This window comes from Copadichromis virginalis, linkage group LG6 (genome assembly GCF_057382275.1).
Source record: "Copadichromis virginalis isolate Kocher_CV1m ecotype Utaka linkage group LG6, C_Virginalis_male_GT1.1, whole genome shotgun sequence".
In the NCBI taxonomy this organism is placed as follows: Eukaryota; Metazoa; Chordata; class Actinopteri; order Cichliformes; family Cichlidae; genus Copadichromis; species Copadichromis virginalis.
Genome location: NC_140623.1, coordinates 35,027,480 through 35,141,068, shown reverse-complemented (window position 1 = coordinate 35,141,068; position 113,589 = coordinate 35,027,480). Strand labels below are relative to the sequence as shown.

General features: G+C 39.1%; 6 protein-coding genes across 9 annotated transcripts; 1 reads left to right on the top strand and 5 right to left on the bottom strand.

Annotated features, from left to right (window-relative positions):
• Nucleotides 1-2,446: 2,446 nt before the first annotated feature.
• Nucleotides 2,447-53,026, bottom strand: cnnm2b (cyclin and CBS domain divalent metal cation transport mediator 2b). Its single transcript, XM_085460134.1, has 8 exons — nucleotides 51,360-53,026; nucleotides 20,893-21,036; nucleotides 15,391-15,528; nucleotides 12,637-12,806; nucleotides 10,308-10,401; nucleotides 8,504-8,566; nucleotides 6,569-6,747; nucleotides 2,447-5,181 (listed from the first exon to the last, which is right to left on the bottom strand). The coding sequence occupies exons 1-8, from the start codon at nucleotides 52,843-52,845 to the stop codon at nucleotides 4,900-4,902; spliced, it is 2,556 nt and encodes an 851-aa protein (XP_085316260.1). The 5' UTR covers nucleotides 52,846-53,026; the 3' UTR covers nucleotides 2,447-4,899.
• Nucleotides 53,027-53,719: 693 nt separating this feature from the next.
• On the bottom strand, nucleotides 53,720-59,658 carry as3mt (arsenite methyltransferase). The gene is made up of 11 exons (XM_085460145.1): nucleotides 59,544-59,658; nucleotides 59,168-59,216; nucleotides 58,137-58,264; nucleotides 57,907-58,057; nucleotides 57,488-57,624; nucleotides 57,328-57,397; nucleotides 57,129-57,210; nucleotides 56,920-57,051; nucleotides 56,114-56,253; nucleotides 55,905-56,027; nucleotides 53,720-55,061 (listed from the first exon to the last, which is right to left on the bottom strand). The coding sequence occupies exons 1-11, from the start codon at nucleotides 59,558-59,560 to the stop codon at nucleotides 54,954-54,956; spliced, it is 1,137 nt and encodes a 378-aa protein (XP_085316271.1). The 5' UTR covers nucleotides 59,561-59,658; the 3' UTR covers nucleotides 53,720-54,953.
• A 728-nt stretch (nucleotides 59,659-60,386) lies between these two features.
• Nucleotides 60,387-80,732, bottom strand: wbp1lb (WW domain binding protein 1-like b). 2 transcript variants are annotated; one of them, XM_085460142.1, is made up of 4 exons: nucleotides 80,398-80,732; nucleotides 71,677-71,779; nucleotides 67,347-67,508; nucleotides 60,387-64,046 (listed from the first exon to the last, which is right to left on the bottom strand). In XM_085460142.1, exons 1-4 carry the CDS (start codon nucleotides 80,545-80,547, stop codon nucleotides 63,214-63,216), a joined length of 1,248 nt encoding a protein of 415 aa, XP_085316268.1. In that variant the 5' UTR covers nucleotides 80,548-80,732; the 3' UTR covers nucleotides 60,387-63,213. The 2 variants fall into 2 exon arrangements, with proteins under 2 accessions (XP_085316268.1, XP_085316269.1); XM_085460143.1 differs by lacking the exon at nucleotides 80,398-80,732 and adding an exon at nucleotides 72,949-73,046.
• Nucleotides 80,733-81,177: 445 nt separating this feature from the next.
• Nucleotides 81,178-87,184, bottom strand: poll (polymerase (DNA directed), lambda). 3 transcript variants are annotated; one of them, XM_085460136.1, is made up of 10 exons: nucleotides 87,072-87,184; nucleotides 86,301-86,425; nucleotides 85,773-85,916; nucleotides 85,292-85,589; nucleotides 84,990-85,098; nucleotides 84,496-84,834; nucleotides 84,153-84,326; nucleotides 82,974-83,102; nucleotides 82,151-82,319; nucleotides 81,178-82,048 (listed from the first exon to the last, which is right to left on the bottom strand). In XM_085460136.1, exons 3-10 carry the CDS (start codon nucleotides 85,885-85,887, stop codon nucleotides 81,687-81,689), a joined length of 1,695 nt encoding a protein of 564 aa, XP_085316262.1. In that variant the 5' UTR covers nucleotides 85,888-85,916; nucleotides 86,301-86,425; nucleotides 87,072-87,184; the 3' UTR covers nucleotides 81,178-81,686. The 3 variants fall into 3 exon arrangements, with proteins under 3 accessions (XP_085316262.1, XP_085316261.1, XP_085316263.1); XM_085460135.1 differs by lacking the exon at nucleotides 86,301-86,425; XM_085460137.1 differs by lacking the exon at nucleotides 87,072-87,184 and having other exon boundaries at nucleotides 86,301-87,060.
• Nucleotides 87,185-87,296: 112 nt separating this feature from the next.
• dpcd (deleted in primary ciliary dyskinesia homolog (mouse)) lies at nucleotides 87,297-91,556 on the top strand. Its single transcript, XM_085460149.1, has 6 exons — nucleotides 87,297-87,424; nucleotides 89,393-89,473; nucleotides 89,577-89,701; nucleotides 89,778-89,911; nucleotides 90,063-90,165; nucleotides 90,646-91,556. Exons 1-6 carry the CDS (start codon nucleotides 87,361-87,363, stop codon nucleotides 90,748-90,750), a joined length of 612 nt encoding a protein of 203 aa, XP_085316275.1. The 5' UTR covers nucleotides 87,297-87,360; the 3' UTR covers nucleotides 90,751-91,556.
• A 1,200-nt stretch (nucleotides 91,557-92,756) lies between these two features.
• Nucleotides 92,757-96,947, bottom strand: fgf8b (fibroblast growth factor 8b). The gene is made up of 5 exons (XM_085460148.1): nucleotides 96,265-96,947; nucleotides 96,133-96,169; nucleotides 95,403-95,583; nucleotides 93,853-93,959; nucleotides 92,757-93,614 (listed from the first exon to the last, which is right to left on the bottom strand). Exons 1-5 carry the CDS (start codon nucleotides 96,321-96,323, stop codon nucleotides 93,318-93,320), a joined length of 681 nt encoding a protein of 226 aa, XP_085316274.1. The 5' UTR covers nucleotides 96,324-96,947; the 3' UTR covers nucleotides 92,757-93,317.
• Between the last annotated feature and the right edge of the window lie 16,642 nt (nucleotides 96,948-113,589).

Genomic DNA, 113,589 nt, shown 5'->3' with positions numbered 1-113,589 from the left:
CAGCTGATGCCCCACCCCCACCCCCCGCGTTTCGTGCAGACTTTAAAAAAAAAAAAAAGTTCTCATGCTTCTTCTTTCATCGGGCTCTGAGGTGCACAGGCAGAATTTGAACATCACAACCTTTCAGTGTGAATCACTGTTTTATCTCTGGAGTGATCGTCCCTGCAGACTGCAGTGGGCCTGCTGCATAGGAGCACTTTCTAGTAAACGATAAACAACAGCAAGCGCAGCTGCAAACAATGCAGATGTTCTCTGTGACCGGTTTTACAACAGGGACGTCCCTCGCATCTGAGCAGATGGAAGGGCTCTTAGTCCATGTGTGCAGCTTGCAGAGACGGTTAGGGCACTCATACATATACCTTGAAATATAATAGGAAACAGCTACCACCAGTGGCTATAGTCTGCAACTGAATGTTAAAAAGATGACTGAGCTTTAGGAAATTTTCTGTTGCCTGTAAAGCAGCAAATTAACTATAAGCAAACATTAGATATGATGTTAAAGATCAGGCCCAATCTTTTCCACTGCCTCTACTTGTACTAGAAAATACTATCAACAGCCTAAAAAAGTCTCTTTTAAATAATACTTAATAAAAAAGGTCTGAGGTCTTGTAAGCAAACAAATCTGTAAAAACCTTCATAATACAGAGAAGGACATAAATTGTAGTGGTAGATGTTATGTGCTACCAAAGTAGTTTTTCAGAAAAATCTAAGTGCCTTTAAATATTAAGACAGATATTACCTTAAAAACTTTCCCAGTTGGTTTATCAGTTTGGTCAGTGGTTCTCTATATAACATGCTTGATAGAAATGCATTTTTAAAAAAGAGAACTGGTAATTATTTTATTAAACATACACAAATTTGCAAAAATGTCTTCTAGAAAAATTTGCTTAATTTATGCTTTGGGCAAATTCTTTTCACTTTTCTAATAGAAGATGTGATATGTGTAAAAAAAGAAATGTGCACATTGACCATTGCATTAAAAAACAAAAACAACACAAACTTTATGGTACTGTGTAAGTCTTAAGTCATCCCAAATGTCTTTATATTTTTAAGTAAAGAAGGCTTTCTTGCATTTATCTTTACCACATATTGTACACAAACACGGTGATTCCCAAAGATCTTCTAACTGAAAATGTTTGCATATCTCTGCATGCTGAGGAAACTGGATAAGCAAAAGACAAAACAAATGGCAGCAATGGACAGGGTGGGAAAGTCAAATCTTTAAGAAATAGGAGAAAATCCATTGAAGAGTTTATACAGGAAAGATGCATCTGAGCCTTTACTATTCCCTGAAGACTCATCAGAAATGGTCTCAGTTCAAAGGTGCCTGTCGAGAAACTTAAGGAAGGGGAAACGGGGAGAAGGCTGAGGTCTGCCAATTCACACAAGAACTGGACTGAAACTCAGGTCTGATGGAGTGGTGAATCCAAAATTTGACATTTTTGGTTGAAATTGTGGTAAATATGTAGAGAGGCGTCTAAGAGAGAGGTCCTACAGTGACTGTCTACAGCCATCTGCGAAACGCGTGGAGGTTCTGCCACAGTTTGGGGATGCATTTCAGACAGTGTTACTGAGAATCTTTTCAAAGTTGATGGAATTATAAATGCAGAAAAGGACCATGACACAAGTGTGAGAGGTGAAACGTCTTCAAGGACACTTAAAGAAGTCCAGACGCTTTTCTTTTCAAGCTCCTTAGACTACGATGAGCTGGATGACTGAGAACCTTCACAGACATAGACTGATAAGAAGACAATAAATCATAGATTGGCCTTCCCAGAGTCAGGACCTCAACATTACTGAAGCAGTGTGGGACCAAAAGGCAGCCAACATCCTAAGAAGAGCTTTGAATGTCCTTCAAAAACCTGGAGAACTACTTTTGAGGATCACTTAAAGAAAGGATGAGAAAGCTGCCTAAGACAGTTCTACATTCGTACTACATATTGACTTTCAAGCTTGTTAGAATTGCACAAACTCCATTTTTGCTTCATGTATTTCCATGTATGTTTGCACATTTCAATAAATCACATTTTCCAAGCAAAAAATACAAAGAAATGAGGGGTGGTTCAAGACTTTTGCACAGAAATAGATTTCGTCTTTGTCTTGTTTTTTTTATGAGCATTTTTACACAATAATGACAAAAGAAAACATGAGAGTGATCTAAGTTAATGTAGTCTGCAAAATATCCAGTTTTCTCTAAACTGGGAAATGGCTATAGTTTAATTAGTTTAGTCTAAATTCTTTTAAAAACTGCATTTTAACTTTTAGCCTCAGACCTGAATTAAGTAAAAAACTATTTTTCTTCATCATAACAGAAGCCCAGTGAAATAAAGGTGCGTTTCTCCCTATTATATTTGCTCTCTTACATTTTGGATAAAGAAACAGACTAAACAGACACGCAATGAGCAGAAAAGAAAACCAACATAAAAAGTGGGAGAACATAGCTGTGTATCATTCATGGACACGTTTAATGTCGAGGTTGCTTTTTGTGACGTTGATGGTGCTCAACATGTTAGATGAGGTCATTAATACTGTGCAATTATCAAGTCTGATTATGCGTAAAATTGACAACAACAGAAGAAAGACACATAACCCCCACATGCATAGATGCTGGACTTTCACACAACTCCGCTACCTGCGAACCCCTCCCCCCACCCCGGAAGCTACACTGTGGTGACAAATCTTGGCGTCATAACTCCCAAATGAACTGGCAGACGTGTCTGAGGTCAACGGATGCAAAAACACGAAGGAAACAAAAGGGTAAAGAGAGACTAAGACAAAAACAAATATACATACAGTACATACATACAAATATAATCTGTAAATCTATAGTACAGTGAAATTTTTTTATTCATAATCATCTCTTAAATAAACTGCGGTTCATTGCACTTTGTTAAAAATAATTAATTATATGATTTCTCTTAAAGGCAATAGTGTGATTTTTTTAAAAGGTGAAAAATATATTGTACCATAAGCCTGATTTAGGATAATAGTAAAAATAACAAGATCTGTAATATACATATGTTTCTGTAAAATACCCTCACCTCCTCATATACAGTGCATTCGGAAAGTTTTCACACCCTCGCAAGATTTCCATGTTTTGACTCCTTAAAAGGTTTTAGGAGTGTCTTTTTTATCCAGACTAACAAACACTAAAACATCTAGATGAGTCATTATTCTGTTTGAAGCTCACAATTGATCTCTGGTGCTTCCTTCCTTTATCAACAGTCAACAATCAAAGCATGGTGCAACTTTTACACTTAAGGTACACGTGCTCCGTATCTAGCTAGCATTGCGCTTTTCAATTTTAGTACTCCTCAGCGAGAAGTTTGTGAATGCTTGCAAACAAGTTACCATCTTCCATGCAAACTACTTATGAACTCAACCTGCTAGCAGCCAAAGCGTTTGCAAGGTTTTTGAGGAAACACCTCTCTGAGACCAATTTCACGCCGTTTGGGGTGCACATTGCTGTCAGTGTAGCACTTCAACAACCAAACATTCATGGTGGAGTAGCCAAATGGAAGTCAATCCTTAATAAAAAAGGCACATGATTGACTTGTGAAAAACTGAAAGGCAACTGACAAGATCGCAGACCACAAGACACACAATTATTGGGCAACAATCGTTAATGCTATTCCTGCAGTCAAACACGTGCTCTGGGGAAGCTCTTTTCTGTGACACAGATTGGGAGGCTAGTAAAGATATGTGGAAAGATGGATGCAGAATTATATCCAGTGCAGTCCTGAGTGAAAAACTTTTACAGAGAGCTCAGAATCTCAGTAACATATAGTAGTGGATTTGTAGAGTGGCCCAACTAAAGTCAGGACCTGATCCCAATACAGCACCTCTGGACAGACCTGATAGTTGGTGCACACCAAAGCTCTGCAATGTTCTAAGGAAAGTACTAGGTAAGGTATCTGAATACTGATATCCTGGAATATTTGAGTGTTATTTGCAATTCATTTACATAGCACCTCAGTAACCTGTTCTTGATTTTTCTTCACGGTGTATTGTTATGTGTAGACTGTCAGAAAAAAAAATCTACTTTAAAAATCTTCAAAACAACAAAACTTCAAAGACTGTGAAATCTTTCTGAATGCACTATACAAGAATGGATGTTCATCCCCATATATGTAGCATATTCTACTTCTGTAGCACACTAATGCATGCTCATATGCCAGTTTTCTTAATATATATATCATATCTTCACGCAAACATATATACATACAATATTATAAAATAAATAAATACAGGAAAACATTCTTGGTTCGTGGTTTAACGGTTTCTTCCAAAGCGGTTTTTGGTGCAGTCTTTGACTAACCTCTCTGCATGTTTGGGTTTGAGCCCTTGCTGATGGGATCAACAGTTGACTGAGCCTCCCTGAAAGATGCACCGGTGGGGGAGTTGCATTTCCTTCTGTGCATGATTGTGAATGTGTTTGAGAGTGTATGTGTGCATAAACAGTGTACGAAAGGGGGGGGGGGACCAAAGTCTTTGGCCTGAGGAGCAAGTACAGCAAGTGCTGTGTTATGTGTGTGTGCGTGCGTGTATGCACTCTGTTCAAGATACCGCTTTGACAGTGTCCGATTGTCCCAAAAAAACGAAGCTCAGTAACACGGTACTGTCCGAGTGCACCCTCCGGAAGAGGGTGTAGTACAGCAGGGATTCTGACAGGGTTCAGGTGGGGGTGTTCAGGGTGACACAGCACCCATCTTCCCCATAGCCCCTTCATGAAAGGGTCTCACTGCCTGACTGACTGGGGGCTACTGATTGGAGCAGAACCCTCACTCCACCTGCCTCCGCTTCCCCACGTTCCCTCATCTTCATCTACATCACTGTGTGTGTGTGTGTGTTTCCACAAGACAGGGTGGAGGGTCTGGGTCTCCACCGGGCTCGGCGGGGCTAGATGGGTCCCTCATTGTGGGAGGAGTGGTTGCTCCTGCTAAGACCCACACAGTTCTGCTGCTGGTTGAGCAGGTGGGACGTTTCGTTGGCCACGGCAAAGGCCACAACAGGGGTGGTGATAGTGGTGGTAGCCGTGGCGGTGACCACAGCTGGGTTCTCCACTCCATCGTGGAGCTCTGTTAGCGTGAGTTCGATCTTAGTGAACTCACTGTCTGTCGACTGCGGAGTCTTGTCCATCCGCGACGCCATCACAGCGTTCTGGTACTGTTGTCGCGTCACCTACAAAACAGTGAAGGTCGGGTCAAGTGTCACAACAAGAGGTTGCTGTGCCGTTATTCGTGGCACAGAGCTGGTAGCTCGGTAAACAAGGATTTGACACTAAATAAGGATGTGGAAAAGGCTACAAGTAATATTGCTTTTAAAATATTCTGTAAAAAATGTAATGATTAATTTACAATGATAGCCTTTCATTATCTGCTTAGTGTCCAGTGAGAGGACAAGAATATTACTACAAGCCAGAAAATGACTCATCTTCATTTGTTTCTATAGCTGGAATCAAACCAGCAACCTTTTGTGCGTAATGTGTAAACCGCTACACTCTGGAGCTATCCATGATTCATCAAATCTAAATGTTTTAAATTGTCATGAAGTAATTATCTTACTGTCAATTTATATCAGTTAGGTAATTGCTTTTTGATCTTTTCTATTGATTTGGTACCCGGGACCCTAAAAGGAAGTAATAAAACATCGTAGAAAGTAGTACATCAGTTACGTCAGAGCTCTATTTGTGCCTCGCGGCTGATAAGCAGAATAAACAAAAACAGCCTCATGAAGCAGCAGAATTCATCAATGAACATTTCCAAAGCAAGAGATTTGCCACATTTACACATCTGGCACAACAGCAGTGACTTTATTCGTTACTTAGAAGAAACAGAATCAGAGCGACTTTATTAATCCCAGAGGGAAATTGAGCAAATATACAACAAATGTCAAGCACTCGTGTAAAATGAAGTGTCTCACTGCCTGACTGAGAGTGTATGTGTGCATAGACAGTGTACAGAGATATTGATAGATAAATGTTAAGATAAATATATAGATATGGGTATAAATAGAAATATTAATATAAAAGGACAAAAATATGTCATGTATGTCAAATATATGTCATCAGCAGCAACATGATATATTTTTTTCACTTTTAGACAGGTAAGACTTTATAAGTTATTTTTCATAAAGCAGCCATCCTCAGATATTTAATGTATTTCTAGGTGTTTTTATTTCAGAGCAGAGAATTTGGGGAGGAGAATATTGAAATGACTTGTGCAAATGTGATTTCTGAGATCCAAATTACAGCAGTACATTTGACACTGACAAAAAGCAAGTTTTATTTGTGGCTGATATGGTTGTGATAGTTGCTGCTAGCAGTGTTCATTTATTTAGACTGAGAGGGGAAGATGCTATCAGAGCATTGGCACAGATGGATGGCTCAAAGCTGCGAGCGCACTGCCAAAGCTTTGGTTTCATTCTCTAACTGCTCATGTTGAATGTTGAGAACTCAGTGGGAAAAAGAAAATGGAAATCCGCAGCTGCATGTGACATCACCACATCACCTACAATGTGCATATAATCCTCATTGCAGGCTAATTTCTGATCCCCTGTGTTTACTCACCTTTATATACTGCAGGTCTGAGCGTGCTCTGACAGAATAATCAGGCACATATATATGCAGGAAGGAGTTGAGCTGGTTGTTGCTGTTGCCCAGAGTCGGGGTGATGGCATCTATACGGTCACTCCTGTTCAGAGAATCGGAGTGATTCAGTCCAAATGGCCGTGGAGGAGATTTATTCTCTGTAGGAGAAAGAAATTTAAAGCATACTGGAATGCAAAAGTAATGCATGGCACTGCAAAAGTACTTTAAAGGGCCCTAATCCCTAAAGGTTGATTCAGTTCATCTGAAAAAGTAATCCACGACTTGTTCGGACAATAAAACAAGATTACTTTTCAACTGTGTTGTCATATTAGCTTTTTAAGTACTCATAAATTCACATAACAAATTTAAAGAAAATCTGTTTATTTTTCGAGTGTCTGACAGAAAAGAACACCGGAATTGGTTTTCAGTCAGTTTTCAAACTCCTGTATCAGTTGGGCTCTATTTTACATTTCTGCTAGTCTGATCTAATATTACTGTTCCTTAAAGTTCATATGACACTAAATATTGATTTTTCATTGTCTGTTAGATGATCTCTTTGGGCCTGAGTAATAATGACAACATAAAAAATTTAAGTTAGAAACTTTACATAATTAGAAATTTTGTCTCAATTGTTTTGAGGACATTAAGATGCTTAAAATTTCCTCTGAAACTAGCCAAGTTGTACAGCACTACTTAAGATCCTTTGTATCTGTGACTTTTTTCCAGGTTGAGTCTTAGGTACAAAGCTGTGATGTATGGAAATCTAATTTATGTGTAAGTCTTCTAGTTTCATATAGCAGTCTCCAGTGATGCTGCGTTCTTCTATGTGCTACCACATAGAAGACTTGTTCTTTTCTTTTCTTGGTTATTTTTAATTAAAGCCAGATTATGTTTTCCACTTCTTAAAGAAGCCTTGTGAAAATCACACACAACAAAGTGGAAACAGCTTGGCCAACACTAATGCTACTACGCTGACTGGAATGTATGTAATCCCATGTTGGAATATGTGTGTATGAATGTGTATGAGTGAGGAAGTGAGAGGCAAAAACAGTGTGTGTGTGGGGGTGTGTAGAGGGAGCACAGTAGGCCAAAGACCTGGCATGTGGACTCTTGTGGATTAGTACTCTACTTTTTAGGGGCCAGGTCGACACAAAAAAACGTCAGTGTGCTGTGTCAAGAAAACACACATACTAGATTTATAAACACACACACACTCAAATGCCACTGCACCAACGTGAGCACTGTAGGCCTCTACTACAGACACAATGAAAGTGTATTTATTCCACAGCATTTCCTATGGGTGCGTTCACTTTTAATTCACTTTCAAAGCAGCCCTTCTATGTGTGTAGTATTGTGGGTTTTGTTCATGGGCCTGTAAATGTGAACATATGCATATGTGCATGTCTTTGTATGTGTGCTCAGTGGTGTCCAGCAGGGGGCTGTAGCTGTAGGTCTTGTTTATGTAGTCAGGGGGTTAAAGGTTAGGGGCGAGCGGGGCGGAGCCGGGTTCCACTCTGGGGCCTCTAGTCTCCAACACCATTCAGCGACTTGACTAATGGCTCAGGAGACGAGGATGTTAAGCCTCAGTCTGGATCCGTTTTCCACTCTGCCTCTTTCTCTTTTAGTGTCACACACACAAGTTTACAGTGTATGTTGCATTCAGGGACAAACAGACAGTGAACACTTTCTTTGAAAGTCACACAAAACAAGTCAGTTCTCAAGCAGACTATGAAAACCAAAAGGCTAAACACACTCAGGTATATTTAGGTAAAGCATGCAGGTAGGTGAAACTGTGACTCTACAACTTCATGCGTCTATTTAATATCAACAAAACATTCTCTTTCAAATAATGAAATTTCATCACTATTCACTAAAGGTTATAGAGTGAGAGGTGATACTGAAAATCCACTGTACCTGGAGATCCTGCTAATGACTCAGCCCTACTGACTGCAAATGTACGAGACAGTGACAGAGGCACTTGGGGGAGAGAGGGATGAAACAAGAGAGAGACAAAAGAAGCGAGAAGACAGAAAGACGAGATTGTTAAAGTCGAGAAAATGGGTAATTTAATCAATTATATATGATAACATCTGATTAAAGAAAAGAAGTGTTAACTTGTTGTTCCTCTACTGATCAGCTTAAGATGAAAACTGGCACAAACCATGAAGCATTTGATTTAATTTCTTAGAGTGCACACATCCACCACAGGAGAGTTATTCTACTGTTTCACCAGTAGGTGTCTCTCAAATCACACCACCCAAATGAATCAGTCTAATAGCCGAGGACAGTGCTGTAGTTTATGAATGAACAGAGAAGAATGAGTGGATCACTAGATGATGCATTTTCATGACCTCTCTTGATTTATTATGTTATCATATTAGGACTTATGAGTTATTATTATATTATTTTTTACTCACAAAAGTGGCATTTTTCACATTTTTCTCATGTAACATGATGAGTACTTTATCCATACGTAATTTTTAAAATTATGTTGCATGAGAACAAGGTGAAAAATGACAATTTTATGAGTAAATCATAGTGCGCTGCAAGTCTTATAAGACCTCCAGTACCTATAAAGCATAAAGAAGTAGTAAAACCTCTAATTCTTCATATGAGCAGTCTATAACATATTTTACTGGAAACAAGCTACAGTGGATCACACTGTAAATGGTCTATATCACAAACCCAGAGAGAAGAGCTACTCGTCCAGCTGCATTTTAACATTTTACTTACTAATAATATCATTTTTCTGTCACAGGGTTTTCTTTCCATCCATCCATCTTCTGCCAGTTTTCTGGCTATGGGGTGGATGGCTCGCTTGAGCAGGTCATCTACCAGTCAGAAGTTCAGTGGTTCGATCCCTAGCTACATGCGGAAGTCTTTGGATACTGAACAATGCAACTATTGGAGTGTGTGTGCACTTTCAATGTTAGATAAAGTGCTTAGGTCTAAAAACAAAGTGTGTTATTGAGACTAATAGCAAAAAGCACTTCAAGTGCTCAGCTAGAGTAGAAAGCAATCCCTTTATTTGCAGCAGTCTAGGCACAGATGCCCAGACCTCCCCATCCCAAGATATTTCCAAGTCTGAGAGATATAACCTCTCAAGTGTGTCCTGAGTCTATCTTGGACGGGCCTCCTGGTAGGATATGCTCAAAACACCTAACCTAGGAGGTACCAAGGAGGCATCCTGTCAGAGCCTGAATCACCTCACATCTACTCTAAGCCCCTCCCAAATCAGACAACCTTTGCAGGAAGCTCATTTCTGCCATTTGTAGCTGTAACCTCACTGTTTCAGTCAGGCTAGGAACCTAAATCAACTGGTGACTCAACATCTTCAATTTTAAGCTCAGCTCTCTCTTCCCCGCAGCAGATCAGTACAAGATCCTCATCTCCTGCTTTACTCTGCCCATACCTGTGAACCAGAATCAGTGACAAACAACACTTTAGTCAAACACCCACCTAAAGTGAGCTTGACATCAGCGCCATTGATGCAAACCAAACTTCCACTAGTTCACAGAACACATGTCCCACCCACCTCCAAGTATTCCACAATGAGCGAAACGAAAACTGCAGTTTTGCTCCTGATTGTGAGGTAAAACTAACAGGCGGATTCTTCTGTCCAGACCCTCTCAAAGGAGGCTGACGAGTGAGATTCCCTAGAAGTTAGGATTCACTTTCATGGGTATAAAAATTTAAGACCTAGATCAAGAAATCTTACCTGGTGAGGCTGTCAGAGCCATTATCCCATAGAAGGAGAATGGTCCCGCTTCAAACTTCATCCCCTCTTTTCCTGCTTCCACCTCCACCTTCCCCTGTGACAGCCAAGGAAAAGAATCATGAATTATCTTAAAAGTATGTAAGTGCTCAACACATTATATATCAACTTATCAGCTTAGTTAAACAAAAGATTACTTATTTGTGCTGGTTTTACGATATTTCCTTTAACTTTATGCTTTATTTTTTACTTTATTTATCCTGTCTGTGAGATTATAATAAATCCACCCTGCTTCCCTTGTTTCCTTTCCTTTTTACTACTTGTAGAAAATCCTCACTCTGTTTAATAGCTCCCAATCTGCTTCTAAGCTGGGTCTCAAGGGCAATGACCCCACACTTGCTCAAGCAGAACCTTATTTAATCCAAGGCTAATATACATGTCGACTTAGTGACCTGATAGGGGAAATATACAAAGTCTGCAAACCTTTGCAATAAAGACTTTGAACTCACTTTAGGAACAGTTATTTGGGACTTCCCTTTAAGGCGTACAGAGAAGTCCCAATACCCTCCCTGAATAAGACAATAGTGCTGGCTCCAGCGGCATATCAGAAACAGTGCAGAAATTCAGGGCTGCTTTCAGACCTGAGACTAAAGCTACATGAAGTGCAGAAGTCCGTGATCTATACACTATTGAATACACTAACTATTATATATTATCATATATAATTATTACGCAAATGTGTTTCCAAGATTTGCAGGGTGAAAGATTTTCATTAAGGCTGGTGTCATAGCTTGGATTTTAAAAGGTTTTAAGTTCAGTTTGGTTCCTATTTAAAGTTTTTTTTCTGAATGATGCTTAACTTTGACTTTCTAAGACATTTCCTGTCACACTCTATGATAGTTCAAATTATAACATTTAAATGTGAACACTGTGTAACAATCAGAAAACTTCATTTTGAGGATAATGCAGGAATCCCACAGGGTTCCGTTTTTGGCCTGCTTGTTTTCAGCTTTGATGTGTTTATGCACATAAGATGCTTAGATGACGTATGCATTGTCCAAAACTATGTGCGATTGGTTCCACAGTAATAGTAAAGCAGGCACAAGAAGAACAAGAAGAGTTCTCTAACTCCTTGTCCAGATGAACATGGGTACTGATGAACTTGACAAATTCAGCCTGACTGTGACACGTTATCCAAAACACCTGTAAAGTGTGTTTACCCCAAACCTTTATTTCTTTATTGCTTATTGCATTATTTAGGCGCATAGATGATACTGAACGCTCTTGTTTCTATTTCTTGTAGATAAACAAAACAATTTATCAGGACAACTGTGTCTAATTTTTTTAAATGTTGGAAGTTATTTGTCAAATAAATTATTCTCCAAGATTAATGAACCATATACTGAATACATTTGAGAAGTAATTAACTAAATAAGTAAATAATTAAGTATTTTATTGGTTATAAGCAGGACTCGTATTGGTCATACTGTATGACTGTGCAATTAATGTCTGGCTAAGAAACCACACGACTGAAATTTTCTCAAGAAGGTAAATATTTCATGGTTTGATTTCACTGAATTTCATCAGGGTTAGACTCATCTGGGACATACTGATGTCACACATTCTCACGCTTACCACAAAGAACTCAAACAGGATAACAACTTTAAACTCAAACTGAAACAATTTTTGGATTAGTCATGGATCATCTGGTTTATCTTTCATTTTATGGTACTACTTTAAAGACCCATCTAGGGACTGGCACAATAAATTTGCTCATGCTATAAATGCTATGGTATGTGGCACTGGTCTTTTAAAATGCTGTATCTCTTAGGTCAGACATTATTATAACTAATTAGCTTCTTATCTATAGTATTATTGCTTGTTTTAGTTTAAACTGCCCTACAGTACAGTCATACCGCGCATACCTTAGGGATGCATGGCTTCTGTGGGAACAAACTCGGGCAGTACAACTCTGTTAGATCGATGACTACACCGTGAAAAACTGTAGGCCAGAGGAAAACGAATGCTTGCAGTGCTACAAGCAGCATTTTTAAACTGATCACATAGTATATACTGTTTATTCATCTGTAGTGACGGCAGAAGGAAATAATGGAACTAAATGATGCAGGTAAAACGAACTTATCCTGCATGAGCAGAGTTAGAATACTTGCGTTATTTTTTTTAATGTTAAACCTAAAATACATATCAATATTTACATTTTCCCAAACTGGTTATGTAGTGGGGTTTTTTGTTGTTGTTTTAAAAAATAAAAATAAAAAATCAAAGACTACTGATGTATCCTTCCACCTTGAAACTCGTTGTGTCCACACACCTGCAGGATGAGGATGAAATAATCCACAGGTTTGTTCCTGTGGAAGAGGTAGTGCTCTGGTGCCCGCTTGTTCTTATCATCGTATTTTAGCTCCTGGATCACATTTGGATGCTTCAACAAGCGCAGCAGAATCTTTTCTGACATCTGCATCGGTGCAAATGGCTCAACCTCTGAAGAGACAAGGAGAGAAAAAGACTGTGGTAAGACAAAACATTTCATTTCTTATGAAAAGTTAAATAATTATATCAATGTAATAAAATTATTCTTATATCTCCCTTATTGCCATGAAAATCCCAAAACATAAAAGAAATTAGTCCTAAAAAAGTATTACTGTTCATGGACTATTTACAAGAAAAACGCCACCGTGATGTCACCTGATGGTTTGAAAATTTTGTTTGCCACTGAGCACATACTAGTTTGGGGATGGGCAATTAGTTTTCCAAGGGGGCCACATGGTGCTGTTACCTGTGCAGACAAAGGTTTGATGTGTTTAAATGTGGCAGTTTTACTTACATTTATCCAAAGAAAGGCATGTATATAAGCTGGCCTATTTTTTTTAAACCAAAGACCCGGCAAACTTATATTTGTATTCTTAATATTTTATTTCTAACATATTGTTTTAAACTGATTTTAGACAAAGATTATATTGAAAATGACATCAGCAAAAGCGGCAGAAACCGACTTAGTAGAAATTCTCGGTTTAAAAAAGAGGAAAAGTGAAAGATGAAACTGTAAAACTGGATTTTAATAATGACAGAGGTATAGTTTTTGAGTTAACCACATAAACCTAACGTAAATATATCAAATGCAAAGTTATGTAGGTTCTGGGATATTTCTGGAAAGATTCCTTTACAAGGCTTTGTTCCTTTACTTGTCGCAGTAAGGAATTTCAGAGATTAAAATCTCATATTAGAGGAAATTTTAAGATTAAAAAAATAAAATCATGTGTATTTTCAAGTCTTTGTAGGATTTTAAATGAATCAATTGTATAATTGTTGTTTGCATTATTTATCACTGACCTAGTGGATTATTTAATAGAAAATGGCTCACAGATTATTAATTTTGATGGCATGGCAATAAATATATTTAGTTTAGGGTAATGATATATGTAGACAATAAACTTATTTTTCCAACATCAAAACAGGGGATATAGAAATAGATCACTTGTGTAATCTATTAGGGATAATCACTTAAATTCTGGAGCTTACATTCCATATGTTCTTAAAGTCAAAATTAAAGCATATATTGTCCATGGATAGCAGGGAAGATCGGACCCACTCTGTATCATAGTCATAAAGAGAAGGATTACATAAGGGAAACTAAACTCAGTGAACTAGCATACAACTATCTGCTCAGCCAGGATAAAATGGGAAATATTTGTCACCATGGGTCTCGCATGTTAAACAGATATTGGATAATTGTAGCTTATCTTATCTCTGGTTTACACAAAAGTTTAAAAAACATTAACTAGGTGAAACATGTTCTTAAACACTGGATGAAAGATTGGTTCTTGCGAAAGTGGCAAAGTGATCATATGATAATTAAATAAAGTATAAATAAGAGCTATAGCTGGAAAAATCATCTGCTGCAGTAAAACAAATAGTACAAATAGCAGTGGCTGACAAATTACTCGCTAAGGCGAAAGATGAATCACGGGCATGCGATCAGTGCCGCTTATCTGTCGGTTACCAAGCTCCAGATGAATGACCATGCCAAATTTCATTAAAGTTAATAGGAAGACAGAATATTGCTGAAGTAAGCATTTCCCCCTCAAATCAATTCATTAAATTACTGTAAGAACCACACCCTAACAAAAAAGTTAACATTTTGATGGTTTGGTTTTTACATGATAACAAAAATACAAAATATTAGCAACATTGTGCTGCTGCAGAAACTGTATAAACCGTTACTGCATTTTTGTGAGGTGAGAGCCATACATAAGGGGCCAAAAATTTCAATAAATGTTAATAGAGACACCCCCTTCCCCCTCATTGTGTCTGGTCCTCTTCAACCACCTATTGGGCCAATCAGCTCCTTCAACTCATCAGCGGTGATATGTGTCAGCTGGCTGCTGGCTCCACCACCAGGAACTAAACTCCCTAATAGCCTTTAGAGGAACTTAATCAACGCTTAGCTGCCAGGTCAAAGTTCTAAAGCAAATCCAACTGCAATGAGGCATAGTGAACCGCTGCTGCTGGTGTAGTAGTACTTGCTGCCTGCTCTGAAATCCATTTCCCGAGGGAAAGCGGGTGAAATATTTCACATTTTACGCTAGTAAGTAACCAAGTATGTCGACTTGTGTGAGAACTGCGATTATAGGCCAAAAATCCTGGACGTGATGTCACTGAGGAACGAGTGTAAGCAAACAGGGTGGTGTTTTTAAAGCTGTGAGCAAAGATCTCAACATGTAACCTTCTGTGCATGACACGCAAGCAAATAAACGCCTGCATTTTTTTGGACCCGTGTCCATTCTGCAGACATCCTGTGTTGGGCTTATAGAGAGGCCTTCCACCTCTTTACACATACATACCAGCACACTTGTTGTGAGTCCCCACGCAATTCATTCCCTCACACATAGACGCACACAACGGCTACTCATGCTACACAAATACTCACACCTCCTCCTCTCTACACCCACTTGCCCAAAACTCAAAGCCCGTATGGGCACACAAACACACTCACACACACACTTTCCCCACAGTGAGGGGCTGAGGGCACACTGGGGGAAGTCAAGCAGCAATGCAGCCCACTTGCCTGTTGCTAGGAAACGCAGGGTAGCCAGCAGAAGCTGAGGTGATATTTTAACCTTCATTTCATTGTCGGTAGGCTTGAAGGCCGAGAAATCCTGCTTTCTTTCCCGATGTGTGATTTTCTTCTTTGTCTTGTTGTCAGCTGAGGAGGGAAAAATGAAAAGTCAGGTGTAAGAGTCAACCTGCAACAGGTTGGCTGAAACAGGAAAAGATCAGTCCACGACACTCCTCTGACGCTGAGCTAGTCATTTCGGGTCAAAAGGTGACTAAACTTGAGTTACCCTGCACTGATTACTGTTTTCCATAAAAGTAGCAGTGCTGACTTTCTGAGAACTACAGCAGAGCTATAGGAGGGCTACATTGTTACCACATTCCCGGCATTACAGAAGTACTGGCACGTACTCCATGTACACAGATACCATCATTTTTTACAAAGTCAAAGGTAAAATATTAATTATGGTTGTCCATGATTATGGATGTATTTTGACTCCTATAATTATTTGATACCCTGATGAATTTGTAGGCTTGCTCACTTTCAAAGAAATGAACAATCTCTACTTTTTATTGCAGTCTCATTTTAATAGAGAAAAACAGAATATCAACCAAAAATCCAGAACAAAGCACATTTCAAAAAAATTATAAATCGATTTAGAAATTGATTTGCATGGCATTGATTAAGTATTTGATCTGTGTGCCATATAGCCACACAGATCATGAGTTGCCATGTGGGCAACTTGTTATGCATATACATCAAACCTGTCCACAGAATCATTTTCCATTCCAACCTCTCCACCAATATGAGCAAAACCAAAGAATTGTCAAAGGACATCGGGGACAAGACCACAGACCTGCACAAAGCTGGAACGGGCTGCAAGACCAGCAAGTAGCTTGGTGAGAAAATGACAACTACTGCTGTAATTATTCAGAAATGGAAGAATGAGAAATGAGAAAGGTGGTGGATCAACCTAAAAGGGCAGTTGGGAAGTCACCAAGGACAGTCACCAAGAACAGCACCTCCCACCCACCCAAATCCTCAAGATGGCACATGTAGACATCTGTCTTTAGTTTTACAGGGAATATCTGAATGATTCGGAGAAGGTTTGGAAGAAATTGGTGTGGTCAGATGAAACAAAGTTCAAGCTCTTTGGTATCAACTCAACCCACCATATTTGGAGGAAGAGTAATGCTGAGAATGAACCAAAGAACACCATCCCCCAAGTCAAGCAAGGACATGGAAAGATTATGCTTTGGAGCTGTTTTTCTAAGGGTACAGGATGACTTGGACTAATTGAGGGGCCAATGGAATGGGCCATGTATCATAAAATATTGGAGGAGAACCACTTTCCCTTAGCCAGAACACTGAGGTCATTGATAGCATGACAACCCACAACATACCACCAGGACAACAAAGGAGTGGTTCAAGAAGCACATTAAAGTCATGGAATGGACTTGCCAGCTTCTAGACCTCAGTCTATAGAAAATCCGTGAAAGGGAGCTGAAGCTTCAAATTGCCAAAGGGCAGCCAATAGGATTTAGAGTTTCTATAAAGAGGTGTGGCCCAAAAATCCTTCATGAGATGTGTGTAAACCTGGTGACTAACTACAAGAAACAGAGTCATAGTTTGCCTGGTAATCTTATTTCACTCCAATAATATTTAAACTGCAATAGAAATTAGACTTTTCATTTCTTTTTAAATTAAATAAACTTACAAATTCAGCAGGAGATCAGATAGATAGATGGTGTTGGGAAGGTTACTTTTAAAATGTATTTTGTAACGTATTCCGTTACATTACACAATGACAGTAACGTATTCTGAATACTTTGGATTACTTAATACAGTGGCTTACAAAAGTATTCAGCCCCCTTGAACTTTTCCACATTTTGTCACATTACAGCCACAAACATGAATCAATTTTATTGGAATTCCACGTGAAAGACCAACACAAAGTGGTGTACACGTGAGAAGTGGAACGAAAATCATACATGATTCCAAACATTTTTTACAAATAAATAACTGAAAAGTGGGGTGTGTGTAATTATTCAGCCCCCTGAGTCAATACTTTGTAGAACCACCTTTTGCTGCAATTACAGCTGCCAGTCTTTTAGGGTTTGTCTCTACCAGCTTTGCACATCTAGAGACTGAAATCTTTGCCCCTTCTTCTTGCCACAGATTCTCGATTGTATTTAGATCTGGACTTTGACTGGGCCATTCTAACACATGGATATGTTTGTTTTAAACCATTCCATTGTTGCCCTGGCTTTATGTTTAGGGTCGTTGTCCTGCTGGAAGGTGAACCTCCGCCCCAGTCTCAAGTCTTTTGCAGACTCCAAGAGGTTTTCTTCCGAGATTGCCCTGTATTTGGCTCCATCCATCTTCCCATCAACTCTGACCAGCTTCCCTGTCCCTGCTGAAGAGAAGCACCCCCAGAGCATGATGCTGCCACCACCATATTTGACAGTGGGGATGGTGTGATCAGAGTGATGTGCAGTGTTAGTTTTCGGCCACACATAGCGTTTTGCATTTTGGCCAAAAAGTTCCATTTTGGTCTCATCTGACCAGAGCACCTTCTTCCACATGTTTGCTGTGTCCCCCACATGGCTTGTAGCAAACTGCAAACGGGACTTTTTATGGTTTTCTGTTAACAATAGCTTTCTTCTTGCCACTCTTCCATAAAGGCCAACTTTGTGCAGTGCACGACTAATAGTTGTCCTATGGACAGATTCCCCCACCTGAGCTGTAGATCTCTGCAGCTCGTTCAGAGTCACCATGGGCCTCTTGGCTGCATTTCTGATCAGCGCTCTCCTTGTTCGGCATGTGAGTTTAGGTGGACGGCCTTGTCTTGGTAGGTTTACAGTTGTGCCATACTCCTTCCATTTCTGAATGATCACTTGAAAAGTGCTCCGTGGGATGTTCAAGGCTTGGGAAATGTTTTTGTAGCTTAAGCCTGCTTTAAATTTCTCAATAACTTTATTCCTGACCTGTCTGCTGTGTTCTTTGGACTTCATGGTGTTGTTGCTCCCAAGATTCTCCTAGACAACCTCTGAGGCCGTCACAGAGCAGCTGTTTTTGTGCCGACGTTAGATTACACACAGGTGCACTTTATTTAGTCATTAGCACTCATCAGGCAATGTCTATGGGCAACTGACTGCACTCAGACCAAAGGGGGCTGAATAATTACACACACCCCACTTTTCAGTTATTTATTTGTAAAAAATGTTTGGAATCATGTATGATTTTCGTTCCACTTCTCACGTGTACACCACTTTGTGTTGGTCTTTCACGTGGAATTCCAATAAAATTGATTCATGTTTGTGGCTGTAATGTGACAAAATGTGGGAAAGTTCAAGGGGGCCGAATACTTTTGCAAGCCACTGTATATTATCATGCTTTTTATAACTACATGAATGTACTATTGCTGTGTGATTTATTACTATTACTGAAGGTTACTCGACATACCAATACCAACTTGATTTTTAAATCTTAATATAAAATGAGAAACTGTAGGGTGACATTAGGTAAGGCTGCACTTTTTACAGCGATCTCGTATAGAAAACTATTCGCGCGTATATAAAACAGGTTTGCGGCTCCGAGCCGTCGTAAAGAGACTTCTGGCGGGCTCGTAGCCGAAAACTAGCCACCATTAACTTGTCTGGGTCAACTTTGCTAGCGAGACAGAGAGAGGCGTTGAAAGGTTGTTTCGGAGGAAAACAGAACACAGTGTACAGTCGAGTCTTAACAGCTTACTTACAACTGGGCTCGTCAGGCACTCTTTTTGGCTGCAGTGGTTATTATTATATTTACATGCTTCCATCTCCCGATTCTGCTCGGTGTCAACTCGGACTTTCCACTCTCCTTTTTCTCCCTTCCTCGCGCTCACACACACACACAGGTATGGCAGTCCATTCTCCCTGCAGCACGCACTACACTGCCCATCAGGCTACATTCTGCCTATTGCCTTCATATTAAATCATTTTTGTGAATAATTTAAAAAATATTTCTTCACGTCATTATGCGGCCGCAACTAGGTTTGACATGGGCCACGAGATTGAGATGCAGGCATTAGAGCCCCTAATGCGTGTTTTGTTTGGGTTTCCACCGGCGTGGAATTACCAAAAATAGATGGCATAGCCTAACATGTGAAACAGGAAAAGACCACCGTGTAATCCATTTATTTCAACAAAGTCAATGTATTCTGAATACCACGCTTTTAAACAGTAACTGTAACAGAATACAGCTACTCATATTTTGTATTTTAAATACATAACGCCTGTACATGTATTCCGTTACTCCCCAACACTTTAGATAGATAGATAGATAGATAGATAGATAGATAGATAGATAGATAGATAGATAGATAGATAGATAGATAGATAGATAGATAGATAGATAGATAGATAGATAGATAGATAGATAGATAGATAGATAGATAGATAGATAGATAGATAGATAGATAGATAGATAGATAGATAGATAGATAGATAGATAGATAGATAGATAGATAGATAGATAGATAGATAGATAGATAGATAGATAGATAGATAGATAGATAGATAGATAGATAGATAGATAGATAGATAGATAGATAGATAGATAGATAGATAGATAGATAGATAGATAGATAGATAGATAGATAGATAGATAGATAGATACACCTGATGTTTAAACCTTCTGTTTGTAAGAGGCAGCCAATCAGAGGAGCTAAAATGGATTGTTTCAGATGCTGAATAAACTTAGCAGATGCTTTAGAGCGTCAAATATAAATAATAAATAAGAGTCATGTTAAGAAACTCTTTATATATATCTTTTGAAAATAATCTCTGCTTGTGGAAAAAAAAAATCAGATGTTGGGTGCACAACACAAACAAGACAATCTTCTCAGTAAAAAATATGTAAATTTAGAGTAAATAAAATGCTCACCAAGAGTAGCATTCTCAAAACAACTCAATTTCCAACAAACTCCAATTAACACATCATCTCAAAAATGTATTCTTGAACAGAGGTTTGAAGCTACCATTATCTGCATATAATGAGAAAGTTGTCATTTATAGGCATGAACCCATAGAGCATTATCACTGCAGCTCTGCAGAGATGTTTTTAGCACAATATTTTGCATTTCTGGCAGCCAGCTTTACTGCTTTGATTCAGTCCCGCTGCACTCATTAGTGTGAACCAAAAACTGCACAAACTGGCTCTACCCCACAGTACCCACAAGGCACCAAACAGCAGATATACATAGTTAGAAACTTGAACATTTAGCTTGTAAACTGCACATTTTCTCCAGAGTTTGTGGACACCAAGTCAGAGTGACAAAGAGCAATGACAACAGGCAGCTGTTGCATCTTGAAATAGTGCTTTTGATTTGAGATTAAAATGATTGGCTGAAAGATGCAAAAATGCTGTTAAGAGACATGGAGCGTGGTAATTCTCAGGGATTTTATCATCCGTTTTGTTTTTCATGAACTTATTGTATCTGTTGTTATGTTGAGTTTAAAGAGGGGAACCTACTGTATAGGTCAGTCTCGTCGAGGATCTCTGACTTGATGATTTCTTCAATAACGTCCTCCAGGGTGACAATACCCAGAACTTCGTAGAAAGGGTCTCCCTCACCTTCATTGTTCACCCTCTGAACTATGGCCAGGTGGGATTTTCCTAGCAAATCATACACACACATACACAGGTCATAAAGTTGGAGTCATATGTTATAGACGGTTAAACGTGGTTCACACAGTGAGCTTGGTTATAAAAGAGAAGAAACAGGCGGGAGTAAACATGTCTAATGTACCAATCTGAGGTGTATCATGGATAAATGTTTTATATAGTCTAAGTTTTTCTGTATAGCAAAGAGGAATTATAAGTTAGGTAGCAGGGTAGCAGGGATTATGGGGATTCAAAATCACACAAAGAGCAGGTGATGCAAAGTGATTTGAAGGCATGACTGTTGTACCCAGGGATACAGTGCTTGCTAATGTGAGGGTTAAACTGTTATCAGTGCCAGGAAAAAGTAATTCAGACCAAGACAGACAATCAAACAATCCTAAATTTCATCGTATGAACCCCTTTTGCCCTCCTTCCTTCCACATCTGTGTTCCCAGGACCCTCCTGTGTGCTGTAACATCTGAAAAAAAAGAAACAAACTGCCGTGTATGCAGAGACGACTGTCAGGCAAAACACTAAACAAATTCTTTGACTTTTCTCAGCTTGTGATCATTTAAAAGGAATTTTCCAGAGGCCTAGGCTAATATTAGCCCCTGCAAAATGAAGTTTCCATTCCGCCCTGGCGATATTCTCACCAAGCAAAGGAACAGACCGGGCGAACCTCCGCTGTGTGATCAGATTGTCTCGGAATGGGCCGTTTGCATGCAGATACACCTGGGTATAAAAACATGGAGGACGTCAGAGTGCTTCTGCGTACGTGTGCATGCACGTGTGTCAGGAGCGTCTGTGTGCACAAAGGAGTATGTTTATTTTACAGGTACATCACAGGGTCTGGTCTCAGTTGCTGTTTCAGCTCATTTTTACTGCTTCGATGCAGGCAAGCACAGACTGAAAAGATGTCTGAGCTAAAGACCAACAGAGTTATACTGCACAGCATCTCACTGCTTCCTCGCAACACTATGACAGCACAACAATGTTCAGTAGCTAGAACCTGAAAGTGAGAATGTTGTGAGTGCTAGATGGAGAATTGATGCTTTCAAGAAAGATACTCAGGTTACACCTAACATGCTGGCAGCGTAAGATCCCTTAAGAGAGGTATTAATAATGTAAGGACATAAATCCACTAACACAAAGAGCCTGAAAGTAGAAGGCCTTAGAAAATCTTAGCACCCAAGTGTCAAAAAACATACAAATGATATCTTCAGCATAGTGCTTTTTTTACTGAGACAAACACAAATGGCACCTCATGGGTTAAAGCAATCATACCTCTGTAGTCCTTGAGCATGCACTTACTCTAAACTGCCCAGGGAGGGAAAGAGAAATGGAGTGGCTAGCACAGCACAGCACTGCAGAGTGAAATTGATCAATGCTCGCTTTTTTCTCGCTAATGACATCCACTTCACTCATGTTAATGAACACAAGTTATGAAGTTTAGGTTTGTACTGTAATAAAACATGTTCTGTCTTTACACCATAGAGTTTAAAATGAAATTAACTAACCATTGTCAGTAAAAAAAAACAGTTTGCTTCTGCATTTAAAACTGAAAATTAAAAACATTGTTTTTACATATCTGAAAAGTCAAAAAGATTTCTGTTTTTCCAAGAGAAGAAACATCCAGCTTGTTATCAGAGCAAAGTTTGAAACCACCTTCTGCTTATAGGTTTTACATTTGCAATTACCCATGCCATTACTGCATATGGCATGGGTAACTGCAAATAGACCATTCATGTTTATAAAACAAATACTGGATTTGGAGAAAGAAATGCTGCTATTCAGGCTTTTCCGACTTGCTTCTTTTTTTTTAAACTCGCATGTATTTCAGCTGCACGAGTAACGTAGTAACTGGGTGAATACTGTGAAATGTTATTTATTAACCTTAATCATTATCATTACTTATGTTGTATGGGGATGCAGATTGCGATTTAATATACTGTTTATGTTACCTTGTTAACCTTTTATCGTGTTTATGGGAAGAACTGGCTTAACCTGAGGATGAACATGACATGCACAGGACATGCTCTAACATTTGTCAAAGTGAGTAGGAGGACTTTTTATGTCAAAATATTTCCTAAATTGCAAAATAAAATTATGTTCATCCACACATACATAACCAAAGAGGGGCAAATTACAAATTACTACTACCAGACCTCATAAAGAGTCACATCGTCGACTCTTTCTACAGAGGTTACCTTAACATCTTTGCACATCTGTAATTTCAGCCATTGGTATCCCAAAAGCACCAAAGGACTTGATGACTCTGTTGTAAGGGTTTCAGCAGAGGCAGTAAGCGTCATTACTTAAAAACGACATAAGGATGAAACTCAGTGGGAAGCCGAGATGACAGCGAGAAGCATGTTTATGCAAAGTTTCTAGTCTGTCCCATGGACTGATATATAAGGAGACTCAACATTTTGTTCTATATAACAGAGGGCACAGACTGGCGACCTGTCCAGGATGTACCCCGCCTCTCGCCCTATGACAGCTGGGATAGGCTCCAGCGCCCCCCATGACCCTGAAAAGGATAAGCGGAAGCGATTGGATGGATGGATAACAGAGGGCATAAGAAAATGATACACCCAATAATTTTCTCTTGTTACTATACTGGATGTTTTATGTGTCATTAGGCCAATTATAAATAAAGGATATGCATTGACAGAATATGTTGCAGCTCTAAAACCATGGGTCCACTTTATTTCACCTTTTTCTGAATATCTTCAGCTCATGAAACGGCTGTTATGAGTTTCCATCACTAGTGGATGATCTTCCAGTACTTGATGGATTGGTTTAAAAGTTCAGTTTGAATTTATGATCACTTTGATGATCTACTGACTTTCCCCCCCATAGTCTGAGTAAATTTTCAACAACTACCAGAGAGTTTGCCATGGATAAGTGACAAGAGTGCCTATCAAAATCTGTGACCGATTAGCCTCAGCATTACTCTTTGCTTGTGATAAATGTGCTGGTGGCACATAGAAAAAATGACAACTGTGGTATTAGTTATAACTACATGACTTAGCATCATCATTGATGTTAACGTTTAGCTTGTGTAGCTGGTCTAAAGTTCCTGACAGAGCTACACTTTTTTATTAAAATATTCTTGGCCGAGCACAATTAGGAAATACGGAATGAATTAATGCTCTTCTAAACTCTGGAAAACTCTTTTTTTTCTTTTTTTAAACAAACTGTATTTAAGAGCTGAGTCAATTAGACACTGGAAAATTTCCATGGGATTTGAGGGTGGGTGCGTGACCTCAGTACGGCCCTGTGGAGCAGACCTTTTGATGTACATCCTTCTCCTTATGCTGCCAGTGTATTAAACAACAGCTAAACTGTCTACTCAAGAGGATTAAGCACTTCCTGGTAGTGCACCTCTACTGCTTTGTTGTTAAGGAAAACAAAATAATCCGCTGTGTACTTTTTACTTCACTTCACCCAATTACAAATAAACCGAAACTGTAATTTACAGGGCTACTGACATTTCTCAGAAATGTTCAAACATAGCACTGAATAACTGTAATAATTGTGTTGTAGTTCTCAACAGGCTTCCTTAATAGATGAAACTGAAAGTGAATTGACCCTTGACCCTGCTGTTTGCAGTGTGCCTGTGCGCTGGACTACCCAGCATGCATTCAGCCTCATCCCAGCTAGATAGCCCCAGATGTCAGGCAGCAGTGGTGGGTTATAGGACCCTAGACGACTGGCCTTAACAAGGACACGCTCTCCCTGAGGCCCGCTGCCAAGTTCCAGGCTCCAGAAGGTCCAGAGTGTTAGCTTCTACTCTCTACCTCTACTCCCTCTTTTTTTAAAAAAAAAACAAAAATACACTGCTTCTACGGCAGCGAAGCAGCTATAAATAAACAGGCTGTCATTGTCTCATAATATATTTATGGAACACAGAAGCTGCATTTTTTTTCCTCTTGTTTGTGTGTTATTTTGTCTTTGTGGGAAACTGGAAAGTATGCACTCATCTGTGGGACAGTGAGACAAAATAACTGGGATGGCACTACTGTGCAAACACATATGTGTGTGTGTATTTGTGTGTGTACTGAGAGAAGCAGAAAGTGACTCTAGTTAGTTAAAGGTAGGGTATATGGTTCCTTTCATGGTAACACTGCAACTTTTTATTCACATGTAAACAGAATTTATAACCTTCAACTGATTATAACCTGTCATAAAAAAGTTGTAGTGCTTGTATTTGTCAACTAACCAAACTGATTTTTGAACAAGAGTATTTTGTGCATTAGGTTTTTTAATCTAAGTATTCTAAGTGATATCAGACCAAAGCTTCAGCCAGAACAATGTGATGTGATGTAATTAAAGACAGAAAAAATGGAGGCACTAAAGGGAAAGTCATTGGGTCCCCAAAGTCAGTCAACCAGTCACCAAAATGCCAGTCACCATAATAAAAGAACCTTTGAAAAATCTAAATTGGGGTTGCAATAATTCAGGAAGTAATATTCTTAATGGGCCCATTTTCACATGTAGTTTGTCAAAAATCCAAATTAAAAGCGCTCCAACTCTTGATAACTGTACCAAGCCAAACCAATAAACCATCCATCTATCCATCCATACCCCAAAGCCAAGCCTGAGAACCTCCATTTAGGCCTTCAGAGACTAAGCCATGTGCTCTTTTCCACCATTCCCATCTTATTTATGGAATGTAGCTTTGTCATATTTTTCCATAGCGCAATATGCCCCTATAAATAGGCACGTAAGGCTCAGAGACTTGGGGTGGGAGTATGAGGGGTCAGTATCTGTTGTGGACACTCATCACTGCCCCCCTCCCTGTCTCGCTCTCCCCCTGTTTTTCCAAATATTTGAGCCCTGACAAATATAGTGCAACGTTAGGGTGATGGGAACTCGTTGGATGGTCTTTCTTCTAAATCTACCTCCTGTGAAAAAAAGGAGCAGAGTTTCAGGCTATTCTCACCCATTTTTCCATTGACATGGATAAAAACTTTACCCTGGTAACATGTCAGCTATTTACAGCTTCTTTATTTACACAAACATTCAGACTGAATACACACTGAATAAAATAGTGTCACCTTGTGGCCTGTATTATCTGGAGACAGAAATGGAATTTATAGATAAAACAGATACATGAAATGCCTGCTGAGGCATTTATAAGATTAATATAAATAAGGAAACAAATGCTCCTTAATTGGTTACTTAAAAGGGCAGAGCAGCTGCTGCTCTAGGCTCCGTCAACTTCACTTTAATAAATCACACAAGGGGCATTTGCACCTTTATTGATCCTGAACAAACTTTATAATGTGCATGCAGTTTGCTGAAGGGTATTTACAAAAATGATACAGAGATTAGGTCAACCAAGAGTGCTTAATTCATTTCGACTGTTCCTTTAATTAACTAAATATCTTTGAGTAGATGGTATCAACTGACATAACAATATCATGATCTGGCTGTGTCTCAGGCTACGTTCATTAGACAGGGTAGTAATGCTGTTACGTGTTATGTGCTTGTACTAAATGTAGTTACGTAGTGCTCTGATAAATGCTATATGATAGAAACATATAGATAATATGTTTTTGTTTACAAGTTGAACAGCCACAAGGTGTAATACCCTCCATGGAGAAGGAGACTAGAGGCCAAGCTCAAGGTAGCACAGAGGGAGGTTAGCCAACTATCGGAGCTGCAGAAAGGCGCGATGAAGAAGGTGCCTAAGAAGTATAGCAAGCTGTACTGTTCCCACTGCTCTTCTGCATAGTCCTGAACCCCCTCAGTGAGATCACTAACAAGACTGGCTACTGATACCGACTACGGAATGGAGCAATCATCAGCCACCTCGTCTACATGGATGACATCAAGCTGTATGCCAAGAGTGAACGAGACATCGATTCACTGATCCACACCACCACGATATACAGCAATGACATGGGAACATCATTCGGACTGGAGAAGTGTAGTCAGATGATAATGAAAAGAGGGTAGTCAGAATTGAGGGGATTGAAAATCTAAATGGGAGACACCCCCCAGGGTGGTGGAGATTGCAGAGCTAAGATCCTGTGGGACTTCCAGATACAGATGGACAAAATGGTGGTGGCTAACCAACTGGACATAGTGTTGGCTGACAAACAGAAGAAGACAGCTGTAGTGATTGATGTAGCAGTTCCGAATGACAGCAACATCAGGAGGAAGGAACATGAGAAGCTTGAGAAGTACCAAGGGCTCAGAGAAAAGCTGGAGAAGATGTGGAGGGTGAAGGTGACGGTGGGTCCAGTGGTAATCGGAGCACTAAGTGCAGTGACTCCCAAGCTAGGTGATCCCAGGAGCAACATCATATGTATCGAACAATACAAAAATTTTAATTTATTTTATCAACTTTCCTTCTGACGATGCTGTCTGTGTTGAGCGCTCAGTGGATCTGCGCTCGACAGTGCAGCCTAGGTGGAGTAGTCGAACGCAGATTCACTGAGCGCAGGACAAGCTAGCGAGACAGAAGTTAAGCTCTCCTTGCAACATGGCAAATTGAACCTCCCCCATAGGGTTGCCAACTCCCTGAAAAATAAATAAGGGACACCTCGTGGCCAGGGCCGGGCAACCCAGTTGTCTTCACCCTTCCCAGTGTGGTAGCTCTTTTTTTTGTGTGTGAAATTATTTTTTAACCATTTGACTTGAATTTGATTTAAGCAGATGCATATTCTTTGTGATATGACCATATGTGAAACAAATGATCATTTAGCCGTTTATTTTTAGCTCAAAATGACAACATTAACACAGTAAAACAGGTCTCTTTCTTAAACAGAAGCCTGTCATGCTTAACTTTTGAGAATATAAGTAAATCTTTCTTTAAAAGAACTCTGTCCTGCTTAACTTAAAATTATATAAATTAATAGAAAACAATAGAACAAAATCATTCTTGTAACTGTGCACATTTAGTGCATTTAGTACAACTGGCTTCAGTTGAGGTATTATTTCAGCTTTTCTAAAGCTAATCAGGTTTGTAAACCCACTTGTTCCCATGATTACGCATCATAACTCATCATCATTATTCATCTATGTATTACTTTTATGTATTAGTCATCTATTTGTTGTAATCATCTATCCTTGCAGTTGTTTATTACACAAAATAAGTTATATTATCACACTTCTGGCCACATAGCGCTGATATTCACTGCACATGCCCATATTAACCTTAACCAGAGGGTTTAAACAACAAACCAGTGTTTGCATACCATATCTGCTTCTGCCGTGGCCTGGTGGACAAGAAATTGGTTAAGGGTTCCCCGAGCTTTCACGCCCCTCATGTTCTTCATGTGCCCACCACTAGAAGCATGCCTATGGAAAAAGTGCGCCGGCACACAGTGCAGTGCGCTTTAAAGGTGTTATGGTGTATTTTCCCAGCCAGGTGTTTCCCTTTTCCCATTCCTCCCAGTACTTTTGCAGCCTATTTTTCTTTCTCTGAGCGAACAAACATTGCTGCTCTAATGCTGGGCTTACACTGTGCGATTTTTGGCCCATTTTAAGCCGATTTTTGAGTCGTGCGACCGATTTGGTGATCGGCCCGATTTTGGCCTTCATCGTGCATCGTGTAGTATACGTGGGGTAACGAGAAGCGATTAACACCTCGAGCAGCTCCCGATCATCAATCGCTCGTGAGCCGCTCACACTGCTCACGCGCAAACACGTAAACGTCGGTGAAAAAGACGGCGCAGCACGGCAGTGCAGCGTGTGATCTGGACACAAGTGATGGAGGCACAACTTGTAGAACTTTGGAAAGCTCATCCGAGCCTTTTCGATGTGGCATCACAAAATTATCACGACCACAACAACCGTGAAAATAGTTGGATCTACACTGCTGCTCATTCACAGCTGCCTGATCATGTTTTTCATTAGCAATTTAGCAAAGTTGATGGTGGTGTGTCTGTGTGAGTGAAAGACAGAGAGAGAGAGCGACAGATTTTCTGTTATAACCTTCATGTTATGGAGGCACAGTGTGAGCACTCAGGTCGCATCAGAGCATCGGGCCGTATAGTGTGAGACCCTGCATCGTGACCTGCAAACTTCTAATCCCTGCGAGTCAATCGTGCAGTTTGAGCAGGAGCTGAATAACGTGACTGAAAAATCGCACAGTGTCTGCCCAGCTTTAGGTGTACTGTCGTCCGAGACTTGCACCGCAGTGTCGGCGTTTGTTTCCCTGTTGGCCATGCTTGTTGTTGTGGTCATCTGTTGTCTTCCGGTATTTTCTCCGTAAGCGACCTTTCATCGACCAATGAGATGAGCGGTAATCTGAATTGTCATACTCGAATTGTCATAAGTGTGCTGTCAGCTCATTGGTCACAAAGCAGGAGAGGGGCTGGGAATTATGCTTTCCAACAAAGCGTTAATTCCATTAACATTTATAGACTACTTTTGATTCTCACTGTATTACGGGACAAAGTGCGTCCCTTATTAGCTCAATACGGGACGTGTGCTTTTGTTTCTAAATACGGGACGATTCCGTATTTTAAGGGACGGTTGGCAACCCTACTCCCCCACCCTCATTCAGATCTGCCGTTTGGAACTATTTTGGTTTTCATGTGACGTATGACCCTGAAGGTAAGCGCGTCATGGACTAAAGTAAAACAGTATGTTGGATGTGCCACGCAATGCTCAATTAAATGGGTGGGAGCTAGTGTGTTAGCGCAGTTAGCTCGTTAACGTGCTGGCCGTCCAGCCCCATGCACGGGGCGAGCCGCGGTAGCTCGTTAACGGAGATTTGCTGTGTTGTGGCGTTAACGTCATTTCAACGAGATTAACGCTGACAGCACTAGTGGGAACACAACGAATATGACTGCACATTTACACCGACATCATCCTAGTGCAAAGACAAGTGGAGCCAGACAAAAACAACAAGCATGCTACTAACTTTACCCGAGTCATTTAGACAGCCGTTAGCACATGATTCTCCTTATGGGGACCTGATATGTTTAATATGCTGCTGAGAATATAGCCCAGAAGAAGCGTATAGTATAGCTTTTATTTTGGAAAGAGCCATTTCTCTGTAATAAACTCTCTTTTCCAAAGATGAGTGATTCCTCGATCAGATGCAGGGCTCGCAAAATCGCTAGCCCGACGTCCTGGGGCTAGCGATTTTTCCAGTCGGGCTACCAAAATCTATCTCTGCCCTGCCCGTCGGGCTATCGTACGAAGGAAAAATATATGTCAATGCTTTTGCATTCTTTCAGAAATGTAGCTGGGTAATTATGTCATTGGCATCGGTGAGCCACTGTCAATATGTGACATATTGAAATCGCGTTTGAATTTGCGCTTGTTTTTTGCTTTCACTTTGCAATCGCGCGAACTGTGTATAGAGAGCGACAGCACTGATTGGTGAGTGATGATAATTTGTGCACCAATTCCTCTGACATCGTCTTATTAATCGTTAGCTTACTATGCAAACATGACAAGTGAAATCTCCCGCAGCAAGCTTAAACATGTGAGAGGTTGATCGCGCAGAGAATCGCTGAGCGTTATGTGAGTGCGTGTGTAAAAGCAGCAGGATATATATTTCAGTTCTGCTGAGCCAAATAAGACAGGTCAGGGTGAAGAAGTGACAGCCAAAGAAAGGCTTACCACAAAACGGAAAGGTTATGACAAATCAGACTATAAGGCAAAAAGAAAGTGCAGCTTTATGGTTTCATGGACAAAATAATTTCTGTGGTTGCAATATGATGAGCTATATAACCGGGGCTGCACATAAGTGGTCCGCAGGTGCGCATTCGCTGTCAAAATAAAAAACGCGCACAAGATAAGAAGTTGCAACGCGTGTTTGCGTACATAAGATTTTCAGGAGGAGGACAGACATTTGTTTAGAACTCTTAAAGATGTCCAAGAAGCTCCTTTAAGCAATTACTTTGGTGTTCCTCCACCTCCAAAGAAATGTCAGGAGTCCGAACCACAAAAGAAGCACGTATTCTCGGAAAAGTAGTTGCAGGAGGTGAGCTGGCTTCAAACAAATGATGAACGCACAGAGATGTGGTGCGGAATGTGCCGTGAAAATTTAATAAATAAATAAATAAATAAATAAATAAAAAAAAAAAAAAAAAAAATATATATATATATATATATATATATATATATATATATATATATATATATATATATATATATATATATATATATATATATATATATATATATATATATATATATATATATATATATATATATAAAAATAAATAAATAAATAAGTATCCACATTCTGCTTTCTTCTTCAGGGGTGAGAAGGACAACTCTGCTCCGAAGCTCCATGCTAACCATTTTTGTGATTTCCTCTTTACTAAACAAGACCTTGCTCACTATACCAACCCTTTTAACTTACAACTAACCCCATGTTTCTTTTAATTAATAACAATAACCTTTATAGATACTCATCAGCACATGTGATATTTGGGAAATTTATCACCGGATGAGGCATGCTTTGCTTTCTCACTAACAAAACAAACTGCTTTGACTTTGATCACTGATCAACTTCCAAATGGGTGATGTTGTAAGAAACTGTGGGGGACATGAGGAGAAACAGCTCAGATTTTAAAAACAACAATCATTTCCCAAACAATCATAATCTTCAGTATGCACACTTGGGTCCATAGCTGTCACAAATATAAACAATCAGGGTCACTTGGACAGAGATGAACACTGGCCTGAACAATTGACTCACTGACTGACTCACTTACCCTGCAATTTACCAGTCAATCAACTAAACAGTTGAGAAACAGAGCTAATATTCATTTGCATGGACAAATATACAACTGCATGTGAACACAAACTCAGACACACAAAACTGAAAATGACTACTATAATTACTATTTTTACTGTTTAGCATTATTTTAACAGCAAAACAAAACAGTTATTCTGTTGCGGACACCAAATATATGATCAAACGAGTGCAAAGACTGAAATAGACGCCTTCCTATTTTAAATGTCGGTTATTTAAATTGCCTTTCACAAGATCTGAGATATTTCAGCCTGGAATTTAGAGATATTGTCTTGTTCACAACTAATAATCTTGATACACTCAGTGACATTGTTTACTAAGCTACTGAATTGAGACAGCACATCAACCAAAGTGGAAATGCACCTTAAAACAGACTTATTTCTAGGTAAAAACAACTATTTCAGCATTTGTGTTCAGTCACTGATGCACTGGTAGGTCTTCTAACGAAGCAATAGCATGGACAAATCAATCAATGGACAAAAGTTAAGTCCACTTCCAGCTCCAAAGCGTCACTAAGTGGCCTTGGTCACAAGATCATTCTGCTGCTACTAGCCAGTGGTGTTTGACTACACACACACATACACAAATACAGGACAGCCACACACACACTGCTGGAATGACATTGTTGTTCATTCAGAGAAGCAGCTTGCTGTCATAGCTGGCTGCGTTTGTTGTTGAAAGGTCCCCTGGGTGGAGATTCCTCTGGGCCTCAGTCATAAGGAGAGGCATCAATGGGAAACCAGTGCGGATAAATGAATGAGTCTGCGGTCAGGTGCTGCTCTGTTATGTGAGTGTTGCAACTGCTGAATGGTTAGCACATCGCACAAGGATGACGAGGACTGAGGGTATCTTAAAAAAGCAAAAATGAAAGAAAAACTGTTTTGTATTATTTTTGTGGTCATTTCTGAACGAAAAATTGTCTTTACATAGAAAGTGCTTAATAGCATGCTAATACCAAGACCTGATCAGTAAGTATCAACATATTAGAGAATTAAATAATCAAATGGTGGCTGTGTGATAAAGATCATTTGCTGTAGTATTTTGTTTTTGAACAACATTCAATTTTTAATCTATTTCTTCTACAATTTTTATACTTTGTATATACAGTAATGAAGTGTGACAATGCAATAATGCAATAAATCTCTAGCATGTTTAGAGCAATCACAGTGACTTTATTAGACTACTTATCAAATGTCTGTTAGAAATTGCTAAACTTTAAAAATTAATATCAAAATAATGAATCAATTTATTCCATTGCCACACCAGCAGTCGAATCATTAGATGCACTCTTCATTTTTAACACAGAAAGAGCAAGTTAGTCAAACGCATAAAAACACACATTTCTTGGCATGGAGTACTCAGAGCTTTAAAACTCATAATTAATGCCTCAATAAAAACAATTAGCCACAGGGCAAAATCCTTAAAGCTACAATGAGCTAAGTACTGAATAAAAAAGCTCCTGTTCTTTCTGCAATAAGCTTTAAGAATGTGAAGGAAAACACAGAACCTGCAAAAACGTCCCGGGTCCCTGTGTTTCTTACCTCCACAGAATCATCAGTGATGATTCTCAAACTTTGCTGCATAAATAAATATGTAAACATGAACTCCAGTCAAGTGATTTTAACATCTGAGTTTTTCACTCCTGTTTAAATATTATATAGTTTAAAAATGACTTATTTCATGGTGTATGGTAGGCTACCATACACCATGACACCGAACACATAAATAGCTTTTATCATTTCTCCATAGTTTTTCCACATTTGAAGTGCTTTCATTTAAATGTTTGGGCCAAGAATATCCATTTATCTTCTTAACTGCTTTTCCAAGCTGGGGTCGGAGGAGGGCTGGAGCCTGTCATAACTGTCATGTTGGAGAGGCAGCCTAGACAGATTGCCACAGAGAGGCAAGCATTCACCCTTATATTCTCTCCTACAGACAACTTAGAATCACCAACTAACCTAACAAGCTTGTTTTTGAAATATGGGAGGAAGCTGGAGTACCCGGAGAGAGCATGCAATCTCCATACAGAAAAGCTCCTGACAGCTGGCAGATTCAGACTGAAGACCTCCCTTTCTGTGAGGCTACAGTGCCAACAGTGGTGGTGTACCACTGCACCGTACCTCCCAGTCATATTGTGTTAATGGTACAAAAGAAAAAAAGGCCACAAGCTCAAAACATGGCAGTGCTCATCAGCAAAGCATAACAACAAAGTCCAAGAATGGACTATATGTTCAGGTTTTGCAGCCACATGACCTCTAACTATATGATGCTAGACATTTAATCCTATAGGGTCAACTGAATAAGGCCCCAGCCACACAGGTCTATAGACCATTTACCAACAATCTGACAAACTAAGGATTGTGAGGGAAAAATGTGTACTCTCAGATCGCGGATGGTTTCTGGGTTGTAGTCGTAACCACCACCAGTGAAATCAATTCCTGAAGGCCCGTTCACATAGGTCTAGAACAGGGGTCTCAAACTCCAGTCCTCGAGGGCTGGTGTCCTGCAGATTTTTCCATGTGTCCCTGCTGCAACACACCTGATTAAAATTAGTAGGTCATTAGCAAGACTATAGAACTTGACTGCATGCTGAGATGGCAATTCAACCATTTGATTCATGTTACAGCAGCTTATGAGTAAATGAACATGGTCCAATAAAAGTACTTTTAGAAGTACATTTTTCCAAACACTTACATTTACTTAAATTTACTTGAGTAGGGTTAGGGGTTGTCACTTCAGCATGCAGTCAAATTCTAGAGTCTTGCTAATGACCTCCTAATTTTATTCAGGTGTGTTGCAGCAGGGAGATATGGAAAAGTTGCAGGACACCGACCGTCGAGGACTGGAGTTTGAGACCCCTCGTCTAGAACATGGTTAGACCACTAACCACCAGTTACCAGGGGAAAAATCTTTTACTGGACTGGTTGTTGGAGGCATACACTGCTGCACTAAAATCCTCTGGGCGATTGTTCAGGTTGCTAGCAGAAGACACAAACTTGCTTGCAAACACTAGTCAACTATTTCTTAAGAATGATAGTAAAACTGTGATAAGACCAACACAAACTGGAACCAGAGACTGTCTGCTTTCAAAGTAAAAGCTGCACCTTTCGAAACATCATTCTGCAACACTGAGTTACAACATTTACTCTGGAGGTAAAGATTTTTTTATTACAGTTTGTGTTTCACCTTTTCAAGTTTTACAACTGCTTGGCTGGCAGCCAATGAAAGTTTGTAGACAAGACTATGTAAACTACAGGCAAAGGTGACAATTCGCTAGTGACCAAAGCAATCACAAAGAGGTTTTCTCAAGCAAATGTTACCTAATGACAACTAGCAACCAACAAGAACCAGTTGCCAAATGGTCAAATAGTAACATTTTCCATCGTAACCACTGGTGCCCCAAAAAAATCATTGACTGTTCTCTCGGCCTATCTGACTGGAATCTGAGTGAGTGATAAAATGCTAAATATTAAATAATGAGAAGCACAAGTGAAAGAAATAAGGATGAAAAACCTCAATAGCTTATATCCGTCAAGCATGACATCAGATGATATCACAGAAGAAAGTTCTGTTTTTTCTGTGAAAGAATACAAAGGGGTTGATTATCAAAACGCAGGTGAAAACAATCAGGAACAAGTGAAGACAATTGCTATAGAGCAGACAATAACAAATAAGAAAATAAAGAAGTAACTAGAAGGACACACAACAGAAAACTAACCTTCACAGTAAAACAACACTAGGACCAAAAAGAAATCAAACAAGAATCCAAGGTACTATTCAAGAAAACCCAGGGCAATGAAAATAATGCATTTCCCAGAAATGATCTAAAATAACTCTTTTTAAATGATTATGGCCTTGACCCTGTAACACTTCAATGGTCATAAATAACTCTTTCACTCATCTTAAGGTCAATTGTCATTAATGATTACAAGTCATAACGTCACACTTTGCACTAAACTTGGTTTTCCGATGACTTTACTAAAGTCAACAAACTCGGCTGTGTCCCTAAAGCAAGAAATTAGAACTTCAAGCTTTGATTAAACAGCCATCTGCAGTGGAAGCACACAGGACAGGAATAATAATTCAAGCTGGACAGTCAGCTGTGGATGGGGTTAAAGCTTAGAGGCTGAATCTGGGCCCGAAGGGTCAGCTGGAGCAGTGGCTGGGGCCTGCAACCCATAGTGGGGCTCTACTAGCAGTTCCCTCTCTTGCTGTTAGTTGGGAGACGCCAGAGAGGGAAAAGGTCCACCGCACGCATACCAAGAGTCCTGAATGACCTAAAAATGCATCTGCGTCTTTACAACAAAGTCAGATAGGCAGATATTTGATTTCTTCCTGCTTGGTTTCTTCATTTGAATGCAGAACTGAAAACAGTCTTGACAACTTAAATGCCTTTGTGTTATTTGTGCCACTTTGAGGAAAAAAGTTTTACTCTGTCTGTTTTCATGCTTGTACAAAATAATTGTGAAAACCTGAGTCAGAGTTCTTCTATGATTTGATACATCCAAATGTATAAGCATGAAAGAGGTGAAGCCACTTGAACTTGAAGACACGTTCTTCAACAAGATAACAAGTGAGCAAAACAACTGAAACGTGGAAAAACTGGTAAAATGTGTAAATAGAAAGCAGAAACCAAACCTATTATTGTGACTGCAGCGGAAAGTAGGTGCAAACCAGGGGCTCAATATTTGGGGCTCATTCCAATTTCAATACTGATCCGAAGGCAGTAAAAAAATTCAGATACTGACAGCAAAACAGATCAAAAAGGTTGTTAACCTTGATAGCTTCAACAGCACAACGGGCACTTAATTTTGCACGTGATTACTGAATCATGGTTAATGCCACAGAGTGCTTGTTGTTGGTATCCCGAAAGACATTTTGGACTTTTCCTGCAGAAAAATTATTTTATGATTTCCATAAAAGCATTTATGTCAAGTAGTTACAGCTTACCATATGCTCGATCAGAGCTTTTGTGACTCAAAATTGACCTTTAAGGTGTGATTACACAAACAGGGAAAATTGGTGCAATCAATTATATAGGTATGTGTATGTATATATATATATATATATATATATATATATATATATATATATATATATATATATATATATATATATATAGGTATATAGATATATATATATATATATATATATATATATAGGTATATAGATATATATATATATATATATAGATATAGATATATATAGATATAGATATATATATAGATATAGCATATGGTAAGCTGTAACTAGTTGACATAAGTAGATAAATGTCAGCTGAACAAGGTAAAATGCTAAGTTATACAATTGTATCATTTGCCTTGTCTCTATCATTGTTTCTGTCAGCAGACAGCGCTATGAGCATTTCAAACAATGAACTCTGAGTCACTCTGCTGGAAAAACTACACCAGAAACTGTTTATAAAATATATATTTTTACATGCTAGGTAACATGCAAATACCAAAAAATCTTTAATAGATTAGTATTGGCTGAAACATTAGTTGGACTCTACTGGAAACCTACATTCAGTTCAGCTAACATGAGCTGCTACGTTTAAGGTTATTGGTAATTATGAGAAGAAGAAAAAAAGGAAAACAATCATATTTGTCATGCGGGGTAAATGTTATTAAAATGTTGTTTTTTGGTTCCATTTCATAGTGGGTTTATTCTTTAATATAACTTTGGTAATGTGAGGGCACGAAATGGTCACATGCACTCATGGCCCATTAGCTTTTGCTAATAAATGCTAATGAGTGGCTGGTGCTGATTTCTGAGAAACTGAAACAGCAGTGTGAGAATTTTCCAAATGTCCCTCAAAATGACTTTGATTACTTTCCTACAGACTTTTACAAATCTATAAAGTTTAATTAATAATTAAATCAGAATTAAACCATAAGAGTAAGTGTGAGGTCCTGATGCTCGGTGCTTTTTTGTCGTTTTAATCATTATCGATGTGTTTCACATTGCCAGCTGAAATAAAAACACTACCACTGCTTAAGTCTCAGGAAAGTAGGCTCCATCAGCTGATTGTAAAAAGCGCTGGTGTCTTTCGGGCCTGTGAAGGGCCCGTCTTGGGCTTTTCCTCTTGCCAGTAAATGGAGAGACGGACAGTGTGCCCGGTGTTATCAATGAAGCCAGCCTCTTGGCTCTCCAAAAAGTGCAGCTTGGAAGGCATCCATAGCAGGGCATTAGGCCTGGAGGTTTGTGTCGTTTGTAATTTATAACACTGAGGGAAATGGGTAAGAGGACAATATGGAGAGAAGAGGGAGAGAGGGAATGTAGGAGGAGGGGGATGGGACTTTGCTACACAAGCAAGTGGCTCTGCTTCCTTTAGTGTGCTGCACAGAGCCTGGTTACTAGGCTGACCAAGCTGCAGAGTCTTCTGTCCCTCTCTGAGGCACAGCCTGAATGGGCCTTATTTTTCTTTTTACTCAAGTCAAAGTTAGACACAAACCAGAAAAAGATACAGTCTTCTGTACAGAAAAAATGCAGTGCTGGAATGTAACTAAGTACTTTTACTCAATGTTTTCTTGGCCAAGTCTCCCTGGAAGAGAAGATTTTAATCTCAAGGAATTTCCTGGTGATTAAAGATTAAATAAAAACACAAAATAACAAAACTTAAGTACATAACATCTTTTTTTAAAAACTAAATATAGTGAATTGCAATTATCTGACACCTTTAGCAGCCTTCATGATGTTTTGATTCCTTTGTTGATTCATATTTGATCACTACTTCTCTAATAAATGTTTAGACTGGGCAATACATTAATGCCAGAGGAGAGCAAACAAGCAAACAAAAAACCACAACATTTCCATGCTATGGGACTGATTTGTTAGGTAGATGAGAGCACATTTAAACAACAAACCCAGTAAAAACAGCTCTTAAGATTTTTCCTTATAGTCCATACAGCCTTATAGTCCAGAAGTCATCTGGACTATAAGGCTTAAAACAAGCAATGTGAAGCAATAATTTGTTCATTCATTTCCATAAGAAGTATATTAAAAAATACATTGTAAATCAAATAACTATGACACTAAAAAGCTGCTTGCACATTAATGCATCACTGGAAAAACCTAATTATATAAAGCATAATTGTATATTAGTCCCAGGCGCTATTCTATAGCCTCAACTTCTTTTGTCTTTAATACATTAAGTGCATCAGCCCATTGTACATTTATACCCAGGATGTAGTAGCAGCTAGTCGCCACTTTTCTCCACATGAGAGAATCAGTAGGATGCCAGTTAATCAGTGCTAATGGCTTTCATTAAGAGGAGTCTCACTATCTCCATGTTTCATTATGGCACGCCATCTCTAGAGCCTGCTAGAGCTTCCAGTGGGACAGACTGACGTAGAGGCGGCGTTACAAATTTGTACATTTCAACCCCTGCTAATAAGACATAATGATTACCGCAATACAGTAATCATCATCACTCTTCTCCTCCTACTAATCATCATACGGCGACACTAATAGCAGCAATTTCCCGTCATTTCATAACAATGACATCATGCACAACACCCAAATTACCCTGATAATATCTTAAAGACATAACCACAGTCAGAGCAAACAGTTCCTCTCAGCAGAGACAAAATGAATGACACTTTGCGTACGACTACATAAAGGATTTTTCTTTATATTAAATATGTAATGGTGGCATTTCAAGTATCAGCTTAAGGACGATTTTTGCTCTTTTTGCCATCAAATGCAAAAAAAGAGCATCTTTTAAGTGTCTTTCCAACAAGATAAGGGTCTTGGTTAAGTGGTTTCTTGCTTTAGAATAGAATTTCTTCTAAAAATCTTGGAATTTAATAACAGCAAAACTTTAGTCTTATAACAATAAATTGGTTAAATTTGGTGCCTTTTTGTGTCTGTGTGTCTGCATGCATGTGTTTTATATTCTGCCATTTGGACGACAGAAACACAAAGTCTTTCTGGTGTATCATCATCATCATCATCAGTCTTTGAACATTTAGTAGCAAAAAAAATATTGGCAAATGCCAATATTCAGATAAAATATTGATTAACGCCAACAGTTCATTTCTCTACTCCCACTAAAGTCTTAGATTATACAATCCCAAAACAGAGGCTGTAAATCAGAGTATCTGCACTATGGAGATGATCATTTCACATTTGTTTAAAGAGGATTAAAGGGCCTATCAAAATTAATAAATTTAAGTACAAATGGATGTAAGTGCAAATATCTCATCTTCCATTCGGGTAACTTACAGTTAAATCCAGGCCAACAGAATAAATGAAAACATGAGGCTGTTCTGTTACATCATACACCTCTCAGCCTCAGTCTCCTGTTACAGTAATACCTGCATGGCCACGTCAATTACAAAGTCTAAATAATCTGTTAACGAAATAACGGGCAGGTGCAGTATGAGCTCTGTTTTGGGAAGCAGCTTATTAAAAGCAACGTGGGGGTGGCTGCATTCTGGATTGCATAATAACAAATTTTTTCATGGCTACAGATCCTAGGCAACATGCGCTGGAAGCAGATTCGGCTCCTTAACTACACGAACAACACAAAATTACAAAAGCCATTCCTTCAGGAGCAGCCATCGTCAGAGACTACCAGAAGTTATATGAGTCACTAATGAGTCTGCACTCAAGTTACTAGGTAGAAATGATGTGAAGTGAGATGCACTGCAGTGTCGAGAAAAAAGAACTGCGGTTTTTAAAATGTGCTCAAGATAGATGTTTGCACCAACACCAGAGACAATACATGACAGTGTTTGGATTTCTGTGCAATGTGTTCTGACCGAAAGAGACCTTACAGTAGTACAGTAATACCACTATACTTTCTACAATAAGTGCCTCAGGTTTATCCCACTCACTTCCTTGGTACAATATGGGACTTTTTCTCAAGTGACTACAGTGATAAAAACCATATTTGTGGATGTTCATAAAAAGCCCATTGTCACAAACAAATAAATCTGCCATACAGAAGCAAGGACGTGAGATTACAGAGGTTTATATCAAAAGTCTTCCATGTCAGATCTCCACACTTGTTACTCTTCAAAGTAACCCTTGATAAAATGTCAACTATAAAGCAACAGAGACCTTTTTGTGTGTTTTAACCCCTTTTGGATAGTAGTGCAGTCTCATTTCTACTATATCTTTGGATGGCTGTGCACAGGTCAAATTTGGAGGCTAATGCATTTTGGTGCTACTTCCAAATATAGCAAGCTGAAGCTGACATAGTTGTTTGTTTGCAGGAGTTGTAGGCCAGCAGTACTGCTTAATACCACAGCCTACGTGAATAGAGACTGGATCACACCCAAAATCTTAATTTTGACATCAGAATACATTACAGTCAACGAAAAATCTGCAAAACTTCCAGGAAACCTACTTTACATTTATTTTCCAGGAAGAAAATAAATGTAAAGAAAAGTCATAATGCCAGATCAGACAGGCTTTGGTAATGCACTGCGGCTAGATTGACACTCCTTAACTGTTGTACTAATCGGGTCTTAAAAGCCTACTCCACGTTGTACCAGAATCTGAAGAATGTGGGGCAATTCAAAAACTAGTCTTGTAACGCAACAAACTCAAGAGTTTAACCCAGTCAATATCAAAATCAGCAAAGGTCAACAGTGCATCCATTCATTGTTGGGAAAAGTTTGTTTTTTTTGTAATAAGTTACAGATTACTAGTTAACCTGTAATGAATTTATTCTTCATTGATGATGAAGAATAAATGTTTTTATTCTTCATCATCAATGTAGCTTATTGTAGTTACTGTAATTGAAATGCATTTAGTTTTTGATTACTTGTCTAATAAATTAAATTGGGCAATAAAGCAGAAACAGACTTGAGCAACGTCAACAATTTTTTACAGCTTGCAAACAGGGTTTAGACTTGTTTACTAGCAGTAGATTAATGTCAAAGATTAAAAAAAAAAAAAAAAAGAAAAATCACTGAATTTCTGTACCCTGGCATTGTTGGCGGGTCATAGCATGGCCAGCTCGGATTTTTCACACAAATGTGCACAGAGTTGACTGGTGAATGACAACAAATTCAAACAACAGACACAAAAAACAACGCTAAACACCTTTAGGTGACTGTTATTGTGATTTGGCGCTGTATATAAAATTGAATTGAACTGAACTTTTGAGCACAAATTGCTAATACATCAGCTTTTTGGAACGATCAGTATTAATTACATTTACTGCACAGTCTCACACCAACTTTTATTCTGAATTGACAGAAATTCTACATTTCTGCATTCGTGGATGTCACAAGTAACTAACCAACTTCACTTCACTGCTTGGGAATTACAATAAGTGAGATTTTGGCTACAGCTGGTTTTCATCCATTTAATGAGTTTATGAAAATGAACTTACAAAGTCTTTAAATTTGCATTACAAAATGTACTAACCATTACATCATCTTCATTTCTTTTTCACAATTGTGTTACCCTGGAGCCTAAACAGTTATGAAAAATCAAACTCAAACAACGAGCAAGTATAAGCAATGCTAATAGAAAATGTCAGTTTGTTTGGTTTTTAATCAAATGTTTTTCTTCAGCCAACAAATGTGATGTTTGCTATTAGAGGAGGCCAGGAGGAGCACTGTGTCTTTGTGGATCTAGAGAAAGCATATCACAGCGTAGGGCTGGGCCATATTATACCGTTCACGGTAATACCGGTATAATGTTAGGCAAAGATAGGAAAATGAAATATCGCGATAGAATGGGAGTAAAACGCGCATGCGCAGTGCCTTTGTTTTCATACGCACATGGCCGATTGTTGAGTGAAACAGATGAACCAGAATTGGTTTGTAAAAATGGTGCAACTTCCGTGATGTGGAACTGGTTTGGTGTTTGTCCGTCAGATACACAACAAAGCACATTTTTTTGCAGAACATGCAAGCGGCCGTTGTTATTGTCGTATTTGTCGGACTAAGATGCTCTTAAATCTGGGAGTAATCTGGGTCCTAAACTCCGTATACTTCAGGTCAAACAACACTGCAGCATCACTTAGAGTTAAAAACTGTCTAAATTCTTTCATCTTTAATAAAACGATCAGCATTGCTGCTTTACCAGGTGTAACTATAAAGTTTAACTTCCAGGCATCCATGAAAACAAAAGTTATTACATTTAACGGAGTTAGAAGTTAGCAGGAAGCTAGCGGAAGTTAGCTCGCTAGTTTCGCTAGTTACCTAAGCATGATATTGCATGTTCTGACTGAGAGATTTCTGAAAAAAATCAAACGTACAGCTCTGCTATCACTTCCAACATAAATGAAGACAGGAAACTAAACAGCAGTGACGTTTGTAGGGTTACTGAAGTTGGGCTAGCTGGTATATAATGATGTGCTACGTGATCGCTAGCGACACAGCTATGTTAGCATAACATAAACAGTGAAGCTGGAGGACGAACACTAACACTTTTCCACTTATAAAAGTTAACGTGAAGGTTCTTCATGGTTAGAGACAAATGCAATCGCATGGCAGGATGCTGTAAACGGACCAAACTTCAGTCAGGAGAACAACTGAGATAATCCATCCACAATACGAGGTTAGTCATTAATATACTGCAACAACATGGGAATAGAGCAGCTGCCAGAGAATTCAACATTAATGAATCAATGGTACAGAAGTGGAGGAAGCAAGAAGAATGAGTTTAATAAAGTTTGATTTATCTGACTGCTTTGTTTCGCTTAATGTGCCTTATAATCCCGTGCACCTTATGGTCCGAAAAATGCGTACTGCACACTGCAGTTTAATGTTGCAAAGCACCTCTTTTTAACTTCAGTGGATATTATACATGGTTATGCTCAGGATATGTCAGCCCATTTCTACTGGAAATGCCTTTTGGTTAAACTTTCAGCAAGGAATTTGCATTTGCACTGTTACATTTTTATAAAGCTTTAATGTACATAAAAACCAGCTTCTTGTTTAAGTGAAAATAAATGGAAGGTTGTCTTTTTGCGCTAGTAATGTTGTGGAGTTGTATTTTGTCTCGCATCAATTATATCGTCGGTTATATCGTTATCGCAAATTTTCAAATATATATCGTGATAAATATTTTTGGCCATATCGCCCTGCTCTATCACAGCGTGCCAAGAGAGGAACTGTGGTACTGCATAAGGAAGTCAGGAGCGGCTGAGAAGTACGTGAGTGTGGAGCAGGACATGTATGAGGACAGCAAGAGAGTGGTGAGGTGTGCAGTAGGAGTGACAGATGGGTTCGAGTGAAAGGCGGAGTAGCATTACATCAAAGATCGGCTCTGGGCCCCTTCTTGTTTGCAATGGTGATGAAGAGATTTATAGATGACGTCAGGAAAAAAACTTTGTAGATTATGATGTTTGCAGACAACACTGCGATCTATAGTTGGAGTAGGGAGCAGGCGGAAGAGAGTCTGCAAAGGTGGAGAGAAGAGGAATGAAAGTCAGAATACACAAGTTTGAATGAGAGGGAGACCGATATAATAGTGAGGATGCGATTAGGAGAGGTAGTGACGGTGGATGAGTTTAAATAGGCATGGTGGAGCAGATGGAGACGAGTGTTGGGTTGATTTATCAGAGAAGGGTAGGGGAAGATGTAGTCAGACTTGCTTTGATACATTATTTAGAGACAGGGGCACTGACAAAAACACAGGAAGGGGATCTATAATAATGATAATAATATATGGGACATGCCTCTCTGCCAGACAAATATAGTGTATTACAGAGTTTAAGTGGTGCAGAGGGTGGTCAGGATTATCCATGATGGATAACAGTGACCTCCTCGCTACACCAGCTCCACAAGTTCCAATTTGCAGCCAGTAATAGAGCCGGCCTTACTAATCAGTTTGTTCTGTTGGTGTCACCACCTGATGATGATTTCCCAGCAAACCACAGCAAAGTCCACCGTGCTCACCACAATTAACTGATAAAAAAAAAAATCACCTTTGTTTTGATTGACAGATTGAAGGCTCTCAGCTTCCTTAGGAACTAAAGTCTGCTCATTCCCTTTTAGTATATAGCCTCCAGTTCAGCCCAGGTACTTATACATCTGTACTACGTCAGTATCCTGTCCCATGATAGACACAGGTCATGAAGCCATTCTCTTCCTTCTGAAGTCAATAACCATCTTTCTGGTCTTATTCACATTAAGAAGCAGACAGTTCCTTCCAGACAGTTACACAAAAATCATCAACTAGTTCTTTGCCCTCCTCCTTCTGCCACATAAACATCCAACAACTACAGAACTGTTACAGCATCTCTATATCTGCCATGAACTGCAGGTGTACAATGTGAACAGCAATGGAGACAGGACAGAGACCTTTCTGCACAGCTGCTTTAGTACACATCGACAAATCAGACAGAGCACCGCTCAGTCTCACATACTGTGACCTGTCTGCCAGGTGGCCAGTAATCCATGAGATGGTGGATGCATTTACTCACACGTAGCTTCTCTTCTCGTATCATCCAGTTCTGCATCTCTGCACTCCATTGTACATATATACACAAAGTACTTTCTAGTGAATGCTTTCTAGTTCTGTTCTTTCTACAGCATTTCCATCCTCAGCTTTTTTCAGTAAGGAGTCTTAATGCCATTGTTTACCATTTTTAAAAAATGTTTTTCCAGCACCTGAAAGCATATGATCTGCGCAAATTGCTGGTGAACACAATGTGGAATTAAGGGAGAGGATCTGTTCCACAATAGTTCAGAATGTGTTAATGTAACACACTCAAGTCTGTTAGGGTCTGTTGGGATATGACAGACAATAATTTCCTCACTGGACAGTCTGCGCTAGGATCTGTGCAGATGTCCGAATCCCTGTCTGGTTTTTTGTGTGTCTTATCTAAGCCATCAACTGTTATGCATGCACACCTTTAAGTAAGTATAATAGGATAAGTATTATAAGTATAATAGGAATAGCTACTCAGCCATGGTGTCTCCAGCTGTCCATGTCTATGTCCACAACTTGGTATAATCAAGGCTTTAAGCAGTACAGTATACCAGCTCATATGACCACAGATCAGCCACAGATAGACATTTTTCTTTACATCAACTCTTTATTCAAGTCTGTGATCATTTTGAGACCATAAATGATATCCCTGAAAAGATGATGTGAGTACTTTTGCACTTTATTCATTAACCTCAAAGACAGCTTATCATGTAAAACATGTAAGTATATACATGTAAGATTTCAGTGGGCCTGGTCAGTCTCTCTCACATTAGATAATCATGCTGGTTACCTCAACACATGAAGATTACCAATGCTTTTTCAGGTGTTGTCAGCACGTGGCCTTTAAAGGGTAGTTATTAAATAATTCTCCATAATGTAGTACTGTGCTTACTATATATAAACTCTACTTTCTCAAAAACTCAAACAATTTTCTGGTATTCCCAAATGATTAAGTTAATAAATGACTTGTCTGGTTCAATCAGCAACAATAAGTGAACTAACCGCATGAATTAACGGCAACTAGTGAACTAGAAAAATCCTTTGTCAGGTGTTGTCTTAATACAAAGAAAAGCAATGAAAATTTCATCGTGACGGATTACATAATGCGCTTTCAACAGGCTTCTCCAAAACTACGCCCAGAGCCAGAAAATCTGGCGGCAGTGAGTTATTCATCGCTTTTAGTAAACGGGCTAAAACGCGCATTAACAACTTGTGTGGGCCTTTAAACTGAGTCACAGACAAGAAGTTACCAAACAACAGGTTACTACAACAGAGGTTTTCTGGCTTCTTTCTCAAAGACCTCCTAAAAGGGCTGCAGAAACAGAGGAATATGTTTACAAGTGAATCATTTTTGTTCTTATAAACCATGCAAACAGGTGCCTGAACAAATAAGCAGAAATCACAAGTGATATGATTATAAAAAGATAAGTGTTTAAATAATAAATAAATGCAGAGTGTTGGGTTTTTTTTAAATGATATTACATTCCACTCGAGAGAAAATCTGCAGCCGATGCCGTCTTCTGTAATACCAAGTATAGTGAAATGCAGACAACCTTTGATTCGAGGTAATTAGTTCTGATAAAGTGAGCGGCTGGCAGAAGAAGTCACGCTGAGTTCAAAGGGGTGTCCCTCATCAGGAAACATTAAGTGTTCTTACCAACATGATGTCATTTAATCCCAACACTTGATGCAGCGTTAAAAACCGAGGGTTACCAGGCAAACAATCCATCACGCTTTTTAGACATTTGCTATGACATGCTCCACACAAACCCCCAGAAAGAATAAAAACATTAAAAAAACGCAACACACACAAACTGCTGTCAGTATTTCAACAAGGCCCAAAAGAGAAAAAATGAGTTTCACTTTAAGACAAAGTCCTAAGCAAAGAGCCTGCAAGGCTGCTGAATCTGAATTAAGCATAGATTGGCCTATATTGCAGCAATTAGGGAACTAGTTCAAGTTGTGCCAGTTCTCATGTAGGTTCTTTTACACTGGGGACTTTTACTCTAAAATAGTGAAGAATACAGTGCAGTCTGGGCTAGGAAACAGTGGTTGAATTGAAAAGACCACGGTGGAATGAACTTTTCATTTAACAGCAGAAAAGGTTTGCAGATGAGTGCTGTGCTTTGAAAGAAGAATGTGGCATAATAGCTTGTAGGCATGACTAAACAGTATGCATGTGAAATAACATATTTATCACCAGCACGCAGGAGAATAACCGCATCAATCACACACGCGATTTGAAAATAGGAGATAAGATAAACTGACTCTAAGTGCCCGTGCATCTGATGCTGCACGAGTGGCCCGGCTTCCCCAGAATCAGAAAGCAGAGTGGTGTAGAGGAACATGTGTGCAACCTGATTTGAGCTCTCATGCCTACGGTAAATCCATTCCTCCTCTCAAAAAGCTTGGAACACTGTATGTGAAGGGGTGACTAACTTGCACTTTCAGGAATATTGCACATAACTGGAAGCCAGAAGGGCAGCTAAATTCCTGTTTTTGCCCCAGCTACTTGGTTTTGTCCCAAAAGGCACTCACTGACCCACTCATTAACGGGTAAAGCTGCAGCTTGACAAGAAACCCCCAGATGACAGTAATTGTTGCAGTCGCAGATGGAGAGCAATTAATGAAGGGTCAGAAGTTTCCAGAAGTGTGTCTGCCTGCATTAAACACCTCCTGTATGAATCTCACTGTAACCCTTGACCTAGGACCTCGATGGAGCTGGGTAAAACATAAGCAGGGGCACGTTGATTATGGTGGCTTCTCTATATTTCAAGTAAAATGAGCACTTCTGAGAATCTTTTTAAACCTTAACAAAGAGTAGAATCAGCATCACGGTGAATTATGTAATGCTGCACAGTCTGAAATCCTCTCTTACAAATCCACAACTGTGAAGAGGAACCAACTTATGAAAAAAGTTCTGATCCGATGCTCTAACACAGTCTCTACCGTGAGCAGCATGTTTTGGGACTGTTTCTTTTTTTTTTTGTAACCGACTCCAAACGACTATGCAGCTCCGCAAGCGGCATCAAATTAATTAACAATGACTTACAATACAAAGCACTTTGAACTGAGTGTGTGCTGTGAACAGAGCCAGATTGACGGGAAACTTTGACCCCGCAGGCCTCCCCACAGCAGTTGCTTATGACTTGCCTCCCTTGAATTCCCCTCTGGTGCACTGCCAGCAGCACAGACGCTATACCCTCCAGAGCTGAGTGTTTATGATTAAGTATGCAGGTGTAATGATGCGAAAACTTAATGTATGCGTCTTTTAGTGGGAGTATGTGAACAGAATTCACAAATTGCAACTAACTACTGCAAACAGATACACCCGGTTACCCATTTACAAACATATCTGAGATGAATGGAGCTGAATTATTTAAAGCATCATTATGCAACAAGACACTCTCTCTGCTAACGGGCAAAATACTTCTACAGAGAAAAACTTCACATTATTTTATTAATTGTCTCTTTTTAAGTATTTCAAACCAAAGTATGTCACGGCTGCTTAGGCAGCAGCTTTTATTTAAACATAAACTCAGTGTTAGGTATGTAGCAAGTGTTTGGATGCTGAGGACGGAACATGAACCGATGCCCCGGGATATTTAATGAGGTGCATGCAGATGTTTTAAACTCCGACCACATCTGCAGCTTGTGCACAAACTGAGGAATGACTCTAAAGCAAACTAAGCACGAGTGGAACAGTGGTGCAGTGGTTATGAATATCGCCTCATAGCAAAAGGGCCCTGGATTTGAGACTGTCAGCTGCCTGGCATCTTTATTTGTTTGGTATGTGGATGTTGTCCCTGCGCCTGTGTGGGATCGCTCCATTCTCATTAGGCTAATTAGTGATTCTAAATTGCCTGGAAGCATAAGCGGCTGTCCTTTTCTCTCTGTGATAGATGGGTGACCAGTCAAGGTTGTACCCCACCTCTTATCCTATGACAGTTGGGATAAGCTCCAGGCTAGCATGGCCCTGAACTGGATAAGGAGTTAAGAAAGTGGATAGATAGAAAAATATGCATCTAATTAAAAAGAGTAGAAAACGGTTTGTCTTAGTTTATTGTTTTTTTGTCGAAACAAATTGTGCAGGAGTGTAATTATTAATTACTAAATCTCCATCAGAGCAAGGCACATTTTCCTTCCTTAAGAAGAAAATGTAAAAGTAAATATGTAAGAAAAATTGTGTATGTTTCTGTTCTGTGTCCTGTGTACTGTTTGTTTGTATATGTGTCTTTTTGGCTGCTGTTACAACCAAATTTCCCCTTGTGGGACAATTAAAGGATTATTCTATTTTATTCTAAAATGTTGCTACCTTACAAAAATAAAAACTTCACACAAGTTTCTGTGTCACTGAAATATGGTGACTAATGAATCAACAACCCAATTATTTTCTTTTCACTAGCAGGGACCACATCCTCGGTAACGATGGGCGATGAGGGATGAGGAAGTGTGACTGGTGCTGCGGTTTGGGGAAGGCCTCGAAGGGGACTGGCGACGGCTCTCGGGCCGGGCAGATCCCCATGTACTAACGAGAAATGAATGAAGGAAAGGAAGAGAGGAGAAGAGGAGAAGAGAGGGAAAAATGAGGGGGAAGGGTGGGGCGTGAAAATGAGAACAGCAGGTATTGGAGGAGGGGGGCTTTTATAGGCTGAGGCCGGAGGGGGCGTGAAGGTAGGAGTGTTCCCACTCCTGAAATTCAGATGATATCTCCACCAAAACAGTTCCCAGTTAATGTTCTGCAATATTACTTATCAATGAAGTGACTTGTGGATTCAGCGCCATTGTGTAGCACACACACACACACACACACACACACACACACACACACACACACACACACACACACACACACACACACACACAGGAACACAAGTAAACACAAACATTCAAATATTCACTAAATGGTTGTAACACACAAAATCTTAGTCATCAGATGTCTACTACAATCACAACAGAGATATGTAATAATAAAAAGAAATTGCAAACATTTGCTGATCTTAGTATTCTGATAAAATAACAGGATGGTGAACTTTCTCTGTTGACTCAGAAAACTGGTGCATGTCTGTGACTAGTCAGCTGTAATGAAAATAAATAAACAAACACCCCCCTCCCCAAATAGTATATTATGTAATGCTAATTTGGCAGAGGAACTACACCTAATTTCTGGTAATGGAGCTCGCTGATTTGTTCTGTTTTTCCTCCCAATTAATCCTCTTAAAGTGAAGCGAATATTCTAATAAGCGCACAACAGTCATGTTTTTTCCCCCTAGTTTTAAGAGTTCATAAATCAGCTGCTGACAGGTGTGTCTGTATATGCATCAGTCCAGTCCAGCACCAAATCTACAAACCCTTTCCAGGAATAACTTAGTCAGAAGCAACAACAGTGAGGGGGTTGGCTATGCAAAACATCAGATAAACCGTGGGTGAGGTAAACATCTTTCTCAAACACCATGCGCATACAAATACACACAGCACACGGGGGGCTTGAGGGTGTTAGAGGTTGTTATTCATTATCCACACGACTGCATTCCAGGATTGGACAAAAAAAGAGTTATCGCCACCATCACTCTGAAGCAAGCGCATGAGAGGCAGACAGGGATTTAAGCAGGTTCTCAAACAAGATGCCCCCACCTGATAACCTCAGTGCTGCTGTTGCACTATTCCCACATGTCCTAATGCATTTACAAATGAGAGAGAGCAAGAGATGAAAGGAATGGGAAAGTGTGAAAAGGGTTGAATAGGAGGAGGGCAAGGCATGAGGAGGAAAAGCAGGAGGAGAGAGAGAGAGTGTGAACATTAACACTTAATGGAAGTGATGGAGAATGATAAGGACACCTGCTTCTCCACTTTACAGGAAGTGACCTGTGAAGATGTGGCATCTACACCTGTGGCAGATTCAGTGTTGTCTGAGGGGGAAAGAACCTTTGCTGCTACCTCCCTCATCTCTTTTTCCTTCAGTACAAGAAATTATTGAGGAATTCCTCTTCCTTCTTTTTATTGCTCAATATCTGATTTTAGACATTTGACCTATAGATACACCACATGCACTCAGTGACTCCTTGCATCATAAACGATAACTCATGTATCTACCTTGCCTTATCCAACAAAGAGAGTGGTCATGTGAAAGACCTGCCTAGAACAGACATCAACCTTTAACACATTCCAGGTGTCAAAGGTTGTTGCAAAACTCTCTTACCTTTTTTAAACTCCTCCAGCATTGCGTCAAGCTTGGTGTCATTGAACACAAAATGCAACGGGTGGCTGTAAAACTTTGTGATGGTTTTGAGCGGAGTGCAATCATCCGGGTCCACGAAGGCCAGGTCCTTGACCAAGAGCAGATCCACTATATTGGACCTCTCGCCCTCGAAAACGGGGATGCGCGTGTAGCCGCTCTTCATTATCTCGGACATGGTATTGAAGTCCAGCGTTGCATCCCCAGGAATCATGAAGCAATCCCTCAGCGGCGTCATCACGTCCTCTACAGTCTTAGTCCTGAGCTCCAGCGCGCCCTGGATGATGTTCAGCTCCTCTTTCACCAGATCGTTGTAGGGGTCCGTGACGCGCAGCATCTCCAGAAGCTTCTCTCTGTTGTACACGGTTCCTATCTCCTGTCCGAGCAGGTAGTCCAGCAGCTTACTGACTGGGTAGGACGCAGGGAAGGTAAGCAGCATGAAGAACTTGGTGAGGAATATGGTGTTGGCTCCCACAGCGAGGCCGTGCCTGGAGCAGATGGCCTGTGGCACAATTTCCCCAAAAATGACTATACCGATGGTGGACATGACAACAGCAATCAAGCCCGAACCGGCGATATCATCCAGCAAGATGGTTAGCGTGGTGTTCACTAACACGTTCCCGAGCAGAAGAGAGCATAGCAAATAATTCCCTTGGCTCCTGACCGGCTCTATTTTTTTGGCGTAATTCTTCTCCCTTTCCGTGCCGCAGTTCTGCACTATCTGGAGTTCCATGGGGTCCAGAGCCATGAGCCCCAGGTTCAGCCCGCTGAACATACCGGACAGGCAAAGCAACATGGAGATGAAGATGACCTGGAGCCAGAAAGGCAGCAGAAACTTTTTCTCCTCCACCACTATCACTTTGGTGTCATCCCCATCGTGGTAGATCCAGGTGTTCTCCGTCCGCGGGTCGTGCATCCCGGCCACGGCTGGTGTCGAGGTGGCGATGCAAAGGTAATACGTTTTACTCCTCTCCGTCTTTCGCAAAGGTTTGACCTCAATTTCAACTATACCGGATGTCTTTCGATTCAGGATGATGTAGGGCAATATCATTATATCCGAAGTCCTAAAACCACAGGGGTGCAAGCCGGACGAGTCCTCCTGGCTCTGGTTATCCCCCGAGGAGCTGTCAATGCTCCCAATCACCCGGCTCCGCTCATGTTCCGTGAAAGCAATTTTGGACCAGGTCTCGTTGTTGATGTTCTGCCCGTACACTCTTAATTTTACCCGAGAGCGCTCACTCACCCGCAGGTAGCCCTTATCCATGAAGGAAATGTCGTCCGTGTCCTCCAGTCGGAGCCCTATGATGACGGTCTCCTCGGACCCTTCCTTGCCACTTGTCGGGGTGACACAGCAGCCAGTGACAGTTAAGAAAATCATCGCCAAAGCTCGGACCCGGTTAAGTGACGCCATTTTTGCAGCGGTGGGTGCTTGGGATAACGGTTCTGCCATATTGATAACAACTGGCAACCAACCTCCTGAATGAAAAGGGCTTTTAAAAATCAGAGCCAGTCGGAGTCCGCCTTCATCTCCGCCCAGGGTTGCCGTGACTTGTGCATCGGGACCTGCTCGTTCCCACTACGTGTCCGACACTGATGACTCGCGAGCGCAGGCTTACGGGCCAACTCGTGCCTCCCCTGGTGTCCCCGATACAGGCGACGGCGACGACCAATCGGGAGGTTCCGCTGGCCGGGAGGCGGGGCGTCCGCAGCCTCCTTGACGAATCAAATTCCAAAACAAGTGCACCTCATGTTAGGAGACAGATAGGACTTTACTCGTGACTTCTTAAAACATATCATGCTAGAAAAGACAATCACAATACCCGGTCTAAATGTTTAAAAAAGGCACGTGCAAAGATTAAAGGTTAACTAAAATAAATACTACAACATGTTTTATCTATATAGACTATCAAAGGTTGGGACATGTTAATTTGTTTTCCTCCTATCGCATTGCATCATACTGCATGCTGAAACTCCGAAGCACTATCTATATCATGTCTCATTTTAATGACAGGTATTACAGTGGACAGTAATATGTTCTTAGACTGACTAACTTGAAGAGGTTAAAGTTGTCAAAACCATTAAACACATATACATATACGTCATTGAGATGTGTAATACAAAAAACAATTTCTTTAATACAATTATCTCTTATTAGACTATTTATCTTTTCCCCCTTTAAACTTAAAATGAAACTAAAGCGAGAGATCCTGACCACCATGTCTTGAACTGGTCCCCTTAACCAAAGCTTTTCCCAAATACAAATGTGCATTTGTACCCTTAGAAATAATGCACTACATCATAGGAGCAAAGATGAAAATAGAAGAGTCATTTCATTAATTAATATTTATTGTGTTTTATCAGAAATAACACATAACCATCACAATAATGAGAAATAATTTGTACACTTTTGTTGAAGCATATCTTAAAGCCAGTCTGCAAAACAATTAAGCACCGATTTACTAAAACACAGGTTTTAAGGGAAGTAAAAAGTATTGTGTGAATAAACAATGTCAGTTTTATGGGTAAAAAAATAATTAGACTAAGCAGGCATATGACAAAATGAGGCACAAATGAAGAAGTTGCTCTTCTTAATACTGCTCATGGTTGTTAAAAGGTTTTAAATTTGTTGCATTTTTATTTTACCTTACTAAAGTTTTCCTTTTATCTATACAATATAATTATGTTAATGAATTGTTACCATATTTAATCCTTTCATAAAATATTAACTGGGAGCACTTGCAGAACCCTTAAATCCCTCAAAGTGATATTGTTATCTTGTTTGCGCAAGATAATTTATAGCCTAGGTACTCAACATGTGGCCTGTGGACCAGTGTCAGACTTCAAAAATGTTATGTGGCTTCTAATCACCCTTGATTCAACAACAGTTCAGTCAAAACCAATGGATAGTACCGCTGAAAACTAGAAGCAGGGAGCAGATCTCTTCAATTTTAACTATTTTCTTTGACATTATAGCAAAATAAACCACCCTAACCTTAATTTAAAAAATAGTTGGTACAATTTAACAACCACCTCACTCTGATAAGACAAACTAAAATTATTTGATGTGAGATTTCTTTTCCTTATGGTCCTAAATCATATGCTGGCTCCTTAAATTGGCTCATATGCACTTGAAGCAACTTCAAATACAAACACTTTGATTACACAATAAAACATTTTAAAGTCATCAGCAGAACTCATTTCTCTGCAGGCCATACACTTGTGGTCCTTCACATAGTCATTCAGTATGTGAAGCAAATGGTGGCTTTGTGTAATTGCAATGCAGGGTGTTCCAAAGTGAAACTAAAACTTGACCAGCTGAGATGTCTCCATTATACACTGGGTGGGTGAAGTTGTTTGAGCAACCAGTATCTATTAAATTATGATCTACCCACAAGGTGTTTATTGTTTATCGATGTAATGAAGTTGTGAGGTCATATATGAGGAACATGATTATGTTTAATTAAAATGAATTAATTAATACTCATGGAAGTTCACCAAACATGTAGACATTATTGGTAGGCAGGAAGCTGAGCCTGTTTCTTTGTGCTCTTCCCACCATCATTTGCAGCAGCCAGCAGACTGTGTGCTGCAGCATCCCCCAGTGGCTGATGCAGGGCCTTGCACACCCAACTTCAGGGCCAGCTCAAAAGGGTCCTCAATGCCAGCCTGTATGAATAATTCAGCCAAGCAGAAGCATTAAAAGAACAAGCACCCAGTTACAAGAATGTATCATGTAACATTTGTGTTTCATCCCAAATCACTGTAAGCAAGGTCACAAAATTGAAGAAGTGAATCCAGGTACTATTACGGTACATTATAACAGAACACCGGCTCCTCTACACAGAGTCTTGTTATGGCCCTGTGCTTCCTTTATCAGTTACTGGTTGTTCATTAAGTCACAATTTCAAAGCAGCTGTTCTTTCCATGAATAAGACCAAAGGCTTTTTTATTACTATTATCAGCACACTGCTGTAGTGATTACAGAAAACTCTTCCAGACGAGACTTCACACTGTCCAAACTGTTAATAATGAGGTGGATTTTGATAAGCCTTTACCATTTTAATTTACTTCTATTTCTCATATCAGAAGAGAAAAAAAAATCTTTAATGAGCGGTTAACAAGTTAGAGAACTCATTTTTAAAAAATTTTAAAGCGGTGCTGTTAGAGGTGTATGTGCATAAAATGATTGCAAGCCCTGATGAAATGGTATTCTATTAGCTGAGTGTAGAACATTCCTTCTTGTTCAAGGTTCCCCAGCATGACTCCACAGTCTGGTTATGAGTCCAAGACAGCTGCTTGACCTTGTGCTTGTGCATGTGTGTATGTATGTTTGAGCGGTACGTGAATGTCCAAGAATGTACAGCATGCAGAAGCACATGCATGTGTGTTTGTGAGCGCAGTTTGACAGAGGCGCTCTGCCCTCTGGGCGTGTCACACAAATTGATACCAGAAACATACTGACCCCTAATGTGTAAAAGAGACATCCAAGAATTTAAACACAACACTGACCTTAGGTTTGACTCCACAGGGCCCAGTGGGGCCCCCCAGTGGCTGGAAAGTAAAGTCCTCTGCAAATCTGGAATGTGTCAGTATGTTGGCCACCTCTCCATCCACCTCCACAACTTCATTGGCCTACAAAATACATCCAAATCTGAAATCATTTGCACAGTTTAAGCGAGTAGAAGGCTGATGTATATTCTAATTCAGAATATACAGACCATGAAGGTGTACTGACAGTCAAACTGGAAACTATCCTCTGCCCCTGTAATGCCACCATTATATATGACTTTGCAGTTCTTGGTGTTCCCCTTGGGGACCTTAAACAAGCGGTATGTGGCAGAAACAAACTTGAAGTCACCTGTATTAAACACACAAGATTGAAATTAAAAAAATTAATAAATTTCAGGTCATGCAAGAAGGTTAGCAGCTCTCAAAATGTGAAATAACTTGGAATCTTGTAATGTTACATTAGTTGTAACTGTAGCTACATAAATATAGGTTAGGAGAAAACCAGCAGTGACATAATAGTGCAAGCTAACTTAGTAATGTTTATTTGTAGGGTTAATCTATAAAATGTTCTTCTTTAAGAACTTGTGCAAAAGGATTCTCTGATAGCATCATTCATGTCGATTGTGCCTGTATGTACAACTGACATGAATGTCACTGGATATTTACTCTTTTCCAGAGCTCTGTAAACTCCAAAGATGGCTGTGTGGGAAAATCCCAGTAGATCATCAATTTCTGAAATAATCATACCAGCTTATCTGGCACTAACAACCACGCCACATTCAAAGTTACCTAAATCACCTCCCCCCCCCCATTCTGATGCTCGGTCTGAACTTCAGCAGGTCATCATGACCATGTCGACATGCCTATGCGCACCGAGCTGCAGTCATGTGATTTACTGACTAGATATTTGCATTAAAAAGCAGCTGAACAGATGTACCTAACAAAGTGGCTGTTGAGTGTAATTCTGTATCAAGCAAATAATGCAAAAGTCAAGCAAGTAAAAAAGCTGTCAAACCAAGAATGTCCTGCAGTTCCTTGTTGTCAACAGTGATGACACTGGCCGTAACCAGCCGTGGGGGGCTGAAGCCCACTTTTTCAGCCAATTGTAGGAGATCCTTCCAGCAGAGTGCTCCAGCAAGGCACTCACCTGCAAAGATAAAACAGACTATGATATTCTGGTGGGTGCTTGTCAATTTATGGCAGTAGAATATTAATTAGACGCACCCCATAACACTTTGTGATTTTTAATTTCCTCTGTTAATCTTCCATTGCTGTAAATGTCACTGAAGTACAGCTCACCACCATCCTAATGAGGAAAAATGAGAAAGTGTATGTAAATGTGTAAATATTTGCTTAGCTTTGCTCTCATAGTTTTATGATTGAAGATTTAATAACAATATTTAAAAAATGAGAAGCAGCGTACCTTAAGTACTTTGTAAGCTTCAGTCAGTACCAGCCTCTTGTCTGGAGAAAGATTCACCACACAGTTGGAGCTAAGCAAAAGCAGAAGATGTTCAAAACTGTTATTCTATGATTATATATTGTTAAACTGCACACAAAAAAGGATTAGTAAGACACCTTACATAATTACATCAAACGAGTCATTTTCCAGACCTGCCTCGGTCAAGGCTTCGATGTAGCCTTGGACAAAATTTATATTTGGCTTCTTGTAGCCAAACTCTTTCATATGATGGTCCACATAGGTCCTGGCCAACTCCAGCTGGAATTTAAAAAAATAAAAAAAATAAAAAGGTATTTATCAGAATTTATCAGTATCACTCAATAAGTCCAAAACTTTTTGGTTGTATTTAAGGCATGCATGCATACAGAACAGAGTTTTGTCTTTACAAATTAAGAAGTTGAAAAATCTTCACTTAGAAGATTTTAACAGCCTTAAATAGAGTTTTGGAGATATTCTGAGTTCAATTCAGTATCATTTAACCATCAGCTAGGATGCACCGATTAATCATAAGGCCAATGCAGCGATACGGATGTTCAATACCTGGCCATCAGTCATGTCAATACCAGTGACATGTCCCTTCTCACCCACAAGCTGACTCAACATATAGCAGTCCCTCCCACTTCCACTGCCCAAATCTAGTATCCTGCAGCCCTCTAAGCATTCTGGCACAACCAAACCACAGCCATAGTACCTGTGGGAGACAAAAACATATCAGGTTCACTGATTTTGAAGTGTGACTAGAAGAACAGAGAGGTCAGCAACCCACTAACCTAGCAGTGATTTCAGGGTGTACTTTCTTCAGTGCCTGGCGAATGAAGTCAGGGGTGGGCTGGACTGGAGCCACACAGGCATTGGTCTTTAGGTCTGAGGTTTTCTTCAGCCTCTTGCCATAATAATCCTGTTTTCACAAAGAAATCTTGGTAACAGTAGCTCCTCATTATAAAGCAGACTATTTATTTATAAATAAACAGTTTGTTTGCTCCCGTTGTCTCAGCAACATAAATAAAATCCTTTGGGACCCATCTCACCATGATGATGCACTGTTTGAACATCTACCTTCAGGCAGACGTTTCAGAGCCATAAAGACATAATAGACTAAGGAGCTTAGTCTGTTAAGCTTTTATCCCTCAGCCATCAACATGCTGAAGACTGCTAAATTACGGACAACCAGATTCAATACAACTTACATATACAATGTTTACATTGTTACAGCATGATCTCATGTTTACATGTTTACAATTGTAGTTACCCTTGGTATTTAAGCTAACACCAGCAAACGGGAAGAAGCACAATATGGAAACGATTGTGTGTGTGTGTGTGTGTGTGTGTGTATATATTAAAAAAAAAAAAAATTATATATATATATATATATATATATATATATACACACACATACATATATACACACACACACACACACACACACACACACATAGATATATAGATAGGTATATATACACTAATTTCTATTCTTCTTTTGCACTGAGGTAATTGCACCTCAATTTCCCTGTTTAATGTTTCATTGCTATAATGTCAATACAAATTGTGATTCTGATACTGTCTGACTCTGAGGCTGCATTGGAAACTGACCATACAAGCAATGGAACAAAACTGCTGGACAGACACCTTAATGAGCACAACTACGGCTAACATGTGTTTATTTTTAAATGACAGATGATCTGTACAAACAGATCATTTACTCATCAGGGGCCAGATCTGTTTTAACAGTTACATAAATACTGAAAATAGGCTAACAACACTCTGTCATGAGCAGTCCCACTACCGACTGGTGTTATTTTACCTTCACATCCACGTGAATCGTGCTATCAGAGAATCCCTTTGGACACGTACTTTAAAAAAAGAAAAGAAAAAAGAAAACATGAGTTACAGATTAGCCCTCCAAATACACGTCAGTAAGTTAGCCTACGCCAAGTCACTGCTAGTTCTCTGCTGACTTAAACTGATGTAGCTTTAGTTACAAGTAAGGTCACATTACAAGATCACAAGTTATTTTAGTCTTTAACTTGACACTTTATGACTATTGTTTCTTTAAAATAACCGTGTACGTATCATAACAACATTAAAGGTGAAGGTTCAACCTGACACACGTCACTCGCTGAATTTAGAACAGCTGCAGCTTGAAATTGGACAATGCACAAGGATTAGGCTGTTTTTACCTCTTTCCATGGTCCATGGTTACATTACGTTCGCTTCCCAAGTAAAGGAAAATCTCAGTGTGCTGTCAAGTTTCCTTACTTTGAACGAACATTGTGCGTTTCACTTCCTGTTTTACCAGCGCGCCCTCTACTTGCCTCACTGCCTAACATAACAGCAACAATGTGACAGCATTTCACATTGTTGCTGTATTAATTCAATGCATTTGATTTGATTTAATAGAAACAAGGCTATCGATTTCATGGGGATTTCCAAGAGGAAGCATGGGACACTCCCACCAATCATTCAGCTCAATAATAATAGATAAATAATTAAAACTAGGAGTTACAGAATATAATAATATTATACTATATTATAATGTTGCCTTCTTGTTAAATGGTAAGGTGCCTTCTATATGTGGTCAGTGACGGTTTATCAGTTTACAATAAAAACAGCTGTCCACCTGCAAGTAAACCGTTTTTATTATATGTGGCAAAAGTGCCACAGTTTCAAACTGGAACATACACAGCATTATAGGTGCATAGCAGCATATGGGAGGCTACTAAAAGTCAAAATTCAAATTTTGACAAAGTTAGACAACCTTCTGGGAAAGTACTAAGGAGTGCTTGTGATATTGTACAAAATCCTAATTACATGTGTATGGGACTTTACACATATGCCTGATGGATGAAGATGCCATCAGGCACCCCCAGGATGGACCCTGCCTTTCACCCAATGACAGCTGGGATAAGCTCCAATCAGCTTGTCAGTGGCTGATTAGCGCCATTTGTTAGGAACCTTGACCTCTACAATAACATCACTCAGTAGAACCACTCTGAAATTAAGTCACGGACACAGTGATTGACTACAATTAAGCATTTTTATTGAACATACATCCATCTTAGTTGTCATAATAAATGGCTTATGTCAAGAAGTGCAAAACCACACACACTTATGAAGAAAGAAAAATGTCTTTGGCGAGATGCCCCTGATCTTGTTAACAAATTACCTACTGTACTGTTAGTTAAACGTACCCTTCACACAACTTCAGTTTAAGTCTCAGAAGAACTTAAGTCTTTCTCAACAAAAAAACAATAATACCCACAAGAAGAAGAAGAAGAAAAAAAAAAGAATCTGTCCATAATGATAAAGCTAATGATTTCATAAAAATGATTAAAGCAACTATTTGGTTCATGAACATGTTACAGAATGTTGTACATGATTTGTAATATAAAGTGGTTTTGAGATTTTATACAGTTCCGTTATTTTTTCAAAGAATCAGACAATATGAAAAATAGCTCATCTTTCGACGACATGTACCACAATTACACAATGACATCTTCTAGCTTGCGGAAAGCATTAACGGATAAAGCACTTTCGAGTTTGTTTAGGCTTTGATGGGCAAAAGTCAATCAGCTTAACTGTTTATGCAGAAAGTTACTTTCCTTTTGTGCTGGAAATTCTGGGAAACCATTTTCTCCTCGAGCCGTAAAACTAACGGCTGAAACATTTGTGCTTTGCAGAATTGCAATTTGTGCATCTTTTCAGGTACTCCAAGTAGATTAATTGCATGGCATAATGGTGTAGTCTCATCAGTTGTGGCTACTTAAAGAGATTAGACATAGATTTCTTTGTGGAGGTTTCACAAGGCATCTTTTATTTGTGTTTATCATCTATGGCATACCACTAGAAGCTCAGGAGGCTAGATTGTCAGCATTCAAACTCCTAAAAATAACGGGAACTGACAACTATATTCTTTTCCTCTACCACATTGTCTTTGTTTTGTAACAGCAGTGCAGCATTATACATATTGTACCATGCTGTACCATAATAGTCTCATAAAGGTCCTGTTGTGCAACAGCTTATTTTTAAGATACTCTGGTATCCATAACAGCCAATGACTTATTTCATTACCTTATGCTCATGTCTAATAAGAAACTAATCTCTAATCTTCCCACTAATATGTACATGTATATATTTTTTTGACTGCTTATCCAACTACAGTTACAAGGTTACTGGAGCCTGCCATATCAGACATTATGTACATCCTGGACACGTCTCCATTCAAACTCAAACTTAGGGATAGAAATGTAAATTTACCAAAGATGGAAATTGAAGCACCATGACGAAAACCACACAAGCTCAGAAAGAACATGCAAACAGAGAAAGGCAGGTTCAAACTGCTCTGTTGGGTTAAATACTTATGTTAAAAGTAATTTGTGTGCAAACTCCTTGCTTCATAACCATAGCCTTTATTAAATCCTCATTTTAATACAAACTTATACGGGATGAATGTCTAAATGAAGAAAACATATATATATATATACATTAAAAGTAACATTTCCTTTCTTGATTGAACAGTACAAATGCAGATGACTGGAAATATAAACCCTGGTTTTAAAAAAAAAAGAAAAGAAAAAAAAAAGAAGTCACTTTTCCAGTTGACTAAAATTAGCCTTAATGTGCCTTCAATGAGACGTTAAATGTTTCATGTATGAATAGCAAAGCTGAATAATGTCAAAACTGCGGTGATATGAAAATTCTATACAAATAGTGTTAAAAGTTATGATGTTTTTTCACTGTAAAGCTGGTGAAGGTGATAATTCATTAAAGTGACTTTAAAATGTGAGGTGTGATGTTGCCCGTCTCACGTGTAATCTCTATGAAGCTTAACATTCAGTTCATGTTTTTGGTACCTGCTTTCTCTGGGTCTCTCAACATAATGGAAGCCTAGCATTGTCCATCAAATTTCTGCATTTTTAAGGGGGTAGGCACATACTACAAACATTCAACAAATCAATTTTAAAAATGATTGTATACAAAACAAATCTGCTGCATTCCCTACTAACATTTCAGAGGTCCATTTCTCACACATTACAACAAAATGGTAAGAAGGTAATTATCTACTGCTAATTTAAGACTAGATTTAAACAACCGTAGCATCTGCAAGATAAATACCATTTGTGCAAAAGAGGAACTGTTCTCATGAAGATTTGTTAATGCACTAACACTTCCCTATCACTAGTGAGACTTACATAGCAACAAAAACAGACAAAAGGCAGCATGGTTTTGAACTGCTGAAAAAGCACTTTAGAAACATGAGTCTAACAGGACATCCCCCAAAGTCTTGTTCTGACATCCCTGTACAATATCAGCTTACATAAACACATACTTTGGGTAAATCCACATCATACTTGTCCAAAAATGTTTCTGCTGTGTGTTGTTTTATTACATAGTTCACTACCTGCAGAGAACAAATAGCTTTGCAGAATTGTTGCAAGCACCTGGCAAAGAGAGCTACATTCATCCTAGGCAATGAATGTCCTGTTCTGACAGCACAACTTCAGCCATCATATGTATCAGTAGCTTTTGTTGTACGAGAAGGGCAAATGAAGGACTCTGTGTGCGTAGTCTGAAGTCCCAATTGCCACAGGATATTAAAGGGCCTTACAGACCAAATATAACCCAAAATACACAGGTTAAGGCCACTGTTCCACACAGGAGCGTGCTTTTTCAACCTCTGGATCTCAGACAATTTTTAGCAGAGATCCTACTTGTTGCTCCCTCACTTCTCACTTGTTTTATCTAAGATGCACACATTCATAAAAAAGACTTAGAAAGCAAACACTTCCTGAAGTACAAAAACAGTGTAGTGCTCTCCTTCCCTCATGACAAAGGTGTGTTAACTTTGCTTCAGCCCTGTGGCTCAGTGCTGGTGCTGTGTGCTGGTCCTTCCTGCTCATTGATGGTGTGGAGGAGGAGGCACAAAGGAGGGTTTAGGGAGCCACTACTTATCTGGTGAGCAGGCTGGGGACTTCCTGTTGGCCCACATCCAGGCCGCCTATCAACTTCCCCAAGAGCCTGCTCCTCCTCCACACAGAAGGAGGCCTGATGGCTGCAGCTGTCACAGAATTCGCCTGCTTCCTCCTCTTCCTCGTCAGCTTTCTCATGCCCCAGAAGGCTCTCTAGCTCCCTTAACTCCTTGCTTTCCTGGCCTGTACTTCCAGCTCCACTACAACCACTGCTCCCACGTGTGCCACACACACACACCTCAATCCCAGAATCACCTGTAATTCGCCGCCTCCTTCCACTGGGGAGTCGCTCTTTGTCCTCAACACTACCATCTGACAGGCTGAGATCCTTCAGCAGGGGGTTCTTGCAGGAGTCATCCCCACTTTCGCTTAGTTTTTCCTGGTTGGCGAGTCCCTCTCTGCTAAGCCCTTCTGATAGCAGTATCACGCCTGAATTTTGTGCCGTTTGCACGGACTTGGTGTCAGGCTTTGGCCTCAAGTCTAAGGTGGGAGGTTGTGGTTCCTCTATGGTGGGCCTACAACACAGGCTATCAGAGACTGGGGGAACTGGGGAAGGCTGAATGGCTGTACAGTGTCCTTGCTGCTGCTCAGGAGCCAGTGGACTAGAAGCCACTGAGGATGGGCCAGTCTGTAAGGCACTGTAGGGAGGGGGAGGAGTTGGCGGCCGGTTGACCACCTCTTCATATTCAGGTAGGAGGTAGTTTGGCAGAAACCCTATAGGAAAAGAAAAAAAAAAATGCTTTAAAAAGGCTATAAAAGCACATGAATAAATACATGCCATGCACACCACTGATTATACACACAGGTTTCTGACCTGCCAAAAGAAAAAAAAAAGACACTTTGACCTCACTGAACTCCCCAGACCAGAATTCAGACAGTTCCAAAACAAAGCAATAGGGTAAAAATGTGACAACAAAAGCTTATTTGTGGGTCAAGTGTGTGCTGAGGGCCATTGTAATCTCACGTTACAACAGTGGCAAGGTACCAAGACAACAATGTTGGTCATTTCCTGTAAACAGGGAAGGTTCTGGCAACACCACAACATGTGGAACCATAGAAAGAGTTCCCTGTAAACTGCATCTGTGACAGGTTCCACTGTGTAGTAGGTGCAAAGCCATTTTTTTTAAACAAGTTTAAGAATAGTATGTGCAATTTTTTTCAGTAAAAGCAGCTGCAGCTATCAGTTATTTTATTAATCGAGTAACCTATTCATTCATTAATCATGTAATCAGATAAGAAATTTGCTTTTCTTATTAATGAGCAATAATAAATACTCAAAAGTTGCAGTTGATCTGCATATTTCCAATAAACTTCTGTTGAGTTACAGCTGATTTTTCTATGTATAAAACAAACTTCGGTGGAGGGAGTTACAAAGTTTGCTTCTTATCACCTTGGGAGTTTGTTGATCAGGTGCTTTGATGAAGAACCCGAGATTTTTACCCAGTAAACAGCGCTGCTGTTATGGATATTAGAAACACATTTTCTTTCACTCAACCTGAGCTCACCGTCTTAATAGCGGCTCCACCTGTTTGCTTTGTACCAACTCCACGTTAAACTGTGCCAGTGTCATCATCTCTGCTGCCGTTGTGTTATCATTGTGTGTGGGCTTAATGTTGTCAAACTTTTCATTGCTCCCAAATATGTTTGTATTGCAGGTCTGTTTTAGTCGCAAATGTGACTCGCGTTTCCATTGCGACAGTGGCATGCTACAGATCTGTGTGTTAAACGAAACACTTAAGCAAAGAATTTGTGTCGAGAAATATTTATCGAATCACTCGGTTAATTGTTGCAGCTCTAGTTTTGGAACAAATGATAAATACTGTACTAACTGTACTGTATTGATGTGTACTCATGTTCCATTTAATAACCATCACTATTAAGAATAAAAATCTCAAATGCATTTCTTACTGTAATTCTAGAGCTGATACCAGTTGACTTAATTCCATGTTCACCGATTTCTCAAAACTTTGGATTGTTGACCAAATAATAGGAAACTGAGCCTGTTTTAAACTCTTGTGAGCAGTCTTAAACCAGTTCACAATTTTTGGATTGATCCTAAAGGATTAATAAAGTAACAGTAATTACTTTACAGTGGGGCAAAAAAGTATTTAGTCAGCCACCGATTGTGCAAGTTCCCCCACTTAAAATGATGACAGAGGTCAGTAATTTGCACCAGAGGTACACTTCAACTGTGAGAGACAGAATGTGAAACAAAAATCCATGAATCCACATGGTAGGATTTGTAAAGAATTTATTCGTAAATCAGGGTGGAAAATAAGTATTTGGTCAATAACAAAAATACAACTCAATACTTTGTAACATAACCTTTGTTGGCAATAACAGAGGTCAAACGTTTACTATAGGTCTTTACCAGGTTTGCACACACAGTAGCTGGTATTTTGGCCCATTCCTCCATGCAGATCTTCTCGAGAGCAGTGATGTTTTGGGGCTGTCGCCGAGCAACACGGACTTTCAACTCCCGCCACAGATTTTCTATGGGGTTGAGGTCTGGAGACTGGCTAGGCCACTCCAGGACTTTCAAATGCTTCTTACGGAGCCACTCCTTTGTTGCCCGGGCGGTGTGTTTTGGATCATTGTCATGTTGGAAGACCCAGCCTCGTTTCATCTTCAAAGTTCTCACTGATGGAAGGAGGTTTTGGCTTAAAATCTCACGATACATGGCCCCATTCATTCTGTCCTTAACACGGATCAGTCGTCCTGTCCCCTTGGCAGAAAAACAGCCCCATAGCATGATGTTTCCACCCCCATGCTTCACAGTAGGTATGGTGTTCTTGGGATGCAACTCAGTATTCTTCTTCCTCCAAACACGACGAGTTGAGTTTATACCAAAAAGTTCTACTTTGGTTTCATCTGACCACATGACATTCTCCCAATCCTCTGCTGTATCATCCATGTGCTCTCTGGCAAACTTCAGACAGGCCTGGACATGCACTGGCTTCAGCAGCGGAACACGTCTGGCACTGCGGGATTTGATTCCCTGCCGTTGTAGTGTGTTACTGATGGTGACCTTTGTTACTTTGGTCCCAGCTCTCTGCAGGTCATTCACCAGGTCCCCCCGTGTGGTTCTGGGATCTTTGCTCACCGTTCTCATGATCATTTTGACCCCACGGGATGAGATCTTGCGTGGAGCCCCAGATCGAGGGAGATTATCAGTGGTCTTGTATGTCTTCCATTTTCTGATGATTGCTCCCACAGTTGATTTTTTCACACCAAGCTGCTTGCCTATTGTAGATTCACTCTTCCCAGTCTGGTGCAGGTCTACAATACTTTTCCTGGTGTCCTTCGAAAGCTCTTTGGTCTTGGCCATGGCGGAGTTTGGAGTCTGACTGTTTGAGGCTGTGGACAGGTGTCTTTTATACAGATGAGTTCAAACAGGTGCCATTCATACAGGTAACGAGTGGGGGACAGAAAAGCTTCTTACAGAAGACGTTACAGGTCTGTGAGAGCCAGAGATTTTCCTTGTTTGAGGTGACCAAATACTTATTTTCCACCCTAATTTACGAATAAATTCTTTACAAATCCTACCATGTGAATTCATGGATTTTTTTTTCACATTCTGTCTCTCACAGTTGAAGTGTACCTCTGGTGCAAATTACTGACCTCTGTCATCATTTTAAGTGGGGGAACTTGCACAATCGGTGGCTGACTAAATACTTTTTTGCCCCACTGTATTTGAGGCTTTTTGCTTTAAATACAACAAAGACACATTATCATCTCCTTAAAGAGAGCTCAAAAACACTGCAGAGTTCATTTGTTATGTTCACCACTATAACCAACTCTAGTTCACTTGAAACTGTTCATGCAAACCAATGAAATGATGAAACCTTAAATACATAATTGCTCAGTTACGATTAAAAAAAAAAAAAAAAAGCTTAATAAATGGTAAAAATATCAACATCAGATTTTGTTGTTTTGTTTCTCTTGCTGTTGTTGTTGTTGTTGTTGTTTTTTAAAGATTTATATAATGTGGGTGTATGTGGTGGCAGAGCTTACTGAAGTAAAAGGGCACAGAGGGGTAGTTGTGTGCTTCACGGTAAGCAATGAGGTTGATCTCGTGCTGCCGTTGTTGCTGCTGTAGTCTGTGTTTGGTGCGGCGATGATGACATACACAGCAGCAGCTTAAAATGAAGATGATTGCCCACACCAACCAAAACCCTAAAATCAGAGGAAGAGCAATTTAGTTTAGTTAATACATGTGAAAACAATGTGACTTTTTTAATATTAAGCAAAACAACATAGTTCAAAGTGGGCAAAAATGTGCTCTCCATTATCCATGTGGTGATGTAACAAGTGCCTGCTGCTAACACAAACATAACATTGCAGATCAAACAGTTCAACACAGTGAAACATCTACACGCTTATACTATGCTATAAACAACTATGTATGCATTGCATTATAAGCTTTACACCATGAAAATCCATTTAAACATCAGAGTTCCTTCTTATCAGTACAACAGAGTACTGACAGATTTTCATTCTTTTTCACTTTGGCACCAGAGCTGTATGACGTCAGCACCCCAATTTCTACATAGTTTTGAAGGCATACCATATAGACGTCTTTCAGGCTACTTAGCCTGAAATATTCTGTTTTGACCTCATAGTATAATGAGTGCTAATAACTGGATCCATTTCAAAATGTGGAGGTTTGCAGGACATCAACATAAAAAAATTATAAAAGAAAGCTGACTTGGATTAGGTGTGGGTGATATATCACATATACTTCACGTATGAAAAGTTTTTACATGTACGATGGTTAAAATGGCTCTATCATAGCCACTGAGTATAAATTGCCATGGCAATATTAAGCTGTCTGCATGTAACTCACTGTGAACACACACCCCCTACCCAATGCTGCAAATGGATCACTAATCCAATTCCAACTGGAAATTTTTTACCTGGCACCCTGTGCTGAGCATGCGTGTTTAGATTCTACCAGATGGGGGGAAAAAAACAAAGACAAAAAAAAAACAAATATGGCGACAGCAGGCGTTTCAGACAAGTGAAGGAATTAGACTGTAACTGCAGAGGAGTCAGATTAACTAGTTCCAAAGAGAAACAGCACTGGATCAATAATCTGGCAGTGGTTTGGACTTCACAAAGAGGACGTCGAAAAAAGGCAGTAATTGCAAAACATGCCATAAAATCCATTGCCACAAAAGGGTGTAGTGCTAGGGCTGGGCGATATGACCCAAAATTCATCTCGATATTTTTTTAGCTGGATGGCGATATAAGATATATATCTCGATATTTTCTTTAAAGCCATAAAGTAAGAACAAAAAGAGAGTTCTTAGTCAATAGGGGTGGGGGAAAAAATTGATACTGTGTAGTATCGTGATATTTTGTTTGCTAATAATGTATCGATACAGGGACAGCAGAAATCGATATTTTGTTACTAAAAAGGTTTTTGTGCTCAGAGCATGTTGATCCTTTTTCTGAGCAAGAATCCTGACATTCCTTCACTGTCCAAATGTGTTTAACTTTTTTTTTGGCAGCAATAAACATGACAGTTTACTTATTTTAATTTAAGACATGTTTTATTTTAATTAAGTTTAAAACTTTTTTATTTAATGTAAATTTATATTTTGTTTTAATTTACTTTCAAATTCTTCAGTTGCTGAGTGGGCTGCATAGTTTTCATAAATTGCTTAGTTCAGAATAGCTATAATTGTACCAGATGGTTGCATTCAGTTAAGTTGGACTAGACTGTAATACAAACCGTTTAGTTTGTCAACAATAAAACTGACTGAAATGAGAGAAAGACTGAGTGCGAGACTTTGATATTAGATAAAATGAATATTGATAAAGTTTACCTTTATGTACAGAATCTGAACATATCTCTCTCTCTCTATATATATATATATATATATATCTATCTATCTATATATCTATATATATATATCTATATATATATATATATATATATATCTATATATATATATATATATATATATATATATATATATATATATATATATATATATATATATATATATATATATATATATATATATATATATATATATATATATATATATAAAATATAACAGACAGATTTCACAGCTGCTCTGTTCCCAACTTCTACTGCGTGACTGACAGCCTGGAGTTTGAAATCCGCTTCGTAACCATGTCTCTTAACAGGTGCCATTTATGGTCCTTATACACACACAATACGGTAATATTATGTTGAAGCACAGTACGTATCACTCCGCGAGGCTCCTCGGTAGCTGTAATGCTCCGACAATCCATCAAGCGGTGCAGCTCCGTAGCTTACCAAAGTCATACTCAAACATTTTTGACAGATTGCTGAGCGCCGTGTACCACATAAAATCGGTTCGCGGTCATCAAGCACAACCAGAATTCATACATAAGGCGCGCTGTCAACTTTTGAGAGAATGAAAGGATTTTAGGCTGTGCAGCCCCTCTGGGCTGCATGGCGTTGGCGTGGTTAGCTCGTTAACACGTTGACGCCGTCCAGCTCCACGCACGGGGCGATGTGCAGTAACTCGTTAACGGAGATTTGCCGTGTCCATCTTGTCGCTGCCTGCAGGTGAAGTGATGGGGGAGGAGGGGGAGTTGTGTTCAGTGAAGGAGAGGCGAGGTTGAGTCACGTTGCGTAAAGACAAAAGTGAACGAAAGAGAGGCAAACTTGTGGCTTCAAAAAAAGATTTCAATTAGTATACCGGTACAATTTTAAGCACTATATAGTTGAAAATAACATTTGTTTTTGGAGGTTACTTAAACATATCGTGATATAGCCAAAAAAATATTGTGATATTAGATTTTCCTCATATCACCCAGCCCTGCTAATACAGTCTTGAATGCAACGTGAGACATTTTCTTTTATTCAGGGCACTGAAGAATCTTAGTTCATTACATCAATATTTTTTGGCAAGCTGCATTTTACTCCCCATCATGTCCTCAGTGAATAATTAATGCTGTAATATAATTCCCTCTATTTTTACAGGGAGCCCACACCAATTGCTATACCTCACTTTTGCCCTTGAGGCAACCTTTTTGTAACTGCGGCTAGGCAAGACTTCAAATTTACCAAACATAAATGCACTAAGGCAGATAATGCAACTCTGCATTAGTAGTCACCATTTCCAGCAGGGCATATACAGACAAGTGACAAATTAAGGGAAAAAACATTGATGCAGTAGCTCTGCAATGGTTTAGAAGATGATTTTGCTTATATGGTTTGGGACCCAGATGAACACCTATGGAAAAATGTTGTCCTTTGAGCTGTTCCTCCAACTTCTTTAAAACACCCAATACATTCAACAGATATGCAGAATCAATGGTAAAGTACCTGACTAAAACACTAGAGTATTAGGTTATTTCAACAGTGCCAGCTGATAAGCAACAAGAACAGTTTCACCATTACATAATTTGTAGATTTATGAGAGCTGATAAGCCATTTTTATTACCCAGCTGAGTGCATGCCATGGTTAAAAAAAGGTTTGAGTACCTATTAAGAATCTTTATGTGAAGAAAACAACAACAATTTAATTTAAACATTAGTATTCCCCAGTGTAACACTGTACAGGAAATTCTCAATAAAGCACAAGCTTCACCATGTTTTTAATGGTGATATTCTTGTATCTGCTACTTATCTTAACAGCAGTCCCTGCCATGATATCACAATGTTGATTACATTGCACTCAGAGAGTTCCTGCAAATCTGTGACCTCTGACTACAGAGAGCTAAGACTAAAACTACACAGGTGCGCCTAAAATATAATAGAATTGAGATGATGAATGCTGAATATGCATTTAGACATAGTAATAATAAACAAGTTAAACTGCTAATGAAACAAGGCAGCCCCTATAGATTTTATAACTGGACTCACACATTATGCCAGCGTTGCACCCTTTCATCCTTGTCTGTCCTCTTGCCCTTTATTTCTATTAAGCACTTTTTCCAGCATCCCAAATTTTCCCCTTATAAATACTTTAACCTGGTGAACATGATCTGCTCCATCTGACCATGAGCGTTTGCTCACTGTTGCTGGCAGTCTTAGTTTAAGAACAAAATGTAAATTTAATTCTGAGGATGACACTCCACTTCGAGACATCTAATCTTGTTTTGTAAGGTTGCTTAAACTACAATTTTTTTTGTTTTACAAAAAAGCATCACAATTTATGTGTCCCAGTCTTGTTTCGGTACTAAGTGTATTTATCCCATTACTCTTTCAGTCCTTATTACAATGCATCAGCTTAATATTACAATGATTGATTTTGTCATACCTTATCTTTTAGTGCCTGTCACAGAGTGAAAGGTTTAAGAATTAGGATCAAACACACAAGAAGAAAATTAGACTTACACCAAAGCTCATAGTAGTAACTGCAGCACTGAGATTCCCCACAGCAATGTCCAGACTCACAGATGTAGCTCTGGTTGTTAACACCTTCACAGTGCAGCAGGCTCTACAAAACAAGTAAAGAAATGCAGTCACTTGTTAGTAGCTACGTCCAATAACAAAGACAAAATAAAAATTATCTGAGCCTATAACACGACAAAAAAGTCTACAAAATGAAACTGGTTTGAACAACATGGTCGTCACTGCCACCGACAGGAGTATTATGTTCTTTAAGTTCTCCATACTTATGGATATAAATACAATTTTAGTCAGCTTACTAAAGCATACACCTTATCTGGGGTTTTGTTAATCTTTCTGAACATTTGGTTGACATAGGTTAATTATCCCCATATTTGTGACACAAAGAAAAAAGAAATATCAAAATCAATTACTTATTTTCACTTGCCAACAGAACAATGACATGTACATCTACTTTAAATCTGATATCAGCCAATATTATCTTCTTAGAGTAAAGTGGTGATACAGAATCCTGATACTTTAATATGAGAAAGAATTCAGAAGATTTAAAACAAACAAACAAACAAAATACAAACAACAAACAAATCAAAACACACACACACACACACACACACACACACACACACACACACACACACACACACACACACACACCCCCCTAACCTTGATTTGTCATTGTGAATATTAATAATAACACTGCAGATAATGTAGAAGCCATACATTTATACTTGTTCTGAACTGAACATGTCGTAATCACTTATGCTTGGAAACTACTAGAATTTCACTAATGTTTAAGACACATATCAAGTGTAAATGTATGAATCACAGCCAGCACAAAAACCACCCAGTATGCTTCCCAGAACAGTGAAAAAGAAAAGAAATTTAAATTCAAACTTCAGCTAAGGCCAAATGAGAATGAGGAAAATGTCAAAAATAAATAGGGCACTTGTCTCCACTTCAAGCACGTGGTTGCTTGTTTTAACAGTCAATATAGCAAACTAGCAGCGTGGTCAACAGTTAACTTTGCAAAACATGTTAGTGAGCTGACTGCTACCAAACCTGTAAAAACTTCCATTGTGAAATAAACAGAGAAGACAGGTCGCTATAGAAAAAAAAAAAAAAAAGGAGAGAGCATTGTAATCAAAAACCTTGAGACAGCTTTACAAACTTTTCCAAGTAGATCAGTTATTCTAGATTAGCTTAATGATTAGCTAACCAAAGTTCTATAACTGGATTTTCTATCTCTCTGTAGATTACCAGTGCAGGTCCCCGACTGAGAGGCATGATGATCATGGGTCCACAAATCCTAGACAGGTTTCCTCTACCACATGGGTCATTAAAGTCAAACAGCTCTCAAGCATACTCTCACCCTCTCACACAGCCTTCCTCTCCGTCTTTGTAGACCATACACACACACACCCCTCCCACACTCCCTCGGCCCACTCCAATCCAGGCCCAAACAGTGGACAAGGATTGCTTTACGGAAATTTCCAAGCAGCAGTGGAGAGCGAGCTGCTAGCTGAGACACTGCATGAAAATAAGTTGTGCAGAGTGGTGAGAAGTGTGTTAAGTATGAGGGAGGGAGAGAACGAAAGAAAATCAAAGAAACTCCAGACACACAAAAATGATTTGTCACACAAGAAACACCAGATCAGCACAAAACAAACTGCTGACATAAAATTATAGCCCCGATTTCAAATCTGATGGACTGTCAGCCGTTTCGGCTTCATCAACATGACATTTTTTAAAATTCAGTTCCACAGCTTTAATTCTCTGTAATAATTACTGGATGTTCTGTTCCTTAAGTTTGTTTTTTGATAACATCAGCTGTTTTCACTGACTCACAAGCCAATCTCAACCATATGCTGTGCTCCTTTGGGGTTGGGCTTTTTATTGCAATTCAGTAGAGATAACCATCTAGTTTGTTTGGGTCTTCAGCACTGAGTGTTCAGTCATCAGTGCTGCATGCAAAGAATGGGGTAATGAATGGGGAGGGGGCTTCAAGATTTTACAAAACAGTTTAACAGGAAAAAGTACTATAGTTAAGTCTTTAACATGAACATGCATGAACTAATCTGTTTTGCCGAAAAAAGATCAGGTGATTACCACTAATTAGACCTAAAAAAAACCCCACACATCTGAGAGCACTCCCAGTTCTTACTTTTTAGTCACCCTAAGAGACTGTGAGCGAGCAAAGAATCTGGACTAGTGAGATTCCCCTGTCTCTAATCCAAGCAATCAACAGAGACAATCCACCTCTCTTATGCCACACTTGCAGATTAAAGGCAGATTTGGTTACTGTCTCTGAGATTACTGTTGCATCAGAAAATAAATTAAGCTTATTAATGAGAACTTGCTGAAATGACCAGTTCAAACATCTGCTGGTGACAATCAGACACTGTTACTGGAGATACAAGGCAGCAGTTCTTTCTTAAGTCTTGACTGCACAATCAGAGTTGACCCACTTAGCTCAGGCCAGTAGAACTTGGCAAGTCAGACGATGCATGCAAGGACCTCGCTGCCCTTTTATTAATCTGTCCTACAACAAAGAAAGGCACCCTTTCATAGTCATGAAGGTTATGCATAACAAAAAACTCCTGCAGCAACCGTAAATGCTATGAATGCACCCGAGAAAGGTGCGGCAGCTTAGGAGGAGAGTATAGTAAACCAGAGTTGCTGAATTTTATCTCCAAGTTAACAAACAGTATGTTCACAGCAGCTAAAGCTTTGCCTCAAGAGAAAACATTTATACAACAGTTTTGGCTGTTTAAGAGGTTGTTAATTTCTAAAATTACAAACTGGATTATCTATGATTGGCTTTACATCTGATGTCTTCCAATATAGCGTAAGCTACACTTTGCAACATTACCATGTCAGAAACTTCTCCTTTTATACAGTGCAGAGGTATTACTGATGCTAATTCTTTCTGAAGAGTCCCATGGCTAGGGAAGACCTTTTAAGCTTTTGAGGCTGATGTTTTTTTTTTGTTTTTAAAACCTGATGACCGTGTTTCCACTGTTAGGAAATTATTTTACTGAAAAAAGGGAAGGCAAAACAAACATTTCAGGGTGCTTATGTGTGTGAAGAAAGCAAGAGATGGACGGGGACAAGGATCCTAGTCTCAAAGGCTGCCCTTACTTTACCCTATGATTGAGAGGGACTGCAGGATTTAGGGCCAGTTTGAAAAGGCTTTAAGTCAAAATAGCAGTGAAAAGCCAAACCATGTGCCTTTTTAGCCTTTTGTTTCTCCTACTCCTTTAAACGGTTAAGTAAAGAAACAAAGAATCGCAGACTTTTAGCAGTGATGAATACCAACCTACCACCCATTAAAACATCAGAGTGACAGCTCATGCAGGTCAAGCTTAAAGTTTTAGCTTTGTCTTTCACTACCCTGGGAAGTCTTTTTTTCGCTTTTTTGTTTTGTAATTTTAATGTGTGAATGGACCTTTTTTCAAACTTACATTGTATAATGAAGAGAATAACTCTTATTATGAACCGCTGCCAAATGGTAATCAACATAATCACTTATTATAATAACATGAAACCGATACAATATACCTGAAATCACTATATTAAGTTTTGGAGGTGTGAAAGCACATGGCACATATAGTCGGGATCTTGTGCTGCATCTATTGCATCTACTAAGTTTATACTTCTGTTGTCAGCAAATTACCTGCACACACGTGCACTGATAACATAAAGACATAAAGCATGTGACATTACATTGATAATAGTAGTCATCTGTAATTACTTTACTCCCAAAGTGCTGAACTTACTCATAATCTATTACACTACACATGTCAAAACTTGTGAAGAATTTAACCTAAATTAAGTATTAAAGCCAGTAGGATAATAATTTTCCCTTTCTTCTTTTTTCTTGCCAGTACTGAGTACAAAAAAACCCTCCCTGGAAGTGTTACTGGACATAAGCAACGAGTTAACGATTCTGGTCACACAGGAATGCCCATTAAATTCAAACTTCACATTTAGTGCTCACATTATGTTGTCACATTGCTCCTGATTAATAAAACTTTGCTAGGCTCTAGCCAGCCTTTCTGTGATTGGTTGTTGAGTTGTTAGTTGGGTGAAGACTGTTTGTAACACTGTTAAATTTCAATGAAAATAAAAAACAAATATTTCCTTCATCAGCTTTTCTTGTAAGTACACAAGTGAACTGTAGCTTTCACTTGGTGAGACTTCTCACTGTGTGAAGCAAATCCAGTTGACTCCTACCTGACAGCAGCTCAAATCACTCACAAGGTAATGGGAAAAAGAATTACAGCAGACCATTGTTCCTTCAGATATTTTTTTTGAATAATCAACAACATACAAGTCCAACAGAGCACCAACATTAGCTGGCACTTTCAAACCAGTCAAGCCTGCTGTCAAAAACAGACTTCTGAAACAGAGTATACGTTTCCAAAACAATTTCACTTACTTCCAAGATGCACAAAAACAAAAATCTGAAGAAGTTAGAGCTCCAGCACCACTTGTACTCTACAGAACAATTTCATATCTGACGAACATGTTTTTGGCTGGTGGCCCTAATCCCCACAGGGCTTAACTGCTTTGAAAACTAGTCTGTCAAACAGAGCAAGTTTCATATAAAGCTGAATACTCAATTGGGACAAATACATTCATGTTTACTTTCTGAAAAGACTTATTAATAACTGACATTGTCCTGAAAAACAAAACAAAACATACCAATAAGCTAATTTTTACAGTGACAGTTGCAGTATGTTGCTCTGGTGAAACGGGCTAGAGCAGTACAGGATATATCAAAGATAGGGTAAACCTAGACTACAAAGAGGTCCATAGGATTGTTTGAAAATAAATAACAATACATTTGCATACATTTTGCATGTGTATACCACCATGGTAGGGCTGTTCGATATAACGATATATATTGGATGACGATATAAAAACGTCTATCGTTTCATTTTACGCTATCGTTTGTTTCGTGGTGTCGCAAAATAAACTGTTTACGGCAATATTTTGTCATCGTTTTGATGGTCACTGTAGTGGCTATATTAATTTCTTAAAGTTCTCTCTTTCTTTTATATTTAATATAACCACACTACAGACGGACAAGCGCCTGTTTTTATGCTTTGTGGTTAGCAACAACGACGGTAACACCATCGCGTGTCCGCTTGTTTATGTTCCACATAAACCTTTCACAATAAAGCTCAAGATCCTGTTGAGACTTTTCAAAATAAACTGAATCACGTGAAAGAGCAGATTATTTATGAATGAGAAGTAAAAAAGAGCCGCCAGGTGCTAAAAAATAAACCTTAGACTCAAACGTTAGAACAGGCTTTTCCCCGCAGCACGCCGTGTAATAAATACAAAGAAAACAGCGGCTGTTACAACTTATGTCTAAAAATGTATCGTTTCATGCATCGTAGGGCTGCTCGATTATGGCAAAAATGATAATCACGATTATTTTCACTGAAATTGAGATCACGATTATTTGACGATATTTATTTAACCCTTTAAGACCTACTATAGAACCAAGTCCACCAGAGCTTATATTATTTTTTTACATGCTGTAGTGCCATTTGTGGGAGCATTTCAAGTTGCTATACATCAATACAACTGTTATAGCCCATATTTTAATAATATGTATGCATTAAGTCCATAGTAATTACATAAATTGCAAAAAAGTGCAATAAACTACAAAAAAAATTGAAAATCGCTTTTGTTTTGTTTACATATATTTCTACTTGGAGAAATTTAAGAGGTTTATCCCTCAAAACTTTAAATACAATAAAGTTGCAAAAAATAGTTTCCCACCACAGGAAATTTATTTTGAGTGTCTTCATAGTTTTATTTTGGAGATACAGCAATTTTTATATACTGCAGGAAAAACAAAAAACAATCCTATGATGCAAATTTGCAAAGAAAACAGCAGGTGCATCATTTCACTGTGGGAAGTGTTACGAACAGCTGATAGGAACGGCAAAGCGTGTTTCTGGAATATTATGTTTTTGTTCCTGCAAGCGCTTTTTATGCAATTTTTGCAAAGCTTTATGTGAAAGGAAACCGTGACCGAGGACAAGCTGATGGCATAAGATGCAAGTACAACTCCTCCGGTTTCATATGCAAAACAAATTATTGCGCTATAGCTTACTCGGTTCAGGTTCTACAGGAATTTAACAATAGTTACGCAAAACGGAGCATGCTGCTCTGACCGGCTTTAAAAGGTTAACAATGACTTTTAAAAAATAATATAAAATAGTGTGCAACACCACTGAAGTTTTTTTTTTTTTAAACTCTCTTTTCAACCAACGGCAGTCACTCTCCAAATAACTTCTGCTTAGCTTTCCGAGCTTCCCTCGGGTCCTCTTAATCAGCGGTCTCCAACCTTTTTTGCGCCACGGACCGGTTTATGCCCGACAATATTTTCACGGACCGGCCTTTAAGGTGTCGCGGATAAATGAGGGAGGGGCTAATAATCGGCTCAGTCATTTTTAATGATCGTTGAAAGCCCAGATCGTAATCGTGATTAAAATTCGATTAATTGAGCAGCCCTAATGCATCGGTTAAAACACTCGACTCCAGCTACATGACACGCAGCTGGAAACACTTCCCGCAAGACGAGCTGCCCGAGATTCACAGAATATGTTACATTTGTGTGATTTATATCGTTATCAGGACGATAGAATTCTTCTAACGGGATATGAGATTTTGGTCATATCGCACAGCCCTACACCATGGTATATTTTAAATAAAACAACTAAAGTGGGGATACTTTAAATATTTAGTTAACTGTTTGGAAAATACATTTTTATAAATACTCCCCCCATTTTTAGACTTAAGTAATGAAACAAAGTAACAACTTTAAATACTTGAGTAAAAGTACTTGTTGCTTGTCTGTGTCTCTCTCTGCCTATTTTTTTTTTTTAATTCTGTAACTAAAAGCACATTAAAGAATTTCCCATTTTTCTCTCTTGGGGAACTTCTGGGTTGCTTTTGCATTATGTTTTAGATGACTGACCTTTTGGATCACTTTTAAAGCATTTAACTGAATCTGAGCTGAGAATATAGTGTTGTAAACTTCCGAATTCATCATGATACGTCTATCAGCAGTGATATCATTAATAAAAACTAGTAACCCAGCTCCACTTGCAGCCATACATGCTGACAGTGGCCTCCACACCGTTTGACAGATAATATTGTAAGTTTCAGATAATGAACCTCTTTCACCACGTCTGCCTTCCCATTATTGTGGTAGAAGTTAATCTTGGTTTAATCTTTCCAGTGTTTTTTCTATTCTTTTTTCATTACTGGACAGGTGCTTGTCAAACCAAATCTGGCCATCATGTTCTGGATTGTAGACTTTGACAATAATACACCTTCCTCCATGTCTAGATGTTTTTAACGGCATATCCTGGCCAGCACAAAGAGTACTACAATCACCCGCTTTAGTCATTTTCTGTGGTCTTTCATTTCTTCTGGGGTTGCTGAGCTGGCTGGTGCATTCCTTCTTCTTAAGAATGAACTGTTGATTTGGCCACTCCTTCAGTTTTTGCTGTCTCTAGAATAGTTTTATTTTGATTTTACAGCCCAATGATGTCCTCCTACACTTGTATCAAGATCTCTTTGGACTTTGTTTGAAAGTTGCAGCGAACAGCTACCAAATGCAGTTCAGTTCAAGCTCGTGAAGATGCATTTCTGGTGTGTCCATGACACTATGCAATGCATTATAGACCTCAGCTTTGGCGTCCCAACACACCAAGGGTTCTCTTTACGTTTTTATCTTGCCACTGAAAAGTCATATGTTCAAGGCCAATTTTGTTTCTAAATATGTTGTGTGTCACAGAAAATACAACAATATGGTTTAATACAGCATGCCTCCAGAAGTGGGGGGAAAGTACCATTAATGTAATCTAGAACAAGGACTAATACATTTAAAACATCACCCCTGACCCCCTTTAGAGTAATAAGCCTTCTTATTGAGGATATACAGTTCATGTATGTTCATGTAATTAAAAAAAAAAAAAATCACTGCCGATTTTATACTGTATGTGTTAAAACTGTACATCACTGTTTACGTAAAAACGAAGAAACTTAAGAATCCAGTTCTGTTCTGTTCACGAAGCTACTCCCAATGTTTTACATTCATTTTTGTAAAAGGAAAACATCAAGGCCCAAAGACTGAAATAATGGGAGCAGACTACCACGAAGCCAAGACAGTGATAATAATATATAGCTCTTCGACACAAATTAATTACAGAGTGAAGTTCACACGAGCTATTTTTATGTTGCTGGTAACTACACCGCTCTTGATCCAAGTCAGACGATTTTGTTCTGTTTACTGCTATGGCAGCAGTCAGGCATGAAGAACTGCTTTTGCTAATCGTGCTACTCACTTCTGGCTAAAATGTCAACCGCCTATCATAAAGAAAACAGACCAAGGCCCTGACTCACTGATCTTTGTGTTTTTTACTTCAACGGTGCGTTAGCTGCCGAAGCTAGCAGCCGAAGTTAGCTAGCAAACAGGCAGCTAACGTATTTCCTGACAACACGGTAAGAGTTGCAGCAGGCAAATATCAACGACAGCAGATTTATAAAAATGTATCAAAGACTAGGCGAGCTTGTTATAAAGCAGAATAAAATTCCCTATTCGGATAGTCGTCTACCTTAGCCCGGTATCTATCTAGCTAGCTATCTGAGAAAGCCTTGTTTTTGAGTGAGCAACCTTACCGTGTCGGCTGCTGCGGACTCGGTGGGGGTGACAGAGCCAACAGCGTGCAAAAACAATCCCATTTTAAGACCCGAACATTCGCCTCTCATTCCTCCAAAGGGGGCTCTGACTACAACAGAAACATAGGCATGCAAAACACTTGTTTTCATAAACTGTGTTCGACTATCTTTAAGTATTTCTCGGCCCGTATCGCGTTGCGAGGCCGCTGTAAGCACCGCCTCCTTTGCGTACTGGGCATTACAAAAAAACGATGCTAACGCAACTGGTTGCTGTCAGTGCCACTGACTGATACAGCTGTTATACAAGCCGTTCCCTAGCTCAGGCACTCCGCTTCGGTCACCTGGGTGTGGCGTGGTCACCTCTATAAGTTGCATGTGCGCAACGTGATGGGCGTTCGGTGCCGTGGATCATAACTGGTTTTGCGGATTGACCAGCGATTGGACAGTCCCAGCCAGATGGGAAGAGTCTGGCCAATCACTAATCGGTGCGTCTCCCGTGCATGGGGTTGTTATGATCCTGGGTTAACGTCTCAGTTTCGTGGGAACATACCTTCGGAACAGCCAAGTTCTTCTCAACAGCAAAATAAAAACGTCTGTGTTTTTGTTAGTCGTTTCCTTTATTTGGCCTTTTTGAAGTGATAAAAGTGATGGGAGAGAGGTTCTACGTTGTAACAAAGTTCAAAAACTCTACAACACTTAACTAGTGAATACTCTAACCAGGACTTCTTAGTTCTAAAATAAATAAATATATATGTTAAAGAAAGAAAGACAGACAAACAAGTCATGTAATCTTTTATTACATTCTGTTATCATCTGTAATATTTTAAAAAAAAATACTTAAAACATTCAACATCCTCCTGACATGAACTGAAGGTCACTTCACTCACTTAGTGACACTTATCCCACATTTCTTTTCTGAATTTACAAGCCTCTAAAACCTCTTCTGCCAGTATTAGATCACCGTTGTTGTTTAAATTTCACACTTTTAAGTTACCACTGCCACCTCACACCAAAAACATTCCTGGTTCAAACAAGAATATTCAATTTTGTGCAGTAGCCACAGACATTTTGGAACTAAACACAGGCAACAAACAAGCTTTAGCTTTTTATAAGGTTGGACTACCACCATTCTTTAATTTGCAAAATATGAATTAGCATTCAAGTCAAATAGGGCTCTTGTATAATCTAAGGACCTGTAAAATATACTTAAAATTGTTTGAGTCCAATAATCATTATTCCTTATCATCATAATTATTTTTCTATAAAACCATAAGCTAATCGTCAAATCATCACCAGTCCCTTTCATGGGGATCTCTGTAGGGTATGCCCAAAAGGCTAAAAACATCTTTCTCTGTCAGTGTGGGAAGTGGAGTGCCACCATGCACCTTCACACTTCCTTGACGTACCACATCTTTGTTCAGGGAGTGCTCTGATAGGCTCATTCTTTTTGTCTTTGCCAAGGCTCTCATTGAACGGTTAAAGTGTGCCGAACCAGTGAAATACATCAGAGCACAAGCAAACTCATTGTAGGGCACTATGATGATATCCAGCCTGCGATGGCGTTGGTCATGCCCCAGCAAACGGCACACACCCATGTATTTCTTCTGCTCACCGTTCTCCTCGTGGCTCACCAGGTCATCAGTTAAAAACCCTTAAAGTAAACAGGTCAGAAATAAAGAGATTTTTATTAAAAAAAATAAAATAAAATAAAATACATGCTTAAGTTTTTCCCATCAACAAAAATGATGCTTACCACTGTCACGGAGTGTCTGTAAGACTTTAGTAAAAATGCCCCTGTGGGACCTGCCATCAGGGTGAGATATAAGTACATCAACATCTCCACATGTGGCTTTTCCCCGACGATAGGAGCCACATGCTATTGCCACTAGGCCAGGGTCGATGGCTTGTGCAGCATCCCTCACCTGCACATGCATGGAAAAGACCGTTAATAAAGCACAAACGCTGTTACCTGCAAAAACATTCCACTTCTTATTGGCATGCTGATATTTTTGTGTGTTGTTTTTTTCACATTTGCTTGTTTTTGTATGTTTACTGGCAAAAAAAGAAAGTTTTTACCTGTTCCCAGCCAAATACTGGGAGGTAGCCTTGCTAAGGCATCGCATATAATTTTGACAAGCTCAAGGGAGCACACATGCTTTAGCCATCTATCTAATATGCACGCTCTATCTGGCAGCTTTGTAGGAAAAAGAAAATCTAAGTAATACAATATGAAAACAACTAGCGTTGTACTTAACGCTCTGGAGCGAACAGGTATCTGGCTAACTTAAGATGCAGCAAGTTTAAGGATTTACTTTTCCCCTTTGGGATGCTCTACTTCGTGAAAAGGCAGTCTGGTTTTTCCATCATCAAGCAGTCAAGGAAAGCTGACACAAGCTTTTTCCTTCTTCAGACCCTCTTTCTACATTTCTGATGGTTAAAGAAGCAAATCTTATTCAGATATCTCAACTATGTTTAAACTTGACTAAACATATTAGAGTGGTGAAAGAAATAAAGATATTTCAGTCATCATCACTAAATTATACATGCTCTTAATGTGACAGATGAAGATGCATTACCACTTTTTCTATGGCTCCTGCTTCTTCTCTGGGCATTCGGTCTAGAAAGTCATTGTAGTGCTTGAGTCCTATTTTCTGAGTGTTTGTCAGGTGGGCTTTTGTATGGATATCCTCCAAAGTACGAAATCCCTGAAAGGCAAAATGACATTTTTAAGAAAAAAAAACTGTTATGTTGGCATTTGCTTACTGATTTTTTAAAATTCTAATTATTAATAAAATTAGAATAAACTAGAATAAAATTAAAGACATTCACAGCCAAGAATGAAAGTGGCTTGAGATTCAGTGTTTCCTGGAACCTTGTTCCGGTAAAATTGATTCATGAGTCATTAAATCTGATATTATTTTGAAGCCTGGCACACCTTCCAGCTGAAGTCATGGAAGCAGATAAACAATCACATGGTCTCACCTGGATACAACTGTTTTTTCCCCCTCAGTCAGATCAAAATGCTGTAGTTTAGTAAACTACAGCATTTCTTAGTAACTAATTTCAACCCACTGTACTGTTACATCAGAGTTTAGGATGAACCCACTTGAATTCCTAGTCACAGCTGTACCTTTAATAAATATCGTATGGAGGAGTAAAATGATACGGATTTCATTTGACTGAAGCTGCTAATTATACAGAGTCCAGAGTATAGCCAGGGAGAATTTTTAAAAGAACTTTGGCGTAGTAAAACTGACATCTCATAAGTGAGTAATTTTACAGTTTAGAAAACCCAATAATGGTATAACAATACATATTGTAGCTCACATTTTCACCAGAATTTGTTATTTTATTAACAGATTTATGAGAAAATGCAATGACTGTGTTGTTGAAAAATAAATTCCAAAGCTCTTTGTAGACAAACTGTCTAATGGCAACACTGTTTTTACATTATCTTAAATCTTCTGTAGTTCTGCACTGCAATCAGTCAATATGTGCAGCAATACCAGTGCGGCAGAAATTTTACCACCATATCAGTCAGGTTGTTTCATTTTTCAGGCTATAGCCCAAAATTTCAATCTTAAACGCCTTTCTGTTACCTTATATTTCATGAAATAGAAGTCAATATCATATCACTGTGTTGTAAAACATATTGTAAGACAGAAAAGACACAGACAACATAATTCACTAACAACTTTTTGTGCGGGGTACAATCTTTGTACTTCAATCTCCTATACTAATATGTGAGTTTTCACCTGTTGGTACCACAGTTGTGCAGTTTTAGTTCCAGCACCCCAGATGTTCATGAAAAGCTCCAGCACTGGCACAGCCTCACCGATGTGATCAAGCTTCCGCAAATGACCGCTCTCCATAATCTCTTCAATTTTGTCAGCCATGCGTTTTCCTATTCCTGGGATCTGACAAGCTTCCTGAGACCAATGGGAAAAAATGTAATTAAAAAAAAAAAAAAAAAAAAAAAAAAAAAAAAAGCTAGACAGTCCTTGTATTATCACAGAAGATAAAACTTACAGTACACAATGACATATGCAGGTAATCAGCAATCTAAACATTGCATTTAAAGTATCTGGGTAAGACTACCTGATATGATGTAACGGGTTTATGGTAGCTTTTCAGTGCGTTGACAGCCTTGGAGTAGCCCAGCGCCCTCCACTTGTCCCCCTGATGCGTGTAGGCCTTGGCCAGCAATTCAAGTTTGTCTGTGATGTGCTTGTTGAAGTTATTACTTTTGGACTGAGAGGACTGGGCACAGACCCACTTCCCCGATACTGGCTTCTGAGCAGCAGTATCTGGACCAAGGGAGAGGCTGGGGCCAGGAGTCTCCTCTTTGGGGTGCTGGCCAGTGATGAGAGCTTCCAGATCACTCTGAGAGACGGCGTCTTCTTCTCCCCGCACTTCCTCTTTGCTGTCTGGGACTGTCTGAGGGCAGGATGTAATGTAAAATAACTGTTTCTGTTTCTTGCGTTTGGGGTCTAAACTTTTTCCCCTGACTGCTCCAAATGATTACTAACTGAAAGACTGAAATGCACCAAGAAGCTGCAAAACAATGTTTTCAACATGATCTGGAAGTTTACCATTTCTGTGTTCTCCTCTTGATCAGTCACTGGCTCGATCAGAGTTTCTGCATCAAGTTTGATATTTAGTGACTCTTTTTTAATTTCTTCGTGCTTTGTTTCAGAGTCACTAAGTGGATAGAACATAAAATGTCATTACAATACAAAGCTTAAAACATATATTACTGTCAACGAGGTAAATGTAAAGTACAAATAAGCTGATACACATTTTCTAATGTTTGTGAGAATATCTTGGGATATTCATGCAGCAGGAGTACAATTTTACCTTTAACTTTCAAAGAAAGCATTTTTAGATCACAAACCTCTTGGGTGACAGAAGGCTGTAGCTGGCTATATCTAGCAGCTGTTTCTCACTAATGCACAAGCTCAGCCAGGTACATTTTACCAGTTGGACTCCAGAGGGCATACAATTTACTTTCAGCAGGCGCAGAGCCCTTTCGCTGTCCACATTGTCGTCCACAACAACATGAGTGACACCGGGACACAGTGAACTCTCTGTTCGTCCCCCATTCTGCTGAATTTGTCTTTGGAAAATCTGGCATCTGGCATTTCCTATTCCAGCAGGCAGAAGGTACACCGTCACTCCATTAAAAGTGTTTCCTGAGGCAGAAAATGTTAAAACAATCCCAGTAAACAAATATTTTGCATTCTGGCACAGTATTCATTTCTCTCTTAATGTAATGCAGCCTTATTTATATTTTTTCTATGTTGTGCTCCATTTAAAAAAAAAAAAAAATCACTCTTTCTGTAATGTGGACGCATGCGTGCAAACACTGTAACCACCTGTGACATCACAGTCATCTGCTGTCTTCTTCAGTGGGGGTGCATCCTTCCCCTGTAGCACTTTTGCCCTTTTGACTTTAGAAAAAGCTTTCATGATACCATGACGAGGCTCCATCTTTTCTGGTGATAGGAGGAGCAAGTGGCCTGTGACGTAAGAGAGAATTATAACACTGCAGTCTAAAGCTGGGAAACAAACACATATTTGGAAAAAAAGTAAAGTAAAATAATTTTAACAGTGATTCAGTCCAGTTTGCTGACATGAGAAAATGGACTTAATTTAGTGTGTGGAAATGTCAAGTAATTTATTGTTCCCTTAACATGTCCTTTAGTGGAATGTATAACCCATCTAAAAATGTTGCAATTATGAGAGACATTTAAGTAATTTTCTAATATTTTGAATTTAACAGCAATTTTAGAGCAATTAGTTTGATGGTACACATTTCACAAAGCCTGCTGTCTGAGTTATCAGTACTGGCATTTATAAAAGCCAATAAATGATCATTTCAGAAGAAGACACCTTAAAAGCACCCTTCACTCATGAGTGATGATAGTGTGTCGTTTGTTCTCCAGAGGACACTGCAACTTCCTTGTTGACAGCACACTTGTTTGGAATCCCACAAACAACAACCCTTTAGAGTCAGGCAGAGTGTATACTGCACATAAATACACAAAAATGTTAGGGAAATCTATTCAGATTTTCATGTGTCTGAAAGAAAACAAATATTGCTTCATATAACAGGATGCAGAAATTTTAAATCTTATTCTGGTCAGAACTTTTTGTTAAAGAGATCTTAATGATGCATTGGTGTGTGAGACACATTTAAAGGGTTAAGCTCAAGGGTTTGGTAGGATGAACTTTCAGCTATGTAGCAGTTTAATAGCATTATAATCTCACATAGATTTTGTACAGTACAATGCTTCACTCTGAAATGCAAAGTAGCATATAATACTCCAGTGAGAAGACATCTGTCCCCCATTACTTTGTCGCGTTACACTACTGCTATTTGACTGGTGTGTCAATTTTCTTAACCCCTACTACGAAAATAAATTTTTCTTACAGTTACTGCTTTAAAACTACTCTCTGTACAATGGATACTCTTGACAGATAGTCTGCAAATCGTACACTATCTTTAGCTGAAGCTGACGTTAGCACTAGCCAAGAAATCAGTATTTAGATTATTACAATTGTAGTATTATCTCAATATATATAAACTAAATAAAAAAATCTAACGTTTCCCTGCATAAGTGCATGTTTAAAGTTGTTTTAAACGCTTGAAACTCTAATGTTTTGGATCTTACCCCTGATCGCATGGAACCATACATACAGGAACGTCAAAAGACGGACAACGTTCAATTTAAACGTTTTACTTCCGGTTCATCGAGTATTTAAATTTTGTTAAAATGTATCATAATCCCCGAAGTGACATATTATGTTTTGATTGAAAAAAATAATTGATTCCAGTAAATTCATTGATAATTTTTTACCTATTATATAAATACTTTTGTAATTTGCTTAATGTACTTATCGCGGTTGCTTTGGTTACGGGTTGAATCCGGAAGTGGCTCTATAGAAACATTTGTTTGAAACATGGCTGTGCAGAGCTGGAGTGATATCCTAAAATCGTCAAAGAAAACGGCTTTAATACATGATGGTAAGTGCAAGAAGTAAAATGTGTTTTTAATACAGAGACCTGTTTTTCTCGTTCCCCCAGAATTACTTTCATTTTAAGCATTTTAACTCAGTCATCTCAACTTCGCACACAGCGGTACCGCTAACATGTAATATAAGTAGGTAACAAGAGGTGGTACAGGTGGTATTGAACTCCATTGAGGTTGTTTTTGCTTTAAAATTACAAGAAATGGGTGTCTTTTTAGTAAAACAGCTAGGCTCCAAATTGTAAAAAATTACGATAATATGTCCAAAGTAAATACGTGCTTTTCTCTAGATGTCAACGGCAAGCTAGTCAGGCATTTGCACTGCGCACATTGTTACTTCTCTTTCTTAAGTGAGTTCACCTGCTTGACTATTTAAGCCTGTTGTTCTTATTTGTAAATTACGGTTTGATCCTAAATTTGTAAGGAAAATATACACACACCGGATACTTCCCCTTACCCCCTTACTGGCAGAACTGCCTCAATTCTTCATGCCACAGATTACATAAAGTGCTAAAAGCAGTTCTTAAAGATCTAGGTCCATATTTACATGAGAGCATCGCACAGTTGTGCAGTTTTGCTGACTGCACATCCATGAAGTTCTATCACATCCCTTAGGTGGTCTACTGGACTGAGATCTGGTCACTGTAAAAGCCATTTTAGTACAGTGAACTCATTATCACGTTCAAGAAACCAATATGAGATTACCTGAGGTTTATGACATGATGTGTTATCCTGCTGGAAACAGACATCAGAGGATGCAGCATTGTTACAAAGAGATGGACACGGTCAGCAACAACAGTCTGCTTTTAAATGATGCTCAGTTGGTACCAAAGGGCCCAAAGTATACAAGGAAAATATCCCCTACAACATTACCCCACCACCTGCAGCACAAACCGTTGATACAGGGCATGATGCTTCTATGCTTTCATGCGTTTGAACCCACATTCTGTTTCTGTTATCCGAATTACACTGCCCTAATCTGAACCTCAATGCTCTCTTGTCCAATTTTTCTGAGTCTGTATGGATTATAACCTCAGTGTCTTGTTCTTACAAGAATGACATGCACCATGGTCTTCTGCAAGTTTCAACATGCTGTGTTCAGAGATGTTCTTCTGAATATGTTGGTTGTAACAAGTGGTCATTTGAGTTACTGTGACCTGCTTGGCTATTCTCTTCTAACCTCGAACATCAACAAGCCATTTTAATGCTGAGAACTGCTGCTCACTGGATATTTTCTCTGGATTCTCTCTAAACCCTAGAAATGTATGTGTGAGAAAATCCCAGTAGATCAGCAGTTTGTGAAAATGCTCAGATCAGCCTGTCTGGCACAGATAACCGTGCAACTTTTGAAGTCACTTAAATCACCTTTCTTCCTCATTGTGAAGCTAGGTTTGAACTTCAGCAACTCATCTTGACCATGTCTACATGCTTAAATACACCGAGCTGCTGCCATGTGATTAACTGATTGGATATTGACATTGAAAGGCAGGTGTACCTATGGAGTGGCCAGTGAGAGTATATTTTACATATATCATGACAATGATCAAAATTAGTGCTGGGTAAGGACTTAATTTAGTTGGGTTTGGCCTGATTTCTGTTGTTGTAGTGAGTAGAGAGTAATTTGTTTACTAATACTTAGGAATTCGCCTGTATGTTGGCTGAATGTCGGTATCTGTTGATATTGGTTCTTTTGACTAAACATCAGTATCACAAATCAGTGTGATGAAGAGCTGATTTTTTTTTAAAAACAGGTCAATTATTTATTTAGATTTAATATATTGGTGTTCCTGGTACAATAGTTGGAAATAAATAATAAAGAATAAACAACAAAATAAACTGACTGAAAAACAAAGATCTGAATCAGCTATTGGGACAACTGTTTTGCAGCATTGGTATTTGCCTAGAGTTTTGCAATTGATGCATATCTGCTTATATGGCTCAAATTTGACTTCTTTTTTGTGCAGGAAAAAGGAAGATCCACTATCTCTTCACAGATGGAAAAGAAATGGCAGAAGAATATGACTTAAAAACAGATGAGCTCCTCGGTAAGCCACATGTTTTGAGTTATACACAGCTGAATGGTGTTAATTTCTACAGTTTCATGCATTGGATCAGTTTGTGTCTCATAAAGCATTTGATACATTTCAGTGAGAAAATGGCGCCATAAAAGCACGCTTGGAGTTCAGGGCTTGTGGCTGGTGGAGGTTGGGGAGCCCCTTGCAGGTCCTGTTGCATCTTTGGAGTCTGATATGATCAAAGAGAACAGCTCAAATGTAGGTGTTAACGTTTTAATTAGATCTCTACTTTTGACTTACATTTGTGAAGTTCGTCTTCATTTTGTTTGCGCAGCCCATATTCATGCGTAAAGACACAAAGACCAGCTTTCAGTGGAGGATCCGCAACCTTTCCTACCCCAAAGATGTCTTCAGTGTTTCAGTGGATCACTCTGAGAGATGCATCATCATCAAAACCTCAAACAAAAAGTAAATATGCATGAGAACACATCTGTGCACCTATTTCTGTTTTGTTCACTGGTTGCATTGAAGTCCCTGCATTCTCCCTATAGATGGCACTGTTTACAATACGTTTGTCCCGACAGTTCAGCTTTGTGACATCCTTCCCATGTCTTCCCAGGTATTACAAGAAGTTCAGTATTCCTGATCTCGACCGCAGTCAGCTACCATTAGACAACTCCGCGCTAAGTTTCACTCATGCCAACAACACTTTAATTGTTAGCGTAAGTTTTGCATACCAGCAATTGATATATATATATATATATATATATATATATATATATGTGTATGTATGTATATGTGTGTGTGTGTGTGTGTATTTTATGCAATTTTATCATCAGTTTATGATAAAGTTAAAATTGCTCCAGCCCGAAGAGAATCTATTTAACGAGTATACCTGCACTGTTATTAAAAGAATATATATGTACAAAATATGTTTTTGTCCACACATTCAAAGAAAATGTATCTCTCTCTTTTGCAAAGAGACATAAGAACAGTTTCACTTTATTGTTTAAGCACTATATGCCAATCATGAGAGTGAAGAATTGTTTCTTTTCTTTTTTTTATTTCCCACGTTTATTTTTCGTGCTCACAATAATTGCTTCAATCACTTTGTGTGTTAATTTTTTCAGACTTTTTTATGAAGACACTCAATAATATGCATAAATAAAATCTGTTATTATTATTTTTTCTCTGTTGTCCAGTACGAGAAACCCAAAGAGATCTTAACCCTTGAACAAGAGCTACTGAAGGAGCTGAAAAAGCTGAAGGGGAGTGCTGACGGGGACGTCGACTGCAAAACCCAATGAATTCTGCCTGTGGGAGCCAGGGAATAATTCTGGGTTGCATTTAGAGCAGAACCTCGCAGCATCATTTTCCAGTCACGTATGAGCTCTCATTTATTTCTTCTGTACTTAATCCCTTCATTAAGATTCACTGTGCCTTGTCCCTTAGCTTAATGTCTAATTGTCTTAATTAATTTGGTGGAATTATATGTCTGGAAATGTGTCCAGCCATTTATGTTTGATACAGTGATATTTAGTAAAATATATTATTAGTAGATTTAAAAACTTTGTGGTTTAATTTTTAACCCAAATTCTTTGGCTGACAAAAAATAATGTCAGAATCTGTTTTTGCTTCTTTTTACCAAACCTACTGTGGAGAAGTTTTGTTGGGGGGGTCACATAACCTACCGGCCTCCTTCCATTGATGTCCTTGTAAAACACTCAAAACACACAAGGCTTCATCCCTGTTCGTTCCGAGGTCACAGTTACGAGGACATCCCATTTGTGTTAAATGAATACCCTCATGTTCCTTGTATGTAGTGGGCCACCCTGAAAGCCATTACTGAAACTTGCGTTACCATTTCCCTTTACAAGAGAAGGCGATTCTGACTTAGTGGTCTATGTCCAAAGTGCCGTAGACATAAGTAAGAATTAGATGCAACTGTTTTTGCAGAGCTTTATTTCAAATTTCTATGAAATTTGTGTTTGTTTGTTTGTTTGTTTGTTTAACGTGAAGGAATGTGAAGCTGAGATTTTATATCTTTGAGAAACTTAAATGTTTGTGTATACTGTACGCTGAATGAGGTTTATTAAAGTTGGGTATTTCTCTATTTTTTTTTCTTTAATCTGAGTTCAATTAAAGAAAAATTGAAAAATTGTTGGCTGGTGAGGAATACTTAGACAGTGGACAACAAAAGAAGTAGTGTGTTTAAAGGAGACAATGGCATTTAAATATAGATTGTTTGAACCCTGTGATTCCTTGCATTTTTTACCACTTGTCCAAACCCAGAGAGCAAGTGCAGAAAGCAGAGACAAAACCACAGGTCTCTCTCCCTCACTATTGTGCTTTGTCTTCATCCAGATGGAAAGAACAAGAATATAAGAAAACATTTCAAAACCAGCTGGCCCTGTCGCTTTGTAAATTCTTGTGAGGGGCCTGACTGTCAAAATGACAAAAATAAATTCGTACGTAGCGTTTGATAGTTCGGTCTTGGTGCCAAATGTTGATTCTGATTATCTTAAACATAATGAAGGTTTCTGCTGCTGAGTAGCGTTCATTTAGAAGTCTTAATTTTCTTTAATAATTAACTGTTCTCAGAGTTTCATCTACTGTCAAAACAGCTAACAAATTGGACATCCAGCTCCAACATTGTGGGAGCTCTGTTCAGGGTCTTCTTCCTCCCCTGTCATTTGGCCTCTGATGGTCATGCTCAGCTGCTTCTGGGAAGAGGGTTTCTTTCCTGCCTCCCTTTCATTACCGAATGCCTATTCCCAGCCATTCCCCCTCTTTCAGTTGATGCCACAGTTTGCCACACAAGCCCTGGTGCTTTTTCTGCAACCCCTCAACTCCCTCTTCGCTGCCTCGCCACCTCCCCCCCCTCAAAACCCCTTACCCCTCCCTGTGTGACTGGCTTCCTTTTTGATAACTGACCCCTCCTCGTGTTATTATTCGAACCCACTATTGTATAACATGCCCTTTTATATGAGGTTTCACAAAGGGCCCATTTGATCAGAGGGTTACGGTGTGCGATCGTGAGAAATGCAACTACATGGTGGTAACCTTTGTTTGGGCCAAAATGGTGGGCTGACCTCATCGCTTTTAATGCATAGCTTGGGCCATTCAGGCCCAAGTCTCACTTGCTGAGCACATTGAATTCAGTAGCCTGTCACAGATATTGCCTCTCAGTTATCTGGGTCTCCAGCTTGAAGAAGAAGGTGGAGAGAACTGCAGTTTTGGGGGGATACCAGCATCGCACGCTAGCTTTCCATCCCAATATAAACACACAAGAGAAAACCAGAGCAGCCTGTGATGTCGTTCTTTAGTGGTTTTAATATACACTCTACAATAAATATTTCCATCATTTGATGTAATTTACATTTTTACAGTAAAAATATATTTATATATGTAGAAAAAAAACAGGTTACATAGTCTCCAAAATGGCCTCATAAAGGCAAGATAGCATGTCAGCTGAAAGTCAGATGCTGTAACCACAGATAGCTGCCGTGTCTAGCTTCATTATACTCATTTAAACATTCTTTGTTGCTGAGCTGACTAACTTCTAACAAAGGGTTTTCATTCGTGAAATTATTGTTGAGCTCTCCTGTACTTTAAATGCCTCCTGATTTAATAAGAAAATAAGCGTTCTACAGTTTGTCTGAATTGGAAAAAAATCTAACAGATTAGATAGTCAATGTTTACATACAAGCCAGTACAAAAAACAACAAAAAATTATATATCGAATCCAAAAATGAGGCAAAAAGTGTATTGGCACTTGACAGGAAAAGTTAGTTTGCATGAAGCACATGGTTTTCTCTTGTAGTGGTTCTTCTGTGCTGGTTCATCCACGGTTCTCCCTCAGTGGTTTCAGTCCTCAGCGTCCCCCTGAGCGCTGGTGGTGGGAATGTTTAGTCCGCTTGTTGAAAGGGTGCGCGGGGACAGGGAGAGGAAGAACATCAAACGGTCTCTTCTCACTCAGCAAGTGCCCCCTGGGTAGACGCTTCATGAAGTGGGCCTCCCTCTGGTGTTGCTTGGTCTTGGAGGCCTTCCTGGGGCGGCCCTTGCGTGTAAAAGCCATGTACCAGCCCTCGTACTTGGCGTTCTGGAGTGCAGTGTAGTTGTTTTCCAGAACAATCTCGGTGAAGATGCAGTCCTTGCCTCGCCCTTTCCGCTGAGGAAAGAAAAAGACACGAGAAGCTGAGACACATTTGGACAATCTCCAGGAATCAGAAACACCATCTTTATTTCCAGACAATGAAATATCTCTCAAAACCGAATTTGTTCCGGCTTTGAATGAGTCTCAACAATGTATTGCCATAAGCTTGAAATCTGCAAAATACATTTCCAAGGAACACTTCACAATGTCGCTGTCGTCTTATGCAGCCACAGAACTATTATTTCCAGATTACCTTGCCGATCAACTTCCCCTTCTTGTTCATACATATGTAATATCCTGTCTTCACCCCTTTAATACGAATGCGACTTCCAAAAGAATCCGTCTCCACTTCCAGTTTAGCTGCATAGACAAAGAAAGCAAATGCGTATAATGAGATGATACAGTCTGGTCACGGTGCAAGCATGCAGACAAACGACCTCTGCATTTCTTTTTTCTGGGTTTTTTTAATGCAAGGCAGAAAGAATATGAAAATTTATCATCAGCATTAAAGAAAATCAAAGTCTTCTAAAAAAAAAATCATGACCAGTCTACTAAAGATGACATAAATTCTCTCTAAGCCCTTTTTTGTAATCCAGCAGCCACCTTTAACAAAGCATGCTAACCTTCCAAAATAGCATCAAATGATAGTGATTTTGTACGGCGTGATTGTTTTCGAATGTCTGTAAATGCTGTGCTGTGATGCAGCACAGACTGGGGATAAAGGAGAGAGTGAATACTGCGGTCAGAGACACAACCACCGAGCACAGAGCAACGGTCAGATTTGGGCCAGTTACAACAGTGACACCCACTTAGGATGTGTGGAGAGTGTATGCATGGCTGACTCTTGCTCTCTCTGTGAATGTGAGTCTAGGCAAAAGAAATTTAAAAGACAAAAGTGCACACAGGAGAGGACTGGAGAGGAAAAGGTATAAAGTGAAGATGCTGACTTCACCGCTCCTTGTAAACTGAGTCATACATTGAGTGTAAAGCAATGAAAATTCCTCATAAAACCAGCCTCCAAGTAGCAGGCATCATGCATTGAGAGGTGGATGGATGGTGGCGGTTGTGGTGGAAAGATGCCTAGACGCACCAAAATTTTGGTGACAGAAATTATGTTTCCTTTTAAGTTTAAGATCTTTTTTCCTCCAGTTAAATGTTAAGAAAAATGTCCCTGCTGAAGTCCATCATAACAGGTGTCACAGACTTTCTGCAACACCAACACACTAAGAAAGAATTCATCTGCACAAGACATAAAAGATGGCAACACTGATGCCACTAACAATTTTTGCAACTGTGGCTTCTGTTTCTACTGGCTCAAACGGTTTTCCACAGGCGGCCAAAAATGACATAATTTATGCTGCTTTTCAACACCGTCCTGCGCGCCATTGAACTTAAACAATTCCGGTGTTTGTAAGGTGAACATGTTTCGTATTTTACTGTTTTCCTGAGGTTTAAAGGCACTGAAATGTAAGAAACGATGGCCTTTAACTGTCATGGGGTTTGACTGATCTGGCCATAATACACGGGCTTGAAGAAGTAAAGTCGCTCGATCATTTTAGAGACAATAAAAAGTGATTCCCCTGAACGGATTAACATATGTTTAACTACCTATTTATTGCATAAACTACAGTGAGCCTAAATACATTATCGCATGCGTAAATTTGGAAAGGTTAATGGTTAAGTGAGACTATTCAGCAACTATTTAAAAATAAATCCCCAAAATATATAAATATATTTTTGTTTTTTTAACTATAAGATTTAGTCCTCCCTGCTGGTCTTATTTAGCGATCACTTGTATCTAACCGTGTGCCGCTCCGTCTTCTCCGTTGGCGTTCACCCTCTTGTTGGCCAGGACCTGGACGTGTTTCCCGCTGGTGCGACTGTACAGCTGGTAGGTTCGGGTCAGCCTGCGGCTCATCCGGTCCGATAGCCGGCTCTGCTCGGTAACGTGGTGCTTGAAATTCGGAGGGGACTGCACGGTGTTCTGTCGAGAAAAAAAACACCCCGAACACGTCAAGGCAAAATATTTATTTCACCTGTCTGGAAATAAAAAGCCCGTCAAGTCACTGAGCCAAGGCCTCTGCCAACAGTTCATCATAGCATTAGTCATTTTTAAATAAACCCAAAATAAAATTGGGTTATTATGAGTCTTTTCGGAGATGCTTTCAAGAAACCTCGTGGATGACATTTCACTCTGTAGGTTGTTTTTTTACCACCGTTGATCTTTCACCCCTTCATGACTTTCTCTTTTCCCCTCATTTCAGCCGTTCGCCGTCCACATGTGTTTTAACAATTACCTTTTAGGCTGGAGCTTACCGCTTTTCAAGATGTTTGAATTGTTGCCAATTGCCATAGCACTCATAATAAAATGTTTTCATTGTTATTGCAGCCTATTGGAGAGGTGGAGGGAGTGGGCTATAAGCTGCTAAGCACTGCGCCTTTGGTACCTGTTAAGTTTTGTTCAAATTAATTAGCCTATAGAACTTTATGCAGCGTTAGTGTCTTTTTTTATTGAAGTGAAAGTGTGCGTTACCTGTGCGTAAAAGCAAAGCGCCGTGAACTGAAGTAACCTGCGGCAAAGACAAAATCAATTAAAAGCTTTAACTTGTTGCTCAGAATGTATGATTTACACAGAGAGCTACATGAAAAAAGATGTTTTACTTACAGATAACCTAACCTCGAAGTTCTCAGCCTCATCTTGTAATAGTTCAAATATTGCTTCATGAATACTCCACTGATTCGCTGCTGGAAGCTCTCGGAAATAAAGTTGCTCCTGAAGGGGATTTCAGCTCAGTTTTATCCCCCTCTTGTTACGCATAGAAAGTGATACCCGTGGCAATTAAGAGATCCAAAACTGTCAGGGTCCCATACAGGTACGGCATCTACGCTCCATTCTACTTATAGGATAGGGGGGAAAAATGGACGATTTAAAAGCGTTAATCCAAACTTTAAAGTCCCGAGAAAGCGTCGCTTTCACCAAACCACCTCCATTAAATCCTCTTTGTGACACTCAGTTGTTCAACAATGAAGATTTAAAGTAGAATGAATCCCACTTGACTTGCTTTGCCACCGCAGTGAAGAGTTTTAGTTTTACGCACAGATCTTTACGCACCAGCGATAAGATGCGTAGCCTACCGTGGGTTTCCTAAAAAGAAAGGTGATTCGATATGAAGGAAAACTAGTGAATGAATATCACGAATACTAGCGCCGCTCAGTTTGCTTAAAGTTTTCAAGCAATGTCACCACAACTGTCTTTCTATAAGATGCGCAGATAGTAAAGCTCCTGCTTCAACCTTCCTCCCACACGTGTATTTCTTGTGGTTGCCTCCAGTCCGCATACAGCATCTGTCTCCCTCTACATTTAAATACTTTAACTTGCGGGAAAGTCAATATCCTCGGTGAGAGCAGGCGGAGCGTTCAGCCTGGAGCCAAGTTGAAACCGAATACTTGTTAAGTTACTTAGCCTGCAACTATTTGGTTGCAAATCCATAAACACCGCATTCATCAATGAGTTGACTTTATAATTAAACACCTTATGAGATGAAATATAAACTAGATCCTGTCACGAAAAAATCGGCTTATTTGCGGGTAAATTGGTAGACCTGATCTACAGAAATCTAATAAAAACAGGCCCTTCAAAATCTTTTAAACCAAGCGTTTAATCACAGTCTTACACATTAATCTTATTCACGCACATGTTTTGATCTTGCAGTCAGTGCACTTTGTTTTCTAAAAGCAGAAATGTCCCCTTGAAAAAAAAAATCCTTGGCATGTACTTAAGAAAAGCTACAGTTACATTAACCTATTCCCTGACTGCAGGTTAGAGGTTGTTTGGTGGTCCCTCAGGACACACCTCGATGTACTTTTTCATCCTACATATGTAAGTAATATGTATTCCATGTGAACGCATGACACAGAATGGTTTTCACATAACATCTAAAGCCTTTGCCATGGATACAAATGCTCTCTCACTCAAAATCACTCTTCCACAACTTTTCACAATCATGGTTTGATTTTGAGAAGTGTGTCCTGGCCCATGTGTGCTACTTGCAGAGGATAGTTTCATACACTACATCATGCACTTATATTGTAATTATTCTTTGTGACAGCAAAGCAGCAGCGTTTTCTTCAAGGGAAGATCACTGTTGCATAATTGTCTCATGGGTAAAATGGGAAACTTCAAACGCAGCTTTTCAAGTATAAAATCTACAACTGAACGAATGACCCCTTGCAATCTAACATATAAAATAAAATTAGGACTCATTTAATTAAAAAAAAAATCAGATATATTTTTATATGTCATTCTTGCTGTCATGTAACTTTTGCCTGCCTTCAAAATTTCAGGAGGATTTTATATAAAAAATGTTATATCATTTCTTTGTCACTTGGACTGATAAAGCTTCATGTTTGCTTCAGATGAACTTTGGTATATTTTTGAGTTGAATAATTTCTGGAGACTTTGTCGCCAGCTTTTTTACATCACAAGCACATTAGGAAGTTGACCCCCTATTTTTAGCTAACACATTAGAGAATAAAGGAGAAACAAATACAGTGAAAAAAGGTTTCAGTGTACAGTATAATTAATATTTTTAAGCAGACTTAAAAAAGTCAGCCCAATGTCATTTGTAGACGTGAGGAGAAATACAGAGAAATGTGAAACAAATGTTACTTCAAACCCCTCTTCTTGACTTTTTATTAATCATAAATAGAGAAATGACCGACTAAACACACAATCATAAACTGCCTTCTAAATCTCTACTGTATATCTTAGCCCTCACAATGCTGCAAGTGAAAGTAAATTTAGGTAACTCCGGCAAATCAGCCTTGATAACTACACTTTAAATCAGAATAATATTGTTAACAGTATAGTTTTACAGACTTCAGGCCTCAAATCTGATTATCGTCCTAATGAGCCAAAGCAGAGTTCTGGCTTTGACTCTTACCTGTGAGACTTAATACAAGCAGGCCCATGTTCTTTGTGCGAACAGGATGGGAAACTATTGCACCCTTCACACAGAACAGCTGTACAAGAGTAAAATATAATACATACATAATTATGTGAGTTTGGTCAACGTCTTAGTTGTAAATCAGTCATTTTAGCCAATGCAGGGGATTTAGAGGGTGAAAATGGACTGCCTTATTAGTTCCAGCGGGACACTGCAACAAGTGATTTTGCCACCTGGACCAATTCTGCACTTTGTTCTTTCATATTTTGACCCCATATGAAGCAGCGATTGCACATCCTAATATGAAATCCACATGCATGACAATTAAAGCAAGTGTTTTTTTTGTAGACCACACAATGACTTATCAGTATAGTGCACGTGACTGTGTGACCCCAGATTAGTTCACCCACGAGTCATTTAAAGAAAATTTGATTAAGAGGCAAAGGAAACCTTGAGTCCCATATCGAGGGTTTCTTTTTATTTTAAAGCCACTGTACATCACTCACAGTCAAAGTTTCTATTTTAGGTTTAGGGGATGACACAAAAGTATAGTTTATTATTTACTTTTTTGAATGTCTTGGGGTTATAGCTCATGCTGATTGTCACCCAAAATTTTAGCTTCTGTCTTTGTTAACTTATAGTCAACTTATTTGAGCCGAAACCAACAAGAGAAGGTCAGTGCTTTTTTTGTGAGGAAAGTTGTGCATGTTTAATTAATTTTGACAGCCTCGACACATTATCATTGTAATAACTGTGAATATGAATGATAAATTAAAGAAAAAACATTTAGGATGAGTTTTTAACTTGGCTTTTTTAGTTTGTGATTTTATAAGTGCTTTGTGAGTGAACTGCCCTGAAAAAACTTCTGTAAAAAAGTAGAAATTAGGTTTAAAACTTGTTGGGGGAAAAGTGGCTGATATAATGGCACTGGCTTAATAAATGTTACCTGGGATATGTTACTTGAATATTTAAAATTACATGAGATGACTGACACAACTCCCTGTATGTATGTAAATATAGGTTTCCACTAGTGGTCTGGCAAGTTTGCTGTGTTCTGCTCCCGCCAAGAAAAACGTAACCTCTTGTTAGCTGAGAAAAAGGGTCTTTACACTTCAGTTTTTGCACAGATTAAACAAACAAGACGTGATGTTTCAAAAAGCTTTAGATGTGCCTTTAGGGGGGTTTCTGGGGTGCTTTTAAGATTTCTACCTAGCAGCAACCTCTGAAAAATGAAACCCATGTACCAAAAACTACAGCTCCTCTAATGCAAGAGTGGGTAATTAATTTTCCCAAGGGGCCACATGAGAAACTGTTGTGCAGGGATTCACCAACAAGCTTATAAAGAGATAAAACCCACCACAATGGTCTCAGGTTCTCGTGGGGACTCTTGGGAAAATGATTTGCCTACCCCTGCTTAAAGGCTGTCTCCAAAAGTGTTGACTGTCTGGTATAAAACAAACAAATCAATAGAAATATTTTGTTCTCTGCAGTTAATTTCCTGCTTTTGTGTCAGCTGTATAGGAAGTACTTTTTTATCTCTAAAAATCATTAAAGATAAATTGTTTTAAGACTAAAAGTTATACTGCTCTGATAAGCCAGTGACAAAGCCTAAGCCACGAGCTGTCTGCCAGACTTCAGCCCAGATAATATGAGTCAAAGAACTAGAACTGTTTGTTGGAGTATTTGTTGCAGTTATTTAATAGATATTATACCTTTCTGCATAGTTAACAGTAGCAAAAGGCCATCTGTGAAGTCTAATCTGTAGTTTGGTGGTAAGTAACCTATGAATAGCATAGGTTACTTACCACCAATCAAGAGTTAGCCAATGCATACAGTCTATGGATGCAACATATTAACCCAACTTGCTACTATTTCCTGGTGTCTCAGGCTGCCATTCAGGGCATCAAAAACCAATGCTTGACTTCTCACACACAAAAAAAGAGAAAATAATGTATATTCCAGGACTTTAATGTCTGAGTTTTGAGCCAGTATTTTAAATCATTAGAATATTTCATTTCAAGTTTGAGTAAATTACACATAAAGCAGTAGAAATATTGTATCAGTGCAGGTAAAGACTGTTGACTTGACAGTTGTCCAGATGATGAAAGCTGAGCCACATAAAGTCATTGCTAAAAAGGCTGGTTGTTTGCAGAGTGCAGTATCGAAGCATTTTAATGGAAAGTTGACTGGAAAGGAAAATTGTGGCAAGGAAAAATGTGCAAACAAAAAGGATGAGTGCCTCAAAGTTTTTTTGGGGTTTTTTTGCATTTCATTTGGAAATAAAGATCCTACAGTCTGGATAAAGGCTTGGTGTTTGAACTCCAGTGTGACGTTCCCGGAGTATGTGATGGTTTGGGGTGCCATGTTATTTGCTGGTGTGTTTTATCAAGTCACAGGGCAGTGCAGTCACGTATCAGGAGATTTTATGCTTCCATCTGCTAACTAGCTTCATGGAGGCGCTGATTTCTAGCAGGACTAAGCATCTGCCCATGGTGCCAAAACTACTACCACATGGCTTGCTGACCATGTTATTACAATGTTTGATTGGCTAGCTAACTCTCCTGACCTGAACAACAAAGAGAATCTTTGGGCTATTGTCAAGGGGAAGATCAAAAACACCAAAATCCAGGCTGCTAACACCTCAGCAGTGCCACAAGCCGATCGCCTCCTCGCCACGCCGCACTGATGCAGTAATTCATGGCAAAGGTGTCCCAACCAAGGACTGAGTGCAGAAGTCTGACATTTCTGCATTTTCAAACCTTTTTTTAAAAACTGATCTTAGGTTTTTGATTTTCAACACTTCTAAGTCATAATCAATATATTCCATGATGTAGACACAACCAGGCTGTCAGATTCCCTCAGTTTCAGGTTTTTATGATAACCCAATGCAACTGCAATCTGAATATAAATCTTCTTATTTAACTCGCACAAAAGTTAATATGTTTTCAAAAACATCAAACTTTTGTGTTAACTACTCCTTTAAACAACCACAACACCTTTGTCCTTAGTGTAGTATCTGCCCCTACAGCAACACAGTGCTCAGTCTGGTGCTGTAAAGTCCATACATCTCTTACATTTCACAGCAGTCTACAACAGCCACTTACAATTTAGAAGCAATTCCGTCTCTGCAATTATAAACGACATTTGGTTAAGGTGACCTGTCAGGCAGTTTTGGCTAAAATTCTCCAGACTGAACATGAAAGGTTCCTCATGAAACCTGATCAAAAGCTATATTTTTTATTCTGCTTTGTTACATACCTAACTGTCTGCTGCCTCACTCCTGAAATTCTCTAGTGAGCAGCTTTTCTGGCCTCTTAATAATTTTGAGAAGAGTTGACACAGGTCCAAGTTTTGCCCCAGATCCCTGCTCCTTTGCCTTTTCTCCCAATGCTGCTTTTCTCATTTGGATCACAGTTTGCTAATCCAAAGCCTTGGTATCAGAGAGTGAGGTACAAAGACACCAATCACAGGACGCTGTGAAAAAAAGTCAGGGAGAGGAACCTTTTGGCAAAGCTGCGCATTGGTTATTCTTAGAAGAGAAGTGACTGAATGTCTGAAAAGGCCCCAGAGCAGACTACCATTCAGTGAGAGGCATTATTCCCACTAGCTAATGCAAGACATAAAAATACACACTCTTGCATAAGGCCAGCCAATGGAAAGGTAGACACCATAGATGAAGAGAAAAAGCAGAGCCAATGAGCATGTATGAGTGTGTTTGGGTGGAAAGAAAATGTGAGATGTTGTGATTCACTTAGTGTCATCTGCTCGCAGTGTTGCTCACTCCCCAAACCTCAGCGGTTTTTTAGAAGAAAAACTCTTCAACCACCTGTTGTAATTATGCACTGCTGCTTTGTTGCAACAACCTGGACCACATAATGTGCCTGTGACCACATCACCGCCTCAGCAACTTACCTTGAACTGGCTGGAGAGCATGCTGGCTCGCATCAACCGCATCTCTGAAGGCTACAATTTGTTCCTGGCACTGCAGGACAAGAAGGATTAATGCCATATGATGAATTAAAGCATTTGACTTGTCTACTGATGTTTAACTTTGGATGAACATTTAACTGAATATGACAGCTTAATAAGTTCCTTTTTGTTTTAAGCAAATCCCTGTCATGTCTGTCAATCTTTTAGAAACAAGAATATTTCTGTATTTAATGCTAAAAAATGTGGGGGGGTTTTTTCATATCGAAGCCACAATTTAGACTAACACAATCGAAATAAAGTCGTAACACATAAACAGCAAGTAATCATTCATAGCTCAGGGTGGAAAAAGTAAGTAAGCTTTTGAACTATTGCTGTTGATGTAATAGAATAACGGGGAGACCTACTACTACTGCAACCAAACTTGATGTTTTTTTCTTTAGTGCATTTTAGTGCTGCTAAAATTTGCTCTAAAACACCCACCAGTGGAACCAGTAATTCAGGGCTTAAATACTATTTAATTGGTGTTAGCGTGTGGTACTGGTAAAGCAGCTCACTTGTGTATAAAACAATAAAATATTTCAGAAGGCCCTGCTTTGCATAGTAATCAAGGAGCTACCTTAGTTGATATTCAGTTTTAATTGGGTAAAGTGCACAAAATTGTTGCAGTATTTTAAATACCTATGACTGACCAGAAGAGCGCTATCTTCCCTGAAGACTAGTGCCTTGTGTTTTAAAGAAAAGGATCTGGATATGCACCTCCACCTTCTTCTGTCTCAATGGAGGAATTAACATGGAGAGATGTGAGCCACCGGGGGAGATGCAGACTTTTGTTCATGCTTGTTTGTTTGTGGTTTATTAAACAGACTTAATGTTTTATTATAATTAATAATTACATTTATAACAGCCAACATAATGATTATTACAATTTTTTAAATTCAAATATTTATTTATTTTTTTCACTTTTAATTAGTGACCTCTATAAACTCCTTGAAGCATTTATTTATTATTATTTAGCCTCATTAAAGTAATCCACCAAATTAATTTTAATTAAAGAGGTTTTTTTAGTTCTTTTTTTTGGAATCAACTGATTTGATAATTCGGTTTATTTTGCACAAAAACTTCCATATGCAGGCAATCTCGTCTGCAACACATTTCAAGGATGCCCATAAGTTTTGCTTCAGGGTCGAGGTTAAACGCCTTTAGTCACCTTACTGCACTGAAAAATCCTGTACAGTTTCTTCAGGAGCATGTCTTATTTTTTTAATCATCATCTTAGAAATTAATTATTAGTGATGGAAAGACAGCGTGTGAGGGACATTAACTGTCCCTCGTCTGCTGTATTGCACCATTAAAATGAGGTAATGTGGGTGGGGTGAAGGTGGGGTGGGGGTGTCAGTCTACCTTTCAGCCACAAAGAGCAGCTCAGTTACACAGCCATGATTTGGTGAGTGTGTGTGCGACTGTGCATGCGGGGGTGTCAAAACGCCAAAGCCTGAGAAAATTGTTACAGCGAGAAAATTTGGAAAATCAAGCCATCCAATGACGTTCAAAGTACTTACTCGTGTTTTAGTGAAGTGGAGAGCTTGAATGACTTTTTAACTGGATGAAACGACTGTCTGGGAATGACCCCAGTGTGTAGAAGTGATTAAAGGACCCAGTTTTGCCATAACCCAAATGTGTTTGCTTAACGACTTTGAGTGGTGCTCCTAGTACTATTAAATAAAGCTCTCTGCTGAAGATTTTAACAACTGTTGCGTACAGCAGTTCTGTTTTGCTATTTCGCTCTGTAAACGTAGTCAGTGTCTCAACAACAATTTTATCATCCAGTAAGTCTTAAATTACACTTTTTGCTCTTGTCAGTGAAAACAATGGCCCCCACGGTGTCATCCCCATCAGTTCCCTGTGCAGGAAGATGTGTGTGTGTGTGTGTAGTGTGAAGTGCTGGCAGTAAGGCAGAAAGCTGGAAAGTTGTCTCTGGATCAGTCAAAGCGGTCTTCCTTCCCGAGCAAGTTGGATGTTTCTGCCGTATTTCACCCCATAACCCCCCACCCGGAATGGAGCGTGATTTACTGTCTTGTAAACACATAGGAAGTAGCATTGAAAACGGTTTAACAAAGTCAATAAAAGCAGACATGGCTCCTATCGAGGGGGCGGTGGAGGAGTCTGTGGTAGCCGCAGGCAGGTATCCTCCTCTGCCTCTCTGGTTTCCTTCGCATTCATTCATCTCTGTATCTGCATCTTTAGTCCTTATCTGTCATCTGTGTTTCTTTTTTCCTCCTTCGCTTTAACTTTTTAAAAATCCCCCTGTTTTATGCACTTTTTTCACCTCCTCTACACCCTCCTTTAAACTCCCTCCTCTTTCTCTCTTTCGCTCTTTCTGCCTTTTTTTTTTTTTTAAATTTCATGCACTGGGCAGTGGACAGCCAGAGCAATTGCTTTAACAGACCTACCTGCAGGGCTGCTTAGGGCGGCTCTTTTATCTGGGCTCTGGAGAAAGAAGCCCCCAGCCCTGAAACAGCTGTGCAGACCTGGGAGTGAGAGGACCATGAAAAAGGCACAGAAGAAAGAAAAGAAATTCAATGGTCCTCCGGGAGTCATACCTCCCAATGCCTTTCTCTTGCTCTTTTTCTCTATCCCTCTTTCTCTATACCTTTCTCCTCCTTGTTTTTTCTCTGTCTCTGCCTTATTGTACAACATTTTTTTCAGCTATAAATTGTCTTTGCCACAGTTGAACAAATTCTTAATTATATTTATCTTCTGTCATATGTTTGATACGCTCAGCTTTACCACTAAATCGTTGAATTGCATTACAAGAAAGATAGTTACAGGATGAAATCTTGAACATCAATGAAGGGCGGGTACAGGGTCAAACTGAGCAGTAAGAAATAAATGACTAATTATAAAGATGGGTGTCGACCTGTTTGGGCATTACCTCCAGCTGCTCTGGTACCCATGAGTCCAGTGCAGGTTCAAGAATCCTTTAAACCTTGCATCATCTCTGGGTGCCAAAGAAATGGAGGACAGGTCTCCCTGTCTCTGGATTTCCAGTTACTTCTCACACTTCTTTCCTTTCAAAGGCGAATGCTACTCTCTTCAGACTCTTCAATCAAATCTTTCAAGCCCTTTCATCTGTTTACTTCTGTTGCTCCCATGTCTTTTAGGAGCTGAACAGCTTATGCATAAAACTGCAAAATCTTCCTCTTGAAGAAAATGTCTACTGCCTCTTCAATGGAACATTAAGCTTAAATGATGAAGAGAATGGTTTTAAGACTGCTGGACCAGATCGTATGTTAGGATGGAAGTTTTTCAGGAATCGGAGCTTCCTGCTGAGACTGACTTTCAGTTCTAGTTTGATTCTGTCATCGGTAAAGCTACTGACAGTGTTGCCCTTGTCATGTCTGACACAATGAATATACTGAATTGCTAGTGGAGGATGAACTTCACCATCTTGACCAATTTTAGGCTCTTGTCATGTGACCCGTAGCATCTTAAGGAGTCCAAAGTCTTGTGCCCTGGATTTGGACTATTGCAGATGAGCTGGTATTCCTCCCTTCCAATCCACTGCTACAGGTTCACTTGATTGAAGCGTGTGCTGTATGCTACCTTGATAAAAAGAAAAGAAACTAAGCCTTGCCCATGGGCTCTTCCATGGTCCACCATGCTGATATTTATACTAATGAAGCTCGCCATGTTGCTCTTGTTCTTCTTAATTCACCAATGCTCTTCCTCTTCCTGCTGTCATATACAAACCTAATTACAATAATAATAATAATTATAAAAAAGACAATGCTATGATTTGCAAATCTCATGAACCCTTATTGTATTCACAATAGAACATACAATATATACTCAGTTGTATATAGTATTTGTATTCTATTTTAACTCTAATGTATATAGTACTTTATTTTATGTGCAGTATCTTATTCGTTTTACTATTATCTTCTCCTATTCCAGTGTTTTTCTCATTTTTGCTATGTAACTTTGCATTGTCCACTTTCTGCTGTAACATAACAAATTTCCCACGTGTGGGACTAATAAAGGTTATCTTATCTAATCTAATCTTAAAGACATTTTACCATTTTATGAAAAATATTAGTTCATAGTGATATTGATAGCAGTGATATATCTCCAAAAAGATGGGACAGGGTCAACAAAAGACTGGAAAAGTAAGTTTTACTAAAAAGAAACAGATGGAGGAATATTGCACAACTAATATTTTTATTTGGCACCAGGTCAGTAACATGATTGGATATGAAAAGAGCATCTTAGAGAGGCAGAGTTTCTCAGAAAAAAAGTCGGGCAGTGGCTTGCTTCAAAAAAACACAAATTGTGGAACAATTTCAGAATAATGTTCCTCAACATGAAATTGTGAGAACTTTGAACAGTCAGGGAAAAGTCTGAAAATCAACACTGGGTGCCTGTGATCTTCAAACTCCCAGGTGGCACTGTATTAAAAACAGGTTTGATTCTCTCATGGAACTCACTGCATGGGCTCAGGAGCAGTTCAAGAAGACTACTGGATGTTGTTTAACACATATTTTCATGGGATGTTCAGCAGAATTGTATCACCAGCCATAATAAACTGTCACTCTTGTGCTCTTCAGCTTCGCTCTCGCCCAGGACGTCGACACACCCAATCCTTTTCAGCATCCTAGGTGTACACAGGATTATCCATGGAACATAGTATATTTTCAGGGTAAACACATCTGTCTTGCACCACTGGATAACATATCAAAGGCAGAAAACACCAAATCACAACAAGCTGGAATCTTGGAGGGCCAAACCAGTCCTTACATTCTTGAAGTATGTTGGCTTTCAACAGCTGGTTATCTCCTTGTTCGTTATATTAACTACAAGATTTAACAGCTTCTGAAAGAGACTTTCTCCAAACATCCTTTTTCCTGACTGCAGTGATTTCTGCAGCATCTTGCTCAGTCTTCCCTTCCTTGCTCCTTGATTCAGGACAGGTGGGGGTATCACCTCGGTGCTCACATGACAGGACGTTTTCCCCAGGAGGGATTTTCTCTTCAGCTGTTTACCGAACTGTAGCATGTGAATATGTATTTATTTGAGTTTGAGATATTAAACAATAAATAATATCATGATTCACTATTTATTGCAACCAGCTGCTTAGGTCCTAGTAATACATTTTAGGGTTGGTTAATGGTTTGAACACCTAAAGTGACCTATAAACATGTCTGCCTCAACAAAACATTATCAGAGAATCAAAACAATGAGCTGAAATAGGCTAAATGTTTTGTGTTAACATTGTGCTGATGGTGGTACTGGAATAAGATGCCCTTTCACATTTCATACAACTTAAGTCAAAATATAAATGCATACTTTAATTTTAAAAAATCAGTTTAGGATTGTTGTTTAGTTCAGTGAATTGTTTCTACGTTTAGAGTTTGGATTCAGAGTTGTATTCGGGTCACTGATGTTTATGTAAATCACCAGTGATACTGGTAACAATAACACACATTGAATTGTTTTGATGTTTGAAAGAAAGACAAAAGGATTAATTTTCCATCTCTAGAATTAATGATTTTCTGTCCCAGCTTCTGAAAACCAAAAAACCAAGAGCTGCAGTTTTGGAGCTAAACGTAATGTCCCTGATGCATCATCACCATCAGTCCACTCTGTGGTGAGATCACCATTCTGGTTTTAAAATTCCTTGCACTCCTCCAAGAGGTGGGATATAATAAAAAAAATGAGCAATTGGTGAGAATCCCTACCATTCTTGGGGGTGCTGTTCAAATAGCTTCTCTGTTTTATAACGGTTCTGTTTTAGCCTTTCCAATCCCAATTGATAGTTTTCTCTACATACCAGCCCCCCCGTGCACCACCTGCATTAGTTGATTTGTTTGTGCTGGACGCAGCAATGCTTGCTAGGGTCAGAGCTGTGACTTGGGTTCAATTGCTTTAGATTGCCATAAGTGTGTAGTTATGGTAATCTAAATGTTTTAGGATGTGTGTATGCAGGATGTGTGGGAGAAAAAGAGAGGTGAGGCACAGAGGCAGTGAATTTGTAACTGAGTAGCCATGTGCTGTGTGGGGGTTTTGCAGTCACATCACTAACATTCATTCCAGTCAATACCACATATAACCCATAGATGTACAATATATTTGGCTTATAGCAGGCACAGGCACTATTTCATGCACTGAGGAGTCAACTGGAAGTCTGTGTTTCACTTCTGTTGCTGGTTCAGCATTAAAAAAAAAACCAGTGAAGTCTTTTTCACTTTGGTTTTTGTTTAGATTAAACACATGTGTTGATTAGTGTTGTGGAGGTGCCAGTAAGCAGTTCTGATAAAGAGCCAAGATTGCTGTTTTCTATGACTGTAGCGTCATATTTACCATACAAACACAACTGCAGCATTACTTCTATTATCTAACTCGAGCCAAGAAAACAAAAGCCTGTATTGCTCAAAATGTCAAAGTATTCATTTAAATAAGTGTACACGTACACCTCATTATGTACTCCATTTCAGCGGTTTTGCTGTTTTTTTAGAGAAATATTGATAAAATTCTACACACCATTGAATGTGCTACACATGAAGATGTTTGAATGTGTAGCAAGAGTCAGCAACTTGTGCAAAAAAAATAAAAAAAAAATAAAAATTATCAGTTCAAATAAAGTTGTTGCCAGGAAAAGCCACTTTCCATTCATTATTGTCAATTGTTATAAAGGCCACTTAATAGAAGGGACTTAAATGTTATAACATTTATGAATTACTAGTTAAGTATTCCAGCAGCATTGTTTCCTCACAGTGTAAAGCCAACTCTAGGAGATGTAAAAAGCTGACCTGTGAATTACCTGGCCCTACTCTCTCTTTCCTACTTTCCACCCTTCTTCCCCAGGAGAATCTCCACAGAGAGCGGGAGAAAGATAAAGAGAGAGAGACCACAAAATGACAAGGAAGATGAAAGGATTAGAAATATGGGCGGGAAGGGTAACTGGTCATCATGAGGGGCTACGTATGGTGTATGGCAGGTAGCAGAGTGAGAAAGCAGAGAAGAGAAGACCGAGGAGGCAGAAAGGAAAGAGAGTGGACATGGCTGGTGTTGAGTGCTGTTGTGTTTGTTTAGTCCCCTTCAAAGGCAAGCTTAATTATTTTACCATGCTGTGCCTGCAGAGACTGCAGGATTCATGGGCTGCTCTCAGCCCGTATCTCTTGCAACTGAGGTCTTAACCCTTTGGCTCCCACAAAACACTTGAAAGATTCCAGTCAAAGCGATGATCAGGCTCGGCGGCCTGCAACAAAGATCATTTGGAAATGTTTAAATAAATGACGGCCAACATTAAATTCAGCATGTTTTTCATCTTAACGTTAATAAATATCTCATTCCTTCAGCAAATGCTGGTGATGATAATGCACGGAGGTCCTGTTACAGAACATCTTCACAAACTTGAATCCCTGTTAAGGGTTGGACTGTTGCTTGCTGTCTGCAGAATAGTTTGCTTTTCACCAGTGGGTGCAACAAATCTAATCTCAAAACATGTCAATAACAGCTTAGACATTAAACCTAAAAATAAAATAAAATAATACAACGTTTGATAGACCAATTTAAATATGAGAGTAATAATTTGACATTAGTAGGATAAACATTACTTTTGTCATAACTGAATTAAATTAATTAAATGAAAACATACATTTGAAGGCACCACCAAGAGTGAATTAGCTTCAGTTAATGGGGGAAACCACACGTTTGGCCCTGTCCAGATTCCCTCACTGCCACCTCTATGATTCCAATAGAAAGAAATGACTTTGAAAACAACATATTGTGATTAAATCACTAAAAACACTCATTTTGTCAGTGACTGAACCTTCACAGAGAACTAGGTAAGCTGTTCCCCTTGTTTTTTCTCTAAGCTGGACCCAGCTAACCAAATTTTCCCAACAGATGACTCCAATAACCCATTTAAAGCCTTGCCACATGGTAGAGAACCCAGATTTGACATTATTTCAAGTTCTTTTCAATTTTAAAGATGTGGTAAAGACTCAAGTTTACTAGATATTTGACACATTCATAACACATCTATGAACATGTCATTGGACATCTGTAAATCATACCCTTCGATACATCTGGGCCATAACAGTTTAATCATGACAGCTGTACTGTAACTGGCTCTGTGTGTGTGTGTGTGTAGCATTTGAGATAACAAACTTTCACACTGAAGCTTGAATTTCTTCTCAGTCGATGGGAAGTGGATCTGATTTTCAGGACCTTCATCGTTGGTTATACCTTACACTCTGTTTTTTTACAGCTGGAGTATCGTGCACAAAAGCTCAGGGATTTACATTAAAACTTAGTGACTCCTTCAAATAAATTGTATAACAGGAATAGTGTCAGTGATCTTGTTCACTCAGTCCTGGCAAGCACACAGCAGATCACTTTACATCAAATGGGAATGCCACTCACTTTAGGAATTTATATGTGTTATTACTATGGTCTAGACAGTCTAGGACAGATGTCATGGAGATGTAAAATTGTACTTGCTCCATAAAAGGAACAAAGTATGAAAGAAGGTAAAGGTGTCAAGGTGCAATGGAGGAAATGTATTTCACTACAAAGACACTTATTTGTCAGTTCAGTTTAAAACAAGGCAGTTTAGTCCAATAGTGTCAAAGAAATACATTTTTTTAAGGAAACCCTTAAACATAGTCACTGGGAAATCTGCAGGTATTTTCTATTGCGCAAAAAATATGTCGCATTACTTCTCCCCACTGGAAAACATTTTTAAACTTTCTTTTTAAAGAAAAACAATGTTTTAAGAGTCCTAACTAGATTAAATGACTTGTAAGATTTCCTGCAGTGTGACAGCACCCAAGGTGATTTCTCTGGGAATACCATTTTCTGCCCCATAACTACCAATAATACAGACTAAAGCTTGTGGAGGTATAAAAAGAAATAAATACTCAGAGGACTCACAAAGTCACTCCTTCATCTGCTGAACAGTTCCAGATTTTACTTCCCGATGGCAGCGGTTTGGGGCTTTGTATGTGGTTTGTGGCTGTAGAGATGATGTGTTCATTACATTAGACAGACTGCACTATAAATTAACAGATAATATAAAGCTAACAAAGAAACACCAACACAAGAAATGAAAAGCTCATAAATGTGCTTCGCATTAGGGGCTTTCGTATTCTACAAATATATCCTATTATGATGACTTCTGCAGGTTATAATGGGATTTTTTTTTAAACCATTTTGTACCGTTAAAATAATAAGTCACAAACATGCACAGAAAGCCCAACATAGAGATGTTCACCAAGCTAATATACATTTGAAGTACTTTAATCAAAAGGTCCAGTTGTCATAAAAACAAGGGAAATAAATCATCCTAATTAGGGTGCAAGGTAGGATAAATCTAATCCCTTCACCAACTGTAACTGGACAGCATGCATCTCTGCCATAACTAATGTCAGTCATACAATTACAGTTAGCCTCCACTAGAGCAAAATGCCAGTTCCACTGAGTTCAGCTTCTCTTTTACACATCTGTCTGATTTAGATCATAGATTATATTAAAAAGAAAGAGTTATTGATGCATTGTTCAGTTACCTATTTGACAGAGGACTGCTGTTTTGAAGCCTTCAGATCAGCATTTTGACATTTTTGGATGAGGGGGTAGTCCTGGGGTGTTAACAGTCAGTGACAACGCAGGCTTAGTGAGATTCATCTGTACTTCACTGTGATACTAAATGGGATCCTAAATTTTGATAGTAATTTAAAAAAAAAAAAATCCAGAAATAACGTCACCTGTCATTGAAACTGAATTGTCAACTCCTCAGACTCCTATACATAACCTACATTTTAATAAGTGAACAAGATCACTCAAAGTGGTCATGCCTGTAGTAACGCATGATTTAAACCACTTAGTGTATTTTTGAAAAGAGGTAAAAGTAGTTTGACCAAACCATGTTAGGTATGTTTATTTCTGTTGTAATGTCAACCTTTTTAATACCATGGGGTTTAACACCTTTGGGACTGACTCACCTTTGAGGCCAGTCTCATGTGGTTATGATTGTAGTCTTCAATGCTGGCACCAGTATGCAACACAGTGGTTAGAAGTACTACCTAACAACAAGCACACACTGGGTTAAACCTGGACCAGTATGCGGAGTTTTCATGTTCTTCTGTGCTTGCACGAGTTATTTCTGGGAGCTCTGGTTTTTCCCACAGTCGAAAAACATGAAAAGTTAACCCTGGCTTTCTTGGATGCTTTCATAAAGACATTCTTAACCCCAAGTGTTTTACTTCCTATTTAAATAAAGTTTGATCAAAATAGATGCTACTTGTTGCTGCTATCACAGGGTTGCCATGACATTTTGCCAGCTGATTTTGTGTCTTAATTTTGTACTATGTTGTATCTTTTCTATACTGCGTCTTTAGAAATGACCTGTAATAACAAGTGATTCTGCAGCACAGTTTTACCATCATGTCAAAATCCAGTAATGATGAAAGTCCTGCACGCTCATTTAGGCTGCCCACGTTGATTCTACTGTCACACTCACATGACACAATCACTTGCACTTTTAATAAATGTTAAGCATTAGGATCATGTTTTTGCTTCATGTCTGAAAGTTAGTCTGCTACCTGCTGCCCCCACTGTCTAAGCACTTCATCAGCTCCTTGTCCACTGGGCAGCTACCTGTAGACTCTCAGCATAACATCACCATTCATAAAACTCCCTATTTGCTGTCTGAAGCTTGTTGTTGGAGCCTAGATGCATTACTTTTGGTGCTGAGCTGTATTTAGTGCTAATTATCTAATGTTGGTGCTGTTCATCCATGTTAAAGAGATCAGTCTAAAATACTTTGTGATGTGACCGATATTTTAGTGACACACCTGGGCTTGGAAGCAGTGATCTGCCATTTCTCGCTGTCTCAGCACAGCAGTAAAAGTCACTGTAAAACTGCATCATGGAAAGCGACCCCTCTGCTCCTCTTCTTTTGTTCTTATTTCACCTTTTTTTGTTTTGTTTTTTTCCATCCCTTCATCTCATTTTCTATTTCTGTCTGCTACACCCCGCTTTACCATTTGCATCCCCCCCCGTCCCCCTCTTTCCTCTGTAGTCTGCAACCTGTGGAAACAATTAGACCTTGTAAG

Excerpts from the sequence above, each read along its gene's own strand:
- cnnm2b (XM_085460134.1), bottom strand. The coding sequence starts at position 52,845 with ATGGCAGAACCGTTATCCCAAGCACCCACCGCTGCAAAAATGGCGTCA. Across the intron at positions 12,807-15,390 it reads CCTGCGTTTCCTAGCAACAG|AGGTTGAGCCATTTGCACCG; the intron begins GCAAGTGGGCTG and ends TTGTCTCTTCAG. Across the intron at positions 6,748-8,503 it reads GTCATTAGCAGGATCTCCAG|AGAATAAATCTCCTCCACGG; the intron begins GTACAGTGGATT and ends TTTCTCCTACAG.
- as3mt (XM_085460145.1), bottom strand. Across the intron at positions 58,058-58,136 it reads CACCCTGAAATCACTGCTAG|GTACTATGGCTGTGGTTTGG; the intron begins GTTAGTGGGTTG and ends TGTCTCCCACAG. Across the intron at positions 57,398-57,487 it reads GACTCGTTTGATGTAATTAT|CTCCAACTGTGTGGTGAATC; the intron begins GTAAGGTGTCTT and ends GCTTTTGCTTAG.
- wbp1lb (XM_085460142.1), bottom strand. The coding sequence starts at position 80,547 with ATGAAAACAAGTGTTTTGCATGCCTATGTTTCTGTTGTAGTCAGAGCC. Across the intron at positions 71,780-80,397 it reads AGTCCGCAGCAGCCGACACG|AGCCTGCTGCACTGTGAAGG; the intron begins GTAAGGTTGCTC and ends CTTGTTTTGTAG. Across the intron at positions 67,509-71,676 it reads TTACTACTATGAGCTTTGGT|GGTTTTGGTTGGTGTGGGCA; the intron begins GTAAGTCTAATT and ends CTCTGATTTTAG.
- poll (XM_085460136.1), bottom strand. The coding sequence starts at position 85,887 with ATGGAGCCTCGTCATGGTATCATGAAAGCTTTTTCTAAAGTCAAAAGG. Across the intron at positions 84,327-84,495 it reads AACCCGTTACATCATATCAG|GAAGCTTGTCAGATCCCAGG; the intron begins GTAGTCTTACCC and ends CATTGGTCTCAG. Across the intron at positions 82,320-82,973 it reads CAGGAGCCATAGAAAAAGTG|GTGAGGGATGCTGCACAAGC; the intron begins GTAATGCATCTT and ends ATGCATGTGCAG.
- dpcd (XM_085460149.1), top strand. The coding sequence starts at position 87,361 with ATGGCTGTGCAGAGCTGGAGTGATATCCTAAAATCGTCAAAGAAAACG. Across the intron at positions 89,912-90,062 it reads ATCAAAACCTCAAACAAAAA|GTATTACAAGAAGTTCAGTA; the intron begins GTAAATATGCAT and ends ATGTCTTCCCAG. Across the intron at positions 90,166-90,645 it reads ACAACACTTTAATTGTTAGC|TACGAGAAACCCAAAGAGAT; the intron begins GTAAGTTTTGCA and ends TCTGTTGTCCAG.
- fgf8b (XM_085460148.1), bottom strand. The coding sequence starts at position 96,323 with ATGAAGCAATATTTGAACTATTACAAGATGAGGCTGAGAACTTCGAGG. Across the intron at positions 96,170-96,264 it reads ACTTCGAGGTTAGGTTATCT|GTTACTTCAGTTCACGGCGC; the intron begins GTAAGTAAAACA and ends TCTTTGCCGCAG. Across the intron at positions 93,960-95,402 it reads AGAAGACGGAGCGGCACACG|CTAAACTGGAAGTGGAGACG; the intron begins GTTAGATACAAG and ends TTGTCTATGCAG.